This window comes from Scyliorhinus torazame, chromosome 2, assembly GCF_047496885.1.
Source record: "Scyliorhinus torazame isolate Kashiwa2021f chromosome 2, sScyTor2.1, whole genome shotgun sequence".
Taxonomy (NCBI): domain Eukaryota; kingdom Metazoa; phylum Chordata; class Chondrichthyes; order Carcharhiniformes; family Scyliorhinidae; genus Scyliorhinus; species Scyliorhinus torazame.
Window position 1 is genome coordinate 336,130,798 of NC_092708.1, and position 144,179 is coordinate 336,274,976.

General features: G+C 48.2%; 3 protein-coding genes and 1 non-coding gene across 10 annotated transcripts; 3 read left to right on the forward strand and 1 right to left on the reverse strand.

The window, feature by feature from the left end:
* Nucleotides 1–4,870: 4,870 nt before the first annotated feature.
* On the reverse strand, nucleotides 4,871–35,775 carry coa8 (cytochrome c oxidase assembly factor 8). 2 transcript variants are annotated; one of them, XM_072490177.1, is made up of 7 exons: nucleotides 35,605–35,775; nucleotides 31,429–31,626; nucleotides 31,287–31,306; nucleotides 23,756–23,795; nucleotides 23,206–23,269; nucleotides 5,794–5,884; nucleotides 4,871–5,129 (listed from the first exon to the last, which is right to left on the reverse strand). In XM_072490177.1, the coding sequence occupies exons 1-7, from the start codon at nucleotides 35,773–35,775 to the stop codon at nucleotides 5,027–5,029; spliced, it is 687 nt and encodes a 228-aa protein (XP_072346278.1). In that variant the 3' UTR covers nucleotides 4,871–5,026. The 2 variants fall into 2 exon arrangements, with proteins under 2 accessions (XP_072346278.1, XP_072346285.1); XM_072490184.1 differs by lacking the exons at nucleotides 23,756–23,795; nucleotides 31,287–31,306.
* Nucleotides 35,776–35,887: 112 nt separating this feature from the next.
* Nucleotides 35,888–81,650, forward strand: bag5 (BCL2 associated athanogene 5). Of its 6 annotated transcripts, none has more exons than XM_072490147.1 (4): nucleotides 35,888–35,992; nucleotides 50,621–50,688; nucleotides 72,424–72,555; nucleotides 75,134–81,650. In XM_072490147.1, the coding sequence occupies exon 4, from the start codon at nucleotides 75,166–75,168 to the stop codon at nucleotides 76,510–76,512; it is 1,347 nt and encodes a 448-aa protein (XP_072346248.1). In that variant the 5' UTR covers nucleotides 35,888–35,992; nucleotides 50,621–50,688; nucleotides 72,424–72,555; nucleotides 75,134–75,165; the 3' UTR covers nucleotides 76,513–81,650. The 6 variants fall into 6 exon arrangements, with proteins under 6 accessions (XP_072346248.1, XP_072346239.1, XP_072346256.1 ...); XM_072490129.1 differs by lacking the exon at nucleotides 35,888–35,992 and adding an exon at nucleotides 44,655–45,139; XM_072490138.1 differs by lacking the exon at nucleotides 72,424–72,555.
* Nucleotides 44,088–44,497, forward strand: LOC140402422 (small ribosomal subunit protein eS26). The gene has a single exon (XM_072490196.1). The coding sequence runs from the start codon at nucleotides 44,088–44,090 to the stop codon at nucleotides 44,436–44,438; it is 351 nt and encodes a 116-aa protein (XP_072346297.1). The 3' UTR covers nucleotides 44,439–44,497.
* trnas-aga (transfer RNA serine (anticodon AGA)) lies at nucleotides 78,465–78,546 on the forward strand. Its single transcript has one exon. It is a non-coding gene; the product is annotated as a tRNA-Ser (tRNA).
* Nucleotides 81,651–144,179: the final 62,529 nt, after the last annotated feature.

Sequence of the window (144,179 nt, forward strand, 5' to 3'; positions counted from 1 at the left end):
AAAATATGCTGCAAAAATCCAAGCTCTTTCTTCCTTGGTGAAAATTTGAAGGTGTGACTCTCCCCCAACAACTCATTGGCGAAATCAAATTTTCTGAATTCTCAAGTTTCATAGAATCCCAATAGCGCAGATGGGGCATTCAGCCCATCGAGTCTGCACCGACCTACTGAAAGAGAACTCTACCTAGGCCTTCTCCACTACCCTAACCCCGCGCATTGATCACGTGCAACCCACTTAACTTGCACATCTTTGGGCTATGGGAGGAAACCAGAGCACCCAGAGGAAACAGAGCACCCACGCAAGACAGGGGGGAAAAGTGTGCAAACTCCATACGGTCGCCCAAGGCCGGAACCCAGTCCCTGGTGCTGTGAGGCAGCAATGCTAACCACTGTGCCACCCTATTGAAAGCAATATTCACAAAATCTATTGCTAATTATGGCTGTGATGGAATCTGTAGTTTCGAAGCTTGTATTTTTGAGATACTCAAAAATCGAAAAGGTTTGATCTGATTTGATTTATTGTCACATGTATTAGTATACAGTGAAAAGTATTGTTTCTTGCATGCTATACAGACAATGCATACCGTACATAGGGAAGGAAGGAGACTGCAGAATATAATGTTACAGTTATAGCAAGGTGTAGAAAAAAGATCAACTTAATACGAGGTAGGTCCATTCAAAAGTCTGATGGCAGTAGGGAAGAAGTTGTTCTTGAGTCGGTTGGTATGTGACCTCAAACTTTGGTACCTTTTTCCTGACTGAAGAAGGTAGAAGAGAGTATGTCGGGGTCCTTAATTATGCTGGCTGCCTTTCTGAGGCAAGGGAATTATAGATAAAGTCAAAGGATGGGAGGCTGGTTTGCGTGATGGACTGGGCGACATTCACAACCTTTTATAGTTTCCTGCGGTCTTGGGCAGAGCAGGCTCCATACCAAGCTGTGATACAATCAGAAAGAATGTTTTCTATGGTGCATTTGGTGAGCCAAATTTCCTTAGTCTTCTGAGAAAGTAGAGTCGTTGGTGGGCTTTCTTAACTATAGTGTCGGCATGGGGGGACCAGGACAGGCTGTTGGTGATCTGTACACCTAAAACTTGAAGCTCTCGACCCTTTCTACTTCATTCCCATTGATGTAGGCAGGGGCATGTTCTCTACTACGCTTCCTGAAGTCGCTGACAATCTCCTTCATTTTGTTGACATTGAGGGAGAGGTTATTGTCGTCGCACCACTTCACCAGATTCTCTATCTCATTCCTGTACTCTGTCTCATCATTGTTTGAAATCTGACCCACTACGGTGGTGTCATCAGCAAATTAGAAAATCGAGTTGGAGGGGGATTTGGCCACAGTCATAAGTGTATAAGGAGTATAGTAGGGGGCGTGGAGGAGGTGTTGTTGCCTATCTTTACTAATTGTGGCCTGTGGGTTAGAAAGGTCAGGATCCAGTCGCAGAGGGAGGAGCCAAGGCCAAGGACAATGAATTTGGAGATGAGTTTTGTAGGAATGATGGTGTCGAAGGCTGAGCTGTAATCGATAAATAGGAGTCTGACATAGGTGTCTTTGTTATCTAGGTGTTCCAGGGTAGAGTGCAGGGCCATGGAGATGACGTCTGCTGTGGACCTGTTGCAGTGGTAGGCGAACTGTAGTGGATCAAGGCAATCCGGGAGGCTGGAGCTGCTTCGTGCCATGACTAACCTTTCGAAGCACTTCATGATGATGGATGTCAGAGCCACTGGACGATAGTCATTAAGGCACGCTGCTGACTTTTTTTAGTGCAGGGATGATGGTCGTCTTCTTGAAACAGATAGGGACCTCAGATTGTTGTAAAGAGAGGTTGAAGGTGTCTGCGAATATCCCCGCCAGCTAATCCGCGCAAAACCGGAGTGCTCGCCCGGGTACCCCATCCGGGCCAGTGGCTTTCCATGGGTTGACCTTCGAGACGGCTGCTCTGACGTCTGCAGTGGTGATCTCAGATACAAGTTCATCCGCGGCTTCTGGGGTGAAGGGCTCGCTCTCGCTGACCTCTTGCTCAAAGCGGGCATAGAATGAGTTGAGCTCATCAGGGAGGGGTGCGTTGGAGCCGACGATTTTACATGCCTTCATCTAGTAGCCCGTTATGTCTTGCAGACCTTGTCATAGAAGGCGGGGATCCATGTGGGTGGCCTAAGACTCGAGCTTGGCATGTCGCACTCGTACTCATCGTAGACAGACTCGTACTGTCTTTTTGGCATCTTTGATGGATTTCTTTAGATCATATCTGGCTTTCTTGTAGAGGTCAGGGTCGCCTGACTTGAACGCCTCAGACCTAGACTTCAGCAAGCAGTGGATATCCCTGTTCATCCAGGGTTTCTGGTTGGGTAACACGCAGATTTGCTTCTTTGGCACACAGTCTTCTACACACTTACTAATGAAGTCAGTTACTGTCGTGGCGTACTCGTTCAGGCTGGTCGCAGAGTTTTTAAATACTGACCAGTCCACTGACTCTAAGCAGTCCCGTAGGAGATCATCCGATTCCTCAGACCAACAATGCACAACTTTCTATGACGGATTCTCCCGCTTCAGTTTTTGCTTTTAAGCCGGGAGCAGGAGCACAGCCTTGTGGTCAGATTTGCCAAAGTGTGGGCGGGCGATAGAGCCGTAGGCATGTTTGATATTTGTGTAGCAGTGGTCCAGGATGTTTGGGCCTCTGGTGGAACAGGTGACGTGTTGGTGGTAACTTGGTAGTACGCTCTTGAGCTTGGCTTGATTGAAGTCCCCAGCTACAATGAACAAGGCCTCGGGATATTTCGTTTCAAGGCTATTTGTGGTGGTGAATATTTCGTCCAGTGCGATTTTCACGTTCGCATGGGGTGGGATGTAAACAGCCGTCAGGATAACGGAGCTGAACTCTCACGGAAGGTAGATGGGGCGGCATTTTAGCGTCACGTATCCTAGGTCCAGAGAGCAGAAACTCGCCAGTGTTGCTACATCTAGGCACCAGGAGGTGTTAATTAGGAGGCAGACACTACCTCCCCTTGCCTTGGCTGAGGCCGCCGTACGGTCCATTCGGTGGATTGAGAAGCCCTCTGGTTGTAGGGCACGGTCCAGTGAAGCAGGAGTGAGCCATGTCTCCGTGAAACAGAGCACACAGCAGTCCCTTAGTTCTCTTTGAAAAGTGAGTCTGGCTTTAAGTTCATCTAGCTTGTTTTCTAGCGATTGGACATTAGCTAAGAGTAAGCTAGGCAGAGGGGCTTTGGGGTCGCGTTGTTTCACTCTCATCTGCAGGCCTGCACGTTTTCCACGCTTCCTGGAGTGACTGCTTCTTTTCGAGTCTGGGAAACTGAGAAGGGAAACTGGCCATCCGAGTTTCAAGGAAACTAAAATTGAAACTGAGATTGGAATCCAACATTTCCAGGGAGATTGAACCTGTTTGAAAGCATATAAAAAGGAACATGTGTATATATTAAAAAAACATAAAACATATAACAAGAACACAGATCAATCCAAGCTCTGCAGCAGATGAGGATTCCAATGGCACAGTATAAGCAGGTTGAAGAGAGGCTAGCCCCAGAAGCTGAGAATAAGCAAATAGATAGTTGCTGTAGCTGCTTCTGCTACTTTAAGATAACACTGGTAGATCTACAACATCCAGACCAAGTTGAGGAGATTCCACAGAGTGCCATTTTTGGTGGAGACTATGCCCATGGAACTCGGGTTGGCTGTGTGCTGCTATTGGCAGGAGTACGGCTAGCTTCTAGGAGAGGAGTTCAAATTCTTTGTGAGAAAGACAGAGTTTTGAAAGACTTTCTTGATTTAGATTGATGACCTATATGCTGAATGGACTGCTGAGCCAATTGGTAAAATTTGCCCGATTGTGTCTGCCATTTAATGTGCAATTTATAGTTTATAATCTACCACAATTTGCCTCTTAATTCAGGTTGATTATGGGTATTAGGTATGGGGGGTTAGCTAAGATAGTATTTAGTATTTGCTCTATTACATCATAAAAATTATTCTGTTTTAAACTGTGGAATCTGGAGGTTTTATTCTTTTAGTAAATAATTGGTGTTTCTCTTTTTTAAAGTTTACTGTAAGAAACTCCTTCCTCAGGTGAATTCTTATTTCACCTGAGGAAGGAGCAGTGCTCCGAAAGCTAGTGATTCGAAACAAACCTGTTGGACTTTAACCTGGTGTTGTAAGACTTCTTACTGAGCTCACCCCAGTCCAACGCCAGCATCACCACATCATGGCTTAAAGGTTACTGGTTACTGGACATCATAACATGGCAGAAAATTGATTTTCGCCCATTTTTTGTTAAAGAAGAATTTCTGGTTACTGTGTAATTCATTTAAGGGTTCCCACATGATAAAACTTATGTGATCACTTATCATACCATTGGAAGCTGTTGAACATACGTTCGAACAAGGAGCAGGATTGGCCATTCAGCTCTTGTGCCTGCTTCACCATTTATTAAGATCATGGCTGATCTGATAGTAAATCTGCATCCTGCCTAACTCCCCCCCCCCCTCCCCGATAACCTATCATCCCCTTGCTTACCAAGAATCTATCCAACCCTGCCTTTAAAAGATTCAAAGACTCTGCTTCCACCACCTTCTCTGGTAGTGTTCCAAAGACTCATAACCGTCTGAGTGAAAATGTTTCGCCACATCGCCATTTTAAATGGCCAACCCCTGATTTTTAAATAGTGACCCCTGGTTCCAGATTCTCCCACAAGAGGAAACATCCTCTCCACATCCACCCTGTCAAGACCCCTCAGGATCTTATATGTTTAAATTAAGTCACCCCTTACTCCTCTACTGGTCTGTAGTTTGTCACCTTCTGTCTCCCTTTTGAATAAATATAAAGGTTGAAACAAAAATATATACACAAGTCAAACTCAGAAAAGACATTATATTTTAATAACAGTTCTGTATATGATACATTTACTGTTCAATGCTAAAGTTAAAGCTTAACTTAAATAGCACGATGGCAAAATTAGATTCCAACTCTAAGCGTTTGAGTCCAAATAGACTGTTTACAGGATCCGGGATCTTCATCCTCTGACTTCCTTCCTCCATCTCAGTTTTCTCCAGGCACTCTGCAGCACTGCTCGACCCATTAACCACGTGATAGTAAAATTACGTTTGTACCATTCCCTGATTAAAAGAATATAGAAAAAAATACTCACTCATTAGACAACATTCATCATGTTACAATGTTATACCTAGTTTAGTCTGTGGAGTAATGCAATTTTGAACAATCCTTTCTGCCTTGCAGCACAAAATGTTTTTACTTATAACCTGCCGACAGTTAAAACGAAGAACTTTGAACAGAATCTCAAACTTTAAAATCTATTTTATTAGCCTCTGTTTATTTTCATATGATTATCGTTCACCTCACTACAATTTACTTTTGGTGGAACAAAAGAAATGGATTCCTGCATCCTGCCTAATTCCCCTCCACACCCAATAACCTATCATCCCCTTGCTTATCAATCCCTGGCCAGTCTTATCCTTTACTCAGGAATATAACACCACAATTCTACAGAAATGCTCTATTTAAGCCTGAGGCTGTCAGATGTATGGGGTAGGTCTCAATATTGATGGGGTACCTGTAGGTTGTGAAGATGGGTTATTTATTTATTTTTAATCACGATATGTACGTAGCTTTAATCACTGAATGACTGATTACAGTAACCTTATTCCTTGTTCCCTGGAATTACATTTTAATAGTCTATTACTCTCCCAATTTATTCTTATCCCTCTTCATAAACTCAATCCAGCAATTACACATTTAAAAATAATCAGTAGGTTTACTTACTTATTGTAGTTCACATGCTTTTTGTAGTTTGTGTCTAGGAATGACTTATAAAATTCAGCCATCTCTTCCGCACTCAAAGTGTTTTTTCTCCCTGAAAATTTAAAATGACCAATTAAATTCATAAGTACTATCCAGTGTGTAAGATTTCATGGTAAGCTGTATGAAACTTAACTGCCTCGATGAATAAAAAGCATCCCGCAGCCATTTAGCAATTAATAGGAGAACCGCACTCCAGTTATCATCTATTCTTCGCTGAACATTTTATTAAACACAAGCAAAGATATACAAAAAGATAACTGGTTCAATTCACACTATTCAATTTTTGTCTAATTAGTCAATTCATTAAAATCATTCTCAGCAGTCGCATTTCAAAGCTGCTGAGTTCTTACAATTTTCTTCTCACATTACTAATTATGAAGATAAGCTTTTGCTTATTTTTGTTAAGAAATGCTTTGAGACAGGTTTATTATTTGTAAGTGATCAAATCAGAAACACAATTATTTGAAAAAGATAAATATATAACCAGGGGCTGGTTTAGCACAGTGGGCTAAACAGCTGGCTTGTAAGGCAGAACAAGGCCAGCAGCGCGGGTTCAATTCCCGTACCGGCCTCCCCCAACAGGCGCCGGAATGTGGCAAATAGGGGCTTTTCACAGTAACTTCATTTAAGCCTACTTGTGACAATAAGCGCTTATTATTATTATTACATATATCATGTATAAGATTAGAGTGGATAGCTCCAGTTGCACAGCTGGCACAGGCATGATAAAACACAGGACACCGAGCCCCATTTCTGACTCCACGTTCTATCACACTGGTGCACTACAATGCAAATTAGAGATTTAAATATTGCTGGAAAATTAAACAGTTGTCTGTTCTGTAAAATTTATACTTAGGCTGAAGTGTCACAATGGGAAAATAATTATTTGGTAACTGCTAAATCTCAGGGACTGGATTCTCCATCGGCGGGATCCTCCACTTCGCTGGCAGCGCACTCACGCCCGCGGATTTCCCGATGGTGTGAGGGTGCCCATAATGGGAAACCCCATTGGCCAGCTGCCGGGACAGAGGATCCCACTGCCAGCGGGGGCATGCCGCACCAGAAAACGGGTGCGGCGAGATGGAGAATCGCGCCCCATGTATTTAACATTTTCAGCTTTATGAAAAATATTCCGAGTTAGTGACAATTCAATTTAAATGGTATACTACTATCCCCCCATCCCCATAGATCCTCTTAAAAAGGTAATCCATTTCAGTTCTTTGAGCCCTGGAGCTCCAATATACTATCCCATTGACGATAAAACAATCATTGGTGTCTGGAATTCCCAACTGATGCGCTAACATCACAAGTGCTGAGTAGAGACACAACATTATTCCACAGGGAGGAAGCGCAGAATATAATCACAGAGGATCACCCAAGGACACTCTTGCACACCTCCTAGTGGCTAGCTGCAGAATATCACTTGAAAAAGATTTGCCGGGTGGATTGCTGGTGGGAACTCAAGAAAGGAAATGGGATAACATAAAATTGTGGATGGTCAACTTTTCAATGTTATACAAAGTTACCAGTGCTTGTTACCAGAGAGCAAAACAATTCTTGGAATCGGAGTTAGTGCAGTCCAAACGCACATATATGAGCAAAATGGGTTACTGTATATCCAACCTCTTGTATTAGTAATACATATTAGTCCCCAACATATTTTCCACTAACAGTTGTTACTGACCAAGTTAGGCCCCAATGGTTATACCAGAAATGCATGAACTGGGTTTGCAATTGAACAATCTGCATGAATTAAAATAATCTGCATGTGACTGAAAAATATAACATTTACAAATGCGATAAGAAATAGATATGGAGGCAGCACGGTGGCGCAGTGATCAGTGCTGCAGCCTCACGGCGCCAAGGTCCCAGGTTTGATCCTGGCTCTGGGTCACTGTCCGTGTTTAGTTTGCATTCTCCCCGTGTTTGCATGGGTTTCGCTCCCACAACCCAAAAGATGTGCAGAGTAGGTGAATTGGCCATGCTAAATTGCCCCTTAATTGGAAAAAATGAATTGGGTACTCTAAATTTTTTTAAAAAAAGAAATAGATATGGATTCTTTGTCCATCAGTCACTCGGCCCAGACACTTATAGCACTTTACCCTTTGTGGTATCATTAGCAGTCACTTGGTAGTACAGAACCTAAAGATTGCTGAAAAAAAGTCATGCAGTCGAAGATTTTCATCTTGCACTCATCAGAACAGGTGCATCAATACCAAAATTACAAAGGGACAATAATTTATACTGCATGTGAAAAGCGGTGCTGATTGGTTGACAAATCGGTTCTGATTGGTCTAGACGTTGCCATGGTGAATGCACCAAGGAGCTATTATCCTCATGCTTCTGTTTATTCAAAAAAGATGCCGTGACTGGACATTATTTTTGTCTGCAGAGGACAGGACCATGCATATGAATATATGTCACTTCCAGCAAATATAAGTAAGCTAGAAAACGCAGGATTGTTCACAAAATTCTGCACAATCGTGGAATCACAAATTATGTTCTGAATTTTTTGAGTCATTCCATCAAAGCAGGTTTCTCATGGAAACAGACGAAAATATTAGTGAGAGCTGGCCCTAGATGGGATCTCATGGCAACACAATCTACTTGGACATACATAATTTAATTAATTTAATAGTGTCATTAAAGCAGAATTCAACTGCGTGAGCTGCTAAGCTCATAGGGTTAATTAATATAGATTCAGAGCATGGCGGCCTGTCTAGATTGCCATGATATCGTGATGAGGTGCAAATATCTGTGGCTTCCTTGAGCAGCACATTACTGAATATGCTTGCAATGTCAAACGTGCACACAGCCACTTCATTGTTGTCATGCTGCATTTTCACATGCAAGGCTTCAAAGGGCAACCTAGGCATACATATTTGAAAGTTGAACAAAGGAACTGGAATTGTCATCCTTCACAAGTGTGGCTATACTGACAAAATGCACACTGTTCTTAATGACCTGTCAAGATTCGTACCCACCACGCATGACCACACAGCTCTGCTCAAAAGCAAATTATGAAAACTTTTGGTAGACTTTCCTGGGTAATGAGTTGCCTTGTGGTGTATATATAGGATTTGTTTTCATTCTTAACTATGCCCATATATGTACAGACTGTCCAAGACACACAAAAATAATGTCCCATTATGCCCTACCTTATCTATGACTGGTTCTGCACAACATGAATTGTCCAATGGTTGAGTGAGTTGCTACCAGCTCTGAATGAGTATTCCACAAACACGTTGAAGGGTTCCTTCACTTTCGCAAAAGCTATTCATGACCTGCATATCGACACATCATAACTAGCTGTGTATCGCGCATACTATGGACCTTGACAATATTCCGGCAATAATACTGAAGACTTGTGCTTCAAAACTTGCCATTCCCCTAGCCAAGGTATAACATTGGCATCTACCTAGCAATATGGAACATTGCCCAGGTACATCCTGTATGCAAGAAACAGAACAAATCCAACCTGGCCAATTATCATCTCATCAGTCTACTCTCAACCATCAGTAAAGTGATGGAAGGGATCATCAATAGCACTATCAAACTGCATTTGCTTGGCAATAACCTGCTCACTGATGCTCAGTTTGGGTTCCGCCAGGATCCCTCAGTTCCTGACGTCATTACAGCCTTGGTTCAAACATGGACAAAACAGCTGAATTGCAGAGGTGAGGTAAGTGTGACTGCCCTCAACATTCTCGATTGAGGATGGCATCAAGGAGCAAAACTGGAGTCAATGGGAATCAGGGGGGAAACCCTCTGCTGGTTGGATCACACCTGGCACAAAGGAAGATAATTGTGTTGTTGGGGGTCAATCACCTCAGTTCCATGACTCCCTCAGGGCAGGTTCCTAGGCCCAGCCGCTTCATCAATGACCTTCCTTACATCATAAGGATGTTCACTGATGACTGCACAATGTTCAGCACCATATGCGACACCTCAAATACTGAAGCAGTCCATGGCCAAATGTAACAAGACCTGGAAAATATTCAGGCTTGGGCTGACAGTGGAAAGTAGCATTTGCCCCACAAGTGCCAGGTAATGACCATCTTCAACAAGGGAGAATCTAACCAACATCCTTTGACATTCAATGGCATTACCAAAGCTCAATCCTCCACCAGCAAAATCCTGGGGGTTCCCTTTTTAAAAAAATATTGTTGTTCAAATTTTTTACATATTTTCAACAACCCCCCCCCTTACAGAAATAAGAAAAAACAAAGAACACATAAATAAACATCTTATAGCTATGTCACGTATTCCCCCAATATACAAGCCCCCCATCAAACGATAATAAACACAGTAGTAAACACAAAGTACCCCTCCCCGGGTAGCTGCTGCTGCTGACCACCTCTTAACGCTCCGCTAGAAAGTCTAGGAACGGTTGCCACTGCCTGAAGAACCCTTGCACAGGTCCTCTTAAGGCACATTTTACCCTTTCCAATTTAATGAACCCTGCCATGTCGCTGATCCAGGCTTCCACGCTTGGGGGCCTCGCATCCTTCCATGTAGCAGAATCCTCCGCCGGGTTACCAGGGACGCAAAGGCCAGAATACCGGCCTCTTTCGCCTCCTGCACTCCCGGTTCGTCCGATACCCCAAATAGTGCGAGCCCCCAGCTCGGCTTAACCCGGGTGTTTACCACCTTAGACACCGTCCTCGCAACGCCCCTCCAGAACCCATCCAGTGCTGGGCACGCCCAGAACATGTGGGCATGATTTGCTGGGCTCCCCGAACACCTCGCACACCTGTCCTCCACTCCAAAAAACCGGCTCAGCCTTGCCCCAGTCATGTGTGCCCTGTGCAGAACCTTAAATTGTATCAGGCTAAGCCTGGCGCAAGAGGAAGAATTTACCCTACCCAGGGCGTCCGCCCACGTACCCTCGTCTATCTCCTCCCCCAGCTCCGCCTCCCATTTACCATTCAACTCCTCTACCGAGGCCTCCTCCTCCTCCTGCATCTCCTGGTAGATCGCCGAGACCTTGCCTTCTCCAACCCACACCCCCGAGAGCACCCTATCCTGGATCCTACGTGCTGGCAGCAGCAGAAATTCCCCCACCTGCCGTCTTACAAACGCCCTTACCTGCATGTACCTGAAGGCATTTCCAGGGGGGAGCCCGAATTTTTCCTCCAACGCCCCAAGGCTCGCAAACGTCCCATCTATAAACAGGTCCCCCATCCTTCTAATACCTGCCCTGTGCCAGCTCAGGAACCCCCCATCCATTCTCCCCGGGACAAACCAATGGTTCTCTCGGATCGGGGACCACACCGAAGCCTCTGCCTCCCCCCTGTGGCGTCTCCACTGCCCCCAAATTTTGAGGGTCGCCGCCACCACTGGACTCGTGGTGTGCCTTGTCGGCGGGAGCGGCAGCAATGCCGTCACTAGCGCTCTCAGGCTCGTGCCCACACATGAAGCCATCTCCAGCCTCTTCCACGCCGCCCTCTCCCCCTCCATTACCCACTTGCGTATCATCGCCACATTGGCAGCCCAGTAGTACCCACACAGATTAGGCAACACTAGCCCTCCTCTGTCCCTGCTCAGTTCCAGAAACACCCTTCTCACCCTCGGGGTCTTTTTCACCCACACAAATCCCATGATGCTCCTGCTGACCCGTTTAAAAAAGGCCTTAGCAATCAGGATTGGGAGGCACTTGAATATAAAAAGGAATCTCGGGAGCACCGTCATCTTCACCGACTGTACCCTACCCGCCAGGGAGAGTGGCAGCATATCCCACCTTTTAAACTCCCCCTCCATCTGCTCCACCAGCCTCGTCAAGTTGAGCTTGTGTAGGGGCCCCCAGCTCCTGGCCACCTGGATCCCTAGGTACCAAAAACTCCTTTCCGCCCTCTTCAGTGGAAGTTCGTCTATCCCCCTTCCCTGGTCCCCTGGGTGTATCATGAATAGCTCACTCTTCCCTGTGTTGAGCTTATACCCGGAAAAGTCTCCAAACTCCCTGAGGATCCGCATCACCTCCGGCAGCATCCCCCCCACCGGGTCTGCCACATACAGTAACAGGTCGTCTGCAGACAGCGATACCCGGTGTGTCCCGTGTCCCGTCCCCCCCCCCCCGCACCAGCCCCCTCCAATTCCTGGACTCCCTCAAAGCCATCGCCAAAGGTTCAATTGCCAAAGCAAATAGCAGGGGGGATAGGGGGCACCCCTGCCTCGTCCCCCGGTACAGACAAAAGTATTCCGACCTCCTCAGATTTGTGGCCACACTCGCCACCGAACCCCTCCCTGAACCCGAACCTCCTCAACACTTCCCGCAGGTACCCCCACTCCACCCTATCGAAGGCCTTCTCCGCATCAATAGCCGCCACTATCTCTGCTTCCCCCTCCACTGCAGGCATCATGATTACATTTAGGAGCCTCCGCACATTGGTGTTTAGCTGCCTTCCCTTCACGAAACCCGTCTGGTCCTCGTGGATCACCCCCGGAACACAGTCCTCAATTCTGGTAGCCAACACCTTCGTTAACAGCTTCGCATCCACGTTGAGGAGCGAGATTGGCCTATACGACCCACACTGTAAAGAGTCCTTGTCCCGCTTCAAGATCAATGAGATCAGAGCCCTGGACATCGTCGGGGGTAGGGCCCCCCTCCCTCGCCTCATTGAAAGTCCTCATTAGTAGTGGGCCCAACAGGTCCAGATACTTCCTGTAAAATTCCACCGGGAACCCATCTGGCCCCGGTGCCTTCCCCGCCTGCATACTCCCCAGCCACTTAGTCAGCTCCTCCAGCCCTACCGCCCCAAGCCCCGCCACCTGCCCCTCCTCTACCCTCGGGAACCTCAGCCGGTCTAGAAAACGACGCATCCCCCCCCTCCTCCGTCGGGGGCTCAGACCCATACAGCCACTCATAGAAGTTTCTAAATACCCCATTTATTCCCACCGCACTCCGCACCGTGTTCCCCCCTTTATCCCTAACTCCCCCAATCTCCCTTGCCGCCTCCCACTTCCGAAGCTGGTGCGCCAGCATCCGGCTAGCCTTCTCCCCGTATTCATACACCGCCCCTTGTACCTTCCTCCACTGCACCTCCGCCTTCTTGGTAGTCAACAGGTCGAACTCGACCTGGAGGCTTTGTCGCTCCTTGAGTAGTCCCTCCTCGGGGACCTCTGCATACCTCCTATCTACCCTTAAAATCTTCCCCACCAACCTCTCCCTCTCTCTCCTCTCCTTCCCCTCCTTGTGGGCCCTAGTGGAGATTAGCTCTCCCCTAATCACCGCCTTCAGCGCCTCCCAGACCACCCTACCTGCACCTCCCCATTATCGTTCACCTCTAGGTATCTTTCAATGCACCCCCGGATCCGCCCGCTCACCTCCTCATCCGCCAGCAAACCCACCTCTAGGCGCCACAGCGGGCGGCCTCCCTCTCCTCCCCTAGCTCGAGCTCCACCCAGTGCGGGGCATGGTCTGAGATGGCTATGGCCGAATACTCCGTGTCCTCCACCCTCGGGATCAGCGCCCTGCTCAAAACGAAGAAGTCAATCCGGGAGTAGGCTTTATGGACGTGGGAAAAGAAAGAGAATTCCCTGGCACCCGGCCTAACAAACCTCCATGGGTCCACTCCTCCCATCTGGTCCATAAACCCCCTCAACACCTTGGCCGCCGCCGGCCTCTTACCCGTCTTGGATCTAGAGCGGTCAAATGCTGGATCCAGTACCGTATTAAAGCCCCCTCCCCCCATTATCAAGCTCCCTGCCTCCAGGTCCGGAATCCGGCCCAACATGCGCCGCAAAAATCCGGCATTGTCCCAATTCAGGGCATACACATTCACCACAACCACCCGCACACCCTGCAGCTTACCGCTCACAATCACGTACCTACCTCCAATGTCTGCCACGATGCTCAGCGCCTCAAACGACACCCGCTTCCCCACCAAAATCGCCACCCCTCGATTCTTTGCGTCAACCCCGAGTGGAAAACCTGCCCTACCCACCCCTTTCTCAGCCTAACCTGGTCTGCTACCCTCAAATGCGTCTCCTGGAGCATGACCACATCTGCCTTCAGTACCTTCAGGTGCGCGAACACAGGGGCCCGTTCAGGCCTCTCACATTCTAAGTTATCAGCCGGATCAGGGGGCTCCCGTCCCCCCTCGCCGATTAGCCATCTCCCTTTCTAGGCCAGCTGCGTGCCCGCGCCTGCCGCACTCTCCGTTCCCCCCAGCGGCAGACCCCCGCCCCGACTCTTCAGGCTCCAGCTCCCCTTTGGCCAATGCAGCAGCACCCCCCCCCCCCAGCTAGGTCCCCCCCTAGCTGTGTTGCTCCCCCCATAGCACTCCCGTAAGTCAGCTGACTCCTGCTGACCCCGGCCGCTCCCGCCATGCCATCGACCACCCCAGTGTGAGAATCTTTCCCCCCCACCCCCACCCCCCTCCTGTCCATCAGTGGGCGCTCCTCTCCAGCACCACCCCTCCCCCTGACCCCACCCCCTTCCTTCCCTAGCGCGGGAGGAAAAACCCGCGCTTTCCAGCAAGCCGGCCCCGCCCCCTCAGGCACAGCTCCCTTTCTCGGCCTGATCCCAGCTCCCCCACCTTGGGCCTCCCCTCCCCCCCAATGGGGCCCCCTCTTCCAACCACCGACGCCCACACTCTCACCAAACCCCCACTACAAACCATTTCACCCTACCTCACCCAGCACCCAAAAAGAAAACAGTACCAAACAGAACAGAACATTCCCCCAAAACACAACAATCACATCAATCCCCTCTCGACATCCCCTCGCAACTGACCCTCAATCCGAGTCCAACTTTTCGGCCTGGATAAAGGTCCACACCTCCTCCAGCGTCTCGAAGTAGTGGTGGCGGTCCTTCAAAGTGACCCACAGTCGCGCCGGCTGCAACATTCCAAATTTCACCCCCTACCGATGCAGAGCCGCCTTAGCCCGATTATACCCGGCCTTCTTCTTGGCCACATCAGTGCTCCAGTCCTGGTATATCCAGACCTCTGCGTTCTCCCACCTGCTGCTCCGCTCCTTCTTTGCCCACCTTAGGACACACTCCCTGTCCACGATGCGGTGGATCGCCCGCAGCAGCTCGTTGGGCTTGGGCCTCCTCGCCAGGACTCAGTGGGCCCCCTCCAGCTCCAGGGGCCCTGGGAAGGCCCCCGCGCCCATCAACGTGTTCAGTATCGTGACCACGTATGCTCCAACATCCGACCCCTCCACTCCCTCCGGGAGACCCAGAATCCGCAGGTTCTTCCTCATCGACCGGTTCTCCATGTCCTCGAACTTCTCCTGCCATTTCCTATGCATCGCCTCGTGCGCCCCTACCTTCACCACCAGGCCCAAGAGCTCGTCCTCGTTCTCCGAGGCCTTTTGCCGCACCTCCCGGATTGCCGCCCCTTGGGCCTTCTGGGTCTCGAGCAGCTTGTCTATTGAAGCCTTCATCGGCTCCAACAGCTCTGCCTTCAATTCCGTGAAGCAGCGTTGGAGAAACTCCTGCTGTTCCTGCGACCACTGCGCCCACGCTGCCTGGTCTCCACCCGCCACCATCTTTTCCTCCCTCGCACCTTTCGCTGCTCCAAAACTACTTTTTTCACCGCTCGACTCCTGGTCCAATCCATACAGTGCCGGGGAAATGTTACCATCACCTTCCCACACTGGGAACCGTCGAACAAATGCCGCTGGGGGCCCTAAAAAGAGCCCAAAAGTCTGTTTCTGTCGGGAGCTGCCGAACGTGCGACTTAGCTCCGCATAGCCGCAAAAGTCTCCTGGGGGTTCCCATTGACCAGAAACTGAACAGGACTAACCATATAAAGACTCTGGTTACATAAGAAGATCAGAGGTTGGGAATCCTATGGCATGTAACTCCTTTCCTGGCTCCCCCAAAGCCTGTCCACCATCTAGAACACATAAGTCAGGAGTGTGATGGAATACTCTCCACTTGCCTGGATAAGTGCAGCTCCAACAACACTCAAGAAGCTCAACACCATCCAGGACAAAGCAGCCCGCATGATTGGTACCCCTTCCACAAACATTCAAACCCTCCACCACCAACGAACAGTGGCAGCAGTGTGTACCACCTTTGTCTTGTCAGCAAAATTAGTAACCATATCTTCAGTTCTTTCATCCAAGTCGTTTATGTAAATTGTAAAAAGTTGAGGCACCAAAACTGATCCCTGTGGCACACCACTCTTCAAATCCTGCCAACCAGAAAAAGATCCATTTATGACAAATCTATCTATGCTAATATGTTACCCCCTACAACATGAGCTCTTATTTTTCAATGCAAAAACTCACCAAGGCTCCTTAGGCAGCACCTTCCAAACCCATGACTGCTACCGTCGAGAAGGACATGGGCAACAGATACCTGGAGGTTCCCCTCCAAGCCACTCACCATCTTAACTTGGAAATATATTGCCGTTCCATTACTGTCACTGGGTCAAAATCCTGGAACTCTGTCCCTAACAGCACTGTTGGTGTACCTACACCTCAAGGACTGAAGCAGCAGAAGAAGACAGCTCACACTATGTTTTTTAAAATAAATTTAAGAGTACCCAATTCATTTTTTCCAATTAAGGGGCAATTTAGTGTGGTCAATCCACCTCGCCTGCAGATCTTTGGGTTGTGGTGGCGAAACCCACGCAAACAAGGAGAGAATGTGCAAACTCCACACGGACAATGACCCAGAGCCGGGATCGAACCTGGGACCTCGGCGCTGTGAGACAGCAGTGCTACTCACTGCGTCACCATGCTGCCCAACAGCTCACCACTATAAGAGTCCTTCCTGTTTATTTCTTTTGTTCCCATTTTATTTTATTATTTTTGGTTCGTGGACCCATATTTGGAATTTGCCTTTAAGCAAAGGACTTAGGCTGAAGCAGCCTGCTTGGTCAGGACATTGTGTTCCTAGGTTTTATATTTTGGAGAGGAGAAACAGACTCATCGGCGCCAGGTGAATCTTAGGAACCAGCTTTGGAGGAAGTTGGTTTGATTAGTTGACTGGCAATTGATGTTCTGCCTGACAACAGTCAGTGACTGGTTCCAGCGTGATGCTCTTTGAGAGAACTGGGCAGAAGTGTTTAGATCTTGGAAGTGAAAGGGACAGTCTCTCTCTCTCGCTGCTGAAGTAAAGAACAGCTTTAGTGTCCTAAAAACCAGTGAATGTCTGGCACATCTATGCTGTAAATTTTAACTAATCCCGAGTCTAGAGAGAAAGTAGACAAACATGCCAGAGAAAAACCATATGAAGCCTAGAAGGAAGAAATACCGGAATGAAAGCTTGAACTTCAGAAAGGCATTAACTGGAAGCCATCCTAGTGAATTAAAGATTCTTTATCCTTTTATTTTAATTAATATTTTCTTAACCTCTTGAGGGGCAACACGGTGCCACAGTGGTTAGCATTGCTGCCTCACGGTGTCAAGATCCCAGGTTCGATCCCGACTCTGGATCACTGTCTGTGTGGAGTTTGCACATTCTCCCCATGTTTGCGTGGGTTTCACCCCCACAACTCAAAATGTGCAGGGTAGGTGGATTAGCCACGCTAAATTGCCCCTTAATTGGAAAAATTGAATTGGGTACACTAAATTTATTTTTTTTAAATATTTTCTTAATCTCTCAATCAGCCTTTCCCCTCTGTATTTTGAGTGTGTGTGTGTGTGTATATATCAAGAGTGGGGATAGTTAGAAAGGGGGGTTGGAAAGGGGGTATTAGATACTCAGTTACATTTTTCTGCCAGTTTAATTATAATACTGTACATAATAAAAGGTTACTTGTGCTAAGGTACAAATCTGGTGACTGCAGTTTATTGTAGCCATGGACTTCAGGTATTTTAATTTTTTTTTAATGTTAAAGTAGCCAATTCTTTTTTTTTCCCAATTAGGGGGCAATTTAGCCTGGCCAATCCACCTCCCCTCAACTTCTTGGGTTGTGGGGGTGAGACCCACGCAGACACAGGGAGAATATGCAAACTCCACACGGACAGTGACCCGGGGCCATGAGGCAGCGGTGCTAACCACTAGGGCCTCAGGTATTTTAAAATAACATCTAATTTCACTTGCATTGCGGTTCCGGGTCAAGTGGGGCTGGAATTGACCACGCACTAGCCCAGGGCGTTGTGACACCCACCAACTCCTCAAGGGCAATAGTTGGGAGAGGGGACCGAAACTGGGTGAGGGGTTTTCTCAGGGGTTTTCGCGACATACTGCGCATGGCCGCTGGAGCCGTGCACACGTGCGGACTCCGAACCGGAAGTGCGGGGGCCTGTATCCGCAGCTAAAGCTATGAGATTTACTCCGGGTCCCTGCTAGACCCCGGCAGAGCATTGAATTAGTTCAACTTTTTAATAGAATTTCGGGAGTAAAACTCCACAGTTTTTACGCCGGAATGGGGACATAGTCTCATTTTGGGAGAATCCAGCCCCTAGACTCTAAAGGCATCAAGGGGAATGGGGAGAGCGTGGGAGAATGGCTTAGAGATGGAAGGGTTTAGAGAGAGAGGATCAGCATGATCATGTTGAATGACGGAGAAGGTTCGAAGGGCCAAATGGTCGACTTCAGGGATTGTATAAGGCGGACCCAGTGGGAGAAGAGGGGGACATGAGACAGTTTTTGGATGAGCTGGAGTTTTCTCAGCTGGAGGAAATAAAGAGGCAGGCACTGGAGGAGCCCCTGGGGTGAAGTAGGTGCTAGATAATATTAGGAGTATGAAGTTGGGGATGGCGCCAGGGCCGGATGGATATCCAGTGAAATTTTATAAGGAGTTCGCATCGTTTGGGGGCGTTTAATGAGGCGTTGGAGAAGGGGGAGCTGCCGGAGATGGTGACGCAGGCAGTGATTACATTAATCCCCCAAAAAGGGGAAAGACCCAGTGGAATGTGGGTTGCATAGGCGCATATTACTGTTGAATACTGATGTGAAAGTACTGGATAAGTTGTTGGCGGGAAGTATATAGTCATGAATCCATCGGGAGCCCTGGTACCAGTGGTGTCCATAGACGCGGAGAAGGCATTCGAACATGTGGAGTGGCGGTGCGTGTTTGAGGTTCTGGGACGGTTTGAGTTTGGGCCGAGGTTTGTGGCATAGGTGCGCTTGCTATATGTGGCACCAAGAGCGAGTTTGCGGACGAATGATATGAGCTCACAGAGCTTCGAACTACATAAGGGAACAAGGCAGGGGTGCCCGCCATAATCCCCTCTAAATTGGCAATCCCCGCTGTTATTGTTTGCGCTGGCCATAGAGCCGTTGACGATGGCTCTTCGGGGGTCGGCGGAGTGGCAGGAGATTATGAGGAGACAGAGGGAGCTTTGGGCGTAGCTCTTTGCCAATGACCTAGTGTTGTATGTTTCGGACCCGCTGGGGAGTATGGGAAGGATCACGGGCCTGCTGGGGAGGTTTGGGGAGTTCTCGGGGTATAAGCTGAATGTTGGGAAATGCAAAGTGTTCCCGGTGGATGCGTTGGGACGGTGAGCCAATTTAGGGGGGGATTCCATTTAAGGTGGCTAGGGATAGGTTTAGGTATTTGGGGATTCAGGTAGCAAGGGAATGGACGATGCTCCGCAAGTGGAACTTAACGAAGCTGGTGGAGGCGGCCAGGGGGGATCTTAGGAGGTGGGATGCATTGCAATTGATTTTAGCAGGGAGGGTTCAAGTGGTAAAGATGAATCTTCTGCCAAGGTTCCTGTTTATTTTTCAGACACTCCCGATCTTTATATCGAAGGCCTTTTTCCGGAAGCTGGACACGATTATTTCGGACTTTGTATGGGCAGGGAAGGTGTCATGGGTTAGGAGGACACTGCTACAGGGGCAGAGGCAGCAAGGGGGGGTTGGCATTGCCGAACCTGCTTCATTTATATTGGGCGAATGTGGAAAAGGTGTGGCGATGGTGAAATAGAGAGGGAATAGAATGGGTTAGGATGGAGGAAGAATCCTGTAAGGGGTCCAGCTTAAGGGCTATGGTGACAGCAGTGTTGCCAATGGCGCCGAGTAGGTATTCAGGAAGCCCGGTGGTGCAGTCCACAGTGAAGATTTGGAACCAGTTGAGGAGGCATTTTAGGATGGAGTGAATGTAGTGTTAACGCCGTTGTGTGAAAATCATGGTTTTGAGCCTGGGGGGGTTGGATAGCATACAGGAGGTGGAGGGAAGTGGGGCTGGTCAAGGTGAGGAATTTGTATTTGGAGGAAGGGTTTGCCAGTCTGGAGGAACTTCGAAAGAGGGTAGAGCTCCTGAGAAGGAGTGAGTTCAGGTACCTGCAGGTAAGCGACCTCGCGCGAAAGGTTTGGGAGGAGTTCCCTAGGTTTTCGGGATACACCCTGCTGGAGCGACTGCTACTTCCAAATGTGGAAGGGGAGGGTAGAATTGGAGATATATATAGGTGGCTGGGAGAGCAGGGAGGTGAGCGGGTGGTGAAGATTAAGGTAAACTGGGAAAGGGAGCTGGGAGGAGAGATCAATTGGGGAGTATAGAATGAGGCACTGCGTAGGGTAAACGCGACCTCCTCATGCGCAAAGATGAGCCTTGTACAGTTGAAATTTGTACACAGGGTACATATGACTCGGGCAAGAATGAGTGGGTTCTTTCAGAGGGTGGCAGCTGAGTGTGAGAGGTGTGGGCAGCGGCCAGTGAATCACACGCACATGTTCTGGGGTTGTGAGATTCTAGGTGGGTGTGTTTGTGGTCCTAGCAAGCATAATGGGGGAGGAGGTGGACCCGGATCCTTTGGTGGCGATATTTGGGGTTTTGGAAAAGCCGGAGCTCATGGAGAGGAGGAAGGCCAATGTTGTGGCCTTCGCCTCTCTGATTGCCCGGCAACGAATCTTACTGGAGTGGCGGTCAGCACTGCCACCGGGGGTAGCGGCCTGGTTGGGTGACCTGTACGACTTCCTGCGGCTGGAGAAGATAAAGTATGAGCTAAGGGAGCTCAGCAGAGAGGTTTGAGACAAGCTGGAGGATGTTCGTGACCGTGTTTGAGGAGTTGTTTGTCGCGGGAGGGGGGAGTGAAAAAGGGAGAAAAATTGTACAAACTGTACAGTTGACTGTTGGAAGCATATTTCCCAGGGTGTTTATGTGCTGTAACTTTTTTGATACACATTTGTAAAATATATTTTTTTGAAATGTCTGCAATATACCTCTATTGATCTCTATCTATCTATCCCTTAAGCACATCTGCCAATTCACTCTACCTAGCTCTGCTTTCATGCCCTCATAATTGTCCTTATTTAAGTTTAAAACACTAGTCTTGGACGTACTCTTCTCTTGCTCAAACTGAATGTAAAATTCAGTCATATTATGATCTATGCTACCTAAGAATGTCTTCACTGAGGTTATCAATTAATCCTATCTCGTTGCACAATATGAGGTCTAGTAAGCCTGCCTTCTGCTTCACTGTACTGTCTGAACTGAATTTATAAAAAACTGAACAGGAGCACTGGGACTGCGGCGCTGAGGACCCGGGTTCGAATCCCGGCGCTGGGTCACTGTCTGTGTGGAGTTTGCACATTCTCCCCATGTCTGCGTGGGTTTCACCCCCACAACCCAAAGATGTGCAGGTTAGGTGGATTGGCCAAACTAAAATTGCCCCTTAATTAGAAAAAAAACGAATTGGGTAAAAAAAAAACTGAACAGGAACTACAGTAACCAGGTTACGCCAGTTAGCTAATTAAACATTCAGCTCCCACAGCTGAGAGTGCGTTTACCCTGTCTAAACTGCTGGAAATATAAAACTTTAGCTTGCTTACACAGTACTTTCCAATTACTGCTAAATACAGGCTAAGTTAGCTATAAGAGCAAAATCTAAGTACAAGATTAGCACTTTAAACTCCCCCACTTATAAAACTCCAAGCTTGCACCCAGCTTTCTTACTGCACTCTTGTTTTGACCGTACACAACCAAATTGCAAAAGCTTGCAGGATTCAGAACATAATGTCTAACATTAGATGTGATCCCGCAATTGGACAGCATTTGCTGAACAATTGTGAGTGTGTAATTATAGGGCAGCACGGTAGCATGAGCAGCATGGTAACACAATGGTTAGCACTGTGGCTTCACAGCACCAGGGTACCAGGTTCGATTCCCAGCTGGATTACTGTCTGTGCGAGTCTGCACGTTCTCCCAGTGTCTGCGTGGGTATCCTCCAGGTGCTCCGTTTTCCTCCCACAAGTCCAGAAAGATGTGCTGTTAGGTAGTTTGGACATTCTGAATTCTCCCTCCGAGTACCCGAACAGGCGCCGGAATGTGGCGACTTGGGGTTTTTCACAGTAACTTCATTGCAATGTAAGCGTACTTGGGACAATAAAGATTATTATTATTATGAACAACCAGTTTAAGATTATCAGTTGGGCCAATAATGTTGCTCACTTATGCTTGCTGGAAGCTCAGAGTCATAAGTAGGGACCTGCCTCTGCAGGCAAAAAGAATGGGGGCGATTCTCCAATATTGGGCCCAAGTGTTCGCGCCGTCGTGAACACCGTTGCGTTTCACGACGGCGCAAACCTGGCCCGGGTGCGACAGATTCTGGCCCCCAGAGTGGGCCAGCACAGCGCTGGAGTGGTTCACGCTGCTCCAGCCTCCTTATGCGGCGGCAAATGGGCGTCACGCCAACCCACGCATGCGCAGTTGGGCCGCACCAACCTGCGCATGCGCGGGGGACTTATTTAGCGCGCCGGCCCCGACCAACATGGGGTCGGTGTTCAGGGGCCAGCCGCACCAGGAAGTAGGCCCGAGGGGGGGGGGGGGGGGGGAGAGAGGCCGGCCCGCCGATCGGTGAGCCCCGATTGCGGGCCAGACCCCATCCCCGGTGACGGAGCCCACCTTCTCCCCGCCCCCCACAGGCCAACCCCCAACCGTTACCGCAGAGTTCCCGCCGGCAGCGACCAGGGGTGAATGGCGTCGGCGGGACTCTGTCGTATCGGCGTGGCCGCTCGGCCCATGCAGGCCGAAGAATCGGCGGGGCCGCAGCGCGCCAAACGCGCCGGCGCAAATAGCGCCGATTCTCCGCACCTCGGAGAATTGCGCGCTGGCGTCGTGGTGCGGTTGCGGCGATTCTCCGGCGCGGGGTTCGGAGAATCGCCCCCAATATGTTCAGACATTGCACCTCTTACAAAAGCATGGATGGCAATAGCTCCCTGGTGTATTCACCTTGGCAATGTCTTGACCAATCAGAGCTGACTTGATAACCAATTTTACCCTTTTTCTCAATCAGTATAAACTATTGTTACCATTTGGCACTCCTGTATCTATCCTGGTGAGTGCAAAATAAAAAGCTTTGACAGAATGTCTCTTTTTTAGCAACACTAATATAACTAAGTTTGATGCCACCCTCTTCCTTCACAGTAGAAGTTCTACATACGGGTGGAGTATTTTACAATTGGACCACATGTTTTAAAAACTTTAAAGGTACCCAATTGAAATAAAAAAAGAATAGTTTCCTCACCTTCTTCATCTCTTAATCCTATTCCTTTTGCCTTTAAACGGGTGTGTATGAACATCTCTTTCTCCTGGAAAGTAATGAGCAACAAGTAACACAATGCAGACAGCCATTTAGCCTAAACTTTTAGGATTCCATCCAATTTTGAATTTAACATTGACATCCCTCAGAATTACTTGCAGGTCAGAAGTAAAATATTTACTGCTGAAGGCTGAAGAATCTTGACCTATGTTGTCAAGATTCTAGGTCCGAGTCAAAGCATGAGCCTGAAAAATTCTGCAACGAAAAAAAACACAAGCGAGGGAAACGTAACTGTGGGAGCCTGAAACTTGGAAGATGGGTGATATTAGATATGATGTCCTGAGAGGCATGATTGATCCCATTATTGTGCTAGAAGACAAGTGTAGGTCTGGTATCTTATTGGTTCCTATCAGGGTAAACCAATCAATATGAATCAGATTCCAGAGTCTATACTTCAATAATGAATTGCCAAAGATTCTTTTTGAGAGGTAAGACTACTGCGAGTGTTCAACATCAGAGCACTAGGATGACTTACATTCTGATTGTTTAAGCTCCTCTCTCCTTGTATGAGGTACCTGGTAATAAAACAGACATTAATTTGAAAGGCAAAAAGGAATCTTTCTTTCCATTGTCATAGAATTATAGAATGGATATAGAAGGAAGCCATTCGACCCGTCAGGTTTGTGCTGGCTTGCTGAAAGAGCAATCCAGCTAGCCTCACAACCTACTCCCTTTCCATGGGCCCTGCAAACGTTCCTTCTTCAGGTGCCCATGAAATTTCATTTTGAAAGCAACAGTCAAATCTGTTCCTTCCACCCCCACAGTCTCAGATAGTGCTTTCGAGACTCTACCACTCAGCGTAAAAAACTTTGTCCCTCATGTTCCCTTTGGTTCTTTAGTCAATTCTCTTAGAATGTATCATCTTATTTATGATCCTCCCACCAATGCAGTTTCTTTCAATTTATTCTGCCTTGATCAAATCTCCTATCAACCTTCTCTTACCAAAGGAGAAGAGCCCCAGTTTCTTTATGCCCTTAGCTAAGTCCGTCAACCCTGGGAACATTCTAGTAAATGTCTTCTGCATTGTCTCTAATGCCTTCACATCCTGCCTTCATATCCTTCCTAAAGTGCAGTGCCCAGAATTCTACACAATACTCCAGTTCTGGCCGAACCATTGTTTATAAATGTTCTCAAAACTTTTGCTTTTGTAGTCTATTCCTCCATTTATAAAGCCCAGGATGCTGCATGATCTTTTAAATTGCTTTCTCAATTTGCCCTGCAGTGATTTATGCACGTGCCTCAAGGTGTCTCTGGCTGCGATCCAATAGCCTCGCTGCACCTGAAAACAGCTTGCCATGGCCATAGAAGCCAGGAGAGCCCATGCCCCGGACCTACCCAACTTGCAACGTCTCGTGAGATCTAACACGATCTCGCAAGATGTTGTGATCTAAATACCGCCCACGACTTCCGGTTGCGGCAAGGTTGAGCTAGCCGCACGTTTCGGCGGCTCCAGCTCCGACGGACCTTCGGGCTCTTTTAAGAGCCCCAACGGGGACTTTGCCGGCCGAAAAACCCGGTGGGAGGTGCGTGGGAAGGGAGCCCCCCCCCCCCCCGAACGACGGAGGAAAAACCGGCGGCGGCGGCTGCAGCCCGAAGAATCTGCAACCAGAAGGTCAGAGGGAGTGGAACAAAATGGCGGCGGAGGGATCGCAGGTGACATGGGGGCCTGAGCAGGACGAGATTGTGAGACGGTGCATGGACCTGCTGAAGAAGGAGGTAATGACCCCGATGTTACAGGCAATTGAGGGGCTTAAAGAGACTTTAAAGACCCAGGAGACTGAGCTTCGCGTGATGGAGCAGAAGGTATCAGGTATTGAGGACGAGGTCCTGGGCCTGGCGGTTAAGACTCAGACGCACGAGGCACTTCATAAAAAGTGTGCTGACAGGATTGAGGCCCTTGAAAATGGAGCGCGAAGGAAGAACCTTAGGATATTAGGTCTCCCTGAGGGCGTGGAAGGAGTGGACTGTGGAGCGTACGCAAGTAAGATGCTGTGCTCACTGATGGGTGCTGAGGCCCCTGCGGGCCCCATGGAGGTGGAATGGGCAAATCGGATCCCGGCGAGAAGACCAAAAGCGGGAGAACCACCGAGGGCGATAATCGTGCGATTCTACCGCCTTAAGGACAGAGAAGAGGTCCTGAGATGGGCTAAAAAGGTGCGGAGTAGCAGATGGGAGAATGCTGTGGTAAGGATATACCAGGACTGGAGTGCGGAGGTGGCGAGAAGGAGGGCGAGCTTTAACCGAGCCAAAGAGGTTTTGCACAAAAGGAAGGTGAAGTTTGGGATGCTGCAGCCGGCAAGACTATGGGTCACGTATCAGGAGAGACACTATTATTTTGAGATGGCGGAGGAAGCATGGTCCTTCATCAATGAAGAGAAACTGGACCGGAACTGAGGGACTGACGCTGCAGGGAATTGTTATTGTTTTTGTTAATGTTATGGTGAAAGGGAATCGAGAAGTAAACAGGGAAGGGGGGGGACACTGGGGAAATGTGGGCGCCGGTGAGGGGGGAAAGGCGGGACATAGTCGAAGAATAGGGAAGGGGAGGGGGAGGGGAAAGGGAGCTGCGCCATAAGAGGCGGGTTAGGTAAAGGGATGTTCCCGCGCCAGAAAGAATAAGGCGGGAAAACAGGCGCAAGGCGGATGGGAGTTCCCTCACACCGGGGGGGCCGAGGAGTGAGCAGGAGTAGCCGGGGTCAGTTGAAGTCAGCTGACTTACGGAAGTGATATGGGGGGAGCAATCAAGCTAGATAGGGATCTAGCGGGGGGAGGGGGGCGGGGGGGGGGGGGGGACAACTGGGTTGCTGCTGCGGAAATCCAAAAGGAAATGGCTAAAGAGTGGGTGGTTGGGGGCGGAGTGCGACGCTGGGGGAGCGAGCGGGAGCGCGGAGGCGGGATATGGGACTGGCCTAGAGAAGGTAATGGCTAGTCGACACGGGAGGGGGGCAGGTAGCCCCCCAGTGAGGCTGATCACGTGGAACGTGAGAGGCCTGAATGGACCGATAAAAAGGGCCCGAGCGCTCGCGCATTTGAAAGGACTAAGGGCAGACGTGGCTATGCTCCAAGAGACGCACCTAAAGGTGACGGACCAAGTTAGGCTAAGGAAAGGATGGGTGGGACAGGTGTTCCACTCAGGACTGGACGCAAAGAGCAGAGGGGTGGCCATTGTGGTGGGGAAACGGGTAGCATTTGAAGCAAAGAACATCGTAGCAGACAGTGGAGGTAGATATGTAATGGTGAGTGGTAGGCTGGAGGGAATGGAGGTTGTTTTGGTTAATGTGTATGCCCCAAATTGGGACGATGCGGGGTTCATGAGACGGATGCTGGGGCGTATTCCAGACCTGGAGGCAGGAAATTTGATTTTAGGAGGGGACTTCAACACGGTGCTGGACCCGGGGCTAGATAGATCCAGCTCAAGGACCGGAAGAAGGCCGGCAGCGGCCAAGGTACTTAAGGGGTTTATGGACCAAATGGGGGGAGTGGATCCATGGCGATTCCTTAGACCCAGGGCTAGGGAGTATTCCTTCTTCACCCATGTCCATAAAGTGTACTCCCGGATAGATTTTTTTGTTTTAGGAAGGTCGTTGATCTCTAGGGTGGAAGAAGCTGAATACTCAGCCATAGCAGTTTCGGACCATGCCCCACATTGGGTGGACCTGGAAGTAGGAGAGGACAGGGAGCAGAGAACACTCTGGCGATTAGATGTGGGACTGATGGCGGATGAGGGAGTGTGTGCAAGAGTGAGGGGGTGTATTGAGAGATACCTGGAGGTCAATGACGACGGCGAGGTCCCTGTGGGAGTGGTCTGGGAAGCACTAAAAGCGGTGGTCAGAGGAGAGCTGATTTCTATTGGGGCCTACAAAAGGAAAACAGAGGCCAAGGAAAGGGATAGACTACTGGGGGAGATTTTAAGGGTGGACAGGGAATTTGCAGAGACCCCGGAGGAGGAGCTGTACAGGGAGAGGAGACGACTCCAGACCGAGTTTGACCTTCTGACCACCAGAAAGGCGGAGGTACTATGGAGGAAGGCACAGGGGAGGAGGTATGAATATGGGGAAAAGGCTAGTCGCCTGTTGGCGCACCAATTGCGAAAGAGGGCAACAGCGAGGGAGATAGGAGGAATTAGGGATGAAAGGGGAGATACTGAGCGAAGGGCAGGAAAGATAAACGAGGTGTTTAAGACCTTTTATGAGGAACTGTATAGGTCTCAGCCCCCAGAGGGAGAGGAGGGGATGCGGCAGTTCCTGGACCAATTGAGGTTCCCGAAAGTGGAGGAGCAGGAGGTGGAAGGCCTGGGGGCACCGATTGAGGTGGATGAGGTTATTAAGGGACTGGGAAGCATGCAAGAAGGGAAGGCCCCGGGGCCGGACGGGTTCCCGGTGGAATACTACAGAAAATATGTGGACTTGTTGGCCCCGTTGTTGGCGAGGACGTTCAATGAGGCCAGGGAAGGGGGGACTCTACCCCCGACGATGTCGGAGGCGACGATATCGCTAATTTTGAAGAGGGACAAAGATCCGTTGCAGTGCGGGTCCTATAGACCTATTTCACTATTGAACGTGGACGCCAAATTGCTGGCAAAGGTGCTGGCATCGAGGATAGAGGACTGTGTCCCGGGGGTGGTGCACGAAGACCAGACTGGGTTCGTAAAAGGGAGACAACTGAATGTTAACGTGCGACGACTATTCGGGGTGATAATGATGCCCTCAGTGGAGGGGGAGGCAGAGATAGTGGCGGCAATGGACGCAGAGAAGGCATTTGATAGGGTGGAGTGGGAGTATTCATGGGAAGTGTTAAGGAGGTTTGGGTTTGGGAACGGGTTTATTCGCTGGGTTAGGCTACTTTATGGGGCACCAACGGCAAGCGTAGTTACAGGTCGACATAGATCGGAGTATTTCCGATTATATAGGGGAACAAGGCAGGGATGCCCGCTGTCTCCATTGTTGTTTGCATTGGCAATCGAACCTCTGGCCATGGCGTTGAGAGACTCCAGGAAATGGAAAGGGGTGACTAGAGGGGGAGAAGAACACCGAGTCTCGTTAAACGCGGATGACCTATTGTTATACGTGTCGGACCCAGCGGGGGGGATGATAGAGGTTATGCAAATTCTGAGGAGGTTCGGGGAATTTTCGGGGTATAGGTTAAACATGGGGAAGAGTGAATTATTTGTGATACATCCAGGGGACCAGAGTAGAGAGATAGAAGGCTTACCACTGAGGAAAGTGGAAAGAAACTTCCGATACCTGGGGATTCAGATCGCTAGGAGCTGGGGAACCTTGCACAGACTTAATCTGACACGGCTGGTAGAACAAATGGAGGAGGACTTTAAGAGGTGGGACATGCAGCCTTTATCGCTGGCGGGCAGGGTGCAAGCAATTAAGATGATGGTCCTCCCGAGGTTCTTATTTGTATTCCAATGTCTCCCTATTTTAATCACCAGGACCTTTTTTAATAAAATAGATAGGAGCATTACGAGCTTTGTGTGGGCAGGGAAAGTTCCGAGAGTAAGGAGAGGGTTCCTTCAGCGCAGTAGGGACAGAGGAGGACTGGCACTACCGAACTTGGGAGATTATTATTGGGCCGCCAATGTGGCAATGATACGTAGATAGATGATGGAGGGTGAGGGAGTGGCGTGGAAAAGGCTGGAGAGAAGGTCCTGTAAAGGGACGAGTCTAGAGGCGCTGGTGACGGCACCGCTACCGCTCTCACCTAAAAAGTACACCACGAACCCGGTGGTGGCGGCAACACTGAACATATGGGGACAGTGGAGGCGACAGAGAGGGGTGCGGGGAGCCCTGGTGGGATCCCCTATCAGGAACAACCATAGGTTCGCCCCAGGAAGAATGGATGGAGGATTTCAGAGTTGGTACCAGTTGGGAATTAGGAAGGTGGGAGATTTATTCATAGATGGGACTTTTGCGAGTTTGGGAGCATTGGAGGAAAAGTATAAGTTACCCCGGGGAAATTTCTTGAGATATATGCAGGTGAGGGCGTTTACTAGACAACAGGTGAGGGAATTTCCGCGGCTCCCGACACAGGGGATACAGGACAGGGTGCTTTCAGGGGTGTGGGTCGGAGAGGGCAAGGTGCCAGAGATTTACAGAGAGATGAGGGAAGAGGGGGAGGAGTCGGTGGGCGAACTAAAAGGAAAGTGGGAAGAAGAATTAGGGGAGTAGAGGAGGGTATGTGGGCTGATGCCCTAAGCAGGGTAAACTCCTCTTCCTCATGCGCCAGGCTTAGCCTGATTCAATTTAAGGTGCTACATAGAGCACACATAACGGGGGCAAGATTGAGCAGGTTTTTTGGAGTGGAGAACAGATGCGGGAGGTGTGGCGGGAGCCCGGCAAACCACGCACATATGTTTTGGGCGTGCCCGGCACTGGAAGGATATTGGAAGGGAGTGACGGGAGTGATCTCGCAGGTGGTGAATGCCCGGGTCAAACCTAGCTGGGGGGTTAGCTATATTTGGAGTTGCGGAAGAGCCGGGAGTGCAGGAGGCGAAAGAGGCCGATGTCGTGGCCTTTGCAAAATGAGGTTTTGTTACTTGTGTATTATTATTATTGTTAAAAAGTTAGAAATTTCTGTTTTGTTATTGTTATCGTTTCGTTTGTTTCGTAAGCGGGAAAAATGTTGCTCAGGGAAAAAAATTTCAATAAAATATTTTTTTTTTTTTTAAATTAATAAATAAATACCGCCCACAATAGGCACATTTGCTCAAAAGTGACCCTGCCCACAATGGGCGGAACCACTTTTCAGCAAATCAGCATTTTAGAGCGAGACATCTAGTCTCACATTATTTTTTTATAAATTTAGAGTAACCAATTCTTTATTTCCAATTAAGGGCCAATTTAGCAGGGCCAATTCACCTACCCTGCACATCTTTCTCGGTTGTGGGGGCTGAAACCCATGCAGACACGGAAAGAATTGCAAACTCCACATGGACAGTGACCCGGGACTGGGATCGAACCCGGGTCCTCAATGCTGTGAGGCAGCAGTATTAACCACTGCACCACCATGCTGCCCATCTAGTCTCACTTTAATGTGCAGATTTCCTAGAAGCCTGGGATCTATGTCCTTCACCTCAGAGACCTCGGGCGAGCAGTTCAGTACTGGTTTCCACAAATGGGTCCAGATGGAACGGCACTCGTGGGGCGTCTCCAAGGGATCTGCAGATTATGGTTACAATAGATGCAGTTTATCTGGATTTTCAAAAGGTTTTCAATAAAGTGTGCCATAATAATAAATAAGGTCAAAGAATGAGGAGTCAGTAGACAAGTGGTAAAATGGATTGCTAGCTGGCTTCAAGGCAGAAAGCAGAGAGTAAAGGGTAGATATTCAGAGTCACAGAAGCGTTGTTCCACAAGAATCAGTGTAAGGACCACTGCTGGTCACAATTTACATGAATGACTTGGACTTTGTGTGTGTGGGAGGGGGGGTTTGTGGGCTGGTGGAATAGTCAATTCTGAGGATTGCAACAAATTACAGGACGATATTAATAAGCTTGAATATCGAGCATCTACTAGGCAAATTAATTTTAAGAGTTAAATGTGAGGTAGTGCAGGTACAGTGTCTCAAATCTGGGTATCCAAAAATCTATACATGCTGCATTAGCACACCAGATTGTTCTTGGCTTCATGCGCCATTCTTTTCCTGCGCTCCGAGCAATCCCTTGACCCCAGCTGGCTTGGCCCAATCTGCCAGACCTGTACTTTGAATCCAGCACAGCCTACGAGTCAGTCTTACGTCACATTTTTTAAAAAACATTATTTCTTCACTATTATGTATTCATTTTTCAAACATTAATAAAAATAAATTTATTCCCTTGATTTTATGTTTCTCCTATTAATTGAATAAGATTCCAATTTTTCTCTCCAGAAACTAGCAAGATCTGAAACCCAGCACAGAGAAGGGAATAGAGGGTTACACTGATAGATTTATATGAGGAAATATAAGAGAAAGCTTGAGTAGAGCATAAATACTAGCATGCACTGGTTGAGCTGAATTACCTATTTCTGTTCCGTATATCCTATGTAAATAGTACAAAGAAAGACGGGTTATATTTTGTGGCTTACAAAAATCAGAAATTCCTGCCATTAGAGCAAAGAGTGCCTCTAATATATGCAAGAATAAACAGCTCATATTACCCACCTTGTTGAAAGTTATGTTCTGATCAGTCCAAAATTTCTGATTCCAATTCTGAGTGTCTATCCTCAATTTCCTCAGCTGCTGTTTCAGTTTAGATTCATTCTTTAGTGAATAAAACTTTATAGGTCTTAGGTTTGAAAATCTATCTGGAGGGCCAACCCAGTCATGGTGCGAGTCTGCAGGAGGCTGAAAATTTGAAATCTGAAAAAAAAAAATTCAGATGAGGTAATAAAGAATTAGAATTTTTCTTAAAATTAGAGTTAAAACAGCTCAGACTGTAAGACCACCCATGTACAGTGCAGCCACAATACACATTTCATGAACGTCTGGAAACTGACAGTCTTCGCTATTTCATATTGGACACTTGAATATGTGGTTACAAGCTGATACCAGAAATGAAGAATATGTTCTTTTGTGTAGGAAGTGTACACAGTCAATTTAGGTAATTCGCATGAAGTCCAGAACTTTTCCACCATGCTGAATACAAGAATCTTGCCAAGCAAAAACGTAGACTGAAATCAGTACGATAGATGTTCTCGTGGCACTGTTGTGGGTGATTAGATGATTTGATTTTTGTTTGCTGTGTGGCAGCAAAGTGGTGACAGTTTTCATGGGGTTTCGACAAACCAAGGTTTTGGCAATTATTTGTGGTTTTCTTTTTTTCAACAAAATTGAAACAGCTTAAAAATAGTATTAGCATAGTTGCTAATAGCCTGGTAGATACAACAACAATGTACTGAAATTTGAATTAGAAGACTTAACATATTTTAACTTAAACTGACATGTGAATTTAGACTGAGCCTGAAACATTGACAGCAAACCAAAGCCGCACTTTGGAGGCACGGCAACCAGATAGGAAAGAAACAGAATAAAAATGAATTTTTAAATTTTTTAAAATTGTATTAATATACACTGACATCAGCTCCTGCCAGAACATGGTCAGGTAATAACTGAAAGTTGATTGGTTCAAATGGGGTGGCGGAGCAGTGAGTGTAGATTGGGGATCCTGCATTCAACAAACTGGTTTGCTTACATTTTGTCATTTTAGGAAACTTGAGCTCATTAGTGCAAGAAGGTTAGTTTCAGTCACACTATCCAAGAAGACAGGAGTAGTAGAGCTGTCCAAGCAATTAGCTAGTGGCTGTTTTAACTTATAAATGGTACAAATAGAAGATTTTGTCAACCCTGTTTTGCTAGTGAATAGCATTTTGAGTATACAATTATTGGATTGGTTTATTGTCACGTGTACCGAGGTACAGTGAAAAGTATTGTTCTGGGTGCAGCTCAAACAGATCATTCCATACATGAAAAGAAAATACACAATAGGGCACACATAAAATACACAATGTAATACATAGACACAGGCATCGGGTGAAGCATACAGGATACATTTATGCCTGAAAGAATTTATTGAAACATTTGAAGAATTGAACAAATTCTCTGTCTAAACATTAAGAATTTGACTACTGAATTATAAAGTGGCAATCTTTACAATCTATGAATAAATTGGAACCATTCTCTTGATTCTTTTCTGCATTCTCTCCAATGCATTTACTCACTTCCGAAAGTGCGTTACTCAGAACTGGATGCTAACACTCCAACTGAGGCCAAACTAGTGTCATAATCAAGTTCAACATAACCTCTTTGCTTTTGTACTCCGTGTCCCCATAAATAAAACTGAGAACACTGCATGCTTTATTAACTGCTCTCTCAATCAGCCCTGCCACCTTCAATGTGGCAGGGCCCTCTGTTCCTGCACCCCCTTTAGAATTGTACCCTTTATTTATATTGTCTCGCTACGCATCTGTGACCAAAGTTAATCACGTCACATTTCTCTGCATTGAACTTCATCTGCCACTTGTCTACCCATTCCAACAACCCGTCTATGTCCTTTTGAAGTTCTGCATTACCCTCCTCATAGTTCCCAATGCTTCCAAGCTTTCTTTCATCCAAATATTTTGAAATTGTATCCCGTACACCACGGTCTAAATCATTAAAGTATATCAGGAAAAGCAAAGATCAAGGAGTGTGCAGGGGGGAGCCTTCGAGTGGGAGTTGCCACACTAGCAAGTAATGCTGGTGACAGAGGTGAGGTGGGGGAGGTCACGAGAGGCAGCCAGTATGGGGGGGTGGGGTCATTGCAACATGGCAGAGTTGGAGGCTGAGCTTGGTCATGGGCAGAGAGGGAGTCATCTTGGATGTGCCCGGTTTAGGACAGTATTGATGAGATAGAACCGGTGGGGGATGATGGTGAATGGTAGTGGAGAATGGAGGCGTAAAAGACTCGTGCCATGGAACGTCGGGAGCTAAATGGGCCGGTTAAGAGGTCCCGGGGTTTTCCGCACCTGAGGAGTTTGAAAGTAGAGGTGATTTTTCTGCAGGAGACACACCTCTGGGTGAGGACTAAGGGTAGGTTGAGGAAGGGATGGGTAGAACAAGTATTTCACTGCATGGCCATTTTGTTAAATAAAAGATGGTGTTCGTGGGGGCCAGGGAAGTGCAGGACCCGGGGGGGGAAGATATGGGATAGTGAGTACGGTGCTGGAGGGGAGGCCGGTGGTGCGAGTCAACATACATGTGCCCAAGAGGCTGGTTTAGCACAAGGCTAAACCGCTGGCATTGGAAACAGACCAAGGCAGGCCAGCAGCACGGTTCAATTCCCGTACCAGCCTCCCCGAACAGGCGCCGGAATGTGGCGACTAGGGGCTTTTCACAGTAACTTCATTTGAAGACTACTTGTGACAATAAGCGATTTTCATTTCATTTTCATTTCAGTTGGGATGATGCAGGGTTTGTAAAAGGGTTAATGAGAGCGATTCTGGACTTGGATATGCACCAACTGATTATGGGTGGAGATTTTAATTGCGTTATGGAGCCGAAGGTGAACAGGTCAAGTCCCAAGTCACTGGGAAGGTCGAGGATGGCGAAGGAATTGAGAGAGTTTATGGAACATATGGGAACGGTTAATCCGTGGAGGTTCAGGAACCCGAGGAGAGGGAGTATTCCTTCTTCTTGCACATGTACATCGTGTACTCTAGAATTGAATTCTTTGTGGTAAGTCGGGTAGTGCTGGTGGGGGCGACATAGTGATTTTGGATCATGCGCCACATTGGCTGGAGTGGAGGTTGGATTTAGGTCTCTTGGCAGATAGGAGTTTTGCAAAAAGGTGAGGCTGGCGATTAGAGATTATGTGGAGCATAATCAGAATGGGGAGGTGTCGACGGCCATATTCTGGGAGGCGTTGAAGGCGGTGGTTCGAGGGGAGATTATTTTGTCTTCTTTTTTAATTTACGCTTATTGTCACAAGTAGGCTTCAAATGAAGTTACTGTGTGTGGTAGTCTCTGTAGAGGTATTACGGTACCTGGTAATGCTGGGACACCATCGGTAGATACTGTATGTTTCCCATTGGTCAAACTGTATGGTAGCTCCGCCCTGCTAGGCAGGGTATAAGAACCCGTGCGCCCTAGCAGCCTTCATTCTGTACCTGAGCTGCTAGGGGGAAACATCTAGCTTATTAAAGCCTCCAGTTGGACTACAACCTCGCTTTAGTGTGAAAAGCCCCATCGCCACATTGCGGTGCCTGTTCGGGGAGGCTGGTATGGGAATTGAACCGTGCTGCTGACCTGCTTTGGTTTGCTTTCAAAGCCAGCGATTTAGCCCTGTGCTAAACCAGCCCCTAACTTGGGACAATAAAGATTATTTTTTCTATACTCCACCAGAACGTCTGCTGTTTTGAGCCCTCGGTATCTGCCACAAGCCTCCTTTTTTTTTCCTTATCCAATCTGACTATCCCTTGAGATCCAGGATTCTCTGGGCGTGTTGCTTCCACCCTTCGCTTTACGGGAACAAGCCCTGTACCCTGTTTCTCTTTTGATTGAATTCCACTGCGCTGATGTAGATTTAATCCTGCCTTATCCTATTAAACCAAAGAGAAAATGCTGGAAAATCTCAGCAGGTCTGGCAGCATCTGGAGAGAAGAGCTCAGGTTTCGAGTCGTGACCCTTTGTCAAAGTTACAACGCTTGTCAAAGTTATCCTATTAAAATTGGCCATGTAAAGGTAGTACAATATTTTATGCATTTTAGGTAGAAAGGACCAGATTCCGGGGGCTAATAAGCTTCACCCGATGGTGGCAGTTAACCTGGAGACTGGAAGATGGTGGGAAGATTTCTCGTTTACCTCGGCACCATTTTCACTTTGATCAGCGGCACTGTTGGAGAATGGACAGCACCTTCCTGACAACACTGCGCATCTGTCTGCTTCAGCTGCCGTTACCCGAGCACTGCGTATTACTGCCCCCCACAACAGCTTGCCAAGACACGGCAGCTGAGGCCGGGAACGGCAGCTCATCGCGCGCGCGCGAGAGAAAAGAAAATGACACCACCGTCCTCGCCAGGTCCGTCACCGTTTACGGCAGTGAGGCAACCGACGTCGCTTCCTGTCGCGAAGCAGTCCGAGGACATTCGGGGAGTCGGCTGCGCGCACGGTCATAAAACCCTCGCGAGCGCCTTCCGGTGAAATTAGCACATGCGCCTGGGTCGACAGTCTCGGGCCTGGTCGCTTGAAGGTGAGCGTGAATGAGTCTGGCGCAAGAGCTTGTGCGGTTTTGTTCGGGGAGGGGGTGGGAGCGAACGAACTCGTGTCCCCTGGCCCACCGACCCCTCCGGGGTTTATTTGGAAGCCAGTCTCGGTCCGCATTCCTGGTAGGTGAGCCGGCCAGGCCTGTGTGCCCGCCGGGGCTGACACTGAGCTCAAATCTCAGGCCTTAGCGGGCGCGCGAGAACAAGCAGAAAGTCCCAGGGCCTTTTACTGCACCGGCACGTCCTAATTTAGCTGGCCCATCCGTCTGCGCCAGGTCACAAATCTACATCCTAATTCCCATCAATCATCTAGTCTGGGAGAGGCAAACGTTTATTTGCCAATCTAGGTAGATTAACAAATTGACAATTTTATTTCTAACCCCGCAGCCCAGCATTAATCGTGTTACTTCGTATTTCACCTTTTGTTTGACACCATTTCCACCCATCTAGGTGGAACGCTTTTGAACACATGCAGCAACTGTCTGCGTGAGCCTGCATTTATTCCATAGGTGAACAATCTCTTTGGCAGAACATTTTTTTCATATTTAATCTTCTCTAATTTATACACGCTCACTTCACTGGTTCTTCCGAATCTGTCTTATTGAAATCTTCTGCGCATACACGTTCTTGCTTCCTCGTTATTTTAAGCAAATCCCCCTCCTCTGATTTTAGACTTTTCTGAAGTAAATAGATCCACGCAGCTTTCTGCTAACCACCTTGGTTTCAACTCCCTAAAGCAAAATACTTTCTTGCTCCACTGAAAATCTCTCTCCAGAGCTCTCGTTGAAATATTTCGCCGTGTGACCATTTCTCACAGTTAAATTCCTCGAAAGAAAATAAATAATGTGCATTGATATTGATTGATAATGGTACTTTTCACAACCTTGTGTTTCAAAGCTCATCACAGCCAATGAAGATGGGGCTCATGTATTGAAGGGAAATGTGCTAGTCAGTTTGCACACAGCAGACCGTGGAATGCGTTGATATAGTGACTAGTAGACTGACCCAGTTTTTGTTTGATATGTGAAACTTTTTAAATGTTATATCTGATAGCACGTTATAGGCAGGATGCAAAGGGATATAGATAGGTGGAAGGAGTAGGCAAAACATTGGCAGATGGTGTATAATGTGAATGAATATTCACTTCGGCTGGCAGAATATTTCCCAATACGGTAGCATGTAGATACAGCAAGTAATTAGGAAGGCAAAATAGAATGTTAGTCTTTATTGCAAGTGGAATTGAGTATAAAAGTAGGGAATGCTTGTTCCAGCTATATACATTGGTGAAAGCAATGAGAACAGGCTCTACCAGACCTGGTATTGTGCAATGATGGGATTAATTCATAGTGATTTTTTTAGTTGTAATCTTTATTGTCACAAGTAGGCTTGCATTAACACTGCAATGAAGGTACTGTGAAAAGCCCTAGCTGCCATACTCTGGCACATGTTCGGGTACACAGAGGGCGAATTCAGAATGTCCAAATTACCTAACAGCATGTTTTTGGGGATTTGTGGGAGGAAACCGGAGCACCCGGAGGAAACCCACGCAGACATGGAGAGAATGTGCAGACTCCGCACAGTAACCCAAGCCGGGAATCGAACCTGGGACCCAACAGTGCTAACTACTGTGTCACCCATTTGCCTGTGTCTTATGTATTTACATTTTATGTTTGTCCTATGTATTTTCTTTTCAAGCATATCGGGGATATGGTGTACGGGCCGGAGAGTGGAGCTGAGTCCACAATGATCAGCCATGATCTCATTAAATGGCGGAGCAGGCTCGAGGGGCCAGATGGCCTACTCCTGTTCCTAGTTCTTATGTTCTTATGCATGGAATGAACTGTACGCAGAACAATACTTTTCACTGTGCCTTGGTACACGTCACAACAAACAAATCCAATCCAATTCTAAAAATTGGTCAGCCAATAGGAAATATAATTGGCATAAATGGGTCTTTTTCTTGACAGTATGTGATGAGTGGTGTGTCACGGATCAGTGCTGGGGTCTCGACTTTTCATAATTTATATAAATAACATGGCTGAAGGTATGGTTGCTAAATTTGCTAATGACACCAAAATAGTTGGGCAAGTAAGTAATTAAGTGGGCATGTGGAGGCTAAAAAGGAATGTATAGATAAATTAAGTGACTTGGCAAAGATCTGGCAAATTGAGTGTAATGTGAAATTGTCCATTTTGACAGGGAGAATAAAAGTGAAGCATATTATCTAAATGGTGAGAGATTGCAGAGCTCAGAGAGAGGGCTCTGGATGGCCTTGAGCATGAATCACACGATGTGCAGGTACAGCAAGTAATTAGGAAAACTAACAGTGGATTGCAAGGAGAATTGAATACAAAGGAGGGAGGTTTTGCTTCAATTATACGGGACATTGAAGACCACATTCAAGTCTAGCCTGTCCAATCTTTCCTTGTAAGACAACCCATCCATTCCAGATATTAGTTGAGTAAATCTTCTCTGAACTGCTTCCATCGCATTTACATCCTCCCTTAAATGAAACAATACTGTATAGACCTCCCTCCTTTGTATTCAATTCTCCTGGCAATCCACTATTCGTTTTCCCAATTACTTGCTGTACCTGCACACCTTGTGATTCATGCTCAAGGACACCCAGATCCCTCTATCTTGGAGCTCTGCAATCTCTCACCATTTAGATAATATGCTTCTCTTTTATTTTATATTTTTATTGAAAATCCTGAGGGGTTTTGACAGGGTGGATATAGAAAAGATGTTTGTGGGAGAATCTAAAACGAGGTGTTACTGTTTAAAATTATGGGGTCATCCATTTAAGACAGATAAAGGAAAAAAAGTTCTGAGGGCCATAAGTCTTGGAATACTTTTCCTCCAAAAGCGAAACCAATGTCTTTGAATAAGGCAGATGTCGATAGGAATCTATTGGGGCTAGGCAGAATCTGGAGTTGAGGTTACAATTAAATCAGCCATGATCTTGTTAAATGGCAGAGAATTCTCAAGGGGCCGAGTACTAACTTATAAGATTGTATTGAATGGTGGAACAGGCTTCATGGGCTGAATGGCCAACTTCTAGTTTTGAGCCTGATGATCGCTATACAAACGTTATGTCCTTCATACAGCAGACATCTTAATTTATGTCTAGTATCATTTACGAATACACAAATCAGATGCCAAACTGTTAGAAAACTCTACAAATAGTGAAAATGGCCTGGCAGAAACTTGTACGATATCCTTCTATTTTCAGCAGATCTACCTCATGTGGATATGTTCTTGGGACTTGCAGATGTTTTATTTTATTCCATAGCCAATAAATAGTTGATGCCAGCAAATAATGGAATGTTGCTGTAGACTCTAAATTTATTTTTAAAAAAGAATTATTTGGAGTGCAGGAGCTTTTTAATATATTTTAAAAAGGGGAAGATGAGAATTTATTTTACTCGGCGACCATTAATGATGAGTGCATGCAAGCAGACTCAGCTTTCAGAAGGGAATTTGGTCTCCACTTAAAAAGAGGAAAAATTGCATGTTTCTGAGGAAAGAGCAGGGAGGGAGGGAGATAATTGGTAACTCTTTCAGAGGGCAGAGGCACATTGGACTGAATGATTCTATGGACTAAAGAGCTGGGAGCAAAATTAAATCTGTGGTCCCATAGGGGTTGGGAGGATATAATTTCAGTGTGGAAAATTTATATAAGCAGTTTCTATAGATGAACACACTGATGGGAAAAGTTGACAAAAAATAAGGTGTTGTTGATAGAAGTGGGGGCGCAGTGGTTAGCACTGCTGCCAAGGAACCGGGTTCAATTCTGGCCTTGGGTGACTGTGGAGATTGCACATTTTCCTTGTGCTGTGTGGGTTTCCTCGGGTTGCTCCAGTTTCCTCCCACAGTTGAAAGATGTGCAGGTTAGGTGCGTTAGCCATGATCAGTGTGCGGGGTTACGAATAGGGCGGGGCAGTGGATCTTGGTAGAATATATTTGCCTGGTCAGTGGCGCCTCATGCACTATAGGGATTCTATAGAAAAGTGTACGCAAACATCACTTTTAAATTATGGTTATGCACCTGTCTGTCCATTTGCCTACAAATTAAATTTGGACTGTTTAGAGTCTTGCAATTACTGACCTCTAACAGCAGTACTTGAGCAATAATCTTAAAAGGATCTATTGAATGATGGTCATAACCTGTATTCTGCACCCCAGAATTGCCAATGGAGTTGATATTAACTCTTTCCTATAATTGTGGCGATATTCAATTGTGATCAGTTGGTTAACAATGTAACTCCAGTAATAAAGCACACTGGACCTCTTGTATGTTTTATAAAATGTATGCAACCTGCCTGCATTTTCATAGAGATTGCAACGAGAAATACAGATTAGGAGATTCTTATGATGTCAGCCATGACTCATTTGATAGCACACTGAACAACAAAGTTCAAGTCCCACTCCAGGGCTTGAGCGCTAGAATTAAGGTGCTCCAGTGCAGGGAAGAGGAGTACTGCACTGTTGGACGTGCTGTCTTTTGGATGAAACATTGAACCCAGGCCCCATCCAACTGCTTGGGAGGATGTAAAAGATCCTATGGCACTATTTTTGAAAATCGGGGGATTGGCTTTGGTGCCATGGCCAATATTTATCCCTTAATCACATCACAAAAAACAAATTATCTGGCCATTATCACATTGCTGTTTGTGTGGGAGTTTACTGAGCCAGCATTGGCTTCCACATTTCCTACATTACAGCAGTGACTACACTTAAAAGTAATTCATTGGCAGTAAAGTGCTTTGAGTTGTCCGGTGGCTGTTGGAAGGACTATATAAATGCAAGTCTTTTTTCTTAGCTGATCTGGCTCTTCCTACGGAACTCCATGCTTGACACTGACCTATGCCCCGCTTCTCTTTCTGCGTTTTCCCCAAAAATCTAACATTTCTTGAATTGCTTTGAGTTTCTGCCTCCAATATCATAGCTTGAGGTGCAATAATTTTTTTTCCTGTGGAGAAGTGCTTCCTAACATCAGTCTAAACCTTTTCCTTTTACTGCTTTGTCCTTGTTTTGTCAATGTTAGCTGCAGCTCAGTTGGTAGCACTCTTGCCTCCCAAGTCAGAAAGTTTCAGGTTCAAGTTCCAGGACTTGAACGCAAAAATTAAATTTGGGCTCCACTGTAGTACCCCGGGAATGCTGCCTGACTGGAAGTGCGGTCTTTCGGATGAGATATGTAAAGTGTTCTCAACTGCTTTCTCGGAGATAAAGATTCCATGGAACTAAGAGCAGGGAAGTTATCCCTGGTGCCCAGGAAGTTTCTCCCTGCATCAACATCACAAAAAGATTATCCAGTCACTACAACATTCCTGTTTGTGGAAGCATGCTGTACACAAATTGGTTGCCATGTTTTTATCGTTACAACATACACTTCAACGGTACTTTATTGGCTGTAAAGCACTTTGGGATACCCAGTGGTTGCAATACAGCTGCACATCTTTCTTTTCCTGCAGTTGTCACATAACTTGAAATAATTGTCAGTTTATCTTTTCTATTTCACTTAGTATCATGTATACCTCTATAGAGACTCTTATTTGCCTCCTTCAGAACTGAAGAGTCCAAGGTTTTCTAATCTTTACTCCTAAAACACGGTTCTCTGACACCTCATGACTCTTCCTTACACTATTTCCAGAACTTTGATGTTTGTTATCTCTTGGTGAGCAGAACCGAACACTGTATTTGAGAAAACAAACTGCTGAAAACACATAGCAGGTCAGGAGAGGGAAACCTTTCAAGTCAATGCCCTTTCATCAGAACAAAAAAGGTAGAGAATAACTATTTTTAAGCAGTTACTGAACTAAAGGAATGGGGAAGAAGTTAAAAGGAAATGTCAATGGGATGGAGGGTAAGAATAAATAAATAAATAAATGGATTATGGTACAAGGCACAATGGAATTCAAATGGTGTCAAGAAAAGAGAGGAGATGGATTCTGAGATCATGTAAATAGAATAGCAGAGCGGGAAGGAGTGGGAAACCCTGGAAAATGTGGCAAACTGACTGACAGGTTAGCTGCAGTCAGGAAGGCCACTTCAGAAAGACAGAAAAGTCTCACGGGTACAGACCACCATGATGGCCATGTTCCAGTGGGAGATCATCCAAACATTAACTCATATCTCCATGGCTCTGGTAGAGGCATCCTCTGAATCCAACCATGTTGTCTCAGAATGGGAGCAGTGGCTGAGATCCAATGTCAAGGCTGTAAAGTGGCAAGTAGAAAAATGGGATGCTGCTCCTCAAACTTGTACTGAGCTTCATTGGAACAGTGTGGGAAGCCAAGGATAGAAAGTTCAGAATGGAATGAAGATGTATAGTGACCAGAAGCTTGGTGTCAAACTGAGGTGGTTAGCAAAGAGATCACTCTGGAAGAAGTGTTGCACCTCTTGCTCTTGCAATATACTTGGGAGATAGAAAAATGGACTAGGGAGCAAGAACAAAATCCCTTTCGAATGGTGAAATATGGGGGGGGGGATATATTTTGGCGGTGACGGCATTGCACTGAAGGTGTTAGAGGATGATCCCTGAATGGAAGGTGAGGACAAGCGGGCCACTATCGTGCTTCAGAGGGAGAGGAAGGGGTGAAGGTTGAAAAGCAGGAAGTGGAATTGACATGGACAAGGGCCCTGTCAGCTATCATGAAGGGTGCCCAATTATATTTTTCAAATAGGGGCAATTTAGCATGGCCAATCCGCCTACCTACCCTGCACATCTTTGGGATTGTGGGGGTGAGACCCACACAGACACTGGGAGAATGTCCATTGATTTGAAATGTTACTGTTTCTCCTTCCATTGGTGCTGCCTAAGCTGTTGATTGTTGCCAGCATTTCTTTTCCAGGTGTCCAGTATTCATGATATTTTACTTTTGTTATAGTATTTGAGGTGTAGCCTGACCAGGGACATTGCTTCAGTGCTGCTGTATTCCTGATATCAATTTCTTCAATACTTTTGAAGGTATTTTGCACCTTTCTTCAGAACATAGTATAATCGGATTTTATCGTTAAAATTTGTTTGCAACTTTGTAATTCTGGTCAACTGTTAATCGGCTGTGTAATCTAGTTTCTGTTGTGCAGGTGATTTTTAAGGAATGAAGGAATGTGGCAGTGCTTTAAACCAATAAGCTCTATAACCAGCAGTACGCACGAGTTCTAACAAGATGTCAAACACCCAATTTGCATGTGTAACTTCAATTTTTAGCATGGGGCAATGGATGATATAGTGGAGTAGTAAAAAATGTAGATGTACAAATGTCCTAAGTTACTGAATAAAGAGAGTTTTAGGCCCAGTGCATAAAGTGAAGTTTTAGGTCTCCAGCCTAGCGGAAATGGCAAACTCAAATAGCTGCAACATTATTTCCCCAGTCTCACTACCCAGCATCTAGGGCCACCTATTCCTGTGTCAGGCATTAGGTCTATATAAATTGTTAATAATGGTGCTGTGATGTATATAGGAGCCCAATTATTGCATCTGACCATGTCATAGCAGTTTGGCTGAAGAACATCCTAAACAAAAATTTCTCATCATTTTCTTTTTGAAATAGTGAGGAGCAGGAGCTTACCACCAGGCTCCAGAAATTTAGCATGGGAAGCTACTGCTTTCGGGATTGCAGACCAATCGCCCTATGCCCCTTCGGATCCGATATTCCTTTAATTGAGGTCTATTCAAGTTGGCTAATACTTCGGTAGCCCAAGGCACTTGATTTCTGTTTGCGGCCAACTGCTTAGTGCAAATGTAGTCCAGTCCTTAAAATGGGTGAAATGGAGAGCATCCAACCCATGAAATTTTGTATGTCAATAAGTAACCTTCAGAGATATTCTTCAAACAAAGTCTCAGTGAGGAGGAAAGAATTGCAGTAATGAACTGTTAGCCACTTCTAGATAGAAGCTTGATGACTAGGAACAAGAAATCTACCTACCATATTGACAAAAGTTCAGTGATCTAAACTAGGGCAAGCAAAATACATTGGAAGGCTATTTTATTCATTCACAACAAAAACACAATGAATAGTAATTTGTCAAACAACATTTTTTCCTTTCAAAAATAGTAAGAGGTGACTCGTGCTGAAGATGACTAAGAAGCGAAGGAATAATGGACGTGCCAAGAAGGGCCGTGGCCATGTCCAGCCCATCAGATGCACGAACTGTGCCCGCTGCGTCCCCAAAGACAAAGCCATTAAGAAGTTTGTCATCCGCAACATCGTGGAAGCTGCTGCCGTTCGAGATATTTCAGAGGCCAGTGTTTTTGATGCATACGTGCTGCCCAAGCTGTACGTGAAATTGCATTATTGTGTCAGCTGTGCCATCCATAGCAAAGTGGTAAGAAACCGTTCACGAGAGGCCAGGAAGGACCGAACTCCTCCTCCGCGTTTCAGACCAGGAGCCAACCTACCACGTGGACCTCCTCCCAAGCCTATGTAAACATTAGCGGATCGTATAATTTGATTCAAAATAATAAAATTGTTGGACCACTGAAAAAACCTTTCAGTTTAGTCTTGGTTTTTTCTTTTAAATTAAAACTCCTCATGGTTCATCACTAATTACTACTGCAATCACCATCTGATGAATTTGATCCTGATTGGAATTTGGAATGATAGAAAATGTAAATAAAGGTTAATTCCTTCCCCTTCAGGGGGAGGTAAATGGGAAAAGTCATTGAATTTATCCGGTCGCATATGCACTTTACACTGGCATTGATAGAGATGTTGAAGTATTTTTCATACTTGTCTTTCTGATTTCTGTAATGAGGTCAAAAGTTTAGAAAGAAGAGAGAAGTAATTTAAAAAGTCCATCATTCAAATAGATGATGATGGTGCTCCTTATAACTTGTCATTTATAGTGGCCTTTGCTTTATTATGATATCATCAGTGAAATAATGGAACTGCTGTGATCTAAATTGCCTAGCAACATAGAATTATCTACGTTTACTACATTCATATGCACAGGATACATCAACTTAAAAATCAATGCATCTTAACTCAACAATAAATCTGTTTACAAGGGCTTGCTTAAAGTTGCCTTTAAGCAGACATCACATTTCTTATATTCGTTCATGGGATGTGAGCATCGCTAGCAAGGCCGGCATTTGTTGCCCATCCTTAATTGTCTTTGAGAAGATGATGGTGAGCTGCCTACTTTAATGTCTGCAGTCATGAAGTGTAGGTAGAGCCAGTGTTTTTTTTTAAGGGAGGGAGTTCCAGGATTTTGACCCAGAGGCAGTGCAGGAATGATGATATGCTTCCAAGTCAGGATGTTGTATAACTTTGAGGAAAAACATGCAGGTAGTGGTGTTACCTTCATCTGCTGCCCTTGTTCTGCTAAGTGATGGAGATCACCGGTTTGGAAGATGCTGTTGAAAGTACATTGGCAAGTTGCTGCAGTGCGTCTAAATGGGGCAGACTGCTGCCACCATCAGTGGTGGAGGGAGTGAAGGTTTGTGGTAATGGGTGGGGTGCCATTCAAGTGCGTGGCTTTGTTTTGCATGGTGTAGAGCTCAAGCTGCACTCATCCAGGCAAGTGGTGCATACTCCATCACACTCCTGACTTGTGCCTTGTAGATGGTTGTTGGATTTGGGGAGTCAGGAGGTGAGTTAACAGAATTCCCAGCGTCTGACTTGCTCTCTTAGTCATAATGTTTATATGGCTGGTCCAATTCCGTTTCTGGTCAATGGTAACTCTCAGGATTTTGGTAGGTGAGTAATGCTATTGAATATCAGGGGAGATGGAATTGCCTGACACTTATGTGGCGCGATGTAGTGACTCTGCTTCAGCTTTGACATGTAAATCCTATATTTTTAATGCAGTAAAAATATTGCAAACTCTCATATGCTAGGTTAACTGATCTCAACAGGCTGAATAGTATGAGTAATTAAACTTGATCTTGGTTGAAAACCTTGCCTCTACTTGCGTGAACTAACATTCCATTTACATAGCACCACCTTTCACATCCATGGGATGTTACATAGCTTCAAAGTCAATGAAATACATTTGAAATGTTGCTGTAATGTAGATAGGTGTGGCATCTAATTTGCGCAACAAGTTCCCAGAATAGGAATGTCCGGTCTGTTTTAATGATTGAGGAATAAATGTTAGCCAGGCACTGGGATAACTTCCATGCACCTTGACTTGTACAGTGGAATATTTTGTGTGATCTGTCAATCTATGTTTAAAATTTGCTTAAAATATGGAACCTCCAACGGTGCACTCCTTCATTATTGCACTGAAGTGCCTGCTTATGCGCTCTGGTGTAACATTGGAATGCATTACAACCTGCCACAAGTGAGATTGCTACTAGTGCTAACCAGAAGAATGCACGGTATCTGATGTTGGGTCTTGCTAATGGAATCCTATTAGCAAGTGCTTTAATTGGTGAAGTTCTTAAAATCTCTACAACAGCTTAACGTAGTTAGATATAAATGACATGCTATGACATATTAGAAACTAAAACTATGTTAAAGTATTACTTTCAAAGATTATTCTCTCGTTTTAATGAGAATATTCAGTATGTTTGCACATTATTATTGATGTTTATAACATCAGGGTGACATGTTTGTAGAATTGTTGCAAATTACATATCTGGATGAGGAAGGCTAGTTTTTTATACATTTATGGGGTGTGGGCGTCACAGTCTGTGCCAGCATGTATTGCCCTTGAGGGGGTTGTTTAGAGTCAACCTAATTATGTGGTTCTGGAGTCACATGTAGGCCAAACCAGGAAAGGATGTCATATTTCCTTCCCTAAAGGACAATAGTGAACCATATGGGTTTTTACGACAATCAACAATGTTTTCATGGTCATCATTAGATTTTTAATTCCAGATATTTTATTGAGTTTAAATTCCATCACCTGCCGTGGTGGGATTTGAACCCAGGTCCCCAGATCATCAACCTGGGTCTCTGAATTACTAGTCCAGCGACAATACCACTATGCCACCTCCTCCCCATCTGATCTTAGTTGACTCATGTTTTCTTTTTAAAATCCCCAATCATCAGACTGTTGTCTCTTGAATTACGTCAAGGGCTTTGCTTCCTCACCCTACCCTACCTTGATAAACTTGGATATTAATCATTCTTTCCATATTGAATTTCCTGACCGTCTTTAATCAGTTTGCCCACTTGCAAATTGTTTTATATCAAACTTTGATGTAATGTTTCATATTTCCTTTAATTAATTTAAGACCTTGTATACAAGATCGATACTCCGTTATCTTGTTCCATACCTGAAGAGATCTCCTTCAGTTTCCTCCTTCGATTCTCTATTAATTGTGGCTCTTCTCAACAATACAACAAGAGTGTGACTGCATTGGAAACTACCACTGGACAAACCGTTCCCGTGTGTTGCCTTACGAGTACTGTACAGCTTTAGGATGTTTTATACTGATTTCAGTGCCACTATATATCACTGAACAGGGGGCGGGCATTCTCTAAAGGCAAAGCTAACAGCCAGAAGTAGTGGTTCACATTGGAACGAATAACAGAAAAATGGAAGAGATTCTAGAGGCAGAGTTTCATGAGCTAGGTAAAAGATCAAAGGAAAAGGATCTCAAAAATGGTATTTGTTTCTAGTCCCATGTGCTAATGACAAAAATGGGAGGATAGTGCAAATGACTGCGTATTTGGAGAAGTGATGCAGGAGGGAGGACTTCAGATTCGTGGAGCATTGGAACAATTTCTGTGGTAGACTACCTGAAAATCACTGGAAGATGGTTTAAATTAAGATTTGGAATGGGCAGGTGAGGCTGATGGTGGCAGAGATTAATGAAGGATATTACAGTTCTATAGTGGGACGATGCACCAGAGGGTTCGAGACTGAATTTAATTGGTGAAAGTTAAGGAACGAAGAAGGACCTTTTCCATTGCAAGGTTATTTAGTATAGACCCTGGATAGTAAGAAGGAGATAATGAGCAAATCTATAGGAAACCTATGGAGGAATGTAAAAACATAGTGGTAGTAGTAAGTAATTTCAATTACTCAGATATTGACAGGGGCAGACCATAATGGGCAAGTTAAGGGCGATATTGACTGGGGCAGACAATAATGGGCAGGTTAAGGGCGATATTGATAGGGGCAGACAATAATGGGCAAGTTAAGGGCGAAGAACATCTGAAACGTGTACAGGAGAACTTTCTTTATCAGTAGGTTTTTAGCCCAACTGAATGTGAGCCAATTTCAGTGTTCTGATTAACTGGAAGCAAAGATTGTTCAGGAAAACAGTACCTGTAGTGTCAGGCCTCAAGGCGGTGATAGTTTGGGTACAAATAAAGTATATTTCCATAAGAAGGAAAAATATGGAATCCAAACCCATAGCTGCTGACAATTACAACGGTTATAGAAGTTAAAATAAAACAAAGGAGGCTCGTGACAAATCACAGATACTAAACGCGTTCAAAAACCAGGGAAAATAGAATACATGAAAATACAAAACCGATACAATAATGACACCAGGAGAAGAGATGATTGTGGGTTTTTAAAAAAAAAACAGCATCTGTCTCAACCACAAAACATCCAGAGTGCTTAACACTTTTGAAGTGTGTAGTTGCTTTTCTAATGTAGAAAAAGCAACTGCCAATTTACACATGGCAAGTTGATGTAAATAGTATGATGATGATTAGATAATCTGTTCTCTTGTGATTTTGAATGTTGATTTGAGGGATAAATATTGGCCAGGAGACTGGGAATACCTCCCCTGCACTTTGAAATAGTGCTCTGGGATCACATCCACCTGAGCAGCCTTGGTTTCAAGCCCATCCAAACAACAATGCAACATTCCGTACTAAATCGGCCTTGATTTTTGTGCTCCAAGCCTTACCAAAACCTTCTGACTCAAAGGGGAGCATGCTACCAAACAGTCCACAGCTGACACGTAAAACCAACAGAAAAGGGAACCTAAAAAAGTAAAAGGATAGTTCAGGGAATGGTGGGTCAATTAGGGACCACGAAGTAGAGGGCAGCACGATAGCACAGTGGTTAGCACTGTTGCTTCACAGCGCCAGGGTTTAGCTCACCGGGCTAAATTGCTGGCTTTTAAGGCAGGCCAGCAGCACGGTTCACTTCCTGTCCCAGCCTCCCCGAACAGGCGCCGGAATGTGGCGACTAGGGGCTTTTCACAGTAACTTCGTTGAAGCCTACTCGTGACAAGTGATTTTCATTTCAGGGACCCAGGTTCGATTCCCAGCTTGGGTCACTGTCTGTGCGGAGTCTGCATGCTTCCCCCGTGTCTGCCTAGGTTCCCTCCAGGCGCTCCGGTTTCCTCCCACAGATCCCGAAAGATGTGCTTGGGCATCCTGAATTCTTGTGTGGCGACTAGGAGATTTTCACAGTAACTTCATTGCAGTGTTAATATAAGCTTACTTGTGATACTAGAAGATTATATATTGGAGACAGGTCATGAATTGTGGTACTGAATTAATACACTTGACAACTGTCTGCAGAAGAAAATGGAGTTAATGCAGTGGAGGAGATATTGGGTAGTATGAAAATATTTCAAATGGAGACTCTAAATAGGCTGGCATTACTTCAGTTTTTTAAAAATTTAGAGTGCCCAATTCATTTTTTCCAATTTAAGGGTCACTTTAGTATGGCCAATCCACCTCCCCTGCACATCTTTGGGTTTTGGGGACAAAACCCACGCAAACATGGGGAGAATGTGCAAACTCCACATGGACAGAGGGACCCAGAGCTGGGATCGAACCTGGGACCTTGGTGCCATGAGACAGCAGTGCTAACCACTGCGCAACACCATGCTGCCCTGGCATCACTTAAAAATTAATGTCACCCAGCCATGATGGGGCTGCATCCTAGATTCCTGAGGAAAGCTCAGATACAGATAACAAGGTATGATAACAATCTTTTGATTCTTAGAAATGGACATGGTGCCACAGAACTGGAGGTAACACATCCCTGTTTATAAAAGGGGAGAGGGATAAATCCTATCCTGGCAATTGCATGTCAATCAGTATAATGTCCATGGCAGGCAAACTACCAGAGACTATTGTGGAGGACAGAATTAATTCTCACATGGAGAGCCATCAGTTAATAATGGATAACCAGAATGAATTTGTTCGAGAAATCACACTATTACTAAGTGTTATTCAGTACATACAGAAACTGGCAATTCAGCCCAACAGGCCCATGACTGTCTATGCCTCCTACCTAACTTCATCTCACCATTTTTTTCCATTCCTTTCTCATTCATATGTTTATCTAACTTCCTCTTGAATTTATTTAGACTCGTTGCCTCAGCTACGTTGCCTCGTGTTAGCGAGTTGCTTCATATGTTGACCTGCTGAGTAAAATTTATTCTGAATTCCATAATAAATTTATTAGCGACTGTCTTAATGTTTATTGCCCCCCCCAAAAATGGAAGTATCTTTTGAGTTTATCCTGTCAAACATGTTTCAGAATTCTGTTGCCCCTTCATCTTCTCTTTTCTAATTCAAATTTTCTTGATGATTGTAAACTCAGTTCTGGTATTCTAGTAAATATTTTTTGCACATTTCCCAATGTTTCTGTTCTTATCCTGAAGATGAGAACTGCGCACAGTATTCTGACTGTGATCTAGCCACAGTTCTATTCAAGTTTAACATGATTTCTCTGCTTTTCAGAAAATGCTGGAAATACTCCGCAGATCCAGCAGTATCTATCAAGAGCGTAAAGCAGAGCTAACATTCAGGTTGTTGATGACCTTTCATCTGGACTGTGCTAAGTATTTCCAGCATTTTCTGGGGGGGTTTCTGTTTTCCTGTGTCTATATTTCTTTTTTCACTTTCTCTGCTCATTTGTTGTATCCCTCTAGAAATGAACCCAATGTTTTTCTTTCTTATGGCCTTATTTTTTTTTTAAATAATTTTTATTAATGTTTTCACAGAATATCAATAACAAAATGAAAAAGGAACCCAACAGGGTTAAATACAAAACAGTCAAAAAACAACCCTCCATAACCCCCCCTTGTTCATAAATAATAAATTAACACCCCGACTGAACACACAGCCAGCATAGCAAATATATACACCCCCTCAGATCTCCCAGTGTAAATAAACAAAACAAAAATAAAGTAACCCCCCCCCCGGAGTTGCTGCTGCCATTGACCAATGTCTACCGTTCTGCCAGGAAGTCTAAGGGCCTGAAGAACCCTTGTACCGACCCTCTCAAGGCGAATTTCACCCTCTCCAACTTAATAAACCCCGCCATATCGTTGATCCAGGATTCCACGCTTGGGGGCCTCGCGTCCTTCCACTGAAGAAGAATCCTCTGCCGGGCTACCAGGGACGCAAAGGCCAGGATACTGGCCTTTTTTGCCTCCTGCACTCCCGGCTCCTCTGCCACCCCAAATATTGCTTGACCCTGGATTCTATCACCCTCGACACCGTCCTCGCTACGCCCTTCCAGAATTCCTCCAGCGCTGGGCATGCCCAGAACATATGGGTGTGGTTTGCTGGGCTCCCTGAGCACCTAACACACCTGTCCTCACCCCCAAAAAACCGGCTCATCCTTGTCCCGGTCATATGTGCCATGTGCAGCACCTTAAACTGTATGAGGCTGAGCCTCGTGCACAAAGATGAAGAATTCACCCTCCCTAGGGCATCTGCCCATGTCCCTTCCTCGATCTCCTCTCCCAACTCCTCCTCCCACTTACCTTTCACGTCCACCACCGAGGCCTCCTCCTCCTGCATCACCTGGTAAGTTTTCGAGATCATCCCCACCCCCCCGAGAGCACCCTGTCCTGTACTGTGCGTGGCAGCAGCCGCGGGAATTCCACCACCTGCCGCTTGGCAAACGCCCTTACCTGAAGGTGTTCCCCGGGGATAGCCCATACTTCTCCAACTCACCCAGGCTAGCGAACTTCCCATCCACAAACAGGTCTCCCAACCTTCGAATCCCTGCCCTGTGCCACCCTGAAAATCCTCCATCTATTCTCCCTGGGACAAATCGGTGGTTTCCCCCGTATTGGGGTCCACACCGAGGCCCCGACTTCCCCCCCTGTGCCGACTCCACTGCCCCCAGATTTTGAGGGCAGCCGCCACTACCGGGCTTGTGGTATACCTCCTTGGAGGGAGCAGCAGCGGCGCTGTTGCCAGCGCCCCCAGACTCGTACCCACACAGGACGCCGTCTCCAGCCTCTTCCATGCAGCCCCCTCCATTTCCCACTTGCGCACCATCGTCGCATTGGCGGCCCAGTAGTCCCCACAGAGGTTGGGCAGTGCCAGCCCCCCCCCCCTATCTCTACTCAGCTCCAGGAACACCCTTCTCACCCTCTGAGTCCCTCGCGCCCACACAAACCCCATTATGCTCCTGTTGACCCACCTAAAAAAGGCCTTCGGGATAAACATGGGGAGGCACTGGAACAGGAACAAAAACCTTGGGAGCACCGTCATTTTGACTGACTGCACCCTACCCGCCAAGGAAAGCAGCAACGCGTCCCACCTCTTGAATTCCTCCTCCATTTGCTCCATCAGCCTTGTGAAATTAAGCCTATGCAGGGCCCCCCAGCTCCTGGCCACCTGGACCCCCAAATACCTGAAGCTCCTCTCCGCCCTTTTTAGTGGGTGCTCGCCAATCCCCCCCCCCCACCCCCCTCCTGGTCCCCTGGGTGAACCACAAACAGCTCGCTCTTCCCCATGTTGAGCTTGTACCCCGAGAAATCCCCGAATTCCCTGAGGATCTTCATTACCTCCGGGATTCCCCCCACCGGGTCCGCCACCTCTAGCAGCAAGTCGTCCGCATAGAGCAACACCCTATGCTCCTCCCCACCCCGCACCAACCCCTCCAGTTCCTTGACTCCCTCAGTGCCATAGCCAGGGGTTCAATCGCCAGTGCGAAGAGCAGGGGGGACAGGGGACACCCCTGCCTCGTCCCTCGGTGCAACCAAAAGTACTCAGACCTCCTCCTGTTTGTGGCCACACTCACCATCGGAACCTCTTACAACAGCCTGACCCACCTAACAAACCCCTCCCCCAAACCCAAACCTCTTCATCTCCCACAGGTACCCCCACTCTACCCTATCGAAGGCTTTCTCAGCGTCCATCGCCACCACTATCTCCGCCTCCCCCTCCCTCACCGGCATCATGATAACATTCAGAAGCCTCCGCACATTCGCGTTCAACTGCCTCCCCTTCACGAACCCCGTCTGGTCTCCGTGGATGACCTGTGGCACACAATCCTCAATCCTCGTGGCTAAGACCTTCGCCAGCACCTTGGCATCTACGTTTAGCAGCGAAATTGGCCTGTAAGACCCACACTGCAGGGGGATCCTTGTCCCGCTTCAGGATCAAGGAGATCAGTGCCTAGGACATCGTCGGGGGCAATGCCCCCCCCCCCCCCCCCCCCCCCCCCCCCCTCCCTTGCATCATTAAAGGGCCTAACTAGCAACGAGCCCAACAGGTCCATATATTTTTTATAGAATTTGACCGGGAAACCGTCCGGCCCCGGTGCCTCCCCCGCCTGCATGCTCCCTATCCCTTTGGCCAGCTCCTCCAGCCCAATCGGGGCCCCCAATCCCGCCACCAGTCCCTCCACCACCTTTTGGAAACCTCAATTGGCCCAGAAAGTGGCCCATCCCTCCCTCAAGTGGGGGCTCGGACCGATTCAATTCCTCAAAAGTCCCTGAAGACCCCATTGATGCCAACCACACTCCCTCCCCTGTCCTTAACTCCCTCGATCTCCCTAGCTGCGTCCCACTTCCGAAGCTGATGTGCCAGCATCCAGCTTGCCTTTTCCCCATACTCCTAAATCGCCCCCTGGGCCTTCCTCCACTGCTCCTCCACCTTCCTGGTGGTCACCGGGTCGAATATTCGGCCTGGAGGCTGCGCCTCTTCCTCAACAGTCCTTCCTCAGGCACCTCCGCATACCTCCTGTCTACCCTCACCATCTCCCCCACCAGCCTCTCCCTCTGCTCCCTCCTCTCCTTGTGGGTCCTAATGGAGATCAGATCTCCCCTAACCACCGCCTTCAGCGCCTCGCATACCATCCCCTCTCGGACCTACCCGTTATCGTTGGCCTCCAGGTACCTCCCTATGCATCCTCGGACCCGCTCACTCACTACCTCGTCCGTCAACAGCCCAAACGCCACAACACCTCCAAATGCCACAACGGGCGCTGGTCCCTCTCCTCCCCCAGCTCTAAGTCCACCCAGCGGGGCGTGGTCCGAAATGGCTATCGCCGAGTACCCAGTATCCTCTACTCTCGCTTTCAGCACTTTGCTCAAAATAAAGTCGATCCGGGAATAAGCCTTATGGACATGAGAAGAATGAAAATTCCCTAGCCCACGGCCTTGCAAATCACCCAGGGTCCACCCCTCCCATCTGGTCCATAAACCCCCTCAGCACCTTAGCCGCCGCCGGCTTCCTACCCGTCCTAGACCTGGAGCGATCCAGTGCCGGATCCAACACCGTGTTAAAGTCTCCCCCCATTATCAGGCCCCCCCCTTCCATACCTGGGATCCGACCCAACATGCGGCGCATAAAACCCGCATTGCCCCAGTTCGGGGCATACACATTGACCAGTACCACCCTCTCTCCCTGCAGCTTACCACTACCCATTACGTGCCTACCGCCATTGCCTGCCACAATGCTCGACGCCTCGAACGACACCTTTCCACCAAGATCGCAACCCCTCGATTTTTGGCATCCAGCCCCGAATGAAACACCTGACCTACCCACCCTTTCCTCAATCTTACCTGGTCTGCTATGTTCAGGTGTGTCTCCTGGAGCATGACCACATCCGCCTTCAGTCCCTTCCGGTGCGCAAACACGCGGGCCCGCTTGACCGGCCCGTTCAGTCCCCTTACATTCCAGGTTATCAGCCGGATCAGGGGGCTGCCCGCACCCCACGCCCGGCCCGTTCCCCACGGCGGCAGACCCCTGTCTCGAAACCCCCCCCCCCCCCACTCGTTCCAGCTCCCCCTTGACCATAGCAGCAGCAACTCTATTCTTTCCCCCCACCTCCGAGCTGCTTTACTTCCCCCATTGCACTTCCGCAAGTCAGCTGACTCCTGCTGACCCCAGCCACTCCCTCGACTCCTCCCATTGTGTGACACACCCTCCTCTTCCATTCCCCATCTGCAGGCTCTCCACCTCCCCCTTCCATCCCAAGTGCGGGAAACAGCCCCGCCCCTCCAGTTTTCAGCACGGTAAAAAGCCCGCGCTTACCACCTACCCGGCCCCGCCACCTCTTACGCAGCTCCTTTTACAGGCCCAGTCCCCTCACCCGTGACTCGGGCCTCCCCCTCCCCCGCGGGGCCCCATCACACTGCCGGCCCCCTCCAAGAGCCCCCCCGACCAACCCAACCAAACCAGTGCCCAACCCGCCCTAACCACCCTCACCAAACCAGAAAGAAACAAACGAGCAAAGGACCCCCCCCTCAAAAAGTAACATATCAACCGCAATCCCCAAACGCCCATCCCGACCCTCAATCTGTGTCCAACTTCTCGGCCTGAACAAAGGCCCACGCCTCCTCCGGAGACTCAAAATAATGGTGCCGGTCCTTGTAGGTGACCCACAGTCGCGCCGGCTGCAGCATGCCAAACTTCACCCCTTCCTGTGCAGCACCGCCTTCGCTCGATTGTACCCGGCCCTCCTCTTCGCCATCTCTGCACTCCAGTCCTGGTATATTCGAACCTCCGCGTTCTCCCACCTGCTGCTCCTCTCCTTCTTGGCCCACCTGAGCACACACTCCCGATCAACGAACCGATGAAACTGCACCAGCACCGCCCGTGGAGGCTCGTTAGCCTTGGGCCTCCTCGCCAGCACTCTATGGGCCCCTTACAACTCCAGGGGCCTCTGGAAGGACCACGCTCCCATCAGCAAGTTCAACATGGTGACCACATAGGGCCCCACGTCCGGCCCCTCCGGGAGGCCCAGAATCCGCAAGTTCTTCCGCCTCGACCGATTCTCCCTCTCCTCGAACCGCTCCTGCCATTTCTTGTGCGCCTCCACCTCGTTGTCGGAGATCTTTTGTCGGACCTCGCGGATCGCCACCCCCTGGGCCGTCTTGTGTCTCCAGCGGTTTATCGATAGAAGCCTTCATCGGCTCAAGCAGTTCCGCTTTGATCTCCCTAAAGCAGCGCTGGGTAACCACCTGTTGCTCCTGCGCCCCCTGTATCCACGCTGCCTAGTCCCCGGCCGCCGCCATTTTGTTCTTCCCTCGTACCTTCTGAATTTTAGTCTCCCTGCTCCTGGTAAAAGCCATATACTGTCTGGGAACTATTGTACTCTCCTTCCCACAGCGGGAAACGTCGAAAAAATGCCGTTGGGGGCCCTGAAAAGAGCCCAAAAATCCTTTTTTTGTGGGAGCTGCCGAATGTGCGACTTAGCTCCACGTAGCCGCAACCGGAAGTCCCCTTATGGTCTTATTAACCAGCATTATTACTTGTAGTTATTTGTGTAAATGGATTTCCAGCTCCCTCTGTTCCTCCACCTCATTTAGACACTTATTTCCAAGGAAGTTAATGGCCCCCTGAAACCTCCAACCAAAATGTGCTGCTTCACACTTGTTTTATTTGAGTTAATTTGCCAATTACACAAGTTTATTTTGCAGGAATATTAATATCTTATTTTGTCAAGGGTCATCTATAAATTATCCACACCCCTTTAGTGCCATTTGCAGGTTGTATAATCCAGGTGTAATTCTTCAGATGTACAGCGTGGGAGTTTGTGGATGGGACAACTGTCCTAAGCTAACACATCTGCAGGAGATGTGTCCATCTCAAATCTCTCCAAATCAGAGCAATTGAGCTGGAGTGTGAGTTGTAGAGATTCAGACATAAGAGGGGAGGAGTCTCTGGACAGTTTTAACCAGAATAGAGTTCGCCAGGTAATGGGGATTTTAGAAGGATATTCTGTAGTCACTAGTCCCCTCCAACAGGTGCGATGAACTCTAGGGCAAAGAGAAAGATTACAGGGAGGTGGGTCATGATGTAGATTAAAGCACCATTGCACAGAAGGATGTTTGGGTGAGGAGAGCAAAACAGAAACATGGTAGCAATAGCGAGCTCCATAATTAGAGGGATAGATGGCCTCATCTGCAGCCAAGAACAAGAATAGATTTTGTATGTTGTCTAATGATGCCAGGGTAAGGGATATCTCCCATTCACTAGAGAGGAACCTAAAAAGGGAGGAGTAAATGCAGTTGTTATGCCTTGTGTTGGAACAAACATCATGGGTAGGAAGGAGATCCTGCTGAAATGGTTGCTGGGTTCTGAATTTTAAAAAGCTGGATCTCAAGGGTAATAGCCCAAGCTACATGCAAATTAGTATAAGAGCAGACAGATAAGGGAATTAACACATAGCTGAAGGGCTATTGTGGGAAAGTAGGATTCCTAGTCATCGGGCATTGGCATGAGTGAGATCCGATGAGCTCCACCTGAACAAGGTTATGCAACCTGTGTCCTGATGGAAATGGACTCGCAAAGAATTTAAGCTAGTAAGGAGATAAGAAGGGATCTACAAGAAACAGCCTAAATGTAAACCGAACAGGCAGACAAACACAGGAAAGAAGTAAGGGAGGACCTTGATGGCAAGGGAATAAAAAATAGATTTATAGATAGGGAGTCTAAAAATGGTTAAACCTAAATTAAGGGAGGAACTGTTAAAATGTCTGTACAGCAATACACAGTGTAATAAAACGGGAGAGCTGGAGGCAATGATGCCAGATGTGGTAGGGATTACTAAGATACTAAAAAAAAAAAAACGTGACTGAGAATTATAAACATTACAGGGTATGGCATCTTTAGAAGAGAAAGCGAGAGAAAACAGGGTAGTGGAGTAGCTACTTATTCAGGATAAAAATGGCAGTAAAAAGGAGTTGGAGGAAGAAATAGGCAGGTGCATTGTGTTTTTTGAAAAAACAAAGTTAACGACAGGACCTCTAGGGTTGTAATCTCGGGATTACTCCCTGTGCCACGTGCCAGTGAGGTTAGAAATAGAAAGATAGAGCAGCTAAACACGTGGCTAAACAGCTGGTGCAGGAGGGAGGGTTTCAGTTATTTGGACCACTGGGAGCTCTTCCGGGGCAGGTGTTACCTGAATAAGAAGGACGGATTGCATCTAAACTGGAGAGGCAGGGAGAACTAAGGAATTGGGCCAGTATGGCTGTGGGGAAGAGCAGGCACGGAGATGTTGCTGAAAACAGCGGGACTGGTGGTCTGAAGTACATGTGTTTTAATGCAAGAAGTATAACGGGTAAGGCAGATGAACTTAGAGCTTGGATTAGTACTTGGAACTATGGTGTTGTTGTCATTACAGAGACCTAGTTGAGGGAAGGAAGGATTGGCAGCTGAACATTCCAGGATTTAGATGTTTCAGGCAGGATAGAGGGGAATGTAAAAGGGGTGGAGGAGTTGCGCTACTGGGTAGGCAGAATATCGCAGCTATACTGCGGGAGGACACCTCGGAGGGCAGGAGGCTATATGGGTAGAGATCAGGAATAAGAAGGGTGCAGTCACAATGTTGGGGGTTTACTACAGGCCTCCCAACAGTCAGCGAGAGATAGAGGAGCAGATAGGTAGACAGGTTTTGGAAAGGAATAAAAGCAACAGGGTTGTTGTGATAGGAGACTTTAACTTCCCCAATATTGACTGGAACTCACTTAGTGCTAGGGGCCTGGACGAGGCAGAGTTTGTAAGGAACATCCAGGAGGGCTTCTTAAAACAACATGTAGATAGTCCAACTAGGGAAGGGGCTGTACTGGACCTGGTATTGGGGAATGAGCCCGGCCAGGTACAAGTTTCAATAGGGGAGCATTTTGAGAACAGTGACCACAATTCAGTAAGTTTTTAAAGTGCTGGTGGATAAGGATAAGAGTGGTCCTAGGGTGAATGTGCTAAATTGGGGGAAGGCTGCTCTTTCCAAGAGCCGGTGCAGACCCGATGGGCCGAATGGCCTCCTTCTGCACTGTAAATTCTATGAAATCTATAATTCTAACCATATTAGGTGAGAACTGAAGAACCTAGATTGGGGGCGGATGTTTGAGGGTAAATCAACATATGACATGTGGGAGGCTTTCAAATGTCAGTTGAAAGGAATTCAGGACTGGCATGTTCCTGTGAGGAAGAAGGATAAAAGGCAAATTTCGGGAACCTTGGATAACGAGCGATATTGTAGGCCTCGTCAAAAAGAAAAAGGAGGCATTTGTCAGGGCTAGAAGGCTGGGAACAGACGAAGCCTGTGTGGAATATAAGGAAAGTAGGAAGGAACTTGAGCAAGGAGTCAGGAGGGCTAAAAGGGGTCACGAAAAGTCATTGGCAAATAGGGTTAAGGAAAATGCCAAGGCTTTTTACACGTACATAAAAAGCAAGAGGGTAGCCAGGGAAAGGGTTGGCCCGCTGAAGGACTGGGGAGGGAATCTATGTGTGGAGCCAGAGGAAATGGGCGAGGTACCAAATGAATACTTTGCATCAGTATTCACCAAAGAGAAGGAATTGGTGGATGTTGAGTCTGGAGAAGGGTGTGTAGATAGCCTGGGTCACATTGAGATCCAAAAAGAAGAGGTGTTGGGCATCTTGAAAAATATTAAGGTAGATAAGTCCCCAGGGCCTGATGGGATCTACCCCAGAATACTGAAGGAGGCAAGAGAAGAAATTGCTGAGGCCTTGACAGAAATCTTTGGATCCTCACTGTCTTCTGATGATGTCCCGGAGGACTGGAGAATAGCCAATGTTGTTCCTTTGTTGAAGAAGGGTAGCCAGGATAATCCAGGGAACTACAGGCTGGTGAGCCTTACGTCAGTGGTAGGGAAAGTACTGGAGAGAATTCTTCGAGACAGGACCTACTCCCATTTGGAAGCAAATGGACGTATTAGTGAGAGGCAGCACGGTTTTGTGAAGGGGAGGTCGTGTCTCACTAACTTGATAGAGTTTTTCGAGGAGGTCACTAAGATGATTGATGCAGGTAGGGCAGTAGATGTTGTCTATATGGACTTCAGTAAGGCCTTTGACAAGGTCCCTCATGGCAGACTGGTACAAAAGGTAAGGTCACACGGGATCAGAGGTGAGCTGGCAAGATGGATACAGAACTCGATAGGTCATAGAAGGCAAGGGTGCTTTTCTGATTGGAGGGCTGTGACTATTAGTGTTCCGCAGGGATCAGTAATGGGACCTTTGCTGTTTGTAGTGTGTATATATAAATGATTTGGAGGAAAATGTAACTGGTCTGATTAATAAGTTTGCGGATGACCCAAAAGTTGCTGGAATTGCAGATAGCGATTGAGGACTGTCAGAGGATACAGCAGGATATAGATCATTTGGAGACTTGGGCGGAGAGATGGCAGATGGAGTTTAATCCAGACAAATGAGGTAATGCATTTTGGAAGGTCTAATACAGGTAGGGAATATACAGTGAATGGTAGAACCCTCAAGAGTATTGACAGTCAGAGAGATCTTGGTGTACAGGTCTACAGATCACTGAAAGGGGCAACACGGGTGGAGAAGGTAGTCAAGAAGGCATACGGCATGCTTGCCTTCATTGGCCGGGGCATTGAGTATAAAAATTGGCAAGACGTGTTGCAGCTGTATAGAACCTTAGTTAGGCCACACTTGGAGTATAGTGTTCAATTCTGGTCGCCACATTACCAGAAGGATGTGGAGGCTTGAGACAGAGTGCAGAAGAGATTTACCAGGATGTTGCCTGGTGTGGAGGGCATTAGCTACGATGAGAGGTTGGATAAACTCTGTTTGTTCTCACTGGAACGACGGAGGTTGAGGGGCGACCTGATAGAGGTCTACAAAATTATGAGGGGCATAGTCAGAGTGGATAGTCAGTCTTTTTCCCAGGGTAGAGGTGTCAATTACTAGGGTGTATAGGTTTAACGTGCGAGGGGCAAGGTTTAGCGATGTACGAGGCATGTGTTTTACACAGAGGGTAGTGGATGCCTGGAATTCGCTGCCGGAGAGGTGGTGGACGCAGGGACGATAGTGACATTTAAGGGGTATCTTGACGAATACATGAATAGAATGGGAATAGAGGGATACGGACCCTGAAGTGTAGAAGATTTTAGTTTAGATGGGCAGCATGGTCGGCGCAGGCTTGGAGGACTGAAGGTCCTGTTCCTATGCTGCACTTTTCTTTGTTCCAGAACCATGGGGGATTACAACTACCCAGATATTAATTGAACAGAAGAGGCGGAATGGAGTTCCTGCAATGTGTACAGGTCTCCTTTCTCACCCAATATCAAAAAGTCCAACAAAGGATCATTTGCTTTTTCGTCTAGTAATGGGGAATGAACTGAAACAGATAACCGAAGCAAAGGTAGAACATCAAGGCAATGGTGACCATAACCGAGAAAGACATGATCATGATAAAAATAAAGTTAATAGATTGGAGAAAAGTGGAATTTGAAGGGCTGAGAGTAGAACTTGGGCAAATAAAATGGGCAACTATATTGGCAAACAATGACATTGAAAAACTATTGGGGGCATTTAAAGCATTTCAACGTGCAAGGAAAATATACTCCTTTTAAAAGGAAGGAGCAAACTATACACCAATTGGATTCTATGGATGAAGATGTAAGGAAACAATTGTGGGTTCAGAAATAGGCTTATATTAAGTACACAGCACAGGAGTGCAAAATCAGACAGAATGTGAAGAGATCAGGAGGGAAGTCGATTAGAAAGACTAAGAGAAACTAACGTTAAATTATCATGGAACACAACAGAAGAGTAGATTATTTTACAGGCACACCAATAAGAAATTACAGCTGTGGTGGGAATGGGACCTGAGGGATGGAGAAGATTAAACCACAGGTAACAATAAGAGATGACAGAAATATTAAATAATTACATTACTTCAGAATTTACCAGGGAGATAGAATAAGTAGACATGACATTCAATGATGAGAGGAGTTATATTAGGGCAGCAGTTAGCACTGTTGCCTCACAGCGCTGAGGACCCGGGTTCGATCCCAGCTCACTGTCCGTGTGGAGTTTGCACATTAGAACATAGAACAGTACAGCACAGAACAGGCCCTTCGGCCCTCGATGTTGTGCTGAGCTTTATCCAAAACCAAGATCAAGCTATCCCACTCCCTGTCATTCTGGTGTGCTCCATGTGCCTATCCAATAACCGCTTGAAAGTTCCTAAAGTGTCCGACTCCACTATCACAGCAGGCAGTCCATTCCACACTCTAACCACTCTGAGTAAAGAACCTACCTCGGACATCCTGTCTATATCTTGTACCCCGAACCTTATAGTTATGCCCCCTTGTAACCGCTACATCCACCCGAGGAAATAGTCTCTGAACTTCCATTCTATCTATCCCCCTCATCATATTAAACCACTATTAAGTCGCCTCTCATCCTCCTTCGCTCCAATGAGAAAAGCCCCAGCTCCCTCAACCTTTCCTCATAAGACCTACCCTCCAATCCAGGCAGCATCCTGGTAAATCTCCTTTGCACCCTTTCCAATGCTTACACATCCTTCCTATAATGAGGTGACCAGAACTGCACCCAATACTCCAAATATGGTCTCACTAGGGTCCTGTACAGTTGCAGCATAACCCCACGGCTCTTAAACTCGAGCCCTCTGTTAATAAATGCTAACACACTAGGCCTTCTTCACGGCTCTATCCACGAGTGGCAATCTTCAGAGATCGGTGGACATGAACTCCAAGATCTTTGTTCCTCCACATTCCTCAGAACCCTGCTGTTGACCCTGTAATCTGCATTCAAATTTGTCCTACCAAAATGAATCACTTCGCACTTATCAGGGTTAAACTCCATCTGCCATTTTTCGGCCCAGCTCTGCATCCTATCAATGCCTCTTTGCAGCCTACAACAGCCCTCCACCTCATCCACTACTCCACCAATCTTGGTGTCATCAGCAAATTTACTGACCCACCCTTCAGCCCCCTCCTCGAAGTCATTTATAAAAATCACAAATAGCAGAGGACCCAGCACTGATTCCTGTGGTACACCGCTGGTAACTGGTCTCTAGTCTGAAAATTTTCCATCAACCGCCACCCTCTGTCTTCTATGTGATAGCCAGTTACTTATCCAATTGGCCAAATTTCCCTCCTTCCCACACCACCACACTTTCTTCCTGAGCCGACCATGGGGAACCTTATCAAACTCCTTCCTAAAATCCATGTATACAACATCAACTGCTCTACCTTCATCTACATACTTTGTTACCTCCTCAAAGTATTCAATCAAATTTGTGAGGCAAGACTTACCCTTCAGTTCCGGTTGCGGCTGTGCAGAGCTAAGTCGCATGTTCGGCAGCTCCCACTTGGAACGGACTTTTGGGCTCTTTACAGGGCCCCCAACGGCATTTTTTCGACATTTCCCGGTGTGGGAAGAAGACTGCAACATTCCCCCGACAGTGTCCCCCAGGAATGGTATGTCTCTTGGTTACCAGACCCAGCAGAAACAGTAAAAGATTTGGCTGGAGCTGCAGGAAAGACAAAAGCCTCTTCCAGCATGCAGGCGGGGGAAGGGCAAGCTTAAAGGCTTCAAGCTGACTTGAGGGCCCTTATTAAAGGTGAATTCTAGCAGCAGAGAGAACAACTGTGAAAAGATCTCACCAAGGCCATTGAAGAAGCGGGGACGAGGCTTCCGGTGGTGGCCATGGAGGAGTAGGTCGCGCATTCGGCAGCTCCCGTCTGGAACGGACTCTCAGACCTTTTTCAGGAGCTTCCACAGACCTTTTGGGGCAGATTGGTGAAGCGGACACTGCCAAAAGGATTCCCTCTCGAGACTTCCGGTTGCGGCTATGCGGAGCTAAGTCGCACATTCAGCGGCTCCCGCAAAAACTGACTTTTGGGCTCTTTTCAGGGCCCCCAACGGCACTTTTCCGATGTTTCCCGGTGAGAAGGAGTTAATAACAGCTCCCTGTCAGTATATGGCTTTAACTAGGAGCGGGGCAACAAAAAAGGTGGTGGTGGACCCGAAGAAGGGAGGGAAGAAGGACAAAATGGCGGCGGGCGGAGACCAGGCAGCGTGGAGGCAGTGGGCGGAGGCGCAACAGGAGGGTATCCAGCGCTGCCTCAGAGATTAAAACGGACCTGCTAGAGCCGATGAAGGCTTATATTGATAAGCTGCTGGAGACACAGATGGCCCAGGGGGTGGCGATCCGAGAGGCTCGACAAAAGAGCTCTGACAATGAGGACGAGATCTTAGGCCTGGCGGTAAAGGTGGACGCGCATGAGGCGCTCCACAAGAAATGGCAGGAGCGGTTCGAGGAGATGGAGAATTGGTTGAGGCGGAAGAATCTGTGGATTCTGGGCCTCCCAGAGGGGCCGGACGTGGGGGCCTATGTGGTCACCATGTTGAACTCGCTGATGGGAGCGGGGTCCTTCCAGGGGCCCCTGGAGCTGGAAGGGGCCCATATAGTGCTGGCAAGGAGGCCCAAGGCTAACGAGCCTCCGCGGGCGGTGCTGGTGAGGTTCCATTGGTTCGTCGATCGGGAGTGTGTGCTCCGGTGGGCCAAGGAGGATAGGAGCAGCAGGTGGGTGAACGCAGACGTTCGAATATACCAGTACTGGAGTGCGGAGGAGGCGAAGAGGAGGGCCAGGTACAATCGAGCGAAGGCGGTGCTGCACAGGAAGGGGATGAAGTTTGGCATATTGCAGCCGGCGCGACTGAGTTACCTACAAGGACCGGCACCATTATTTTGAGTCTCTGGAGGAGGAGTGGGCCTTTGTTCAGGCCGAGAAGCTGGACACAGACTGAGGGTCGGAATGGGTGATTGGGGACTGCGGTGGATATGTTATGCCTATTTTTTTGTTCCGGGGGGGGGGGGGGGGGGGGGCCTTTGCATTGTATTGGGTTTCTTTTACTGTGTTTTTCTCTTTTGGGTTGGGGAGGGTGGATGGGGCGGGTTGGGCACTGGTTTGGTTGGTTGCGGGGCCTGGTAGGTGGAGAGCACGGGCTTTTTTCCCGCGCCGAAGACTGGGGGGGCAGTGTCGGGGCGGGGAAGCGAGGATTGTTTCCCGTGCTTAGAACGGAGGGGGGAGGGGGAGAGCCTGTGGATGGGGAGCGGGAGAGGAGGGTGTGCCACACAATGGGAGGAGTCGAAGGGGAGGCAGGAGTGGCTGGGGTCAGCAGGAGTCAGTTGACTTGCGGAAGTGCAATGGGGGGAGTAAACCAGCTAGGATGGGTCCTAGCCGGTGGGGGGTGGGTGGGGGGGAATAGAGTTGCTGTTGCTAAGGTCAAGGAGGAGCTGGAGCGAGTGGGGGGGAGTCGAGACTGGGGTATGCCGCTGTGGGGAACGGGTCGGGTGTGGGGTGCGGGCGCGTGGCTGGCCGAGGAGGGGTCATGGCTAGTTGGCGGGGGAGGGAGGTGGGTAGCCCCCTGATCCGGCTGATAATCTGGAATGTAAGGGGACTGAATGGGCCGGTTAAGCGGGCCGCGTGTTCGCGCACCTGAAGGGGCTCAAGGCGGATGTGGTTATGCTCCAGGAGACACACCTGAAGGTGGCAGACCAGGTAAGACTGAGGAAAGGGTGGGTAGGTCAGGTGTTTCACTCTGGGCTAGATGCCAAAAATCGAGGAGTGGCGATCTTGGTGGGAAAGAAGGTGTCATTCGAGGCGTCAAGCATAGTGGCAGATAATGGCGGTAGGTACATAATGGTAAGTGGTAAGTTGCAGGGAGAGAGGGTGGTACTGGTCAATGTGTATGCTCCGAACTGGGACGATGCGGCTTTTATGCGGCGTATGTTGGGTTGGATCCCAGACTTGGAAGTGGGGGGCCTGATAATGGGGGGAGACTTTAACACGGTGTTGGATCCGGCACTGGATCGCTCCAGGTCTAGGGCGGGTAGGAAGCCGGCGGCGGCTAGAGTGCTGAGGGGATTTATGGACCAAATAGGAGGGGTGGACCTTTGGAGATTTGCAAGGCCGGGGGCTAGGGAATTTTCATTCTTCTCACATGTCCATAAGGCTTATTCTCGAATCGACTTTTTCATTTTGAGTAGGGCGCTGATAGCGAGAGTAGAGGATACCGAGTATTCGGCAATAGCCATTTCGGACCACGCCCTGCATTGGGTGGAATTGGAGATGGGGAGGAGAGGGACCAGCGCCCGCTGTGGCGCTTGGAGGTGGGGCTGTTGGCGGACGAGGAGGTGAGCGAGCGGGTCCGAGGAAGTATAGCGAGGTACTTGGAGACCAACGACAACGGGGAGGTCCGAGTGGGGATGGTATGGGAGGCACTGAAGGCGGTGGTGAGGGGAGAGCTGATCTCCATTAGGGCCCACAAGGAGCAGAGTGAGCAGGGGGGGGGAGGGAGAGGCTGGTGGGGGAGATGGGTGAGGGTAGACTGGAGGTATGCGGAGGTGCCTGAGGAAGGACTGTTGCGGAAGAGGCGCAGCCTCCAGGCCGAATTCGACCTGGTGACCACCAGGAAGGCAGAGGTGCAGTGGAGGAAGGCCCAGGGGGCGATTTAGGAGTATGGGAACAGGCAAGCCGGATGCTGGCGCATCAGCTTCGGAAGCGGGACACAGCTAGGGAGATCGGGGGAGTTAAGGACAGGGGAGAGAGCGTGGTGCGGAGTGGGGTTGGCATCAATGGGGTCTTCAAGGACTACTACGAGGAATTGTACCGATCCGAGCCCCCACGGGAGTAGGGAGGGACGGGCTGTTTCCTGGACCAATTGTGGTTTCCAAAGGTGGTGGCGGGACTGGGGGCCCCGATTGGGTTGGAGGAGCTGATCAAAGGGATAGGAAGCATGCAGGCGGGGAAGGCACCGGGGCCGGACGGTTTCCCGGTTGAGTTCTATAAAAAATATATGGACCTGTTGGGCCCGCTGTTAGTTAGGACCTTTAATGAGGCAAGGGAGGAGGGAGCTTTACCCCCGACGATGTCCTGGGCACTGATCTCCTTGATCCTGAAGCGGGACAAGGATCCCCTGCAATGTGGGTCTTACAGACCGATTTCCTTGCTAAATGCAGATGCCAAGGTGCTGGCGAAAGTCTTAGCCTTGAGGATTGTGTGCCGCAGATCATCCACGAAGACCAGACGGGGTTTGTGAAGGGGAGACAGTTGAAAGCGAATGTGCGGAGGCTTTTGAACGATATCATGATGCTGGCGAGGGAGGGGGAGGCGGAGATAGTGGTGGCGATGGACGCTGAGAAAGCCTTCGATAGGGTAGAGTGGGGGTACCTGTGGGAGGTGCTGAAGAGGTTTGGGTTTGGGGCGGGGTTTGTCAGGTGGGTTAGGCTGTTGTATGAGGTCCCGATGGCGAGTGTGGTCACAAATAGGAGGAGGTCCGAGTACGTTCGGTTGCACCGAGGGACGAGACAGGGGTGTCCCCTGTCCCCCCTGCTCTTCGCACTGGCGATTGAACCCCTGGCTATGGCACTGAGGGAGTCGAGGAACTGGAGGGGGTTGGTGCGGGGTGGGGAGGAGCATAGGGTGTCGCTCTGCAGACGACCTGCTGCTGTATGTGACGGATCCGGTGGGAGGAATGCCAGAGGTAATGAGGATCCTTGGGGAATTCGGGGACTTTTCGGGGTACAAGCTCAATATGGGGAAGAGCGAGCTGTTCGTAGTTCAGCTAGGGGACCAGGAGAGGGGGATTGGCGAGCTCCCACTAAAAAGGGGGCAGAGGAGCTTCAGATATTTGGGGGTCCAGGTGGCCCGGAGCTGGGGGGCCCTGCATAGGCTTAACTTTACAAGGCTGGTGGAGCAAATGGAGGAGGAGTTCAAGAAGTGGGACGCGTTGCCGCTGTCCTTGGCGGGTAGGGTGCAGTCAATCAAAATGACGGTGCTCCCAAGGTTTTTGTTCCTGTTCCAGTGCCTCCCCGTGTTTATCCAGAAGGCTTTTTACAGGCGGGTTAACAGGAGCATAATGGGGTTTGTGTTGGCGCGAGGGACTCCGAGGGTGAGAAGGGTGTTCCTGGAGCAGAGTAGAGATATGGGGGGGGGGGGGGGGGGGGCTGGAGCTGCCCAACCTCTGTGGGTACTACTGGGACGCCAATGCGATGATGGTGCGCAAGTGGGTGATGGAGGGGGAGGGGGCTGCATGGAAGAGGCTGGAAATGCCGTCCTGTGTTGGTACGAGTCTGGGGGTGCTGGCAACGGCGCCGCTGTCGCACCCTCCAAGGAGGTGTACCACGAGTCCGGTGGTGGTGGCGGCCCTCAACTTGGGGGCAGTGGAGGCGGTATAGGGGGGAAGTTGGGGCCTCGGCGTGGACCCCATTACAGGGGAACCACCGGTTCGCCCCAGGAAGAACAGGTGGAGGGTTTTCGGGGTGGCACAGGGCAGGGATACGAAAATTGGGGGACCTGTTTGTGGACGGGAAGTTCGTGAGCTTAGGTGGGCTGGAGGAGAAGTACGGGCTCCCCCCGGGAACACCTTCAGGTACTTGCAGGTAAGGACGTTTGCCAGTTGGCAAGTGGTGGAATTCCCGCGGCTACTGCCCCACACAGTACAGGACACTGCTCTCGGGGGGGGGGGGGGGGGGTTGGGTGGGAGTGGGGAAGATCTCGGAAACTTACCAGGTGATGTAGGAGGAGGAGGAGGCCTCGGTGATGGAGTTGAAAGATAAGTGGGTGGAGGAGTTGGGAGAGGAGATCGAAGAGGGGACGTGGTATGCCTTAGGGAGGGTGAACTCTTCCTCTTCGTGCGCGAGGCTCAGCCTCCTACAGTTTAAGGTGCTGCACAGGGCACACATGACCGGGACAAGGATGAGCCGGTTCTTTGGGGGTGAGGACAGGTGTGCTAGGTGCTCAGGGAGCCCAGCAAATCACACCCATATGTGCTGGGCATGCCCAGTGCTGGAAGAATTTTGGAAGGGCGTAGCGAGGACTGTTGAGGGTGGTAGGATCCAGGGTCAAACCGGGCTGGGGGCTCGCGATATTTGGGGTGGCAGAGGAGCCGGGAGTGCAGGAGGCAAAAGAGGCCGGAATTCTGGCCTTTGTGTCCCTGGTAGCCCGGCGAAGGATTCTCCTTCAGTGGAAAGATGCGAGGCCCCCAAGCATGGAATCCTGGATCAGCGATTATGGCAGGGTTCATTAAATTGGAGAGAGTGAAATTCGCCTTGAGAGGGTCGGTACAAGGATTCTTTAGGCAGTGGCAACCGTTCTTCGACTTGATTCTGGATAGGAGCAAAAGCAACAGGGTAATTGTTATGGGGGACTTTAACTTTCCAAATATTGACTGGAAACGCTATAGTTAGAGTACTTTAGATGGGTCCGTTTTTGTCCAATGTGTGCAGGAGGGTTTCCTGACACAGTATGTAGATAGGCCAACGAGAGGCGAGGCCGTATTGGATTTGGTACTGGGTAATGAACTAGGACAGGTGTTAGATTTGGAGGTAGGTGAGCACTTTGGTGATAGTGACCACAATTCGATTACGTTTACTTTAGTGATGGAAAGAGATAGGTATATACTGCAGGGCAAGAGTTATATCTGGGGGCAAGGCAATTATGATGCGATAAGGCAAGACTTGGGATGCATGGGATGGAGAGGAAAACTGCAGGGGATGGGCACAATGGAAATGTGGAGCTTGTTCAAGGAACAGCTACTGCGTGTCCTTGATAAGTATGTGCCTGTCAGGCAGGGAGGAAGTGGTCGAGCAAGGGAACCGTGGTTTACTAAGGCAGTCAAAACACTTGTCAAGAGGAAGAAGGAGGCTTATGTAAAGATGAGACATGAAGGTTCAGTTAGGGTGCTCGAGAGTTACAAGTTAGCTAGGAAGGACCTAAAGAGAGAGCTAAGAGCAGCCAGGAGGGGACATGAGAAGCCTTTGGCAGGTAAGATCAAGGATAACCCTAAAGCTTTCTACAGATATGTCAGGAATAAAAGAATGACTAGGGTAAGAGTAGTGCCAGTCAAGGACAGTAGTGGGAAGTTGTGCTTGGAGTCCGAGGAGATAGGAGAGGTGCTAAATGAATATTTTTTGTCAGTATTCACACAGGAAAAAGACAATGTTGTCGAGGAGAATACTGAGATTCAGGCTACTAGACTAGAAGGGCTTGAGGTTCATAAGGAGGAGGTGTTAGCAATTCTGGAAAGTGTGAAAATAGATAAGTCACCTGGGCCGGATGGGATTTACCCTAGGATTCTCTGGGAAGCTAGGGAGGAGATTGCTGAGCCTTTGGCCTTGATCTTTAAGTCATCTTTGTTAACAGGAATAGTGCCAGAAAACGGGAGGATAGCAAATGTTGTCCCCTTGTTCAAGAAGGGGAGTAGAGACAACCCCGGTAACTATAGACCAGTGAGCCTTACTTCTGTTGTGGGCAAAATCTTGGAAAGGTTTGTAAGAGATAGGGTGTATAATCATCTGGAAAGGAATAATTTGATTAGACATAGTCAACACGGGTTCGTGAAGGGTAGGTCGTGCCTCACAAACCTTATTGAGTTCTTTGAGAAGGTGACCAAACAGGTGGATGAGGGTAAAGCAGTTGATGTGGTGTATATGGATTTCAGTAAAGCGTTTGATAAGGTTCCCTACGGTAGGCTACTGCAGAAAATACGGAAGCATGGGATTCAGGGAGATTTAGCAGTTTGGATCAGAAATTGGCTAGCTGGAAGAAGACAAGGGGTGGTGGTTGATGGGAAGTGTTCAGACTGGAGTCCAGTTACTAGTGGTGTACCACAAGGATCTGTTTTGGGGCCACTGCTGTTTGTCATTTTTATAAATGACCTGGAGGAGGGCGTAGAAGGATGGGTGAGTAAATTTGCAGATGACACTAAAGTCGGTGGAGTTGTGGACTGTGCGGCAGGATGTTACAAGTTACAGAGGGACATAGATAAGCTACAGCGCTGGGCTGAGAGGTGGCAAATGGAGTTTAATGCAGAAAAGTGTGAGGTGATTCATTTTGGAAGGAATAACCGGAAGACAGAGTACTGGGTTAATGGTAAGATTCTTGGCAGTGTGGATGTGACAAATATAAATTTCTTTACCCGTCAGTCTGGCCTCAATAAAAGTCGAGATGGATTTGCAGGTACAGCATTAGTTATTTTATTTGACTTGCGAGTCTGATTCATTTCACAGAGGCACAGGACACAGAACTAGTCTCCTAGACCCTTGGAAAACGAATGAAGGAGACAAAGGGATTTCTGCAAATACTTTCAAATGGCATCAAGTTTCACATACACGATTCCCATAGGTCATCCTATACCCCTCCTGACCTGGCCATACATCCTAATTGGCTCACTTCCAATCCCTCCCTCTGGCCCCCTATGACCCAGCATCCTTTTCTCCTCCTTTGCTGGACACTCCTCCCCCTTGCTTTGCCATGCGTTCTGAAATTCTTTGTCTGTGAACACACCAGAATGAGACTGGCCTATCTCTACATTACAGTAACTAATATCTCTAAAACAGTTATTTTATATCACATTCGTCAGATGAGCAGAGCGATCTCTGTGTCCATGAACATAGATCCCTGAAAGTTGCCACTCGGGTTGAGAGGGTTGTTAAGAAGGCGTACGGTGTGTTAGATTTTATTGGTAGAGGGATTGAGTTTCGGAGTCATGAGGTCATGTTGCAGCTGTACAAAACTCTGGTGCGGCCGCATTTGGAGTATTGCGTGCAATTCTGATCGTCGAATTATCGGAAGGATGTGGAAGCATTGGAAAGGGTGCAGAGGAGATTTACCAGAATGTTGCCTGGTATGGAGGGAAGATCTTATGAGGAAAGGCTGAGGGACTTGAGGCTGTTTTCGTTAGAGAGACGAAGGTGAAGAGGTGACTTAATTGAGGCATACAAGATGATCAGAGGATTGGATAGGGTGGACAGTGAGAGCCTTTTTCTTCGGATGGTGATGTCTAGCACGAGGGGACATAGCTTTCAATTGAGGGGCGATAGATATAAGACAGACGTCAGAGGTAGGTTCTTTACTCAGAGTAGTAAGGGAGTGGAATGCCCTGCCTGCAACAGTAGTGGACTCGCCAACACTAAGGGTATTCAAATGGTCATTGGATAGACATATGGACGATAAGGGAATAGTGTAGATGGGCTTTAGAGTGGTTTCACTGGTCAGCGCAACATCGAGGGCTGAAGGGCCTCTACTGCGCTGTTATGTGCTATGTTCTGGCAGAACAGTAGACATTGGTCAATGGCAGCAGCAGGTGGGGGGGGGGGGGGTTTACTTTATTTTTGTTTATGTTATTTACACTGGAGGGTCTGAGGGGGTGTATACACCTGTTGTGTTAAGTCGGGGTGTTAATGTTAATTTATTATTTATGTACAGGGGGGGAGGGGTTTGGGGGGTTGCATTTTTAGATTGTTTTGTACTTAACCCTGTTGGGTTCTTTTTTCTTAATTGGTTATTGATATTTTATGAAAACCTTCATTTAAAAATTTTTTTTTTTTTTTAAAAGACGGATCTGTGTTGACTATCCCGGATTAAGCTGCATCTTTCCAAATGGTCATTAATCCTGTCCCTCAGGACCCTTTCCAATAACTTACCGACCACCGAAGTAAGACTAACCGGCCTATAATTATTAGTGTCATTCCTATTCCCTTTCTTGAACAGAGGAACAACATTCGCCACTCTCCAGTCCTCTGGCACTATCCCGGTGACAGTGAGGATCCAAAGATCAAAGCCAAAGGCTCTGCAATCCCTGTGTCTGCGTGGATCTCACTCCCACAACCCAAAGATGTGCAGGTAGGTAGATTGGCCACGCTAAAATTGCCCTCTAATTGGAAAAAAAATAATTGGGTACCCTAAAATTTAAAAGAAAAAAGAGGTTATATTGAATAAACTAAAGAGACAGACTCTGAGGATAAAGCACTAAATTCAGATGGATTGCATCTATGTATTTTAAAAGAATCTAGAGAAGCGATAGCAGGGCATTACTACACACGTTTAAATAATTTGTTGGAAGAAAAATGTAGTGCCAAAGGACTGACATATAGCAAATACAATTCTTGTATTTAAGAAGAGGGACAGAACATGAGCTATTTTAACACGGGTGGAAGGTAAAATAATGGAATTCTTAATAACGGAGAGAATAGAAGAACACCCTAAAATGAGAAATATTATGAGTAGTCAGCCTGGATTTCACAAGGGAAAACCTTTCTTGACCATCTTAGAGTGTAGACAGTGGCAACACAGTAGATGCAATTTATCTGGATATTCAAAAGGCTTTCAATAAGATGCCTCATAATAGACTGGAAAATATGCAGTTGGGCATCGTGGCTGAATGGATTGCTGGCTGGCTTAAAGACCACAGGCAGAAGAGTGGAAATAATGAGTGGGAAGTCGGTGTTCCACCAGAATCTGTATTGGGGTCATTGCTGTTCACAATTCACAGTAATGATTTGGACTTTGGCGGGGTTGCTGAATAGTCATTGAATACATCCATAAAATGGGCAACCAATTGGTAAATGAAGTTCAAAACAGATAAATGTGAGAGTACACTTTGGTAGGAAGAAAGGAACCTCAATACAAATACATTAATCACTGAAAGTTGCACCACAGGTTAGCCCAGTCATTTTCTTTTACAAAAAGGCAAGGCAAGCACTAGGTTTTATATCAAGAAGAATAGAATTCAAAGTGGGTAGGTTATGGTAAACCTGTATTGAACATTGGTTGGGCCATACTTAAGATGACTGTATGCAGTTCTGGTCATCTTATAAAGAGGCTATGGAGGCACTGGGGAGGGTGCAGACGAGATTTGCAAGTGTGATGCCAGAAATGCATGGGTATACATATCAGGAAAGGATTGACAGACTGCATTTTCTTTCCTCTTGAAAAAGACAGCTGAGAATGATGGAAGTTTTGATAGAATTGATACAGAGAATGGCCATTGATATAAGGTAGTTGCCAAGAAATACAGTATGCAATTCTGAAGAAACGTCAACCAAATATTGCAAAGAATGTGGAAACCGCTCCCTTTTGCAGCAGGTGAAATTAATCGAAAAGATGTATTTGAGGGTAAATTAGACAAGCATATGACGTGGAAGGGAATGGTACGTTTAGATGACAAAAGAAAGGGGGAGGCTCGAGAGGAACATAAACAGCAGCGTGGACTAGTTGGGCCAAATGGCCTGTTTCCATGCCTTGTATCCTGTGTAATTCCTGAACACACATGGTTTTATTTGAATGGTTAAAAGTGGTACCAGGATGATTAACAAAAACACCAAAAAATGATATTAATTTAAAAAAAAAAAAAAAAAAATTTTAGAATGCCCAATTATTTTCTTTTTCCAATTTAATGTGGCCAATCCACCTAACGTGCAGATCTTTGGGTTGTGGGGGTGAAACCCACGCAGACACGGGGAGAAACCCACGCAGACACGGGGAGAATGCGCAAACTCCACACGGACAGTGACCCAGGGCCAGGATCGAACCCGGGTCCTCGGCGCCATAGGCTGCAGTTCTAACCACTGCGCCACCGTCCGCCCTGATGATCAATAATCTTGTCTCTGATTCTGCAATTGAGATGTGAAAGTGGAGCTGTCTTCTCTTATGCTGGTTTAGGTTAGTCTGGGGAAACGATCTGAATGATTGGAACATTATGACTAATATAGTTAAAGGGGAGGAATTTTGAGTGGCTACTCATTTATGTTAATTGTTCCTAGACAGTTAATTCTCTTTGCCTAACCTGATTGAGTTCTTTGAAGTAAGACAGGATGATGAGTTCTTTGAAGTAAGACAGGATGATGAGTTCTTTGAAGTAAGACAGGATGATGGTAATGTAGGAGATATTGCGTATATGCATTTTCAAAAGGCATTCGGTAAAGTGCTGCATAACCGATTTACTCAGAATAGAGAAGCACATGGTCTGAAAGGGACAGTGGCAACAATGTGTTTAATTGGCCACTGGATAGGCGACAGATCAGTATATATGGTGCCTTTTGCCATTTAAATAACATTAAATGACTCTTGTGGCTCAGCACAATCAGTTGCTTTTTAAACTAATCAAAAAGCATAATTTATAAAGTATTTGTTTTAAAATCCTGGATAAATATGTTGCAAAATCTAGATTCTGCTGCCACAGAAATTGGTTGGGCTTGCCTCAAAATTTTGCCTTGACATGCCAGAGGCAAGAGTTAGGCATAGTTAATTTTTACAATTTCTGTCAAAGCAATATGCATTATCACACTTACTAAATGTTTCGATGGAGCAGTAGACAATTTACAGGTCCTCCACTGAATAACCGTTTAATTTTGGAGACAATTGTAAATGCAGTTTGATGCCAAGAAGTGACCCTTGACCAACTGTTTTGCTTCAATTTCAGACCCACTATGACTCATTAGGGAAAAAGGGAATATGGCCATGGGTCAACAACATCCTTCCATGATTAGAATCCAAGAAATTCAGAAGGAAATCCGTGAATCTAGGCGACTTGTAGTTTCGTTCAGTGGTACGCAGTCTGATAGAGAATATAAGCACCTGGAGAGCTCTTTGACTAAGTTGCTGTTTGAGTTGGATGCAATAGATACTGATGGCAAGTCTGATATCCAACATGGCCGCAAAAGTGCAGTGAATGAATTGGAGGGACTGCTCAAAGAGCTAGAACAAATTGCAACTCACCCATCTCGACTGAAGGTGGAAAGGGTCTTTGGTGATGCACAACAGTTGGTTACCAATGAGTTATCTTCTGCTGGGGGATTGATAACTGAGGAATTTGCTGATCGCATCCAAGAAATCATATTTCAACTGACACAGGTAAAAACAGGTGGAAAAATTGGCTTGAGGAAAGCTAGGTATCGAGCTTTAACCAGGATTTGTGCAGTACAGGACATCATTGAAAACTGCATTGGTCGGCAGGCATTATCTTTGCCTCTGTCTACAGATATGCACCCTTCTGTTCCCAAGATCCACTCTGTTTTGTCTGAGGTTAGCAAAGCAAGATGGGATGTTATTGGCCTGCTTATGAACCTGAATGCCTTGGAGAACTGTGCACATCTGTCCCGTGTCCTCACCGGGTTGTTAATGCAATTGGATGCTGTAGATGTGACTGGACAGTCCGAAGTGCGAAACTATCGGAAACGTGTAGTGCATGAAATTAATTGTTTGCTAGAACACTTGGAGATGGAGTCAGAAGGTGAAGCTGCGGCGAGTTATGATCTAGCACAAAATGAATCCATAAAACAGATAGAAGGAATACGCCAGAAGACAACACAATTAAAACAGAAGCTGCTGCAATTAGAAAATGTCTGCGATGACCATTTCAAATCAAAGTCCGAACTGCAAAGTCTTCTCACTGAATTAGATAAAATAGACATTGGTAAAAATCCATGTATTCGTGAAGCAAGGAGAAGATCTGTAGTTGATGTGCAGGCCGTAATAGCTTATGTTGACCTAAAGGAGTCACTTGAAAAGAGAAGGAACATGGAAGAGCAGCTTAAAGATGAACATGCTTCACAGAAAGCTGTATGGCAGGTTCTGAACGATTTGTCAGAATTTCAGAAACAGGTACTGTCATTTGATGGTTTCAGAACTGACAAGAATTACATGAGACTGGAAGAAATGCTCACAAAACAACTCCTAGCACTCGATGCAGTGGAAACCCAAGGGAATGATGGTGCGAAGGTTGCCAGGAAGCAAGCGGTGAAATTTGCCCAGAATATTCTGAATTATCTAGACATGAAAACAGATGAATGGGAATACTAAATAGCAGTTCCAATGCATGAAGTATGGCTTTTGTGACTCGTGCTTTGCGCTAATTCAAATAATTTAGAATTGTTCAAGCTATTGGTATATTTAACAATTTCAGGAAGATTAAAGTCCATATTTTTCAAAAAATTAAACCATAAGAATTTCTTACATTATGGACAGTAAAGTAATGAATGCTTGACAGCTGATTTGGTATTTCATTAGTGTCATTTAACATTTCAGACCATCTTTGGGACACCATAAAAGCAAGGCAGTAAATTGTAATATTTGGAAATATTATAGTTAAAATATTTATTAATTTAGACTCCTGGGTGTTTCTACATTATACTGGTTTGCAACCCATTTATATTTTCTTAGGGGTCATTTATGTCCAGGATATTAGCTGAGACAACTAGATCCATAGCTATGCATATTTCATAGGCAATTGTATGGAGTGTTGGAACTGATCACCCTGTGATTTATGCATTTTTCTTTTTTTCTGCAATAAAAGCGCACTTTATTTCTATTTAACACTGAAATAAAATTAGTCTCCAATGTCCCCTCTAAACTGTGTGGGTGTGTGGCTGTGGTAGCCATGCTATGTATGAAAGAAACCGGGGGCGGGATTCTCCGCCGACGTGCTTCTCTGTTTTGCCGGCGCCCGGGGGTTTCCCGACGGCGTGGGGCTGCCCCACAATGGGAAACCCCATTGACCGGCCGGCGTAACGGAGAATCCCGCCGGCGGGTCGGGTCAGAAATGTGGCAGGGTGGAGAATCCAGCCCAGACTGTGCACGAGCAGCATTCCCTTTTAAGATCCCTTTGCATAGCTGCGTGGTTATATTAAAGAGACCAAGCAATGCAGCAAATAAGTTGTGCGTAGAAGAAAAATTCCAGGGAATATTCCATAGCGGTCAGTTGAATTTGGATATCTTAGTTCACACGTAGTATGCTAGCTTTTGCTACTTCTGAGACTAAATCTATATTTCAGAAATAACATTCAAAAGTGTCAGATAATTTCCACGGTGAAGACTCGACACTACGACTTAACTATAATCTTTGGTGTATTAGGTTACTATATTGGTAATTGTTGTCAAACATTTGCGCACTACACTTGATCTTTCCATGACTTTTGAGAGTCCGGCAGTAGCTGTGTGTAAACCTATGTCCAGAGAGATTCTATATGGTTACTGTACTTATCAAAGTGCAGTTAGTAATACCAAATAATAGTCAATAAAAGTCCAGGAGAGTTTGAGATATTTGAATCATAATGTGTCAATTTTTATTAAATTATATAGAGATTGACTGGCTATTTTTAAACGAGGACAGTGATTGGAGAAGAAGGACATGCTCCTTCAAAGATATAGCAAAGGAACTTTGTAAAACTTTAGGGTTTTATTCTGGCCGTAACTTAAATTGTGACTCCAATTTCAAAAACACAGTAATGAAAATGTGTATACATCATGCAATAGTAAATCAATATTATGCACCCTTCAGCACACTGGATAAGACCAAGGTGAGTAGATCAATCATACAGTTCAATTAATCAAAACAGACCATAAGCACATTTATTTCAATATGGACATTAAAAATAAGTACATATAAAATAATATAACACTCATCATGGTTGCCCTACCACAAAAATACTGGTCGGTTCAATCTGTTAGATCAAATAATTGTATCAGTGTGCCCCAGTTGAGTTTCTACTGAAATTTATGTTGCCCTTAATTCAATTAATTTTTTATTATTTATACTGATGTCACTGAATATTGACTAAATCAAAAGTTGTTTTGAATATGGATTAAACGTACTATATCACACATCAGTATTACACTTTGAGAATAATAGTTGAAAGCATCGCTAGTATTTGGAATGGATGAAGGCATTGCATCAAATGGAACAATATTAACTTGCATTTATAAACACGAGCATAGACTGAGTCAATATTGTGTGTTTTCTTCCATCAAAAAGTGTAGTCGTGGCCGAGTGGTTAAGGCGATAGACTAGAAATCCATTGGAGTCTCCCCGCGCAGGTTCGAGCCCTGTCGATTACGTGTATTCTTTGGGCAGCACGGTAGCATAGTGGTTAGCACAATTGCTTCACAGCTCCAGGGTCCCAGGTTCGATTCCCGGCTTGGGTCACTGTCTGTGCGGAGCCTGCACGTTCTCCCTGTGTGTGCGTGGGTTTCCTCCGGGTGCTCCGGTTTCCTCCCACAGTCCAAAGATGTGCAGGTTAGGTGGATTGGCCATGCTAAATTGCTCTTAGTGTCCAAAATTGCCCTTAGTGTTTGGTGGGGATACTGGGTTATGGGGATAGGGTGGAGGTGTGAGCTTGGTAGGGTGCTCTTTCAAAGAGCCGGTGCAGACTCGATGGGCCGAATGGCCTCCTTCTGCACTGTAAAGTCTATGATAATGTAAAGTCTATGAAAAACAAAAAAGCTAAATAGTTTTTAAAAGTTATATTTGGACTCTGTTTATATTGCGACTCTTTGTTTTTGACTTTAGTGAAGTAGATATTCCCTCGTATGGCACACTTAAGTATGCTGCATCTCTAATATAGAGCAAATATGCTCTATATTATATGCTCTCTAATATAGAGCAAAGTTAAACTGAATATACCTATAATTCAAATCAAAAAATTCAATTGCAATAAGCTTGGCATTCATGCCATCATAACCTCTGCTTGTGTATGTTATAAAGAGGAACACTAATAAATTGCTTCAAGCTTGCTTTTGCTGCGAGTCTACCTCTCAAATCCCAAAGTATCTTGTTATTCTACATCACTGTGAGTAACAGTTTTTGATGCACATATCAAAGATCATCTTTTAAAATTCATTGCTGTGGACTTGGAGTCACGTAGGCCAGACCAGATGAGGACTGCAGGTTTCCTTCCCTGAAGGACATCAGTGAACCACTGGGTATTTTTCAACAATTGACAATGGTTTCATGGTCATCATTAGACTTTTGATTCATTTCCACCATCTGCTGTGACTGGATTCAAACCCAGGTCCCTGCGTATTCCCCAGGGTCTCTGGATCACCAGTCCAGTCACAATACCACTATGCCACCACCTCACCCAAATAAGCATGTAAAATAGTGAAACAGCTGTGATAAGGAACCTCTCACATCAGGAAATATGCAGTTGGGCAGAAATAAGTAACCATATTCTCAGCTTTCATTTAAATTTTCCAATTATTTAGAATTTAAAAGATCTCGATGATATAATGTTTATCATTTTTGATACCTGTGCAGCAGTGTCTTCCCAAACCTATTACACTTGAAAAAGGATTTTTAAAGTTGTAATTTATTAATCAAAGAAAATATCTATGATGTGCAATTGCAGAAAACATACCTTTAAATACCTTGGTTTGTAATGATTCAATATATTTCAATGCCGAACACTGACTGCATTTAGAATAACGTTTGAGAGTTGCTCATATTTTTAGCACAGTATTATTGTGACACAAACCTGCAGTCCCTGATCCTGGTAGCTGCAGCGTATTTGTTTCTTATTACTTGAGCATTAAATTCAATATCCAAATGGTGCACATCATCAATGGATTCTACTTATTTTCTCTCATTGCTTGTTCTTCATGTTTTCTAGCTATTACTAGGGAGGTATTTGGTGGGGGGTTTTCTTTCAGTAATTGGTCCTGTTTCCTGTTGCAAGGTTAACTTGATGATTTTGCAATTAAGGAGGGTGACAAGGGAGTGGCGTGGGGAAGAGACAATCATATGATCTTGTCACCAGATTCCTTTTAGTATCTTTTGTAATTCTGCATGGAGGACCACCAGCACACCTGGTTGAGATAGTGTCTTCTTTGAAGTATTACCTGTGTGACAATTTTTATGAATGTATCAACTTTACATTAGTTGGATGGATAAAATTGAAATGGGCGATTCAAATAAACTTTCTAGAAAATTACCTCAGCCTTGCAAAAATGTGAGAATTTTTAAATAAAATTATTGGTTTTGGGGAAAATAAATGGGAACAAAATTGTGTTTGCTTTGAATTGGCAAACCAAACTTGACAGTCTTGAACCATGAATGACTGAATCATAAGAGGACGTATACAAAAAAGAACAGCAAACAAAGATTTATTTTACAAGCACAAGAATAAAACAAATGGCTGAACCATTCATGAAATAAAATGTGGAATGTGGTCAAACCCTATTTTAGCAAAGACAAATTAAAAGCACCCACCCATATTTGATTCAGCAAGTGGTATCCACAGGATCTTTGAGTATAGCAAAACAAACTAAACCATACAAATATAAATGCTCACATGTAAGTTTAATTGTTTTCAATAAACCGGGCACCCTAGTAGCTTATTGCAGGGATAGTCAACCTACAAATCTAGGTGCCACACGCAATCTCCATGTCCCCAGAACTCGGCTCTGGAAACCCAAACATCTGTCATTAGTACGAAAGCAAATAGTACAGATGCTAGAAATCTGAACTAAAAAATAGGTCAATGACTGACCTATCATCTGGACCTGAAACATTAATTCTGTTTCTCTGTCCACAGACCTAATGAGTATTTCCTGAATGTTTTGTTTTTACTTAGACCTGTTAGTGATTATTTCTTATTTGCTAGTTTGTCTCATTTAAATTTCATAATTGCAAGTTTAGAAAGGGAAAGTTTTAGTGCCATTGAGAATTTTTCCACCAATACAGCAAAATACTTTATACACAGTCCCTTAAATAGCACCTATGTGACCAAAGAAAACACAAACCTGAACACCCTGGGCTGTTAAAACTTTTATATTGCCATATTTAGGTTTGTTTATCCACAATTATCAGTGTTGATATTGGTCTTCTACACTAACCAGTTTCAAATTTCTAAAGAAGAAATATGCACCACAGGACATGGGCATTTCTGGCAAGGTTGGAATTTGTCTTTGATGAAATAAGGTTTGGCCATATTCAATGTTTTATTTTATGAATGGTCCTGTCATTTGTTTTATTCTGCTGTTTGTGTTCCTTGTATGTCATCTTATGATTGTGGTGCAAGGCTCAAGATTGTGTTTGTGTTTCTTCCAGACTGCTGCGTTTTAAGTGTTGATTTATTAAATACATGTTATTGTTTGTCTTGACTGAACGTGTTGTGTGAATAAATATTAAATTGAATAATTTGGCAAATAAAATATACATCGTGTTTTTTGCCAGTTTAATGTTTGCTTTCAAACACATTCATCTCCAGGCCAGAATTCTCATTTTTAAATATTGAGTCTTTGGTATGGTTTTTTTTGGTCACCATTGATTTACACCACCTTCAGCTGCTTTATTCATGACCCTGCCTCCAGCAAAAGGATGCTTCCTGATAATTGCAGAGTTTTGTTTCCATTTCCTCATAATGAAGAAGTATTTAATGGCAGCCAGCAAGACCTGGACACATGGGCTCAAATGTCAAGTAACATTTGTGGACAGCACGATGGCGCAGTGGGTTAGCCCTGTTGCCTCACGGCGCCGAGGTCCCAGGTTCGATCCCGGCTCTGGGTCAGTGTGTGGAGTTTGCACATTCTCCCTGTGTTTGCGTGGGTTTCGCCCCTACAACCCAAAAATGTGCAGACTAGGTGGATTGGCCACGCTAAATTGCCCCTTAATTGTAAAAAGTGAATTGGGTACTCTAAATTTATTTTTAAAAAGTCACATTTGTGCCACACAAATGCTAGATAATGACCTTCTGACAAGAAACAGTCTTATCCATTTTATGCAGTAACATTGTCAAATATACACCAGTATTCTTGGGGTTTTTGTTGACTAAAAGCATAGCTAATATGTGATACATGAGCATATCAGGGACTAGGTATTCAGTAGTGTTGCTAACTTTTGCCTTAGTTTAATTGCTCTGTTTTATCACCTTTGCTCTTGAGTCGCCAGGTATCTTTATGATACCGCCGCGTGGTTCAAGTCCGAGTAATGATCAATAATCCAGTACACCGCTTAGTAAGATTTAAATCGAACTTCCGGGTGCGGCGATGACCAGCTGAGTCGCACGTTTCGGCAGCTCCCGGTGGAACGGACTTTTGGGCTCTTGATAGGAGCCCCAACGGCAATTTTAACGGCTAAAAACACCGTGCGGTAAACCAGAAGGGGGTTCCCCCTGGACACGGATGGAAAAAGGAGAGGAAAGTGGCCGGATTGCAGCGGATCCTTTGGAACAACGGCAAGGAAGGCAAGCAGAAACCAAGATGGCGTCGGAAGGTGGCAGTTTCATATGGGGCCCTGAACAACAAGAGTTCTTGAAACGCTGCATGGAGGAGATAAAAAAGGAAATTAAGAAAGAGTTGTTGGCCCCGATATTACAGGCGATTGAAGGGCTGAAAGAGGAACAAAAGACCCAGGAGCAGGAGCTTCGGGTCGTGAAGGCGAAAGCAGCAGAGAATGAGAACGATATACAGGGCCTGGTGGTGAAGTCGGAGATACAGGAGGCACACCAGAAACTATCTGTGGAGAGGTTGAAGGCACTGGAAAACAACGCAAGGAGGAACAACTTGAGGATTCTTGGCCTTCCTGAAGGTGTGGAGGGGGCGGACGTCGGGGCATATGTGAGCACGATGCTGCACTCGTTAATGGGAGCGGAGGCCCCGACGGGTCCGTTGGAGGTGGAGGGAGCATACCGAGTTATGGTGCGAGGATCGAGAGCAGGAGAAACTCCCAGAGCCATAGTGGTGAGATTCCTCCGTTTTAAGGATAGAGAAATGGTCCTTAGATGGGCGAAGAAAACTCGGTGTAGTAAATGGGAGAACGCGGTGATCCGCGTTTATCAAGATTGGAGTGCGGAGGTGGCGAGAAGGAGGGTGAGCTTTAATCGGGCCAAAGCGGTACTTCACAAAAAGAAGATAAAATTTGGAATGCTGCAACCGGCAAGACTGTGGGTCACATATCAAGGGAGGCACCACTACTTTGAAACGGCGGATGAAGCGTGGACTTTTATTGTAGAAGAAAAATTGGAATGATTGGATTATGAAAATGAACGTTTGGACAAAGTGGTGGGGCGAATGGGGGGGGCGAAGAGGGGTTTTATGTTTTAATCCTGCGGTATGGTAACTTTTCTTTCTCCCACAGGTGGTGATGGGGGGAGGTGGGGAGGGAGAGGAGATGGGGCGTTGGCCATGGGAGGCGGGGCCGAGGGAGAGGCGCGGGCTTGGTTCCCGCGCTATGATAATTATGGCGGGAATAGAGAAGCAGGAAGGAGGGGGCGTCGCACGGTGCGAGCCGTGATCACGGGGGGAAGCCGAGGTCAGCCAGAGTTTGCTGACTTCTGGGAGCAACATGGGGGGAGTAATTACGCTAGCGGGGGGTCTAGCAGGGGGGGGGGGAGGGGGGAATTACTGGGTTGCTGCTGCTGGGGAAAGGGGGGAGTGGGTACGGGAAAGGATGGGCGGGGGGGCACCGTCTGGGAGAGATACAGCTGCGTGGGAACTGGGTGAGAAGCTGGAAAAAGATGATGGCTAACCGGCAAGGGGGGGGGTGGGAAGCCCCCCAACTCGGCTGATCACGTGGAACGTGAGGGGGCTTAACGGGCCGATAAAGAGGGCACGAGTACTCGCACACCTTAAGAAACTTAAAGCAGATGTGGTTATGCTACAGGAAACGCACCTGAAACTGATAGACCAGGTTAGGTTGCGCAAAGGATGGGTGGGGCAGGTGTTCCATTCGGGGCTGGATGCGAAAAACGGGGGTGGCTATATTAGTGGGGAAGCGGGTAATGTTCGAGGCGAAGACTATAGTGGCGGATAACGGGGGCAGATACGTGATGGTGAGTGGCAAATTACAGGGAGAGATGGTGGTTTTGGTAAACGTGTATGCCCCGAACTGGGACGATGCCAACTTTATGAGGCGAATGCTAGGACGCATCCCAGACCTAGAGACCGGAAAGCTGAGAATGGGGGGAGACTTTAACACTGTGTTGGAACCAAGGCTGGATAGGTCGAAGTCCAGGACTGGTAGGAGGCCGGCAGCAGCCAAGGTGCTTAAGGATTTTATGGAGCAGATGGGAGGGGTGGACCCGTGGAGATTCAGTAGACCTAGGAGTAAGGAGTTCTCGTTTTTCTCCTATGTCCATAAAGTCTATTCACGCATAGACTTTTTTGTGTTGGGTAGGGCATTGATCCCGAGGGTGAGGGGAACGGAATATACGGCTATAGCCATTTCGGATCATGCCCCACACTGGGTAGACTTGGAGATAGGGGAGGAAACAAGAGGGCGCCCACCCTGGAGAATGGACATGGGACTAATGGCGGATGAGGGGGTGTGCCTAAGGGTGAGGGGATGCATTGAAAAGTACTTGGAACTCAATGACAATGGGGAGGTTCAGGTGGGAGTGGTCTGGGAGGCGTTGAAGGCGGTGGTTAGGGGGGAGCTGATATCAATAAGGACACATAAAGGGAAGCAGGAGAGTAAGGAACGGGAGCGGTTGCTGCAAGAACTTTTGAGGGTGGATAGACTATATGCGGAAGCACCGGAGGAGGGACTGTACAGGGAAAGGCAAAGGCTGCATGTGGAATTTGACTTGCTGACTACAGGCACTGCAGAGGCACAATGGAGGAAGGCGCAGGGTGTACAGTATGAATATGGAGAGAAGGCGAGCAGATTGCTGGCACACCAATTGAGGAAAAGGGGAGCAGCGAGGGAAATAGGGGGGGTGAGGGACGAGGAAGGAGAGACGGAGCGGGGAGCGGAGAGAGTGAACGAAGTGTTCAAGACATTTTATAAAAAATTGTATGAAGCTCAACCCCCGGATGGGAGGGAGAGAATGATGGATTTTTTGGATCGGCTGGAAATTCCCAAGGTGGAAGAGCAGGAAAGGGTAGGACTGGGAGCACAGATCACGGTAGAAGAAGTGGTGAAAGGAATTAGGAACATGCAGACGGGAAAGGCCCCGGGACCGGACGGATTCCCAGTTGAATTTTACAGAAAATATTTGGACTTGCTCGCCCCGCTACTGACGAGGACCTTTAACGAGGCAAAGGAAAGGGGACAACTGCCCCCGACTATGTCAGAAGCAACGATATCGCTTCTCTTAAAGAAGGAAAAGGATCCGCTACAATGCGGGTCCTACAGACCAATTTCCCTCCTCAATGTGGATGCCAAGGTCCTGGCCAAGGTAATGGCAATGAGAATAGAGGAATGTGTCCCGGGGGTGGTTCATGAGGACCAAACTGGGTTTGTGAAGGGGAGACAGCTGAACACGAATATACGGAGGCTGTTAGGGGTAATGATGATGGCCCCACCAGAGGGTGAAACGGAGATAGTAGTGGCGATGGATGCCGAGAAAGCATTTGATAGAGTGGAATGGGATTATCTGTGGGAGGTGTTGAGGAGATTTGGGTTTGGAGAGGGGTATGTTAGATGGGTGCAGCTGTTGTATAGGGCCCCAGTGGCGAGTGTGGTCACGAATGGACGGGGATCGGCATATTTACGGCTCCATAGAGGGACAAGGCAGGGATGTCCTCTGTCCCCATTACTGTTTGCACTGGCGATTGAGCCCCTGGCTATAGCGCTGAGAGGTTCCAAGAGATGGAGGGGAATACTTAGGGGAGGAGAAGAACACCGGGTATCTTTATATGCGGATGATCTGCTACTATATGTGGCGGATCCAGCGGAGGGGATGCCAGAAATAATGCGGATACTTGGGGAGTTTGGGGATTTTTCAGGGTATAAATTGAACATGGGGAAGAGTGAGCTGTTTGTGGTGCATCCAGGGGAGCAGAGTAGAGAAATAGAAGACCTACCGTTGAGGAAGGTAACAAGAGACTTTCGTTACCTGGGGATCCAGATAGCTAAGAATTGGGGCACATTGCACAGGCTAAATTTGACGTGGTTGGTGGAACAGATGGAGGAAGATTTCAAGAGATGGGATATGGTAGCATTGTCAATGGCAGGGAGGGTGCAGGCGGTTAAGATGGTGGTCCTCCCGAGATTCCTCTTTGTGTTTCGGTGCCTCCCGGTGGTGATCACGAAGGCTTTTTTCAAAAGGATAGAAAAGAGTATCATGGGTTTTGTTTGGGCCGGGAAGACTCCGAGAGTGAGGAAGGGATTCTTACAGCGTAGTAGGGATAGGGGGGGGCTGGCACTACCGAGCCTAAGTGAGTATTATTGGGCCGCTAATATTTCAATGGTGAGTAAGTGGATGGGAGAGGAGGAAGGAGCGGCGTGGAAGAGATTAGAGAGGGCGTCCTGTAGGGGGACCAGCCTGCAGGCTATGGTGACAGCCCCATTGCCGTTCTCACCAAGGAACTATACCACGAGTCCGGTGGTGGTAGCTACACTGAAGATTTGGGGACAGTGGAGATGACATAGGGGAAAGACCGGAGCATTGGGGGGGTCCCCGATAAGAAACAACCATAGGTTTGCCCCGGGGGGAATGGATGGGGGATATGGAATGTGGCAAAGAGCAGGTATAACGCAATTGAAAGATCTATTTGTGGATGGGAAGTTCGCGAGTCTGGGAGCGCTGACTGAGAAATATGGGTTGCCCCAAGGGAATGCATTCAGGTACATGCAATTGAGGGCTTTTGCGAGGCAACAGGTGAGGGAATTCCCGCAGCTCCCGACACAACAGGTGCAGGACAGAGTCATCTCGAAGAAATGGGTGGGGGACGGTAAGGTGTCGGATATATATAGGGAAATGAGGGATGAAGGGGAGACTATGGTGGACGAACTAAAAGGGAAATGGGAAGGAGAGCTAGGGGAGGAGATCGAGGAGGGGCTGTGGGCAGATGCCCTAAACAGGGTAAACTCGTCGTCCTCGTGCGCCAGGCTAAGCCTGATTCAGTTTAAGGTATTACACAGGGCACATATGACTGGAACACGGCTCAGTAAATTTTTTGGGGTGGAGGATAGGTGTGCGAGGTGCTCGAGAAGCCCAGCGAATCATACCCATATGTTTTGGTCATGCCCGGCACTACAGGGGTTTTGGATGGGGGTGACAAAGGTGCTTTCGAAAGTAGTAGGAGTCCGGGCCGAACCAAGCTGGGGGTTGGCTATATTTGGGGTTGCACAAGAGCCGGGAGTGCAGGAGGCGAGAGAGGCCGATGTTTTGGCCTTTGCGTCCCTAGTAGCCCGGCGCAGAATATTGCTAATGTGGAAAGAAGCCAAGCCCCCGGGGGTGGAGACCTGGATAAATGATATGGCGGGGTTCATAAAGTTAGAGCGGATTAAGTTCGTCCTAAGGGGGTCGGCTCAAGGTTTTACCAGGCGGTGGCAACCGTTCGTCGAATATCTTGCGGAAAGATAGATGGGGGAAAAAAGAAGGCAGCAGCAGCAGCCCAGGACTTTGGGGGGGGGGGGGGGGGGGGTGGCCTGAGACAAGGCAGTTGCCAATTAGGGCTAGTTTTTATTTTTGTTATTTAATATTTATTTATTTGTTGTTGTTTTCTTTTGTTCTTGTTTAAATAAAAAAGGTCATTATTATCTGTATTGTTATAATGTTGTGTAAAGGATGCACAATGTACTGTGTTGGTTGACCAAAAATTTTCAATAAAATATTATTTAAAAAAAAAAAAGTAAGATTTAAATCAAAGCACATTTATTACACACAGTAATCGCTACTCATGCACAAATTCTACGTCTAAGCTACTTCTACGACTAACGGGCCTATACTTAACTTGGAACTGGCCCACCAGGTCAGGGGAACAAATGGCCTTTCGTTCAGGTTCTGAGCCTGTGGGATTCGAAGTTGGTACAGATTGGTAGCTAGGAGCGCCTATCTCGTAGCGAGCGTTGAAGTAAGACTTGCTGGATATCAGCGGCGGCTGGACCGGACACTGTCAAGGGTTGGTTCGTGTTGCTGAGTGACCCGGTCAAGAAGAGAAGCAGAGGGGCGATTTGAACTTGGGCTTGATTCTTAAAGTCCCCAGGGGCTTCCCGCCTTTCGGGGCGGACCCTGTACCACTTGGTTCGATTTTCTCCAATGCTGGAGCGGTTCCCTGATCGATGGGCGGTCCTGAGGTGGTCGTTCACCTCCCATTGTGTAGGCGTCTGCTGGCGCCAAAGAGTCTGGTTTGGCTTTATGTGTCTAAATGTTGCTCATTGTTCCCGGGGATTGCTCATTAATATGCAGATGGCTGGTGTTTTGTTATGCTGCTGGTTACCGGTATCGATCTTGTCTGGCCTTTCCAGAGGTAAATACACAGTCAACCTGCAGCTGCTCGTTTGTGTCCTGTTGGCTGACTTTCCCATCAGCCTTTGCCGTTCGCCATTCTAAATCGGGAGTTAGCCATTTTAACTGGCTACAGTAGTGACTGATTCACATCCTATCAAAATCTTTACAGAGCCTACATGGTGCAAGTTAGAAGTTTGATGCTTGGATGCATGCCAATCCAACGTGCAAGGAACTCAACAAGAGTCACAAAGCTTAACATAATCCAGCACAAAGCACATTAAATATTAATTTCCTCCTGCACTGTGGCTGCAATACTGTTTATAGCAGGCTTGCCCAAGGTGGTCTGGGGGACTGGATGTGGCCTGTGAAGAACCTCAACCTGCATGAAACCTCCTGCCTCATCTGCCAATCAGAGGCTGTTTCTCTCTTGTGTTTGCTGACTAGTCTGATTGGCAGAGCATCGGACAGCATACTTAAAGGCTGGTGACCAAGAGAAGCAAAGGTACGTCAGGCCAGAGCCCAAGGGAGCTGAGCAATGTCCCGGAGGGGGAGGGGGGAGAACACCCGAAAAATAAAGTAGTGATGGGTCTGGGAAGCCAAGAAATGGGAGGGGCTTGTGTTTGGGGAACAAACGTCTGGAACACATGTAAGTTGTTGATAGGCCAGGGAGGGCAAAGTCACATAGGGCCCAATGAGAGTGAGTGGTGGTTGGGGTGTGGGAGGGAGTGTGTCTGCCTTATGCTCTCTCGTTCTCGCCGCCACATACCAAAACGTTTACCCACACACTCCTACCCACATACACTGACCCAACATTTTGGTAATTTTTATTGCTTGACCTTTTTCTTAACTCCAGTTTATTTCTGTGACATTGGTTTACATTTGTTCAGCAATTGCTTCTTTTCTTAAAACCTCATTGCTGTATCTGGAAAACCTCAGGTACTTCGATCAGTATTTTAATCAACGTTTTAACCAAGTGTCTTTTTTGTTCTGAATTCCTAACAGCCTGCCTGAGGTTTGATTGCAGTTCAATTTAAAGTGTCCAATTCTTTAATTCAAAATATCCAATTTAATCGGGCTCAAACACACACCATACCAGCCAACAAGATGGCATCAAGACTCCCGGCCCCAGAGCTGAAAACCCTCGATGCCGTGGAGGGGAAATGGATGATTCTGTAACCCGGCCCAGGAAGGAGGCTGCCCATCGTCACCATTTGCTGTGCCTGGGCACTGGTGGCAGAGGCTGTGAGCGCTGTGGCAACACTGGACAGGCCAGCAGTGCTGGAAAAACTGCATGTCCTCCTCTGGATGGCCAGAGTGAGTAGGTAGCACTGTGCCCCGGCACTAACTCCCGTCTCACACAACTGTAACCCAACACCCTCCCCTTCCCCGGAGGGCGGTCAAATCCCCACCCTGCACCACATGCCGTCTGCCATGGCCAGGTGCCCTGCCCACTGAGGCCACCAGCTATCCACCCCCTGCGCTGCATGTGTCGGACTGTCTCACACTAGTTTGTGTTCTGCCATCCCTGCCCCCAGAAGAAGGCCGCCCACAACTGCTGGGTGCGGGAGAAGACAGTAGGGGAACCGCTGGACCTGCGGGCCCTCATCATGGCAGAGCAGAGGGCCGTGGACCATATTCAGCGGCCCGGAGGAAAGGGTGGTCGCCAGCGGTGCAGAACTGGCGAGGAAGTGAGACCCTGCTGAGTTGTGGTTCCCAGTGATGCATGTGTCAACACCATCCTCACCCTCCACCATCACCCCACCCCCATCCACATGCTCGTCCTCATCACCACCTCGGTCCACGGTCTAATCATGTGTTGCTAGAGCAGCTGGAGATGGGGCGGGTCCATCCGGTGTCATCTCTTCTTTCTCTCTTCTTCCCCTCCCCCCGTGAGCTGAGCAGTGATGAGGAGAGCAGATCGGACACCAGCACTCCTCTCGAACGTTAGGAAACCTCAGAGCTCGAGTTGGAGGATGACACTCACTTTCCGTCACAGCTGTCATCAACATCCTCCACCATCCCAGAGACTTTCACCCCGGTTGGGCACTTTCGTGAAGAGACTCCTGGGACCTTTTCTGGTGCGCACCACAGAGCTGATCAGGCACAGTAGGTGGAGGTAGGAACTCCCGAGGGGGTAGACGATCGGAGGGCAGGTCGATCCCAGGAACTAGCTGTGTCCAGATGGGCTTCGGGCTTATGGAACAGAAGCTGATGCAGTGGCAGAGCCAGGGACTACATGAGGGGTTGCTGGCGAGCATCCAGCACCTGTAGGTGCAGTTGGAGATGGTGCCAACCATGTATGTCACCCAGCCCAACACCGGCCAGGTGGCGTCCGCAGTGGAGGCATTGAGGGCTGACGGTTTTGGGTGGGGCAAGGGCTGGGGCATTCTGTGCAGGTGCTGGCCAAGGACCAGAACAGGGTTGCTCAGCCCATCGGAGACGGAGAATCACAGAGGCCCCGGAAAACACAGGTCAGACCTGCTAATGACATGCTAACGGTGTTTACTGTACCTGCGATCCGGGCCTCATTGACGCCACTGTTGAAGTGACGGAGAGTTGCGAAATGCAAATCGGCACCGGCCGCAATTTTGGTGTCGGAACCTATTCTCCGCCCAATCGCGTTTTGTGATGTCAGTGTCAGCCAACGGAGAATCCCTTATCTTTCCAAAATTTGAGTACTAAAAATATGCAAAATGTTTTGACAAACCTGATTTATACCATCTACAACTCCTCAAGACATTGCCAACAACGCCTCCCAAAGCCATGACCTCTACCACCTGGAAAGAGCAGTGACGCATTTGGGAATACCAGTACCTCCAAATTCCTGTTCCAGCTGCCCACCCTTCTTATTTGAAAAGGTTGCTTCATTGCCACTGGGTCACAAGGCTTCATAACATATTGTTAGAAGGGGAGGAGTGTATTCTATCCCGTCCAGCTGTAGATTCCAATATCTTTTCACCCTCTCCTCCAAGAATGCCCATTTCTCCATTGCCACTGGCTTATGCAGAGCCACGCTGGTTATTTTCATTGCAGCCTCCTCCATGGCTGAGAAGATGCTGAGCTGGGACACTCTTCCTTCTGTGCACCCTTTCCTTTGAATTTTGCACCCTCTTCAAAGATAAAGGATAGAAAAATAAGGCAATATTGGGGTCTCACCAATGGCATTGGCTTATTTAAAGCAGCTGCATGTATCAATGCTGCCGGGTCTTCAACAGTGCTAGGGTTGTGGGGATTGCTGTAGGGCCATTAATTACCCTGGGCGCACATATCTCCCATGTTCTGGAGCACAATGCACACATGGCTGCTCAGCTGTGTCAGGTGGTAGTTGCAGACTTGGAGGCCTGTCATCTGGGCCCAGTAATCCACTCACATTACCAGACTGAAGAATGTTGCGAAAAAGGTCTTAAACCACTTACAGCACTGCGCGCAATTGAAGCTGATTGTGGCTGTTGAAGGACAATCATCACAGAGTCAAGACGTCACTGCGGGAGCTCCTCAGGGTAGTGTCCTAGGCCCAATCATCTTCAGATACTTCATCAATGACCTTCCTTCCCTCTAGCATGTCAGAAGTGGGGATGTTCACTGATAATTGCACAATGTTTATACCATTTGCGATTGCTCAGACACTGAAGCAGTCCATGTCCATATGCAGCAAGACCTGGACAACATTCAGCCTTGGGCCTATAAGTGGCAAGTAACATTCGTGCCACAAAAATGCCAAGTAATAACTGTCTCCAACAAGAGGGGTTCAACCATTTCCCTTTCAACATTTAACAGCATTTTCAGCGCTGAATCTCCCACCATCAATATCCTGGAGGGTACTGTTGACCAGGAACAACAGAAAAAGCCATGTAAATACTGTGGCTAGAAGTCAGAGGCTGGAAATTCTGTGATGAGTAATTCACCTCCTGACTCCCAAACGATTGCCCACCATTACAATGTACAAGTCAGGAGTGTGATGGAATACCCTCCACTTGCCTGGATTGGTGCAACTCCAACAACAGTCAAGAAGCTTAACACAGGGCGGCATGGTGGCACAGTGGTTAATGCCTCACGGCGCCAAGGACCTGGGTTCGATCCTGGCCCCGGGTCGCTGTCCGTGTGGAGTTTGCACATTCTCCCCGTGTCTGCGTGGGTTTCACCCCCACAACCCAAAGATGTGCAGGGTAGGTGGATTGGCCACGCTAAATTGCCCCTTAATTGGAAAAAAAAACAATTGGGTACTCTAAATTTAAATAAAAATCTAATCTGAAAGAATGTGCTCAATCTCTAACGTGTGTGCTTTAACTGAGCCAAACAGTATAACTCAAAGCTTAAAGGTAAAGTTGCAGAGGGGTCTGTTCTCTCTACGCAAAACTGGCACAGGTAGATTGTATAGGTTTGCTGCTCACCTGCACAAGTACATTTTTGTCTTGATGGAATGTAAATGGAGTGTTAGGAAAGAAGACAAGTGGTTAAATGTTCTATAACTTCAAAAGCTTTTTAGTCTTTATTGCGCTCCCTCTCTAAATCAGGACCATCTTTTGAATTTTCAACTGACAAAAGAAGCCAATTTAGATTCATTCCAGGGAGTTTGACGCTCTTCTCCCAGTGCTTAGGATTAATGGACTTGAAGCTTTCAATTTACAGCACAAAAAGAGGCTATTTGACCCTTTGAGACTGCCAGTTTTTTGTTAAGAGCAATCCAAATCCCGCTGCCCTGATCTCTCCTTTGTATCTTCCTCTGTTTCAAATACTTAGCCAGTTTTCGCTTATTAGGCAGAATAGTCTCTGCCTCAACCACTCACCAAAGCATTCCATGCTCCAGCAACCCCTCTGTGCGTAGAAATCTCTTCTAGCCACTCCCACTATCTGTTGACCATTTTAAATGAATTACCCAAAATCCCTAACTTCTGAATCAGAGGAGATTAGTCTTTCCCCAAAGTTCTTAATCATTTTACAAAACCTTATTATATCTGCCTTGACCTTCCCTGCTCCAGTGGAAACAGTTCAGTATTTCAGTCTTCCTCATCGCTGTAGTTAACCATATCTGCCATCATTCTGGTGAATCTATGCTGTGCATTCTGTATAGCATTCATGTTATTTCTAAATGGAGCGCCAAAGCTTCACGTGATACCATTAGTTGTGACCAAACCAAATACTTTGTACTCACGGTGATGGGTTAAATCCTGCTCTTTAGCGCTAGCTGCAAAGGTTCGAGGTGGATTGTGTTTGCCTGGTTCAATTCAGTTCCTCAAGTGAATACATATGGCATAAAAATGCCCTGTATTTGACACCAATTAGCAACCCACCCCAGCCAGGATGCAGAGGTGGGAAATAAAGAGAGACATCCTAGTCAATTTAAGGGCTGCTTTTTTGTGGCTGCAAGGTAGCATAGTGGTTAGCACAGTTGCTTCACAGCGCCAGGGTCCTAGGTTCGATTCCTGGCTTGGGTCACTGTCTGTGCGGAGTCTGCACGTTCTCCCCGTGTCTGCGTGCGTTTCCTCCGGGTGCTCCGGTTTCCTCCCACAGTCCAAAGATGTGCAGGTTTGGTGGATTGGCCATGCTAAATTGCCCTTAGTGTCCAAAAAGGTTAGGTGGGTTACGGGGATAGGGTGGAGGTGTGGGCTTAGGTACGGTGATCTTTCCAAGGGCCGGTGCAGACTTGATGGGCCGAATGGCCTCCTTCTACACTGTAAATTCTATAATTTTATGATAAGTTAAGGAACAGGATTAAGAAGACTGTGCTGTGCCTGAGCTGGAAGTATCAGTAGTGATACTGGGTGCCAAAAAGTTAAAGAGTTTAATTCCTCCACCATTAGTGTCCCTCATCTTGTTTATGTGATTGAAAAAAACATTGAGGCTAGGCAAACTTAAAAGTCTAAAAGAAAGAACAGCTGTTTTTTGTTGGCTGAACTCTTGGCTTGGTCTAATTGGGTAAGTGCAGATGTCAAAGCAAATTACTGCTGACTGTGGAAGTCTGAAGGCAAAGCAATGTTGAAAATACTTAGACTCAGCTTTGACAGAGTCATCCAGACTCAAAGCATTAGCTCCCTTTTCTCTCCACAGATGCTGTCAGACCTGCTGAGATTGTCCAGTATTTTCTGTTGTAGGTTCAGATTCCAGCATCCGCAGTAATTTGCTTTTATCTTTATGTTGAAAATACTTAGCAAGTTAGGAAGCATTTGTGGAGAAAGAAATGGCTAACATTTCACATCTATGATCTTTTGTAATCATTAGAAAAATAACAGGTTTTAAGCAAATACAGAGGCAGGGAAGGAACAAGAAGGAAGGCCTGTGATAGGGATGAAAGGCAGGAGAAATTAAGTGACAAAAGTTATAATGGTGCTAAGCAAAAGAAGATGGTAATAGGCCAAGTAAAGAAATAAAAGATGGACTAATGGAGCCATAATTGGGAGTCATCAACAACAACCACCGCAATCCAAAGAAATGGGGGCAGAGGTTTTGACCTGACATGTTATATGTTGTAGTGATTGCCTCATGAAGTGATCTAGAAGCCTGTATATCAGAACAGTAACTGTTTATTAACACGTAACTATTTACTTATGATCATTTACTTAGAATGGCTATTCTACTGTACACAACTCCCCTACTGAACTGCTGCTCTAGTCATCTGACTCGTTTTACATCATCATGTGGTACTGCTTCCCCAGTCCCACATTAACCTTTTCATTCCTGAACACATTAATACTACAATGACGACCAGTTTTGAGTCCAGAAGGCTGTAAAATGCCTAATTGAAAAATGAGGTGCTATTCTGTGAGCTCACGTTGAGCTTCATTAGAACAGCATAGTTGGTTGAAGCCAGAAGATCACGGTAGGAGTGTGGTGGAGAATTAAAATGAATGTCAACTATGAGCTCAAGGTAATCTCTGTGGGCTAAATAATAATAATAATCACTTATTGTCACAAGTAGGCTTCAATGAAGTTACTGTGAAAAGCCCCTTGGAGATATGGTCAACAAAGTGGTCACCCAATCTGTGCTTGGTTTACCCAATGTAGATGAGACTGCAAGATGAGCAGCGAATGCAGCATGCTAAATTGAAAGAAGTACAAATGTTTCACCTGAGGGTAGTGTTTGGGACAATGATGGGAAGAGAGGAAATAAAGGCAGGGGTAGCATCTCCTGTGCATGCATGGGAGGCGCTTTGGGAAGGGGAAGTGTATTAGGAACAATTGAGGAGTGGAGCAGTGTGTTGTGGTAGTATGTATTGGGGGTCATGTGGGACTGGAAGCCCTAATGTCATTGGCTGACAGATCCCGGGTCCTGGTTGGCCGTTGACCTCCAGCTCCGCCCTGAAGGCGAAGTATAAGAAGCCGGTGTCTTCCCCCGCAGGCCAGTTTACTATCGGGCTGCTGGGGAACAGACACGCTTAATAAAGCTTCATCGACTTCACTCTATTCGTCTCACGGAGTCTTTGTGCGCTACAATTTATTAAGCGTGCCTAAAAAAGGACTATGGAGCTCAGGATCATTCCGGAATGCCTGAGGATCAGCCCCCACGCAGTGAACGCGGCAGCAGCCTTCAAACACTGGCAGACTTGCTTCGAGGCCTACATCAGAACGATCACCGGCCGAGTCTCAGACGAATAAAAACTGCAGGTCCTGCACTCGAGGGTGTAAACCCTGCCTGGGGTTTTTTTCGTACTACGCCCAGTGGGTCCCCCAGTACGCAGACAAGGCCCGCCCCCTAATACAGACCACGACCTTCCCTCTGTCGACAGAGGCTTGCCAGGCCTTCAGCCGCATCAAAGTGGACATTGCAAAGGCCACGATGCGCGCCATCGACGAGTCCCTCCCCTTCCAGGTCGAGAGCTTCACCTCCGACGTAGCTCTAGCGGCTACCCTTAACCAAGCGGGCAGACCCGTGGCCTTTTTCTCCCGAACCCTCCACGCCTCAGAAATCCGCCATTCCTCAGTGGAAAAGGAAGCCCAAGCCACAGTGGAAGCTGTGCGACATTGGAGGCATTACCTGGCCGGCAGGAGATTCACTCTCCTCACTGACCAACGGTCGGTAGCTTTCATGTTCGATAATGCACAGCGGGGCAAAATTAAAAATGACAAGATCTTAAGGTGGAGGATCGAGCTCTCCACCTTCAACTATGAGATCTTGTACCGGCCCGGAAAGCTGAACGAGCCGTCCGATGCCCTATCCCGCGGCACATGTGCCAACGCACAAATTGACCGCCTCCAAACCCTCCACGAGGACCTCTGCCACCCGGGGTTCACTCGGTTTTACCACTTCATCAAGTCCCGCAATCTCCCATACTCTTTAGAAGAGGTCCGTACAGTCACAAGGGACTGCCACATCTGCGCGGAATGCAAGCCGCATTTTTTCAGGCCAGATGGAGCGCACCTGATTAAGGCTTCCCGCCCCTTTGAACGCCTCAGTCTCGATTTCAAAGGGCCCCTCCCCTCCACCAACCGCAACGCATATTTCCTTAATGTAGTGGACGAATACTCCCGCTTCCCTTTTGCCATTCCCTGCTCCGACATGACCGCGGCCACAGTCATTAAAGCCCTGAACAGCATCTTTACACTGTTCGGTTACCCCGCATACGTCCACAGCGACAGGGGGTCCTCTTTCATGAGTGACGAGCTGCGCCAGTTCCTGCTCAGCAAGGGCATAGCCTCAAGCAGGACGACCAGCTACAACCCCCGGGGGAACGGGCAAGTAGAAAGGGAGAACGGCACGGTCTGGAAGGCCGTCCTACTGGCCCTACGGTCCAGGGATCTCCCAGTTTCACGGTGGCAGGAGGTCCTCCCGGACGCTCTCCATTCCATCCGGTCGTTATTATGTACAAGCACTAATCAAACGCCTCACGAGCGTCTCCTTGTCTTCCCTAGGAGGTCCTCCTCTGGAACGTCGCTGCCGACCTGGCTAGCGGCCCCAGGACCCATCCTGCTCCGAAAGCACGTGCGGGCACATAAGGCGGACCCGTTGGTCGAAAGGGTTCACCTCCTCCACGCAAACCCCCAGTACGCCTACGTGGAGTACCCCGATGGCCGACAGGACACGGTCTCCCTGCGGGATCTGGCGCCCGCCGGCACCACGCACACCCCCCGACACCATCAACCCAACCGCCCCCCTTCCTGCCACCGCCGCACCCCGCGACCGCCCCCTTCCCAGGAGGATCAGTCCCCCTCCCCTTTGCACCGACAGCTGAAACCGTACGGCTCCTGGAGGCGACAACACTGGTACAAGCACCACCACCACCGCCGGGGCCGAGGCGATCGACACGGACGACCAGACCACCCGACCGACTTGTGGCGTCGATGTAAAACAAAGAAGGACTGTTCAAAGAACATTTTGTTTTTCCTATACCCTCTGTAAATAGTTGCAACAGGACGAAACTGTCCAATACTGTACTACCATGTGAATGTTCTATCCTCCCAGGACCAGCCCTGTAAACCCTTACCACCATACGAAGCATCACCCCGCCGGGTTCATTTTTGACAAGGGGTGAATGTGGTAGTATGTATTGGGGGTCATGTGGGACTGGAAGCCCTAATGTCATTGGCTGACAGATCCCGGGTCCTGGTTGGCAGTTGACCTCAAGCTCCGCCCTGAAGGCGAAGTATAAGAAGCCGGTGTCTTCCCCCGCAGGCCAGTTTACTATCGGGCTGCTGGGGAACAGACACGCTTAATAAAGCCTCATCGACTTCACTCTATTCGTCTCACGGAGTCTTTGTGCGCTACATGTGTACAGGAAGGGAACAGTCCCTCTGGAATGTTGGGAGGGGACGGAAAATCTGTCTTGTGCTGGTATCACTCTGGATGTGGTAGAAATATCAGAGGATGATCCAATGAATGTGAGGCGGTTGGGTGGAAGATTTGTTTTTGTAAATAATTTTATTGAACATTTTTAAATTTATATGCCAATACAAAACCATAACACAAAAACAAGAGCAACCCCCCAAAACCCCCAACCGCCCCCAAACAGCTGACAGTGACCATTTATTTTAGTACACAGCATCTTATATCGAATATCCCAATCGACCCCCTCGGTGTGTATTTAACTTTCTCCAAATACAAAAAAAATCCAGGAGGTCCCCAGCCACACCGAGACACTGGATCGAGAAGCTGACCTCCACTCTGGCAGAACCCACCTGGGAGCAATTGGCGAGGCAAAGGCTAAAATATCTGCTCCGCTCCCTGCCTACAACTCCAGCAGCTCTGACACCCCAAGTACGGCCTCTAGGAGACCCGACTGCAGCTCCATGCCTAAGATCGCCGACATGGTGTTGAAGAAAGAGCACCAAAATTTCACTAGCTTAGGACGTGCCCAGAACATATCTACATGATTTGCTGGGCCCCTCCCACACCGCTTGCACTTATCTTCTACCCCCTCAAACATCCGACTCATTCTTGCCCTCGTTAAGTGGGCCCGATGCACCACCTTCAGTTGTATGAATCTGAGCCTCACACACGATGATTTGGCATCCCCGTAAGGCCTCACACCACACCCCCTCCTCCTCTTCACCCCGTAGCTCCTCCTCCCATTTCACCTTATCCCCTCCAGCGAGCCTCCCATAGATACCTGAAGTTTTACACTCCTCCAATCCGGCCAGCGAAAATACCCTCTACACCAACGACACAGACGACGCAACCAGAAAACTCAAATAAACCTTCCTTGCAAAATTCCGAACTTGCAATTACCTGAACGTCTCCGACAGTGCTTGCCCGTATTTCTCCAACTCTCCCAAACTTGTGACAATAAAGATTATTATAAAACTCACAAACCGCCCTTTCAGGAACAAATCCCTCATTACTGCCATCGCATTATCCTCCCATCCCCTAAACCTGGTGTCCACCCTAGCCAGCTGAAACATATGGTTGTCCCTGATCGGTATCATCCTTGACCCTCTTCCCGTTTTAAAGTGCTGCTGTAGTTGTCTCCATATTTTTAGCGTAGCCATCACCACCAGGTTCCCTGAAAAATTCCTGGTGTGAGCTGGAGCCAGGGCCGTGACCAGAGCCTGCAATTCCGACTCCTCACACAACTGGCCTCCATTTTCTACCCAAACTGACTCCAACCCAACACCTTCACATTTGCTGCACAATAGTAGCGTGGTAGTCACCACTGATGTATATATTGTATATGGAGGATGTAGGTGTCGGTGCTTTACGGTAAGACCCTGTACTACAGGTACAGGGGTAGTTCCCTGCCTGCTGGCTCCACCCAGTAGGCGGAGTATAAATATGTGTGCTCCTCATACAGCAGCCATTTCGCCAGCTGCTGTAGGAGGCCACACATCTCAGTGTAATAAAGCCTCGATTACATCCAACTCTCGTCTTTGTGTAATTGATCGTGCATCAAGTAGTAAAGCAGGTTTGGCAGCCCCAACCCTCCCTGACTGCCGGACCACCCTTCGGATCCTCGCAGCCTTCCCTGCCCATATAAACAACAAAATCATGCTTTCCACCCCTACAAAGAACACCTTTGATAGAAACACCGGCAGGCATTGAAACAGGAACAAGAGCCCTGGCAAGATATTCATCTTCACTGATTGCACTCAAACAGCTAATGACAGTGGGAGACTGATACACAATCAATAAGCTTGAGTCCACGTGGAGTCATATCGATTCAGCTTTAATCAGATAGACCTGTACCCAACAGCGAAGTTACAGAAGTGAAGGCTGCTGGGACAGCATTGGTTCTTATACCCCGCCTCTCAGGGCGGGGCTATGTACATTGCCCAATGGTAGACCCCGCGGTCTAGCCAATGGTTATTCCTCTCTCTGGTACCGCAATACCTGGTATTACCACATTCACCCCCTGTTAAAAAAAGAGTCAGCGGGGTGATGGCCAGTATTACTGTCACCTTTTCATGGTAGGACCAGGTATTGCAGGTACCATGCCATCGAGGGTTGCGGAGAAAGTTCTTGCGTTAATTTTCCTCATGGTGCTGCAATCAGATGATCGGGCGGCCTGGTCGTCCTACTGGAGCGTCTAAGTTTCGGCGGCGATCCTGGTGAGGGCCCCGGCAGTAGTGACTCCGGGAACGTGGTGTCTTCCTCCCAGGCAGTTTCGTCACCCCTAGGCGGCGCTGTAAGGTCGAAAGATGGGCAGAAGGAAGGGGTGCCTGTAGGGGGCGTCGGTGCCTGCTCGGCTCTGGGTCGGGGTTCTGGCGGCAGTGCTGACCCTCCGGTCAGGTACGGAGGGGGGGGGGGGGGTGGTGGTGGCAGTGGCTCGGGCGCGAGTGGTGCTCCGGCGGGCGCCAGGTCCCAGAGGGAGACCGTATCTTGACGTCCATCGGGGAACGCTACGTAGGCGTACTGGGGGTTGGCATGCAGCAGGTGGACACTTTCGACCAGCGGGTCCGACTTGTGCGCCCTCGCATGTTTCCGCAGCAGGACAGTTCCGGGTGTTGCTAGCCAGGTTGGGAGCGAGGTCCCCGAGGAGGACGTCCTAGTGAAAACAAGGAGACGTTCATGCGGTGTCTGGTTCGTGGTAGTACATAGCAGTGACCGAATAGAGTGCAGGGCCACTGGGACTTCTTGCCAGCGGGAGACTGGGAGATTCCTGGACCGAAGGGCCAGCAGGATGGTCTTCCAGACCGTTCCGTTCTCCCTTTCTACCTGCCTGTTTCCCCGGGGGTTGCAGCTGGTCGTCCTGCTCGAGGCGATGCCTTTGCTAAGCAGGAACTGGCGCAGCTCGCCACTCATAAAGGAGGACCCCCTATCACTGTGGATGTATACGGGGAAACCGATCAGTGTAAAAATAGTTTGGAGTGCCTTGATGACGGTGGTTGTGGTCATGTCCGGGCAGGGGATGGCGAATGGGAACTGGGAGTACTCATCAATCACGTTCAGGAAATACGTGTTGCGGTCGGTGGAGGGGAGGGGGCCTTTGAAGTCCATGCTGAGGCGTTCAAAGGGACGGGAAGTCTTTATCAGATGCGCCCTTTCTGGTCGGTAGAAGTGCGGTTTGCACTCCGCGCAGATTTGGCAGTCCCTGGTGACTGTCCTGACCTCCTCGATGGAGTAGGGCAGGTTCCGGGACTTAACAAAATGGAAGAACCGGGTGACTTGCGGTGGCACAAGTGCCGCGGGACAGGGCATCAGGAGGCTCATTCAGCTTCCCGGGACGATACAAGATCTCATAATTGAAGGTGGAGAGTTCGATCCTCCACCGCAAGATCTTGTCGTTCTTAATCTTGCCTCGCTGTGCATTATCGATCATGAAGGCCACCGACCGTTGGTCCATGAGGAGAGTGAATCTCCTTCCAGTGCCGCACAGCTTCCACTATGGCCTGGGCCTCCTTTTCGACCGAGGAGTGGCGAATTTCAGAGGCATGGAGAGTGCGGGAGAAGAAAGCCACGGGCCTGCCTGCTTGGTTGAGGGTGGCATCCAGAGCTACGTCAGACGCGTCGCTCTCGACCTGGAAGGGGAGGGACTCGTCGATGGCGTGCATCGTGGCTTTTGCGATGTCCGCTTTGATGCGGCAGAAGGCATGGCGGGCCTCCGTCGACAGGGGGAAGGTCGTGGATTGGATTAGGGGTCGAGCCTTGTCGGCGTAATTAGGGACCCATTGTGCATAGTAGCGAAAGAAGCCGAGGCAGAGCTTTAGGGCCTTGGGGCAGTGAGGGAGGGGGAACTCCATGAGGGGGCGCATGCGTTCGGGGTCAGGGTCTATGACTCCATTTCGCACTACGTAGCCTAGGATGGCTAGACGGTCGGTGCTAAACATGCACTTCTCCTTATTGTAGGTCAGATTCAGGAGGTGCGCGGTCTGGAGAAATTTACGGAGGTTGGTGTCGTGGTCCTGCTGGTCATGGCCGCAGATGGTGACATTGTCAAGATACGGGAACGTTGCGTGTATAAGCCGTACCGGTCAACCATTCGGTCCATCTCACGCTGGAAGACCGAGACCCCGTTTGTGACACCGAAGGGAACCCTTAAAAAGTGGTAGAGCTGCCCATCTGCTTTGAAGGCAGTGTACTGGCGGTCGCTATTATGAAGGGGTAGCTGGTGGTAGGCAGACTTGAGATCCACCGTGGAGAAGACCTTGTATTGCGCGATCCTGTTTACCAGGTCGGCAATACGGGGGAGGGGGTACCCGTCTAGTTGCCGGTTGATGGTCTGGCTATAGTCGATGACCATCCTATGCTTCTCCCCGGTCTTTACCTTCGCTGTTGGGTACAGTTCTATCTGATTAAATTGATACACAATCAATACGCTTGAGTCCACGTGGAGTCATATCGATTCAGCTTTAATCAGATAGAACTGTACCCAGCAGCGAAGTTACAGAAGTGAAGGCTGCTGGGACGGCATTGGTTCTTATACCCCGCCTCTCAGGGCGGGGCTATGTACATTGCCCAATGGTAGACCCCGCGGTCTAGCCAATGGTTATTCCTCTCTCTGGTACCGCAATACCTGGTATTACCACAGAGACTATCCCATCTCTGTAGGTCTGCTTCACCCTGGTCACCAAGCTTATAAAATTTAGATTCCAAAGTTGCGGCCAATCCCTTGCTACCTGCAACCCTAAGTACCTGAAATGCGAGTTTGTCAACCTGAACGGCAATGCCCCCAAATGAGTTCCCATCCCGGCGGGGTGACTGGAATTTTTTTTTGTCCCAATACAGTTTATACCCAGAAAAAGCTCCAAACCAGGTGGGTGAAGATAAGGACAAGGTTCTGGGATGGAGAGGAATGGATGAGAACAGAAGTAAGGAAAATGGAAAGTGCAATTAAGGTAGCTGTTAAGAATCAGTGGATTTTAAAAAAAATAATCTTTATTGTCTCAAATAGGCTTACATTAACACTGCAATGACATTACTGTGAAAAGCCCCTAGTCGCCACATTCCGTTGCCTGTTCGGCTAGAATTCAGAAGAATTCAGAATATCCAAGTACGCCTTTTGGGACTTGTGGGAGGAAACCGGAAGAAACCCATGCATACACAGGGAGAATGTGCAGACTCCACACAGACAGTGTCACAAACCGGGAATCGAACCTGGGACCCTGGAGCTGTGAAGCAACAGTGCCAACCACTGTGCTACCGTGCTGCCCACGGACTTACAGTGGAATGCAGAGTTGCTGCTGCTGCTGACCTTTACTGCTCTCCTAGAAAGTCGAGGAACGGCTGCCACCGCCGAGAGAACCCCGCCATGGACCCTCTCAAGGCAAACTTTATTTTCTCGAGGCTGAGAAACCTGGCCATGTCACTGACCCAGGTCTCCACACTCGGGGACTTCGAGTCCCTCCACATTAAAAGGATCCGTCTCCGGGCTACCAGGGAGGCAAAGGCCAATACGTCGGCCTCTTTCGCTTCCTGAACTCCCGGATCATCTGACACACCAAAGATCGCTATCTCTGGACTCGGCACCACCAGCGTGTCTGGACATTGCCTTCGCAAATCCCTGCCAGAATCCCTTAAGAGCCGGGCATGCCCAGAACATATGGACATGGTCTGCAGGGCTTCCCGCACACCTCGCACATTTATCCTCAACCCCAAAGAGCTTGCTCATCCTGGCTGCCGTCATGTGTGCCCGGTGGACCACCTCAAACTGGAAAAAGCTAAGCCAGGCACATGATGAAGAGGAATTGACCCTGTTTTGGGCGTCCGCCCACAGGCCCGCATCCAGCTCCCTACCTAGCTCCTCCTCCCACTTGCCCTTAAGCTCCCCCACTGGGGCATCCTCCGCCTCCTGAAGTTCCTGGTAGATGTCCGACGCCTTCCCCTCCCCTACCCAGGTGCCGGAAACCACCCTATCTTGTATCCTGCGTGGGGGTAACAACGGAAATCTGGGGAGGACCGTCAACTTAACGGTCTGCACCCTCCCTGCTATAAAAAGCGGGAGCATGTCCCACCTTTTGAAGTACCCCTCCATCTGCTCTACCAGCCGGGATAAATTAAGCTTGTGGAGGGCATCCCATTTTCAAGCCACCTGTATACCTAGGTACCGAAAGCTCGTCGCCACCATCTTAAGCGGAAGCTCTCCCAGTCTCTTTTCCTGCCCCTTTGCTTGGATCACGAACATCTCGCTTTTCTTCTCGTTTAATTTGTACCCCGATAAATTGCTGAAATCCCTCAAAATCTGCATGACCGTCCCCATCCCCTCTAGTGGGTCCGAAATGTACAGGAGCAGATCATCCGCATAGAGCAAGACCCGATGCTCCTCCCCCACCCCGAACCAACACCTGCCAGTTCTTTGAAGTCCGCAGCGCTATGGCCAATGGCTCTATTGCAAGGGCGAATAATAACAGGGAGAGGGGGCACCCCTGCCTCATCCCCCTGTGGAGCCTAAAGTATTCCGAACTCACCCTGTTCGTGCATACACTTGCTACGGGGGCCTGATAAAGTAGCTGGACCCAACTTATGAATTCCTCACCGAATCCAAACCTTTATAGCGTTTCACAGTGAATATTATTGAAGCTTAACTTGTTTTCCTCAGACTGTTGAATCATTCCCCCTTAAGGAAGGATATTTACAAATATTCTCTAAAGTGGGTGTACAAAACTGAATACAGTATTGCAAATGAGGCCTGAACAATGCCCCGAACAATGAATCAGAGCATCTCCTGACCTCTTTGATGATTTCTGCATGTGTAAGTTAAGTTTTAATGTGTTATACCTGGACCCCTAAATCATTTGGTACTGCCCAAAATTTATTTCCGATAAACAGCATTATCCAATCATTTAAACAGTCTTTTTCCAAATTTCTGTTCCATACTTCACAAATTACTGTACTTTGTAGCCTAGTGTCTTTTGCACACTTGGACCTACTCCTTTCCATTTCTAATTCTGGTCATTTAAATTTAGACCAGATCTTCCAGTCAGTGGCATTGCTGCTGCCCACCAAGTTTTTACTGACCCACGATGCTGCCCATTTCTTCCGGGATCTTCCGATCCCAGCTGACACAGGAATGGGCAGCGCAGCATCTCCCGCAGAATTCCCCTCTGTCTAGATGAAGAATTCTATCTTATTATATCGCTGATTCCCTAGGTGCCTCGCACGACTAGACTGCCAATTATTCCTTTCTCACTGCACAATACCTTGTCCAGGATGCCTGTTCTCTAGTTGGTTCTCATCATATTGGTCCATATAAGAAGCATCCAGGAGGGATTAAAGCAATATGTAGATAGTCCAACTTGGGCAGGGCTGTACTGGACCTGGTATTGGGGAATGAGCCCGGCCAGGTAGAAGTTTCAATAGGGGAGCATTTTGAGAACAGTGACCACAATTCAGTAAGTTTTAAAGTGCTGGTGGATAAGGATAAGAGTGGTCCTAGGGTGAATGTGCTAAATTGGGGGAAGGCTAATTATAACAATATTAGGCGAGAACTGAAGAACCTAGATTGGGGGCGGATGTTTGAGGGTAAATCAACATCTGACATGTGGGAGGCTTTCAAATGTCAGTTGAAAGGAATTCAGGACCGGCATGTTCCTGTGAGGGCTAGAAGGCTGGGAACAGACAAAGCCTGTGTGGAATATAAGGAACGTAGGAAGGAACTTAAGCAAGGAGTCAGGAGGGCTAAAAGGGGTCACAAAAAGTCATTGGCAAATAGGGTTAAGGAAAATCCCAAGACTTTTTACATGTACATAAAAAGCAAGAGGGTAGCCAGGGAAAGGGTTGGCCCACTGAAGGACAGGGGAGGGAATCTGATGAGATCTACCATGCAGAATTAGTGAGGTTTTGTGACACTAATACTCAGTAGAAATTTGAGTTAAACTTCTCGGATGCAAACAAGAATCTTTATTGTCTCTATTTGATTACAATTAGGAGAAACTTAAATCTATTCTCAATAAAGTCCGGCTAGCAAAAGGACTTAAAGAGAAGTAACTTGTACACAATTTAACTTTCAAAATAATACAGAAATGGTGCCTTGCTTACGGCAAAGCAGCTTGCATTTACTTCAAGAGTTAGAGTGGAAAAGTGAAAATATGAAAAATAGCGATGGTGAATAGTTTCGATCAAAGTATAGAATGATACTGGATAAAGATGGCCGTACGGACCATCATGTTTATAGGAAATCTTATCTGTCTTGAGCCATCTATCTACACCTCTATGTCATCCTAATTGGTTTGGGTTAGAATCAAATGTATTTGATTCGACGGTTAGCAGTCAATCCTTAACGTGCGCCATAAGTTCTGAATGTTTCATGTTTGAATATTTGTATATGTTATGGAATGCGATTCTGTGCTATTATCAAGACTAGTTTCTACTGGTTTTCTTCACTTTATCCACATTATGAACAATAGTGCCTTCATTTTGCTATGGTGCCTGCTTCGTCCTTGATCAGATAACTGGTACAGCTCATGTTTTAATGTCAAACTGTCTTTGAAAATATGTTTTTTAGAACAATAGTTTTTTCATCTTTGCTTAGTAAAAATGTTGTTTTAATCTCCAATGAGTTTATGTATGTGTCAGGCTTTTTGTGTCCCTGTTGAAGCTATGTGTTTTATCATGACCTGAGGTTATGAGCACTGAAATACTCAATCAAAATGGGTATTAAAACTGGGGCTTAATATTTACACTAAATAGCCTTCTTTTACCTATCAGATCTATCAGGAAATAGTCTGCGCTTTTGATAAATGGAAAGATCAAGTGAGATATATCACAAAATAAACAATATAATAAATGCATTAGGATAGGTAAAAGAGGAACTCATTCATATTGTCATTGCAGTTTTAAACAATAGAGTGGACAAGCATTGCATTACAAGCATTTCAGCAAAGATTATTATAATTCTTAAAGAATCATTATTATAAAATAACAATTAATTAATCGAATTTGATCCTACTGATTCAGTATTAATGTATTAGCAATATGTTAATAATAGTCAAATAATTGATTGATCAGTAACATTTCAACAATAATATTGCATTTCTATTTCATCTAATGGTGGTGCAGTGGGGTTAGTGTGAATCATTCTGACTGTTGGGCCCTTGTGTTCAGTGAATAGTTGTTTAATGCACTTGATACATTGGTATGTTATGTAAATGATGAATCCTGCTACACAGGAGAAAAAGATTATTCTTACTGTGGACATTCCAGTGTGCCCCAGTCACCCACAATGTTTCTCCCAGATAGAGATATCTGGAGTGAATCAAGTTTCTTGATTTCCTTTTGGATGTGTGATGCCAGATCTTTAACTTCCTGTGAGTTATCTGGAATGAAAGTGCAACACTCCGCACTAATCAGGGCACAGGTGCCACCTTTTTTAGTAGCACATAGTCAAGTGCCATTTGATTTTGTAATGCCACGGTTCGAATTGCTTTCATTTAATCAGAGATTTTATCTAGTGCAGTGGCAGTGTAATCGGCTACGTTTTGTATGATGGTTGTTATTTTATTCAATTTATTGGCCACCCTTACTTCCCAATAGAAAGGAACAACTCGAGCATAAATTGCATCTCGTAAAGTGAGGTTAGTGGGTTATGGGGAGGTGTTGACCTTGGGTACGGTGCTCTTTCCAAGAGCCGGTGCAGACTCGATGGGCCGAATGGCCTCCTTCTGCGCTGTAAATTCTATGATAATCTATGATAATCTATGATGATAAGGTTATGGCACGTTGATTTCTTCGAGTGGCTGGTTCTGAAACATAAGGGAGATGAGGAAGATGACGGATGGCCGGTACTATGTATCCTAAATAGCAAGATCCTGACCAGTATTTTGGGAGCCAAGAATATGCTTTGTCAATACAAAGAAAATAAGTCCCATTATAAGCAGAGTATAAGTAAATATCTTCTAAGTATCAATGATCTGAGAAAGTTTTATTATTTGTGATGTTGTGTATGCCTGTTATTGTTGAAGACCGTTCAGTTCTTTGTAATAAATTTTGATTACATTTATAAGCTGTGTTAACATCCAAATAATTAGTACAAACACTATTGCCCATTTTCATCCCTTTAGAGTGATTGCTAATGAGGCATATTCATCCTTTTTGTTTAATATTAGTTGGGAGGCTAATATATTGAGGATTTTTGTTAGGGTTATATTTAAGTTGGTGCCATCCTGAAAAGGTATTTCGTGGATAGCCTGCAGATTTCCATAAGTTAATAAATTTCTTTAAATAAATCTTGTACCTTCCTTTTTCACATGAATATGCTCCAGAACGGACCACGACAGAGTGAGGGACACTTTGATAGATGTGCCATACTGAAATGAAATGAAATGAAATGAAAATCGCTTATTGTCACAAGCAGGCTTCAAATGAAGTTACTGTGAAAAAACCCTAGTCGCCACATTCCAGCGCCTGTTCGGGGAGGCTGGTATGGGAATTGAACCGTGCTGCTGGCCTGCCTTGGTCTGCTTTAAAAGCCAGCTATTTAGCCCTGTGCTAAACCAGCCCCTGTTGTTTGCTGTTTCTGAAGCATTAAAGGGAATAGCTTAGAAGGGATTAATAGAGCGCGAGGAGAGCGACGGGGACACAGTGAAAGAGCGCGAGGAGAGCGGCAGAGACACAGGATAAAAGAGTGCGAGGAGAGCGGCGGGGCCACAGTGAAAGCGTGCGAGGAGAGCGGTGGAGACACAGGATAAAAGAGCGTGAGGAGAGCGGCAGGGACACAGTGAAAGAGCGCGAGGAGAGCGGCGGGGACACAGTGAAAGACCGCGAGGAGAGCGGTGGGGACACAGTGAAAGAGCACGAGGAGAGCAGTGGGGACACAGTGAAAGAGCGCGAGGAGAGTGGCGGGGACACAGCTACCGGAGAAGTGGCCTTCAGATTTTCGGCGGGGGCAGTGGCCAGGGGTCTGTCGGGAAGAGTGACATCACAGCAAAGCAGTGACCTGATTGGCTGGTAAGGAAAGTGCTCCAATTAGCAGTAGCTGGGAGAAATTCAACTCTTCGTGTGTTGGTAAGTATTGTGATTGGAAGTAAAATCTTTATTCCTTTCACTTATTCATTATTTGAAATATTTGTAATCAGTTAAGGTAAAGTGTAAAAATGGCAGGAGATCCCAGACCCGTTTTATGCTCCTCGTGCTCGATGTGGGAGTTCAGGGACGCGGCCGATGCCCCGACTCCTTCATGTGCGGGAAGTGTGTCCAGCTGCAGCTCCTGTTAGACTGCGTGACGGCTCTGGAGCTGCGGATGGACTCACTTTGGAGCATCCGCGATGCTGAGGAGGTCGTGGATAGCACGTTCAGTGAGTTGGTCACACCGCAGATTAGGATTGGTGAGGGAGACAGGGAATGGGTGACCAAAAGGCAGAGAAAGAGCAGGAAGGCAGTGCAGGTGTCCCCTGCGGTCATCTCCCTCCAAAACAGGTATACTGTTTCGGATACTGTTGGGGGAGATGACTCACCAGGGGAAGGCAGTAGTAGCCAGGCTCATGGCACCGTGGCTGGCTCTGCTGCACAGAAAAGCGGGACAGAGACTGGCAGGGCTATAGTCACAGGGGATTCAATTGTAAGGGGAGTAGACAGGCGTTTCTGTGGTCAAAAGCGAGACTCCCAAATGGTATGTTGCCTTCCGGGTGCACGGGTCAGGGATGTCTCAGATCGGCTGCAGGACATACTGAAGGGGGAGGGTGAACAGCCAGTTGTCGTGGTGCATATAGGCACCAACGATATAGTAAAAAACGGGATGAGGTCCTACAATCAGAATTTAGGGTGTTAGGCGAGAAGTTTAAAAAGTAGGACCTCAAAGGTAGTAATCTCAGGATTGCTACCAGTGCCACGAGACAGTCAGAGTTGAAATTCAAGAATAGTCAGAATGAATACGTGGCTTGAGAGATGGTGCAGGAGGGAGGGGTTCAGATTTTTGGGACATTGGAACCGGTTCTGGGGGCGGTGGGACCATTACAAATCGGATGGTCTACACCTGGGCAGGACTGAAACCAATGTCCTAGGGGGTGCTTTTGCTAACACTGTTGGGGAGATTTTAAACTAATGTGGCAGGGGGATGGGAACCAGATTAGGAAGTTAGAGGTCAGTAAAGAGGCAGCAACTAAAGCCAATAAGGTACTAGATAATAAACTCAATGTGACTAAGGGGAAGAGTAGGCAGGGAAGAGATGATGAACACAAAGGGACATATGGTCTGAGTTGCATTTGTTTTAATGCGAGAAGTGTAACAGGTAAGGCAGATGAACTTAGGGCTTGGATTAGTACCTGGGAATATGATGTTATTGGTATTACTGAGACTTGGTTGAGGGAAGGGCAAGACTGGCAACTAAATATCCCAGGGTCTAGATGCTTCAGAGGGATAGAGAAGGAGGTAAAGGGAGTGGAGGAGTTGCATTATTGGTCAGAGATGATATCACAGCTGTGATTAAGGAGGGCACGATGGAGGATTCGAGCACTGAGGCAATATGGGTAGAGCTAAGAAATAGGAAGGGTGCAGTAATATTGTTGGGACTTTACTACAGGCCTCCCAAAAGCGAGCGTGAAGTAGAGGTACAAATATGTAGACAGATTATAGGAAAATGTAGGAGCAATAGGGTGGTCGTGATGGGAGATTTTAACTTCCCCAACATTGAATAGGACTCATGTAGTGTTGGAGGCGTAGATGGAGCAGAATTTGTAAGGAACATCCAAGAGAGTTTTTTATAGCAGTATGTAAATAGTCCAACTCGGGAAGGGGCCATACTGGACCTGGTATTGGGGAATGATCCCAGCCAGGCGGTTGAAGTTTCAGTCGGTGATTACTTTGGGAATAGCGATCACAATTCCGTAAGTTTTAGAATACTCCTGGACAAAGGCGAGAGTGATCCTAAAGGAAGAGTGCTAAATTGGGGAAAGGCCAAGTATAACAAAATTCGGCAGGAGCTTGGGAATGTGGACTGGGAGCAGCTCTTTAAGGGTAAATCCACATTTGAAATGTGGGAGTCTTTTAAGGAAAGGTTGATTAGAGTGCAGGACAGACATGTCCCTATGAAAATGAGGGATAGAAATGGCAAGATTAGGGAACTATGGATGACGGGTGGAATTGTGAAACTAGCTAAGATGAAAAAGGAAGCATACATAAGATCTAGGCGACGTAAAACTGATGAAGCTTTGGAGGAATATCGGGAAAGTAGGACAAATCTCAAACGCGCAATAAAGAGGACTAAAAGGGGTCATGAAATATCTTTGGCTAACAGGGTTAAGGAAAATCCCAAAGCCTTTTATTCGTATATAAGGAGCAAGAGGGTAACTAGAGAAAGGATTGGCCTACTCAAAGACAAAAGAGGGAATTTATGCGTGGAGTCAGAGGAAATGGGTGAGATTCTTAATGAGTGCTTTGCATCGGTATTCACCAAGGAGAGGAACATGACGGATGTTGAGGCTAGGGATGGATGTTTAAATACTCTAGGTCAAGTCGGCATAAGGAAGGGGGAGGCTTGGGGTATTCTAAAAGGCATTAAGGTGGACAAGTCCCCAGGTCCGGATGGGATCTATCCCAGGTTACTGAGGGAAGCGAGGGACGAAATAGCTGGGGCCTTAACAGATATCTTTGCAGCATCCTTGAGCATGGGTGAGGTCCCGGAGGACTGGATAATTGCTAATGTTGTCCTTTTGATTAAGAAGGGTAGCAGGGATAATCCAGGGAATTATAGACCTGTGAGCTTGACGTCAGTGGTAGGCAAACTGTTGGAGAAGATACCGAGGGACAGGATCTATTCACATTTGGAAGAAAATAGACTTAGCAGTGATAGGCAGCATGGTATTGTGCAGGGAAGGTCATGGCTTACAAAGCTAATAGAATTCTTTGAGGACATGACAAAGTTAATTGATGAGGGAAGGGCTGTAGATGTCATCTACATGGACTTCAGTAAGGCGTTTGATAGTTTCCCATGGCAGGTTGATGGAATTAGTGAAGTTGTATGGGGTTCAGGGTGTACTAGCTAGATGGATAAATAACTGGCTGGGCAACAGGAGACAGAGAGTAGTGGTGGAAGGGAGTGTCTCAAAATGGAGAAAGGTGACTAGTGGTGTTCCACAGGGATCCGTGCTCGGACCACTGTTATTTGTGATATACATAAATGATGTGGAGGAAGGTATAGGTGGTCTGATTAGCAAGTTTGCAGATGATACTAAGATTGGTGGAGTTGCAGATAGCGAGGAGGACTGTCAGAGAATACAGCAAAATATAGATAGATTGGAGAGTTGGGCTGGGAAATGGCAGATGGAGTTCAATCCAGGCAAATGCGAGGTGATGCATTTTGGAAGATCTAATTCAAGAGCGGACTATACGGTCAATGGAAGAGTCCTGGTGAAAATAGAGTGGTCAAGAAGGCATACAGCATGCTTGCCTTCATTGGATGGGATATTGAGTACAAGAGTACAAGGTCACGTTACAGTTGTATAGGACTTTGGTTAGGCCACATTTGGAATACTGCGTGCAGTTCTGGTCGCCACATTACCAGAAGGATGTGGATGCTTTAGAGGGTGCAGAGGAGGTTCACCAGGATGTTGCCTGGTATGGAGGGTGCTAGCTATGAAGAAAGGTTGAGTAGATTAGGATTGTTTTCATTGGATAGACGGAGGTTGAGGGGGGACCTGATTGAGGTCTACAAAATGATGAGAGGTATGGACAGGGTGGATAGCAACAAGCTTTTTCCGAGAGTGGGGGTGTCAATTACAAGGGGTCACGATTTCAAGGTGAGAGGGGAAAGTTTAAGGGAGATGTGCGTGGAAGGCTTTTTACGCAGAGGGTGGTGGGTGCCTGGAACGCTTTGCCAGCGGTGGTGGTAGAGGCGGGCACGATAGCATCATTTAAGATGCATCTAGACAGATATATGAACGGGCGGGGAACAGAGGGAAGTAGATCCTTGGAAAATAGGCGACAGGTTTAGATAAAGGATCTGGATTGGTGCAGGCTGGGAGGGCCGAAAGGCCTGTTCCTGTGCTGTAATTTTCATTGTTCTTTGTTCTAATACCCCCTCCTGAGTTAGTAGGGGTTGCAATGCAGCCCAACAATTAGAAATGTTGAAATTTTTAACATATATCTTAGATGTGTAAAGGAATGTGTTCCCATTCAGTTCTGGTACAACATTTACAAAGCCAATCAAATAACTAAAAATGAATATTATGGTAAACATTTTAGAGATCTTAATATTTATACGCGCGTTTCACATGTGATGCGTGGATTCAACTTTCCTTTCCTTTTAATTTTACAGCGGATTGGGTGGTGAGAAGGATTACGAATGGTCCTTCCCACTTCAATCCTAGGGGTTCTTTCTGCAGCTTTTTGACGTACACTTCTTCACCGGGCACCAGGTCATGCCTACCTTCTGGAGGATCTCCCCACGCAGCTAATACCTGTTGAGAGGCAGAACTAACAGCATTTGATAGATTTTGACAATAAGTCAGCAAAGTATCACTCATTAAATGACAGTCTGCTTTCCACAAATCAATAGTTCCTGGCAGGGACATTGGTCTGCCTGTGATGATTTCAAATGGACTCAGGCCTGTTGTTCTGTTTGGTGTAGCCCTAATACTACATAATACTATTGGCAAAGCTTGGACCCAATTCATGCTTTCCTGGTTGTATTTAGACATTCTTTCTTTCACAGTTCGATTCATACATTCCACTTGTCCTGATGATAAGGACTGTGTAAATTCCAGTCAATGTCTAATAGTCTATAGACTTCCTTACAAACAGCACCTGTAAAGTGGGTTCCATTGTCTGAGTCAATGCTAGCTGGTACTCCCCATCTGGGGATAAAGTCTTTGCATAGCACTTTGGCTGTATGGGCAGCTGTCGCTCGTCTAGCTGGAGCAGCTTCCACCCATCTAGAAAATGTATCCACTATTACAAGGACGTCATTGTATTTTTGGCATTTAGGAAGGGTGATGTAATCTACCTGTATATCCTGGGACGGTCCTGCGGGAGCAGGAGCTCTTAATTGAGGCAGTGATGTTATAGGTCCCAAGTTATTCTTTTGACAGGTTACACAACGGTTTGATACTAATTGTGCATGTTTTTTGAATACTTTACCACACCAACTTCTATAGAATCGATCCATCGTTTGTTGAGGTGATAGATCTCCCCATGAATGAATTTGTTGAGCTGAGAAGGGCATTAGTGATTGTGGTGCCACTGGTTTATCAGTTTGAACTTGTCTCCAAATATTGTCACCGTACAGCTGAATACCTGATTCTAACCATGTCCATTTTTCTTCCTTTGTACAATCATGTTGCATTTCACGTAAATCCTGTAATAAGCTGGTTACTCCCAATTTGTAAATGTGATTGAATTCCTTAAGCCATTGGGAGGCAGCTTCCCTTGCTGCTTGGTCCGCAAGAGCATTTCCTCTTGCTTCCATAGTGTCCTCATGAGAATGGACTTTACATTTTAGAACTGACATTTATTTTGGCAAGGCCATAGCTTCTAGAAGATCTCTTACTTCCTTTCCATTTCGGATAGGTGTACCTGCTGTTGTGAGAAATCCTCTTTTTCTCCACAGATGGCCAAAATCATGTGTTACTCCAAAACCATATCTGGAGTCAGTATAAATGTTAGCAGTTTTATCTCTCGCCACATGACATGCTTCTGTTAGTGCTTTTAATTCGGCCTGCTGAGCTTATGTACCTGAGGGCAAACTTCCTTCAGCTAATACTTCGTATGGACTTGTGACTGCCCACCCAGCTTTTCTGGTACCCTTGTCAATAAAAGAGGAGCCATCAGTGAATAAGATTAAATCTGGGTTCTGTAGCGGCTCTTCTTCTACTAAGCGTACTTCTTCCATTTCCTCTATTATTTTCACACAGTCATGCCCTTCTCCCTCTCCTCCCTTTTGTACCAAAGATGATGGGTTTACAGGACTGGCTCTGTAAAAATATAGGTTGGGACCTTCCAAAACTGCTGCCCATCTAATCCATCTAGCTGATGTAACTTGTGATACTCTGTTCATGGATAGGAGAGAATGGACTGAGTGTGGATGTTTAATGGTTAACTTTTGGTCTAGGACAAGGCCTGATGTTGCCATTACAGCTCGACATGTGGCTTCCATGGCTCATAAACAGCTGCCAAATGCTAGCGCCACATTGTCAAGTTTAATGAAGTAGTATCCAACCGGTCTTAACTGATCACCATGTTCTTGGGCTAGTACTGCTGTCATGTAACCATCTTTTTCATGAACAAACATGGTAAAAGCTTTTCCGTTGTTTGGAATACCTAAGGCTGGTGCTGAACACAGGGCCTTTCTCAAATTTAGGAATGATTGCTTTTGTTCTGAATTGAGTTAAACTGGGTCTTTGATTTCCGGTTTCCTTTTAAATGATCATTCAATGGCTGAGCCAACTGAGCGTAAGAATCAATCCAATTTCTGTTAAAATTACGCAGTCCCAAAAATGTTCTCACTTCCTGAACAGTTGAGGGTTCTTTAGCGGCTTTGATGGCAGCCGTTCTGTTCTGAATAAGTTTCTTTTTGCCTTTGGATAATGTCTAAACTAAGTAGATAACTTCTTCCTGGGAAATATGTGCTTTGGCAAAGCTAGCTTTGTGACCATTATCACTGAGGTGGTTCAGGACCACTCGTAGGTCTTTCTCATGATCATCTTTATTGATGGAGGCTATCAGAACGTCATCTACAGACTGGATAATGGTGGAAGGCAGATCAGGCAGTTGCCTGAGATGATTCTGTAGAGCCATGTGGTAAACAGTTGGGCTATTGTGAAAACCTTGTGGTAGTCTAGTCCATGTGTACTGTTGCTGATTACCATGGTTGTACATCCTTAGCTAGTGGTATTGACCAGAAACCATTTGCCATGTCAATGACTGAAAACCATTGAAGGTCAGGTGTTAAAGAGTTAAAGATCGTAGATGGATCTGCCACTAAAGGAGCTTTTCTGACAATGAATTGATTTGCTTTTCTATAGTCAATAGTAAGGCACCATGTGCCATTAACCATACAGGGCTGTTTGATGAGCTATGAATGCGCACTAAAATACCCCTTTCTTCAAGTTGTTTTATTATGGGTAGAATGCCTTGAATTGAAGTTTTGTTAATGGGGTATTGTTTGGTACAAGGTGGAGCGGATCCCATAAAAGTGACTGGTTCCATTTTTAAAAGGCCACAATCATTTTTGTCATTTGCCCAAATTGGGTGATTTTGTATTTCGTCTTTTTTGATGTGTCTAATGGACCAGGTGATTTTTCCATTATCGAAATTAAGTGAAGAATTTAGTTGCGATAAGATGTCCATACCTCGAAGTGCTTGTGTTACTGGACCTACCCAAATTGATGCCATCAGTTGATGTGGTCCAAATTCTAACAGCAGTAAATCAGTCTGGCGGATGGTAAAAGAATCTCCTCCTGCAGCAAAAGCGTTAATTTTTCCTGTAGTTAGGGGAAATAAAGCAGCATAGGTTTACGTAACACAGGTAAGTTCAGCTCCAGGGTCAAAAAGAAAATCAATATGAAAACCTCCCACTCTTAGCAAAATATATAGTCCATCCTTTTTCTGTTCCAAAAGTGCATGTCGAGAAATATAGAAAGAATCACCAAGAGTGGGGTCCATTAGTTTTTTGAAGAATCAAACATAGAACACCTTTGAGCTGGAGTGAAGCTGTTCAACATTTCATTCATGTCATTGTCGTCATCGTGTGCATCCCTACGTGGGAACGGCTGGGGGGGGGGTCCAGAATCCCTGTATGCAAGTCTGGGTGTGTCTTGTTGGAACGTAACTCTAGGTGTGTCTTGTCTGTGCGTGTTACGTGATTGGCCAGCCTGGCCAAGGGGCGGAAACGTATTGAAGGAGTCATTGGACAGGTCACTATCATTTCTTGACTCAAGTCGTTGTTTATAATAACATGACACCATCCAATGCCCTAGTTTACCACAGAAAAGACAGCGTGGTGGTTTCTTATGTGATTTCAATAGAGCAAGGGTGCATGCGGAACCCGATGCTTCTGGGGAGGTTGTAGTTACTGCTGATATCCCTGCAGGGGCTGCAGCAGCTGCTGCTGGAGCAGCGGGTAAAACAGGCTGAATTTGAGCAGCCGCAGTGTTATAGTTTGTCTGGTTATGCATACCGCGATCTATCTGAATGCATCAGTCAACTGTTTCGTGATATGTACCAGCTGTGGCTCAATTTGGTAAAATCAGATTCAAAGCATTAGATATTTCAGGCTCAATACCGGCTACAAAAGCCGTTTTAATTGGACCTAAAGTGCTTGTACCCAATTGTCAGTCTCATTTTGGAGGTTCATTCCTGAATGTTCTATCCAGACATGCAAAAATCTGTCTTCGAAGTCTTGTATATCTTCAGTATGTTTTTGAATGCAAGATGTAATTTTAGACCAATCGGTTCTCGGAGGGTGAAATTCTAATAGCCAATTTTTGACTGCTAGCCAACAAGCTTCTAAATTTTGCAAATCATCTCCAAGGGCAACTTCTATTCTTCTCCAAGAGTTACACTGTCACGAGTGCCTACCATCATAGACAGAATTTGTACTCCATCTTGCCCCTTAGTGTTTCTCAGCCCGACCCATACAGATTCCACATCATCTGAGCTAATATCTTGCCTCACTGTTGCCTTATCTTTAACCAGCAATGCAACTACACAGCATTTTCCTTTTTGTCTGTCCTTCCTAAATACTGTGGCGGGATTCTCTGTTGGCTGTCACCAAAATTGGGAATGCGATTGGATGAAGAATCGGTTCCGACGCCAAAAACGTGGCAGGCACCGATTTGACGCCAAACCGCAATTCTCCATGACCTCGACAGCAGCCTCAATGCGTACCGGAACGCATGTAGAGTAGACACCATTTGCATATCATTAGCAGGCCCGACCCAGTATTCTTCAGGGCCTCCACGATTCTCCGCCTCCGATGGACCGAGTTCCTGATGGTTCACTTGTGCTTTTAAAAATCGTGAAACCGGAGTCGTGGCTGATGAGGGACAGAGAGAGGAGGTAGGACCCGGAGAGGAGCGGGCTACCGGCCCGGACTCTGGCCATGCTGGCTGGGGTGGGGGTGGGGATGGGGCCCAGCCAGGGCCTGAGGAGGGGAAGGTGAGGCACGATCAATTTGGCTGGAGACGAAGTTGAATTCAAACTGAGGCTTTATTAGTATCTGAAATGTGGCCTCCTACAGCAGCTGACAAAATGGCTGCGAGCTGAATGCCACGCATATTTATAACCCGGCTCCTGGGCGGAGCTAGCATGCAGGGGCCCAGGTACAACCCTTAATATAGGAACACAGTGGTTTACCACAGACTGCTTCACCATGATGCTGACTGCAAGATCAATGAGAACAGGAATCCGGCCTTGGTGTTTATGAAACTTAGCCGTGCTTTGCTGCTGCCTGCAATATGTCTGAGCTCCACACTCAGTCTTTTTAACTTCACCTTCTCTCGGTTTCACCTAATTCCAATAGCATTTCTACAGTACAGCAGGAGACCATTCAGCCCATCGGGTCTGCACCGATCCTCTGAAAGAGCACCCTTCCCAGGTCCATTACCCCACACAGGGTGGGATTCTTCGCATATTTATAACCCGGCTCCTGGGCGGAGCTAGCATGCAGGGGCCCAGGTGAACCTGTAGTGCAGGTTCTACCGTACAACCCTTAATATAGGAACACAGTGGTTTACCACATTCACCCCCTGTTAAAATCGAGTCCAGCGGGGGTGGTGGATAACTATATACAATTCGCAATCTTTAATATTTACAGAACAGTGAAAAAGAAATGTCTCTGGACATCCGGTGGGCCGGTCAGAGGTTCAGCCGGTCCGGCGCCTTGATCGTCCTCTGGGATCGACGAAGTGGAGCCGGCGATGTTGGTGCTGTCGTGGTCGAAGTTGACTCCAGGAGCGTGCTGAAATCCTCTTCATCAACGGGGGTGGGCAGGGTGTGGTAGTATGTATTGGGGGTCGGGACATGTGCCAACGCACAAATTGACCGCCTCCAAGCCCTCCACGAGGACCTCTGCCACCCGGGGGTCACTCGGTTTTACCACTTCATCAAGTCCCGCAATCTCCCCTACTCCTTAGAGGAGGTCCGTACAGTCACAAGGGACTGCCACATCTGCGCAGAATGCAAACCGCATTTTTTCAGGCCAGATGGAGCGCACCTGATTAAGGCTTCCCGCCCCTTTGAACGCCTCAGTCTCGATTTCAAAGGGCCCCTCCCCTCCACCGACCGCAACGCGTATTTCCTTAATGTAGTGGACGAATACTCCCGCTTCCCTTTTGCCATTCCCTGCTCCGACATGACCGCGGCCACAGTCATTAAAGCCCTGAACAGCATATTCACACTGTTCGGTTACCCCGCATACGTCCACAGCGACAGGGGGTCCTCTTTCATGAGTGACGAGCTGCGCCAGTTCCTGCTCAGCAAGGGTATAGCTTCAAGCAGGACGACCAGCTACAACCCCCGGGGGAACGGGCAAGTAGAAAGGGAGAACGGCACGGTCTGGAAGGCCGTCCTACTGGCCCTACGGTCCAGGGATCTCCCAGTTTCACGGTGGCAGGAGGTCCTCCCGGACGCTCTCCATTCCATCCGGTCGTTATTATGTACGAGCACTAATCAAACGCCTCACGAGCGTCTCCTTGTCTTCCCTAGGAGGTCCTCCTCTGGAACGTCGCTGCCGACCTGGCTGGCGGCCCCAGGACCCATCCTGCTCCGAAAGCACGTGCGGGCACATAAGGCGGACCCGTTGGTCGAAAGGGTTCACCTCCTCCACGCAAACCCCCAGTACGCCTACGTGGAGTACCCCGACGGCCGACAGGACACGGTCTCCCTGCGGGATCTGGCGCCCGCCGGCACCACGCACACCCCCCCGTCACCATCAACCCAACCGCCCCCCTTCCTGCCACCGCCGCACCCCGCGACCGCCCCCTTCCCAGGAGGATCAGTCCCCCTCCCCTTTGCACCGACAGCTAAAACCGTGCGGTTCCCGGAGGCGACAACGCTGGCACAAGCACTACCACCACCGCCGGGGCCAAGGCGATCGACACGGACGACCAGACCGCCCGACCGACTCGTGGCGTCGATGTAAAACAAAGATGGACTGTCCAATGAACATTTTGTTTTCCTATATCCTCTGTAAATAGTTGTAACAGGACGATACTGTCCAATACGGTACTACCATGTAACCGTTCTCTCCTCCCAGGACCAGTACTGTAAACCCTTACCACCATACGAAGCATCACCCCGCCGGGTTCATTTTTGACAAGGGGTGAATGTGGTAGTATGTATTGGGGGTCATGTGGGACTGGAAGCCCTAATGTCATTGGCTGACAGATCCCGGGTCCTGGTTGGCCGTTGACCTCATACTCCGCCCTGAAGGCGAAGTATAAGAAGCCGGTGCCTTCCCCCGCATGCCAGTTTACTATCGGGCTGCTGGGGAACAGACACGCTTAATAAAGCCTCATCGACTTCACTCTATTTGTCTCACGGAGTCTTTGTGCGCCACACAGGGGAGGACGGATGGTCCTAGGGGGGTGATGAGGGCGGCGGGGGAGGGGAGGGTGGCAACGGGGGTGGTGTGGGGGTGGAACCTGCTGGTGCCAGGTCCCTGAGGGAGACGGTATCCTGGCGGCCGTCAGGGAATGCCACGTAGGTGTACTGTGGGTTTGCGTGGAGCAGGTACACCCTCTCCACCAACGGATCCGCCTTGTGGAGCCGCACATGTTTACGGTGAAGCACGGTTCCCGGAGCTGTGAGTCAAATTGGGAGTGATACCCCGGATGTGGACTTCCTGGGGAAGGCAAAAAGACGTACATGCGGTGTACTGTTAGTAGCAGTGCAGAGTAATGAGCGAATGGAATGTAGTGCATCAGGGAGGACCTCTTGCCAGCGGGAGGCCGGGAGATTTCTGGACCGTAGGGCCAGCTGGACGGCCCTCCATACCGTCCCATTCTCCCTTTCTACTTGTCCGTTTCCCCGGGGGTTGTAGCTCATCGTTCTGCTGGAGGCGAAAGCCCTGCTGAGCAGGAACTGGCGTAGCTCATCACTCATGAATGAGGATCCCCAGTCACTGTGGATGTAGGCGGGGAAGGCGAACAGAGTGAAGATAGAATTAAGGGCTTTAATGACCTTGGCAGACATCATGTCGGGGCATGGGACGGCGAAGGGAAAACGGGAGTATTCATCGATCACACTGAGGAAATACATGTGTCGGTCGGAGGAGGGGAGGGGCCTTTGAAATCCACACTGAGGCGTTCAAAGGGGCGGGAGGCCTTCACCAGGTGCGCGAGATCCGGCCGGTAGAAGTGCGGCTTGCACTCCGCACAGACCTGTAAGTCCTTGGTGATCGTCCTTACTTTCCCGACGGAGTAGAGCAAATTTTGTGCCTTAATGAAGTGGTACAACCGAGTGACCCCTGGGTGACAAAGGCTGTCGTGCAGGGTCCGGAGTCGGTCTACCTGTGCGCTGTCACATGTACCTCGGGATAGGGCATCTGGGGGCTCGTTGAGTTTGCCAGGGCGATACTTAATCTCGTAGTTATAGGTGGAGAGCTCGATTCTCCACCGCAAGATTTTGTCATTGTTGATCTTGCCCCGCCCGGTGTTGTTGAACATGAAGGCTACCGACCGTTGGTCAGTGAAGAGAGTGAATCTCCTGCCGGCCAGGTAATACCTCCAATGTCGCACAGCCTCAACGATAGCCTGCGCCTCCTTTTCGATGGATGAGTGCCGAATTTCGGAGGCATGGAGGGTGCAGGAAAAGAATGCCACGGGCCTGCCTGCCTGGTTGAGGGTGGCGGCAAGGGCGACGTCCAATGCGTCGCTTTCTACTTGGAAAGGAAGTGTTTTGTCTACAGCGTGCAGTCCAGCTTTGGCAATATCAGCTCTGATCCAGGCGAAGGCCTGTTGGGCCTCTGCCGTCAAGGGGAAATGAGTGGACTGTATGAATGGGCGGGCCTTGTCCGCATAGTTTGGGACTCACTGAGCGTAATACGATAAGAACCCCAGGCAGCGTTTGAGAGCCTTGGGGCAGTGGGGGAGGGGAAGCTCCATGAGGGGGCGCATGCGGTCGGGATCGGGCCCCAGAACTCCGTTCTGGACCACGTAGCCGAGGATGGCTAGGCGGTTTGTACGGAACACACACTTCTCCTTGTTATATGTGAGGTTGAGGAGAGTGGCGGTGCGGAGAAATTTAGCGAGGTTGGCGTCGTGGTCCTGCTGATCATGGCCGCAGATGGTCACCTTGTCTAGGTACGGAAACGTGGCCCATAAGCCGTACCCGTCGACCATTCGGTCCATCTCCCTTTGGAAGACTGAAACCCCATTGGTGACACCGAAGGGGACCCTAAGGAAGTGATATAGCCGGCCGTCTGCCTCGAAGGCGGTGTATGGCCGGTCTGATTTACGGATGGGGGGCTGGTCGTAAGCGGATTTCAGGTCCACCGTTGAGAAGACCCGTTACTGAGCAATCTGGTTAACCATGTCATATATGCGTGGGAGGGGGTACGCGTCGAGCTGCGTGTACCAGTTGATGGTCTGGCTGTAGTCCATGACCATTCGATTTTTCTCCCCAGACTTAACCACTATCACTTGAGCTCTCCAGGGGCTGTTGCTGGCCTCGATGACTTCCTCCTGAAGCAACCGCTGGACCTCAGACCCGATGAAGGCCTTATCCTGGGTGCTGTACCGACTGCTCCTGGTGGCGACAGGTTTGCAATCTGGAGTTAGATTGGCAAAGAGGGAAGGAGGATCGACCTTTAGGGTCACGAGGCCGCACACAGTGAGGGGTGGTAAGGGTCCGCCGAATTTAAGGGTCAGGCTCTGGAGGTTGCACTGAAAGTCCAGGCCAAGGATAAGTGCAGCGCAGAGGTTAGGGAGGATGTAGAGGCGAAAACTGTGGAACTCTACGCCTTGGACTGTGAGCGTGACCGTGCAGTACCCAACGGATTGCTAGGCGATGGGATCCGGAGGCCAGGGAGATACTTTGATTGGTAGGGTGTACTTTAAGGGAGCAGCGCCTTACCGTATTTGGATGTACAAAGCTCTCGGTGCCCTCGGAGTCCAATAGGCAGGAGGTCACATGGCTGTTGACTTTCACGCTGGTGGATACGTTGGTCAGAGTGTGTGGTCTGGACTGGTCGATTACCATGGATGTGAGTCATGGTTGATTGTCGGTTAGTGAGGCAGCCGCTGCGTCGGGGTCCTGAAACGCCGTTGGTATCCATGTGCTGCGGGGTGAACAAGATGGCGGCACCCGGAGGTCCTGGGGGGTCACAAAATGGCGGCGCCCATGGAACGCACGTTGCGGGGGTGGAGCAAGATGGCGGCATCCATGAAATGCACGTGTTGTGCGGGGGAGAAGATGGCGGCGCCCGTTGCTCGCACATGGCCGGGGGAGGAGAGGAGGATAGCGGCGCCCATTGTCCGTGACTGGGGGGGTGGGGGGGGGGGGTGGTGGGGGCGATCGCTGACGCTGAGCGGGCCAGGCACTCCGCTGCGCAGTGGCCCTTCTTCCCGCAGGCCTTACAAAGGGCAGCGCGGGCCGGGCAGCTTTGGCGGGGGTGTTTTTGCTGGCCGCAAAAATAGCATCGGGGCCCCCCGGAGATCACTGGCTGGCGCTTAGCGCAGGCGTACTGGGTGGGTAGCACCCCCGCTGGGGCGGCTGCCTGTGGGGACCATGAAGCATAGGAGGAGTGAGCTGCGCAGTTGGGGCCGTAGGACTGCACATTGCGCAGGGCGACCGTCATGGAAAGTGCTAGTGTTTTAGTCTCTGCGAGGTCGCGCATGGCCCCTTCTAGGAGCCGCTGCCTGATAACATCAGAACCAATCCCAGTTACAAAAGCGTCCCTCATAAGGAGATCTGAGTGCTCCTTAGCTGTAACGTCCTGGCAGTCACAGTCCCGAACTAGTGGGATCAGGGCCCTCCAGAAGTCCTCGATTGACTCACCAGGTAGCTGAGTACGCGTTGTGAGCGCGTGTCTGGCGAAGAGCGTGTTCATCTTCTGCTCATAATTCTCTTTGAGTCGGGTCATAGCATCAGCGTAATTGGGCGCATCCTGGACCAGCGGGAAGATTTTAGATCTGAGTCTGGAGTACAAGATTTGAATCTTCTGAGCCTCTGGAACAGGGATCGGCGCCGCGTTAATATACGCTTCAAAACAAGCTAGCCAGTGCTGGAAGCCCTTTCTGGCGTCGCTTGAGTGTGGATCCAGCTGCAGTCGATCTGGTTTAATCCGGAGGTCCACCTTCTGAATCTGATACTAATAAATTGAGGCACGATCAATTTGACTGGAGACGAAGTTGAATTCAAACTGAGGCTTTATTAGTATCAGATGTGTGGCCTCCCACAGCAGCTGACAAAATGGCTGCGAGCTGAAGGCCACGCATATTTATAACCCGGCTCCTGGGCGGAGCCGGCATGCAGGGGCCCAGGTGAACCTGTAGTGCAGGTTCTACCGTACAACCCCTAATATAGGAACACAGTGGTTTACCACAGGAGGGAATGGGAGGAACAGGCCGAGTGGCCGAGGTTTCCCCACACGGGTCTGGGGCGGTGTCCAGACACAGACCGCCATTTTGGTGGCCATCTTGCTGCGCACCCACTGATCACCCGCCTTGGTAGCCCACCCAGGGCAACACCCACAGTAGCCCCTGGCGTGGGCAGTGCCATCCAACAGTACACCTGGCATCAGGGACAGGCGCCAGGACCAGAGGCCCCATGGTGCTGGGCACCAACGGGGCAGGGACATGCGGGGACAGAGCCACAGTGTCAACCGGGGCCACCATGTAGCTCGTTGGGCCTGGTTGGGCAATGGGGTACACACCATACTAACATGTCGACCTTTCAACTTCTGCAGACAATGGATTTTGGAATACAACCAGCAATGGTGGCCTTCCTGCTAGTTGCCGCAGCCCTGGGAGATGCACTGCGGCTGTCCGAGTGGGCGCTGCTCGAGGAGGAGGAAGCTGCAGCAACAGAGTGGGCAGCAGCGGAGCGGGCAGCGGAGCGGGCAGCAGAGGGGCAGGTAGCAGACAACCAGGTTGGAGAGCCGGCCGGCCAACAGATCAAGGAAGAGGGGGAGCCAAGGAGGTGCCGCATGAGGCCTCGTGTGTACCGGAACCGCCTGTCAGTCGAGGACCTACCAGATCGGGCATGCCATCGAAGAGTATGGCTGAGCAGGGAGACAGTGTGACATACCTGCCGGATGATGGCACACCTGGCACCGTGGGGGTATGGGGGGAAGACACCCGTTCCCAATGGCCGTCAAGGTGACGGTCACCCTGAACTTTTACGCGACGGGGTCCTTCCAGGCGTTGACTGGGGACTGTCCGGGATCTCACAGACCTCGGTGCACAGGTGCATCCGTGCAGTCACGGAGGCCCTATATGCCCAAGCGGATAAATACATCCACTTCAATGTGGACCGAGCACACCAGGATGCCCGGGTAGTAGGGTTCTCCGGCATCAACGGGATGTCCCGGGTCAAGGGGGTGATCGATGAGATGTATGTTCCCCTTCAAGCGCCTGCAGATGACAGGCCGCTGTACACATACCGAAAGGAGTTCCACTCGATGAACGTGCAACTGATATGTGACCATCAGCTGCGCATCATACACGTCTGTGCCCGGTACCCAGGCAATTTGCACGAATCCTTCATCCTGGCACACTCGACGATTCCTGACATGTTCGAGACTCCTCCCCGGCTAGGGGATGGCTCCTGGGTGACAGGGGTTATCCACTGCAGTCATGGCTGCTGATGCCTATGTGGAGGCCACAGACCGAGGTGTTGGGCGTCTTGAAAAATATTAAGGTGCATAAGTCCCCAGGGCTTGATGGGATCTACCCCAGAATACTGAAGGAGGCAAGAGAGGAAATTGCTGAGGCCTTGATAGAAATCTTTGGATCCTCACTATCTTCAGGTGATGTCCCGGAGGACTGGAGAATAGCCAATGTTGTTCCTTTGTTTAAGAACGGTAGCAAGGATAATCCAGGGAACTACAGGCCGGTGAGCCTTACGCCAGCGGTAGGGAAATTACTGTAAAGAATTCTTCGAGACAGGATCTACTGCCATTTGGAAGCAAGTGGACGTATTAGCGAGAGGCAGCATGGTTTTGAGAAGGGGAGGTCGTGTCTCACTAACTTGATAAGAGTATTTTGAGGAGGTCACAAAGATGATTGATGCAGGTAGGGCAGTGGATGTTGTCTATATCGACTTCAGTAAGGCCTTTGACAAGGTCCCTCATGGCAGACTGGTACAAAATGTGAAGTCACACGGGATCAGGGGTGAGCTGGCAAGATGGATACAGAACTGGCTAGGTCATAGAAGGCAGAGAGTAGCAATGGAAGGGTGCTTTTCTGATTGGAAGGCTGTGGCTAGAGGTGTTGCGCAGGGATCAGTGCTGGGACCTTTGCTGTTCGTAGTATATATAAATGATTTGGAGGAAAATGTAACTGGTCTGATGAGTACGTTTGCGAACGACACAAAGGTTGGTGGAATTGCGGATAGCGATGAGGACTGTCAGAGGATAGAGCAGGATTTAGATTGTTTGGAGACTGGGGCGGAGAGATGGCAGATGGAGTTTAATCCAGACAAATGTGAGGTAATGCATTTTGGAAGGTCTAATGCAGGTAGGGAATATACAGTGAATGGTAGAACCCTCAAGAGTATTGACAGTCAGAGAGGTATGGGTGTACAGGTCCACAGGTCACTGAAAGGGGCAACACAGGTGGAGAAGGTAGTCAAGAAGGCATACGGCATACTTGCCTTCATTGGCCAGGGCATTGAGTATAAAAATTGACAAGTCATGTTGCAGCTGTATAAAACCTTAGTTAGGCCACACTTGGAGTATAGTGTTCAATTCTGGTCGCCACACTACCAGAAAGATGTGGAGGCTTTAGAGAGGGTGCAGAAGAGATTTACCAGGATGTTGCCTCGTATGAAGGGCATTAGCTATGAGGAGAGGTTGAATAAACTCTGTTCTCACTGGAATGACGGAGATTGAGGGGCGACCTGATAGAGGTCTACAAAATTATGAGGGGCATGGACAGATTGGATAGTCAGAGGTTTTTTCCCAGGGTAGAGGGGTCAATTGCTAGGGGGCATAGGTTTAAGGTGCGAGGGGCAAGGTTTAGAGGAGATGTATGAGGCTTGTTTTTTATACAGAGGGTAGTGGATGCCTGGAACTCGCTGCCAGAGGAGGTGGTGGAAGCAGGGCCGATAGTGACGTTTAAGGGGCATCTTGACAAATACATGAATAGGATGGGAATAGAGGGATACGGACCCAGGAAGTGTAGAAGATTTTAGTTTAGACGGGCAGCATGGTCTGCGCAGGCTTTGCGGGCCGAAGGGCCTGTTCCTGTGCTGTACTTTTCTTTGTTCTTTGTTCTTTTGTAGACCGACAGCAAGACCCGCTACAATGACTATATCATATCCATTTACATCAATTTGAGTAATTAATTCATTACTTTGTTTCGAATGCTTCACGCATTAAGGCACAGAGCCTTAAGACTTGTCTTTTTACATTACTTGTCCTGTTCACAGTATTTTACACTGAGGCCTTGTTTGACTCTGGCTCTTGATTTCTCTGCCCATCCCTTTCTGATTCCCCTTTCTGTCTTTTTTTCTTGAGTCCATGTTTCCCCCTCCATTGACTCCTTACACAGGTTCCCATCCCCCTGCCATTTTAGTTTAAACCCTGCCCAACCACTCTAGCAAATACTCCCCCGAGCACATCAGTCCCGGTCCTGCCCAGGGGTAACCCGTCCAGTTTGCAATGTTCCCACCTCCCCTAGAAATGTTCCCAATGGCCCGGGAATCTGAAACCCTCTCCCTCACTGCATCTCTTGAGCCACGTATTCATCCATTGTTAGCTGCTATTTCTACTCTGACTGGCATGTGGCACTGGTAGTAATCCTGAGATAACTACTGTGGTGAACCACTGTATTAGGGGATGTAAGGTAGGACCTGCACTATAAGTTCGCCGGTAGCCCCTGCCAGCTGGCTCCGCCCACTAAGATCTGTATAAATATGCGTGACCTCCATTGCCCTGCAATAAAGCCTCAGTTGTACCCAATCTGCGTCTTTCTGCAATTGGTTGCGCATCAATTTATTGCAGTCAGATTTTTCCACAGAATGGATATCAGAATCAAACCAGATCGCCTGCAGCTGGATCCGCACTCGCCCGACGCCAGAAAAGACTTTAATCACTGGCTAGCATGTTTTGAGGCCTACATCAACGCTGCGGACCCCGCGCCAACGTAGGCTCAGAAGATAAACGTCCTGTACTCCAGACTGAGCTCCAGCGTGTTCCCGTTGATCCACGATGCCTCGAATTACACGAAAGCAATGGCACTCCTTAAAGAACACTATGCTCAGGCCTTCCGGTTGCGGCCATGCCTGAATAGGTCGCACATTCGGCAGCTCCCGCCGGGAACGGACTTTAGGGCTCTCTAGAGGGGCCCCAACGGCACTTGTTCGACGGCTTCCAGTGTGGGAAGGTGACAGCAAGGTCCCCCCGACAGTATATGGATTGGACCAGGAGTGGAGAGGTGAAAAAAGAGATCTTGGAGCAGCGAAAAGTGAGAGGGAGAAAAAGCAAGATGGTGGCGGGTGGAGACCAAGCAGCATGGGTGCAGTGGTCGCAGGAGCAGCAGGAGTTTCTTAAACGCTGCTTTGAGGAGCTGAAGACAGAAATGCTGGCGCCAATGAAGGTGGCGATTGAGAAGCTAGTGGAGACCCAGAGGGCCCAGGGGGCGGCGATCCGGGAGGTGCGCCAGAAAGCCTCGGAGAACGAGGATGAGATCTTGGGCCTGGCGGTGAAGGTGGAGGCACACGAGGCGCTGCATAAGAGGTGGGCAGAAAGATTTGAGGACCTGGAGAATAGGTCGCGAAGGAAGAATCTTCGGATTCTGGGTCTCCCTGAAGGAGTTGAGGGGCCCGATACCGGGGCATATGTGAGCACGATGCTCAATTCGCAGATGGGCGCGGGAGCTTTCCCGAGGCCCCTGGAGCTAGATGGGGCTCATCGGGTCCTGGCAAGGAGACCCAAGGCCAACGGGCCGCCAAGGGCTGTAGTGGTGAGGTTTCACCGCTTTATGGATAGAGAGTGTGTCCTGAGATGGGCCAAGAAAGAGCGGAGCAGCAGCTGGGAGAACACGGAGATCTGAATCTACCAGGACTGGAGTGCAGAGGTGGCCAAGAAGAGAGTTGGCTTTAATCGGGCCAAGGCGGTGCTCCATCGGAAGGGGGTGAAGTTCGGTATGCTGCAGGCAGCGCGATTGTGGGTCACATTCCAAGATCGGCACCACTATTTTGAAACGCCTGAGGAAGCTTGGAGCTTTATACAGACTGAAACGTTGGACTCAAATTGAGGGTTTGTTGTTGTGGGGGGGATGTTTGCTGTATATATGGTTTTAACTACGTGTAGGGAATGTTCCCTTGGTTGGGTGCTGGATGGGGATGGATGAAGGGATTTGATGGGGAGACTGTGGGAGCGTGTGGGCGCCGGTGTTGGAGGGAGGGGAGGCCCAGGGATGGGGGAATTGAGATAAGTCCGCAAAAGGAGCTGCGCCAGAGGGAGCGGGGCCGGCTCAGGAAAGCGCGGGCTTTTTCCCGCGCTAGGGAAGGACGGCGGTGGGGGTTGAAGGAGCGCACACTGACTGCGAGGGAGGAGGGGGAGGGGGGATTCCCACACTGGGGGGGGGTCAATGGGAAGGCGGGAGAGGCCGGGGTCAGCAGGAGTCAGCTGTTATGGCGGGAGCAAAAGAGCTAGATATGGGTCTAGCGGGGGGAAGGGGGGAGGGTTTTTTTTGGGTTGCTGCTGCATTGGCCAATGGGGAACTGGAAATAGGAGAGGTGGTCGGGGCGGGGGTCCGCTGTCTGGGGGGACTGGAGGGTGCGGGAGGCGCGGGCACGTGACTGGCCTAGAAAAGGAGATGGCTAGTCGGCAGGGGGGGGGCGGTGAGAAGCCCCCCAATCCGGCTGATAACTTGGAATGTGAGGGGCCTGAATGGGCCGGTTAAGAGGGCCCGAGTGTTCGCGCACTTAAAGGGACTGAAGGCAGACGTGGTCATGCTTCAGGAGACACATTTGAAGGTGGCAGACCAGGTCAGGTTGAGAAAGGGATGGGTAGGACAGGTATTCCATTCGGGACTGGATGCGAAGAACAGAGGGGTTGCAATACTGGTGGGGAAGCGGGTGTCGTTTGAGGCCAAGAATATTGTAGTGGATAATGGGGGTCGATACGTGATGGTGAGCGGTAGGTTGCAGGCGGTGTGGGTGGTACTGGTAAACGTATACGCCCCGAACTGGGATGATGCCGGATTTATGAAGCGCATGCTGGGTCGGATTCTGGACCAGGAGGCAGGAAGCTTGATAATGGGGGGGGATTTCAACACAGTGCTGGATCCAGCATTAGATCGCTCCAGATCCAAGACGGGGAAGAGGCCGGCTGCGGCCAAGGTGCTTAGGGGGTTTATGGACCAGATGGGGGGAGTGGATCCATGGAGGTTTGCTAGGCCCCTGGCCAGGGAATTCTCATTCTTTTCCCATGTACATAGAGCCTACTCCCGGCTAGATTTTTTTGTTTTGAGTAGGGCGCTAATCCCAAAAGTGGAAGGAACGGAGTATTCGGCCATAGCCATCTCAGACCATGCCCCACACTGGGTGGAGCTGGAGTTAGGAGAGGAGAGGGACCAGCGCCCGCTGTGGCATCTTGATGCAGGATTACTGGCGGATGAGGAGGTGTGCGGGACGGTGCGGGTGTGCATTGAGAGATACTTGGAGGCCAATGACAACGGAGAGGTGCAGGTGGGGGTAGTCTGGGAGGCATTGAAGGCGGTGGTCAGGGGAGAGTTAATCTACATTAGGGCCCACAGGGAGAAGAGAGAGGGCAGGGAGAGGGAGAGGTTGGTGGGGGAGATCTTAAGGGTGGACAGGAGATATGCAGAGGCCCCCGAGGAGGGACTACTTAGGGAGCGGCGAAGCCTCCAGACGGAGTTTGACCTGTTGACCACAGGGAAAGCAGAGGCACAGTGGAGGAAAGCACAGGGGGCGACGTACGAGTATGGGGAGAAGGCGAGCCGGATGCTGGCACACCAGCTCCGTAAGAGGGTGGCAGCGAGGGAGGTAGGTGAAGTTAAGGATAGCAGGGGGAATACGGTGCGGAGTGCGGTGAGAATAAACAAGGTATTTAGGGACTTCTATGAGGAGCTGTACAGATCTGAGCCCTCAGCGGGGGAAGTGGGGATGCGTCGATTTTTGGATCAACTGAGGTTCCCGAGGGTGGAGGAACAAACAAAGAACAAAGAACGAGTCGATTTCAGCGGGAGCGGAGCAGGTTAGTCAATTTCAGCGGGAGCAGTGCGCAAGTGATTTCTGGGAGGTAAGTCTCTCCTTTAAAAACACTTGTCTTTGCAGGAGCAGGCCAGTCGATTTCAGCGGGAGCGGAGCAGGTTAGTCAATTTCAGCGGGAGCAGTGCGCAAGTGATTTCTGGGAGGTAAGTCTCTCCTTTAAAAACACTTGTCTTTGTAGGAGCAGGCCAGTCGATTTCAGCGGGAGCGGAGCAGGTTAGTCAATTTCAGCTGGAGCAGTGCGCAAGTGATTTCTGGGAGGTAAGTCTCTCCTTTAAAAACACTTGTCTTTGCAGGAGCAGGCCAGTCGATTTCAGCGGGAGCGGAGCAGGTTAGTCAATTTCAGCGGGAGCAGTGCGCAAGTGATTTCTGGGAAGTAAGTCTCTCCTTTAAAAACACTTGTCTTTGCAGGAGCAGGCCAGTCGATTTCAGCGGGAGCGGAGCAGGTTAGTCAATTTCAGCGGGAGCAGTGCGCAAGTGATTTCTGGGAGGTAAGTCTCTCCTTTAAAAACACTTGTCTTTGCAGGAGCAGGCCAGTCGATTTCAGTGGGAGCGGTGCGTTAGTGATTTCTGGGAGACCTTCACAGGAGCAGGCTAGTCAATTTCAGCGGTAAACACTTACCTGGTCCCGTTTTCGGTCCCTCTTTGTGGTTTTATTTTTAATTTTAGTGTTTAAGGCGGGAACAGGAAGTTCGACCCGCGGACTTCTGGGAAGACCCTCACCAATAAATTCTGGTGGAGAGGAAACCCGAGACACTACACGTATAGTGTCTCCCACCCGCCCTCTTACTCTAACCTAATAATAAAACCCATTGGTGTGAGGTAAGTACCATATTTTATTATTATTATTTTTTTTTAATTTAATTTAGTTGTTAGCCAGATCTTGGTAGAAAGTTAGAGGGATGGCAGGGAAGGGAGTGCAATGTTCCTCCTGCAGTATGTTTGAGGTGAGGGATGCCGTTAGTGTCCCTGCTGATTTTACCTGCAGGAAGTGCTGCCATCTCCAGCTCCTCCAAGACCGAGTTAGGGAACTGGAGCTGGAGTTGGAAGAACTTCGGATCATTCGGGAGGCAGAGGGGGTCATAGATAGCAGCTTCATGGAATTAGTTACACCAAAGATTGGAGATAGATGGGTAACTGTAAGAGGAACTGGGAAAAAGCAGTCAGTGCAGGGATCCCCCGCGGTCGTTCCCCTGAGAAACAAGTATACCGCTTTGGATACTTGTGGGGGGGACGACTTACCAGGGGTAAGCCATGGGGTACGGGCCTCTGGCACGGAGTCTGTCCCTGTTGCTCAGAAGGGAAAGGGGGAGAGGAGCAGAGCATTAGTAATTGGGGACTCGATAGTCAGGGGCACAGATAGGAGATTTTGTGGGAGCGTGAGAGACTCACGTTTGGTATGTTGCCTCCCAGGTGCAAGGGTACGTGATGTCTCGGATCGTGTTTTCCGGGTCCTTAGGGGGAGGGGGAGCAGCCCCAAGTCGTGGTCCACATTGGCACTAATGACATAGGTAGGAAAGGGGACAAGAATGTCAGGCAGGCTTTCAGGGAGCTAGGGTGGAAGCTCAGAACTAGAACAAACAGAGTTGTTATCTCTGGGTTGTTGCCCATGCCACGTGATAGTGAGATGAGGAATAGGGAGAGAGAGCAATTAAACACGTGGCTACAGGGATGGTGCAGGCGGGAGGGATTCAGATTTCTGGATAACTGGGGCTCTTTCTGGGGAAGGTGGGACCTCTACAGACAGGATGGTCTACATCTGAACCTGAGGGGCACAAATATCCTGGGGGGAGATTTGTTAGTGCTCTTTGGGGGGGTTTAAACTAATGCAGCAGGGGCATGGGAACCTGGATTGTAGTTTTAGGGTAAGGGAGAATGAGAGTATAGAGGTCAGGAGCACAGATTTGACGTCGCAGGAGGGGGCCAGTGTTCAGGTAGGTGGTTTGAAGTGTGTCTACTTCAATGCCAGGAGAATACGAAATAAGGTAGGGGAACTGGCAGCATGGGTTGGTACCTGGGACTTCGATGTTGTGGCCATTTCGGAGACATGGATAGAGCAGGGACAGGAATGGATGTTGCAGGTTCCGGGGTTTAGGTGTTTTAGTAAGCTCAGAGAAGGAGGCAAAAGAGGGGGAGGAGTGGCGTTGCTAGTCAAGAGCAGTATTACGGTGGCGGATAGGATGCTAGATGGGGACTCATCTTCCGAGGTAGTATGGGCTGAGGTTAGAAACATGAAAGGAGAGGTCACACTGTTGGGAGTCTTCTATAGGCCTCCAAATAGTTCTAGGGATGTAGAGGAAAGGATGGAGAGGATGATCCTGGATAAGAGCGAAAGTAACAGGGTAGTTATTATGGGAGACTTTAACTTTCCAAATATTGACTGGAAAAGATATAGTTCGAGTACATTAGATGGGTCGTTTTTTGTACAGTGTGTGCAGGAGGGTTTCCTGACACAATATGTTGACAGGCCAACAAGAGGCGAGGCCACGTTGGATTTGGTTTTGGGTAATGAACCAGGCCAGGTGTTGGATTTGGAGGTAGGAGAGCACTTTGGGGACAGTGACCACAATTCGGTGACGTTTACGTTAATGATGGAAAGGGATAAGTATACACCGCAGGGCAAGAGTTATAGCTGGGGGAAGGGCAATTATGATGCCATTAGACGTGACTTGGGGGGATAAGGTGGAGAAGTAGGCTGCAAGTGTTGGGCACACTGGATAAGTGGAGCTTGTTCAAGGATCAGCTACTGCATGTTCTTGATAAGTATGTACCGGTCAGGCAGGGAGGAAGGCGTCGAGCGAGGGAACCGTGGTTTACCAAAGAAGTGGAATCTCTTGTTAAGAGGAAGAAGGAGGCCTATGTGAAGATGAGGTGTGAAGTTTCAGTTGGGGCGATGGATAGTTACAAGGTAGCGAGGAAGGATCTAAAGAGAGAGCTAAGACGAGCAAGGAGGGGACATGAGAAGTATTTGGCAGGTAGGATCAAGGAAAACCCAAAAGCTTTCTATAGGTACGTCAGGAATAAGCGAATGACTAGGGAAAGAGTAGGACCAGTCAAGGACAGAGATGGGAAGTTGTGTGTGGAGTCTGAAGAGATAGGCGAGATACTAAATGAATATTTTTCGTCAGTATTCACTCAGGAAAAAGATAATGTTGTGGAGGAGAATGCTGAGACCCAGGCTAATAGAATAGATGGCATTGAGGTACGTAGGGAAGAGGTGTTGGCAATTCTGGACAGGCTGAAAATAGATAAGTCCCCGGGTCCTGATGGGATTTATCCTAGGATTCTCTGGGAGGCCAGGGAAGAGATTGCTGGACCTTTGGCTTTGATTTTTATGTCATCATTGGCTACAGGAATAGTGCCAGAGGACTGGAGGATAGCAAATGTGGTCCCTTTGTTCAAAAAGGGGAGCAGAGACAACCCCGGCAACTGTAGACCGGTGAGCCTCACGTCTGTAGTGGGTAAAGTCTTGGAGGGGATTATAAGAGACAAGATTTATAATCATCTAGATAGGAATAATATGATCAGGGATAGTCAGCATGGCTTTGTAAAGGGTAGGTCATGCCTCACAAACCTTATCGAGTTCTTTGAGAAGGTGACTGAACAGGTAGACGAGGGTAGAGCAGTTGATGTGTATATGGATTTCAGCAAAGCATTTGATAAGGTTCCCCACGGTAGGCTATTGCAGAAAATATGGAGGCTGGGGATTAAGGGTGATTTAGAGATGTGGATCAGAAATTGGCTAGCTGAAAGAAGACAGAGGGTGGTGGTTGATGGGAAATGTTCAGAATGGAGTTCAGTTACAAGTGGAGTACCACAAGGATCTGTTCTGGGGCCGTTGCTGTTTGTCATTTTTATCAATGACCTAGAGGAAGGCGCAGAAGGGTGGGTGAGTAAATTTGCAGACGATACTAAAGTCAGTGGTGTTGTCGATAGTGTGGAAGGATGTAGCAGGTTACAGAGGGATATAGATAAGCTGCAGAGCTGGGCTGAGAGGTGGCAAATGGAGTTTAATGTAGAGAAGTGTGAGGTGATTCACTTTGGAAGGAATAACAGGAATGTGGAATATTTGGCTAATGGTAAAGTTCTTGGAAGTGTGGATGAGCAGAGGGATCTAGGTGTCCATGTACATAGATCCCTGAAAGTTGCCACCCAGATTGATAGGGTTGTGAAGAAGGCCTATGGAGTGTTGGCCTTTATTGGTAGAGGGATTGAGTTCCAGAGTCAGGAGGTCATGTTGCAGCTGTACAGAACTCTGGTACGGCCGCATTTGGAGTATTGCGTACAGTTCTGGTCACCGCATTATAGGAGGGACGTGGAGGCTTTGGAGCGGGTGCAGAGGAGATTTACCAGGATGTTGCCTGGTATGGAGGGAAAATCTTATGAGGAAAGGCTGATGGACTTGAGGTTGTTTTCGTTGGAGAGAAGAAGGTTAAGAGGAGACTTAATAGAGGCATACAAAATGATCAGGGGGTTGGATAGGGTGGACAGTGAGAGCCTTCTCCCGCGAATGGAAATGGCTGGCACGAGGGTACATAGCTTTAAACTGAGGGGTAATAGATATAGGACAGAGGTCAGAGGTAGGTTCTTTATGCAAAGAGTAGTGAGGCCGTGGAATGCCCTACCTGCTACAGTAGTGAACTCGCCAACATTGAGGGCATTTAAAAGTTTATTGGATAAACATATGGATGATAATGGCATAGTGTAGGTTAGATGGCTTTTGTTTCGGTGCAACATCGTGGGCCGAAGGGCCTGTACTGCGCTGTATCGTTCTATGTTCTATGTTCTAAATGTACAGCACAGGAACAGGCCCTTCGGCCCTCCAAGCCCGTGCCGACCATGCTGCCCGACTAAACTACAATCTTCTACACTTCCTGGGTCCGTATCCCTCTATTCCCATCCTATTCATGTATTTGTCAAGAAGCCCCTTAAATGTCACTATCATCCCCGCTTCCACCATCTCCTCCGGTAGCGAGTTCCAGGCACCCACTACCCTCTGCGTAAAAAACTTGCCTCGTACATCTACTCTAAACCTTGCCCCTCTCACCTTAAACCTATGCCCCCTAGTAATTGACCCCTCTACCCTGGGGAACAGCCTCTGACTATCCACTCTGTCTATGCCCCTCATAATTTTGTAGACCTCTATCAGGTCTCCCCTCAACCTCCTTCGTTCCAGTGAGAACAAACCAAGTTTATTCAACCGCTCCTCATAGCTAATGCCCTCCATACCAGGCAACATTCTGGTAAATCTCTTCTGCACCCTCTCTAAAGCCTCCACATCCTACTGGTAGTGTGGCGACCTGAATTGAACACTATACTCCAAGTGTGGCCTAACTAAGGTTCTATACAGCTGCAACATGACTTGCCAATTCTTATACTCAATGCCCCGGCCAATGAAGGCAAGCATGCCGTATGCCTTCTTGACTACCTTCTCCACCTGTGTTGCCCCTTTCAATGACCTGTGGACCTGTACTCCTAGATCTCTTTGACTTTCAATACTCTTGAGGGTTCTACCATTCACTGTATATTCCCTACCTGCATTAGACCTTCCAAAATGCATTACCTCACATTTGTCCGGATTAAACTCCATCTGCCATCTCTCCGCCCAAGTCTCCAAACAATCTAAATCCTGCTGTATCCTCTGACAGTCCTCATCGCTATCCGCAATTCCACCAACCTTTGTGTCGTCTGCAAACTTACAAATCAGACCAGTTACATTTTCCTCCAAATCATTTATATATACTACAAACAGCAAAGGTCCCAGCACTGATCCCTGTGGAACACCACTGGTCACAGCCCTCCAATTAGAAAAGCATCCTTCCATTGCTACTCTCTGCCTTCTATGACCTAGCCAGTTCTGTATCCACCTTGCCAGCTCACCCCTGATCCCGTGTGATTTCACCTTTTGTACTAGTCTACCATGAGGGACCTTGTCAAAGGCCTTACTGAAGTCCATATAGACAACATCCACTGCCCTACCTGCATCAATCATCTTAGTGACCTCCTCGAAAAACTCTATCAAGTTAGTGAGACACGTCCTGCCCTTCACAAAACCATGCTGCCTCTCACTAATACGTCCATTTGCTTCCAAATGAGAGTAGATCCTGTCTCGAAGAATTCTCTCCAGTAATTTCCCTACCACCGAAGTAAGGCTCACCGGCCTGTAGTTCCCTGGATTATCCTTGCTACCCTTCTTAAACAGAGGAACAACATTGGCTATTCTCCAGTCCTCCGGGACATCCCCTGAAGACAGTGAGGATCCAAAGATTTCTGTCAAGGCCTCAGCAATTTCCTCTCCAGCCTCCTTCAGTATTCTGGGGTAGATCCCATCAGGCCCTGGGGACTTATCTACCTTAATATTTTTTAAGACACCCAACACCTCGTCTTTTTGGATCTCAATGTGACCCAGGCTATCTACACACCCTTCTCCAGACTCAACATCTACCAATTTCTTCTCTTTGGTGAATACTGATGCAAAGTATTCATTTAGTACCTCACCCATTTCCTCTGGCTCCACACATAGATTCCCTTTCCTATCCTTCAGTGGGCCAAACCTTTCCCTGGCTACCCTCTTGCTTTTTATGTACGTGTAAAAAGCCTTGGAATTTTCCTTAACCCTATTTGCCAATGACTTTTCGTGACCCCTTCTAGCCCTCCTGACTCCTTGCTTAAGTTCCTTCCTACTTTCCTTATATTCCACGCAGGCTTCGTCTGTTCCCAGCCTTTTAGCCCCGACAAATGCCTCCTTTTTCTTTTTGACGAGGCCTACAATATCTCTCGTTATCCAAGGTTCCCGAAAATTGCCGTATTTATCCTTCTTCCTCACAGGAACATGCCGGTCCTGAATTCCTTTCAACTGACACTTGAAAGCCTCCCACATGTCAGATGTTGATTTGCCCTCAAACATCCGCCCCCAATCTATGTTCTTCAGTTCCCGCCTAATATTGTTATAATTAGCCTTCCCCCAATTTAGCACATTCATCCTAGGACCACTCTTATCCTTGTCCACCAGTACTTTAAAACTTACTGAATTATGGTCACTGTTACCGAAATGCTCCCCTACTGAAACATCTACCACCTGGCCGGGCTCATTCCCCAATACCAGGTCCAGTACCGCCCCTTCCCTAGTTGGACTGTCTACATATTGTTTTAAGAAGCCCTCCTGGATGCTCCTTACAAACTCTGCCCCGTCTAAGCCCCTGGCACTAAGTGAGTCCCAGTCAATATTGGGGAAGTTGAAGTCTCCCATCACCACAACCCTGTTGTTTTTACTCTTTTCCAAAATCTGTCTACCTATCTGCTCCTCTATCTCCCGCTGGCTGTTGGGAGGCCTGTAGTAAACCCCCAACATTGTGACTGCACCCTTCTTATTCCTGATCTCTACCCATATAGCCTCACTGCCCTCTGAGGTGTCCTCCCGCAGTACAGCTGTGATATTCTCCCGAACCAGTAGCGCAACTCCGCCTCCCCTTTTACATCCCCCTCTATCCCGCCTGAAACATCTAAATCCTGGAACATTTAGCTGCCAATCCTGCCCTTCCCTCAACCAGGTCTCTGTAATGGCAACAACATCATAGTTCCAAGTACTAATCCAAGCTCTAAGTTCATCTGCCTTACCCGTAATACTTCTTGCATTAAAACATATGCACTTCAGGCCACCAGACCCGCTGTGTTCAGAAACTTCTCCCTGTCTGCTCTGCCTCAGAGCCCCACTGTCCCTATTCCCTAGTTCTCCCTCAATGCTCTCACCTTCTGACCTATTGCTCCCGTGCCCACCCTCCTGCCATACTAGTTTAAACCCTCCCGTGTGACACTAGCAAAGGAGACAGGAGCAGGAGTTGGCTGGTTTAGGGGCACCAATTGGGTTGGAGGAGCTGGTTAAAGGATTGGGGAACATGCAGGCGGGGAAGGCCCCGGGGCCAGATGGGTTCCCGGTCGAGTTTTATAGGAAATATGTGAACCTGCTAGGCCCGTTGTTCGTGAGAACTTTCAATGAGGCAAGGGGGGGGGAGACCCTGCCCCCGACAATGTCCGGGGCGCTGATCTCGCTGATTCTGAAGCGGGAGAAGGACCCGCTGCAATGTGGGTCGTATAGACCGATCTCGCTCCTCAATGTGGATGCTAAGTTGCTGGCAAAAGTGCTGGCTACGAGAATTGAGGACTGTGTCCCTGGGGTGATTCATGAGGACCAGACGGGATTTGTAAAGGTCAGGCAGATAAACACTAATGTGCGGAGGCTCCTCAACGTGATTATGATGCCATCGGTGGAGGGAGAGGCGGAGGTAGTGGCAGCTATGGACGCGGAGAAGGCCTTCGACCGGCTGGAGTGGGAGTATCTTTGGGAAGTGCTGCGGAGGTTTGGGTTCGGGGAGGGGTTTATCAGTTGGGTCAGGCTCCTATATAGAGCCCCGGTGGCGAGTGTGGCTACGAATCGGCGGAGGTCGGAGCACTTTTGGCTGTACCGAGGGACGAGGCAGGGGTACCCCCTGTCCCCCTTGTTGTTTGCATTTGCAATTGAGCCTTTGGCCATGGCACTAAGGGAGTCCAGGAAATGGAGGGGGTTGGTCCAAGGGGGAGAGGAACATCTGGTGTCGCTGTATGCGGACGACCTGTTGCTGTATGTGGCAGATCCAGTGGAAGGGATGGTGGAGGTCATGCGGATCCTAAGTGAGTTTGGGGACTTCTCGGGCTATAAGCTCAACGTAGAGAAAAGTGAGCTCTTTGTGGTGCATCCAGGGGACCAGGGAAGGGGGATAGACGACCTACCATTGAAGAGAGCGGACAGGAATGTTCGATACTTGGGGATCCAGGTGGCTGGGAGCTGGGGGGCCCTGCACAAGCTCAATTTGACGCGGTTGGTGGAGCAGATGGAGGAGGATTTCAAAGGATGGGATGTGCTGCCACTCTCGCTAGCGGGCATGGTACAGTCGGTTAAAATGACGGTCCTCCCGAGGTTTCTCTTTGTGTTCCAGTGCCTTCCCATTGTGATTACCAAGGCCTTTTTTAAACGGGTAGGTAGGAGCATCATGGGTTTCGTGTGGGCAAATAAGACCCCGAGGGTAAAGAGGGTGTTTCTGGAGCGAGCAGGGACAGGGAGGGCTGGCGCTGCCGAATCTGTGCGGCTATTATTGGGCAGCCAACGTGGCGATGATCCAAAAGTGGGTAATAGAGGGAGAGGGGGCCGCATGGAAGAGGTTGGAGATGGCGTCCTGCAGGGGCACGAGCCTGAGGGCGCTGGTGACGGCACCGCTGCCGCTCTCACCGACAAGGTACATCACGAGTCCAGTGGTGGCGGCAACGTTGAAGATTTGGGGGCAGTGGAGACGGCATAGGGGCGAGGTGGGAGCCTCGGTTTGGTCCCCGATTCGGGAGAACCATCGGTTTGTCCCGGGAAGGATGGATGGGGGGTTTCGGAGCTGGCATCGGGCAGGGATCAGAAGAATGGGGGACCTGTTTATAGATGGGACGTTTGCAAGCCTAGGGGCGCTGGAGGAGAAGTTTGGGTTACCCCCGGGAAATGCGTTCAGGTATATGCAAATGAGGGAGTCTGTGAGGCGACAGGTGAGGGAATTCCCATTGCTCCCGGTACAGAGGATTCAGGACAGGGTGATTTCGGGTGTATGGGTCGGAGAAGGCAAGGTTTCGGCGATCTATCAAGAGATGAAAGAAGACGAGGAGGTTTCGGTAGAGGAGATAAAGGGCAAGTGGGAGGAGGAGCTTGGGGAGGAGATAGATGAGGGTCTGTGGGCTGATGCCTTGAGTAGGGTTAATTCTTCCTCCTCTTGCACCAGGCTCAGCCTAATACAATTCAAGGTTGTTCACAGAGCACATATGACAGGGGCGAGGATGAGTAGGTTCTTTGGGGTGGAGGACAGATGTGGGAGGTGCTCGGGGAGTCCGGCAAATCACGTCCACATGTTCTGGTCGTGCCCCACACTGGAGGGGTTTTGGAGGGGTCTTGCGAGGACTATGTCCAAGGTGGTGAAAGTCCAGGTCAAGCCGAGTTGGGGGTTGGCATTATTTGGGGTAACGGACGAGCCGGGAGTGCAGGAGGCGAAAGAGGCCGGTATCGTGGCCTTTGCGTCCCTGGTAGCCCGGCGGAGGATCTTGTTATTATGGAAGGACGCGAAGCCCCCCAATGTGGAAGCCTGGATAAATGACATGGCAGGGTACATTCAGCTGGAGAGGATAAAGTTTGCCTTACGCGGAGCGCTAGGAGGTCAGCAGCAGCAGCAACCCGGGGGTGGGGGGGGGGTGGGGGGGGGGGGGTGGTGATTGAGCGGGTTGGGGGGGGTTTCCCCAAGGGTACTCTTGAATGTCATATGGGGGGGTTAATATATGCGGGAGAAACCCAATGTATAAGTAGTTTATTATTTTTGATTGTGGTGTTTGTGTTCTTTTTGTTATGGGGGGGGGGGCTTGTTGGAAAAAAAATTTTGTTGGAAAAATTTGAATAAACATTTTTTAAAAAAAAGAACACTATGCTCAGAAGACGAACACGCTCTTCGCCAGGCATGTACTCGCCACCCGCTCGAAACTACCTGGTGAGTCCATCGAAAACTTCTGGCGGGCCCTAATTCCACTCGCCCAGGACTGTGACTGTCAGGCCGTTACGGCCGCTGAACACGCTAATCTCCTCATGCGCGATGCTTTCCTGACGGGGATTGTGTCGGACCGCATCAGAGAACGATTACTGGAAGGGGCCACGCTCGAATTAGCGGAGACGAAAACCTTAGCGCTCTCCATGACGGTCGCATCCCGTAATGTACAGTCTTACCCCTCCCGCCGCGCTTCCCACCCTTCTACCCCTTCCTACCCCTCCTGGACCACGCCGACGACCTCCTCAGCTGGGGCCCTGCCTTCCCAATACACCTGCGCCGCACGCCGATCCGCGCCCCCCCGGGGGTCCCCGCTGCTATTTCTGCGGTCAGCAGAAGCACCCCAGCCAACACTGCCCGGCCCGCACTGCCGTTTATAAATCCTGCAGTAAGAAGGGCCACTTCGCAGCTGTGTGCCAGGCCCGCACAGTCGCTGCGATCACGCCTGCTATTGCCCCCTCCCCCACGCCAAAAGCACAATGGGAGCCGCCACTTTCTCCTTCCGGGGCCATGTGCGACCAATGGGCACCACCATCTTGTTCCCCTTCGGCCACGTGTGCCCCATGGGCGCCGCCATCTTGTCCCGACCCCGCAATGTGCGCACCATGGGTGCCGCCATTTTGTTCCCCACAGGGTCTCCGGACATCCCGAGATCGGAATCGCACATGCTCACCATCCGAAGCATCCGACAACTACCCGCAGCTCGCTTCGATGGCGCTGGACCAATCTCGCCCGCACAACCTGGCCACCGCGTCGATGATGGTGAAAATCAACGGGCACGTGACGTCGTGCCCGCTGGACTCCGGGAGCACCGAAAGCTTCGTACACCCAGATACGATAAGGAGCTGCTCCCTCGCGGTCCATCCTGCCAATCAAAGGATCTCCCTAGCATCCGGATCCCACTCCGTCCCGATCCGAGGTTTCTGTACAGTCACCCTCACTGGCCAGGGTGTAGAATTCAGTAACTTCCACCTCTATGTCCTTCCTAATCTCTGTGCTGCACACTTTTTTTTTTAATAAATATTTTATTGAGAATTTTTGGTCAACCAACACAGTACATTGTGCATCCTTTACACAACATTATAACAATACAGATAACAATGACCTATTTTATATAAACAAAAAACAAAAAATAAATAAATATTAAATAACAAAAATAAAAACTAGACCTAATTGGCAACTGCCTTGTCACAAGCTACACCCCCCCCGCCCACCCCACCCCCATCCCTCCCCCCCCCCCCCCCCACCCCCCCCCCCCCCCCAAATCCTGGGCTGCTGCTGCTGCCTTCTTTTTTCCCCCATCTATCTGTCCGCAAGATATTCGACGAACGGTTGCCACCGCCTGGTGAACCCTTGAGCCGACCCCCTTAGGACGAACTTAATCCGCTCTAGCTTTATGAACCCCGCCATGTCATTTATCCAGGTCTCCACCCCCGGGGGCTTGGCTTCTTTCCACATTAACAATATCCTGCGCCGGGCTACTAGGGACGCAAAGGCCAAAACATCGGCCTCTCTCGCCTCCTGCACTCCCGGCTCTTGTGCAACCCCAAATATAGCCAACCCCCAGCTTGGTTCGACCCGGTCTCCTACTACTTTTGAAAGCGCCTTTGTCACCCCCATCCAAAACCCCTGTAGTGCCGGGCATGACCAAAACATATGGGTATGATTCGCTGGGCTTCTCGAGCACCTCGCACACCTATCCTCCACCCCAAAAAATTTACTGAGCCGTGTTCCAGTCATATGCGCCATGTGTATTACCTTAAACTGAATCAGGCTTAGCCTGGCACATGAGGACGACGAGTTTACCCTGCTTAGGGCATCTGCCCACAGCCCCTCCTCGAT

Coding starts and splice junctions, on each gene's coding strand:
- coa8 (XM_072490177.1), bottom strand. CDS start 35,775: ATGAGCTGCCGTTCCCGGCCTCAGCTGCCGTGTCTTGGCAAGCTGTTG. Junction 31,627..35,604: donor AAAGTGAAAATGGTGCCGAG/GTAAACGAGAAA, acceptor TTTTTTTTTCAG/ATTTCAAATTTTCAGCCTCC. Junction 23,270..23,755: donor GGAGCTTAAACAATCAGAAT/GTAAGTCATCCT, acceptor ATTACTTTCCAG/GAGAAAGAGATGTTCATACA.
- LOC140402422 (XM_072490196.1), top strand. CDS start 44,088: ATGACTAAGAAGCGAAGGAATAATGGACGTGCCAAGAAGGGCCGTGGC.
- bag5 (XM_072490147.1), top strand. CDS start 75,166: ATGGCCATGGGTCAACAACATCCTTCCATGATTAGAATCCAAGAAATT.